The sequence below is a fragment of the Seriola dumerili genome, unplaced genomic scaffold (assembly GCF_002260705.1).
Source record: "Seriola dumerili isolate Sdu_G_001 unplaced genomic scaffold, Sdu_1.0 BDQW01000088.1, whole genome shotgun sequence".
In the NCBI taxonomy this organism is placed as follows: domain Eukaryota; kingdom Metazoa; phylum Chordata; class Actinopteri; order Carangiformes; family Carangidae; genus Seriola; species Seriola dumerili.
In genome coordinates, this window is record NW_019174343.1 from 6,765,379 (window position 1) to 6,903,531 (window position 138,153).

At 40.6% G+C, this 138,153-nt stretch overlaps 4 protein-coding genes across 7 annotated transcripts; 3 read left to right on the forward strand and 1 right to left on the reverse strand.

Annotated features, from left to right (window-relative positions):
• Window positions 1–7,641: 7,641 nt before the first annotated feature.
• On the forward strand, window positions 7,642–49,206 carry frmd4b (FERM domain containing 4B). Of its 4 annotated transcripts, none has more exons than XM_022744841.1 (24): window positions 7,642–7,736; window positions 26,968–27,033; window positions 27,142–27,236; window positions 27,451–27,543; window positions 27,829–27,913; window positions 29,295–29,351; window positions 29,710–29,732; window positions 33,729–33,812; window positions 34,595–34,660; window positions 35,201–35,258; window positions 35,929–36,015; window positions 40,939–41,015; window positions 41,581–41,719; window positions 42,969–43,110; window positions 43,215–43,348; window positions 43,432–43,548; window positions 43,995–44,223; window positions 44,338–44,394; window positions 44,498–44,633; window positions 45,261–45,425; window positions 45,531–46,291; window positions 46,401–46,533; window positions 47,524–47,671; window positions 48,153–48,236. In XM_022744841.1, exons 2-23 carry the CDS (start codon window positions 26,968–26,970, stop codon window positions 47,627–47,629), a joined length of 2,910 nt encoding a protein of 969 aa, XP_022600562.1. In that variant the 5' UTR covers window positions 7,642–7,736; the 3' UTR covers window positions 47,630–47,671; window positions 48,153–48,236. The 4 variants fall into 4 exon arrangements, with proteins under 4 accessions (XP_022600562.1, XP_022600563.1, XP_022600564.1 ...); XM_022744842.1 differs by having other exon boundaries at window positions 41,584–41,719; XM_022744843.1 differs by lacking the exon at window positions 47,524–47,671 and having other exon boundaries at window positions 48,153–49,206.
• Window positions 49,207–51,132: 1,926 nt separating this feature from the next.
• On the reverse strand, window positions 51,133–57,778 carry LOC111221475 (PRA1 family protein 3-like). The gene is made up of 3 exons (XM_022744844.1): window positions 57,534–57,778; window positions 54,022–54,239; window positions 51,133–53,695 (listed from the first exon to the last, which is right to left on the reverse strand). Exons 1-3 carry the CDS (start codon window positions 57,710–57,712, stop codon window positions 53,520–53,522), a joined length of 573 nt encoding a protein of 190 aa, XP_022600565.1. The 5' UTR covers window positions 57,713–57,778; the 3' UTR covers window positions 51,133–53,519.
• Window positions 57,779–57,882: 104 nt separating this feature from the next.
• On the forward strand, window positions 57,883–63,971 carry trnt1 (tRNA nucleotidyl transferase 1). The gene is made up of 8 exons (XM_022744989.1): window positions 57,883–58,002; window positions 58,158–58,287; window positions 58,681–58,874; window positions 59,387–59,525; window positions 59,673–59,799; window positions 59,961–60,154; window positions 61,110–61,363; window positions 62,629–63,971. The coding sequence occupies exons 2-8, from the start codon at window positions 58,158–58,160 to the stop codon at window positions 62,869–62,871; spliced, it is 1,281 nt and encodes a 426-aa protein (XP_022600710.1). The 5' UTR covers window positions 57,883–58,002; the 3' UTR covers window positions 62,872–63,971.
• A 46-nt stretch (window positions 63,972–64,017) lies between these two features.
• On the forward strand, window positions 64,018–67,232 carry LOC111221550 (oxytocin receptor-like). The gene is made up of 2 exons (XM_022744991.1): window positions 64,018–64,889; window positions 65,429–67,232. The coding sequence occupies exons 1-2, from the start codon at window positions 64,025–64,027 to the stop codon at window positions 65,635–65,637; spliced, it is 1,074 nt and encodes a 357-aa protein (XP_022600712.1). The 5' UTR covers window positions 64,018–64,024; the 3' UTR covers window positions 65,638–67,232.
• Window positions 67,233–138,153: the final 70,921 nt, after the last annotated feature.

The window sequence follows — 138,153 nt, forward strand, 5'->3', positions numbered from 1 at the left end:
TTCTCATGAACACAATATCCCAGTCAGACCTCAAGGGAATTTCCTCAGATTTGTGACAAACATTCACTTCGACTCAAGGATGAACCAATTAGATTTTGGTGGTCAAAGGTCAGAGATCACTGTGACTTCTCAGAACATGTTTTTGGCCATAACTCAAGATTTCACACAAATGACAAACAGGGTTAAATGATGAGGTGATGAAATTTTACATCCAAAAGGTCAAAGGTCAGCTTCACTGTGACATCATAATGTTCTGTAAAAACACCTCTGGCCATTATTCAATGCTGTCAATCTTTGGTGCCCACCTTGGAAATGTGTAGATCTTCTGTTTGCAGCATCCACGCTTTAGAATTTGCAGTTTCTTTGCAGCAACATCCATATCAGCTTTATTGGCCAAGCATGTGAATGCACACAAGAAATCTGTTTTTTGTTCCTCTCATTTAAACTGCAAACTAATACAATAAGCGGATAGTTGAACAAGAATAACAAAGCTTAACAAAGTCAAGTCACATCAATTTTATTTATGTAGCCCTAATTTCACAAATAACAAAGTACACTTAATACCATTAAATTCCTTCACTGTCTTCACTACATACGAGTCCGGACAGACATGGATGTAAACTGGAACTTGACTGGTTGGCGGGGCAAAACAACCATAAGGCAATAATGGTAGTTTGTTCTAACACTATGGGTCAGCTCAGGTTTAAGGTCAGGTTTGATTGTGATAATTAATGTATTTGACGTCAGTGAGGCGGTTTATGTTGCCTCATTTCATTTTCCTTGTCGCGTCACAGAAACAAAGTTCTGCTGTTTCCATTGTCTTTTGAATGAGCATGGAATTGTAGGATAGATGTGGGTTATATTTTGACACAGTCCATGTTCTTGTAATTTTATATGCATTAGGCACATGTCTCCACTAGTGCTACACACTCTGCATAGAGTATATGTAAAGAGCAGTGAAGAGTTCATCTGATCTGTACTTGTCAAACATGACTTCAGGATCTGAGTAGATCCAGAAAATATTTGTAACCATGATGAAAGGCAAATATATCATAAGATAGTAACATAAGTCCACAGACAAGCACAGATAACAAGCATAAATCATAATATTGACTGACATTTTTTTGTTAGATTTCATTCATTTCTGCAATAGGGGGCCAGGTGATTGAGTCTGTGTGTAGCTACTTGGCAGCTCGACTAATTCCACGGAAAATGTTGTTTGTTACTAAGTAAATGCTGTTAAAAGGGACACAATCACAAATAGTTTTGAGTTCAACTTTCATTATACCGTCCCTTATACTTTACGTGGCGTTTTCAGCTACTGTAGTTATTGTTGGAACTGGAAATGTTTGCCTGAAGCCAAATCACTATTAGAGTCAACCTTACTTTGAATTTCTGTAGTTTATTTAACTCAATTAAGTAATTATTCCTCTCTTTTCTCATTATTGTCTGTAAATATTGTTATTTGTCTTCTTTTAGGGTCCAAACACTAATAGATTTTAAATAATTATTGCTGATAAAATGATTAAAACTCTTAACATGAGGATATATCATATTATTCTTATGAATAATGTTTAGAGAGCTAAAGGGGTAAAACTACAGTATTATACAAGGCAGAAGTAGAAATTAGAAAAAAAGTTGGAAAAATAAACAGAAGCTGAGAAAGTGAAACTCTCCTCTCTGAAGTTAAAGGGTGCACAACCCACCTGCTCCACATGGTGGCACTGTAACAGCTCATGAAGGCCGTTTCACTCACTACTGACAAGTGGCCACAATACTCTTGTGAGTGAAATAAAGGTTATGGTATCACAGTAATAACATATAATATTTCTCATTCATTGGACGAATTACAAATGTTTTGACACATTCATGCAAATGTGTTCAGCCTTGTGTCTGCTGTTTCCTGCATCATCAATTACTAATGTCATGTTCTCTGGTGAATAGTCTTACCCCCCAAAATATCTAGGCATCAGTTCATTGCATAAGTCATTACATGCAAAATGGTTGAAGCAGTTGTCATCATCTGTTGAGCGTATTTTTTTTAAAATTTCTTTTATGGTAAATGTGTCCTGAGTTGATAAATTACCCTCAGGTGAATCTGACTTGAGTTTCACTAATGAGGGGGAACGTGAAAAGCATTAGATCAACCGGTGATCAGTTTTCTAAAATAGCCCAGAGGTGCAAAATAGCTCAGTTGGCAGTTGACAGTGTTACGATTTCTGACAATGGAAGAACAACAAGGAAAGGAACACGAACAGCCGTGAGGAAGACAATGAGTAAGGCTGCGTGGTGGAAGGGCCAAGGACATAGACCCGTCCCCAGTGAAACATGGGCCACAATGTTCGACCATGTTCTCAATTAAACAATGGCCGAGGCTGGTCGAATGTTAGGAGAACAATGTGTGTGTCTGTGTGTGCGCAGTGATTGTGTATATGTCATGCAGACAAGGCCTGTCGACAAATACAAACAGTACAAGCGTAAATGTGAATCCTTTCAATCTGCCACATCTTCAATCTGCCACAAAAGTCAGTCCTTGTGATCAAAACCTTAGTACACTGTTATATTGACAACATGTCTAAACATTTTGACTCTCTTGCTTGTAAACGATCACATGACGACGTGTCATTCTGATGCCACTAGAGATGCTCATTGACATAAATATCTACTTTTGAGAGCTAAACTCTGGATTTTGACTTTTGCAGGAAATCCATTGTGCGGTGCTGTTTGTACTAATTGTTTTGACATATGCATTTCCTTTTTTGCAAATGTTAAGGATGATTTGAGAAATGTACCAAAGAGATGGTGAAAAACTATAAAAGACTACCAGTAGAAACTGTTGAAAACAGTTTGAGTACAATATATTTCATATTTTGTCAGATCTAATTTGTTTCACTTTTTACAAGTGATGTGTCTTTACTCCATGGTGACATATAGTTCCTCTGCAGCTGATAATCCTGAAGCCTTCAAACTCTTTCGATTCTGTCACAGTGTCACACTGTCACATTGTCACACACTGTCTAGAGAGTCATGAAAGTCATGAGACCTGAGACTACACATCTCAGTGGAGCGGTCATACACATCCCGTGTAGTCTGCCCTTTAACTCTCACTGCAAGATAATGTAATTACACCAGGAGAACGGGAGGAATCAGGACACTTCAAGACACAGACTCAACCCCCTCTCAGCAGCTACTGGCAATGTCAAACAGGAACAATACACATCGACCTCCATATTTCATCAGTTCTGAAAACAAAGCACAGCATGTGTATGTATATACAGCGTAACATATGTCATAAGTCTAGCATGACACACTGTAAGTTATGCTTGATTTAGTGTGGAGGTGATTTCAGTTCAATGTGTACATGCTGATTTAGATTACAATAATAGATATTAAGTAAACATTTTATTCAGTTTGAATTGAACATGTGAACAGTTTGTATTGTTTATGAGCTCTCCAAACAAGGCATCACACTCATAGAGCACATATTGAGTTGAGATGTCTTCTTGCAAAAGTATTCAACAACTCAACCTAAATTATGAACGTTACCTGTCCTTCCTGAAACATGGTGATGTTTTCAGATAAATTGTTGACAACAAAAGCCACAGTTGTTGGTAGTCAGTAAATGAGAAGTGCGCTTTTTTCACTTCTGTGTGAACTCAAAGCCCCACTGTTTCAAAAATTATTGTGAATTTCATGTAAATCTGTTTTATCACTGTAAAGTGTGCATGTGCCGTATAAGAGCAGAAAGCTCCACAAGCACAACAAAAATCTCTATATTTTTTTTTTTTTAATTTGTTTGCAAATTCCATTGTTTTTTAAATGGCTGGGACCATGAAGGGTTAAGCAATATTGTGCATATAATATTATATTATAATAATGTTATAATATTATACATTTTACATTTATATTACACATGCATTGTGGGTTGTGATCAATAATATTTTACATCTTCCTCACAGGGGCACTGCCAGGGATTTTAAGCCCCATGAAAAGATGTCACAGACCACGCCAACCCTGAAAATGCATTATAACTCTGTGTAGACATGCAACAGTCTGCAGGAATTCACTATCTGATGCAACACTGATACGCTATATAAGAAATGGGCTAAAGGCCACTTTTTCAGATTAAATGTTCATATCATTGAAAAGGACTTACTCCTTTTTCTTCTTTTCAAAAAAGAAATTCCCACTACACCTACATTTCTCTGTGAAAAACTGGGTGACATTTTGTCGTCCTTTCTTCACTTCAATTTTTGGAAGCCATGAGCTGTACCCCAATTCAGAGGCCTCATCCTTCGCAAGGACGTGGCCTACGAAGTTGTGGCCCTCTGTAGCCATCGTAGACCGCGAAGGCCAAACCGAAATGACACAGTCTGGCCTATGGAGGATGTTCGATTTGAGTCACCAGCTGTTGCAAAGCAACGCGCCTGTCGCCTTCTTTTTTTTTCACAAAATCTTGAGGTTTTAAGGCCCTTGCTTTTAACGGTTGTACTGTTAGCTGTTGAACTGAGCTGAAACCCACTACTTGCATTTAAAAGTGTAATCCTGACTGTGCTGTTTGCTGCCATATTTCCTTACTGGCGTGCAATGAATCTTGGGATAGGCTGGGCCACAGAGGATACACCATCCATTGGATCCACCCGTTGAACACTTGGTTGCCCAGGAAAAGAAGGCAGCATTTGAAGGAACTTTGAAATGGGACAGTGTAGTCATGGCACTGTGACACCATCGGTGCAATGCAGCCTGAATGAGGACGCCGCTGGAGTTTCTTTAGGAAGCTGAGACATGATGATGATGCTCAAATGATACTCCTTACTTGCAATTCACTGTTGGCAAGTACCGAGCTATTTCATGTACTTTTTTTCCAAAAACAAGGAAAGGAAAAGAAACAAAGAGAAGTTTTCTTTGTACATCGTAAAAAAATATTCTGTTAATACTAATAGGTTAATAATCTGTCCCTGGTGCACCGCTGATTCCTGGTCTTTTTTAAGAAAAAGACCCCCATTCTTATAAGAAAATGTGGGGGAGGGATAATGCTCAGTGAGGAATTACTGAATTCATTCACCCTGACCTGGAAAATACTAAAGACGCAATGAAATGACCAAGCTATCAAGAAGAATGAAGACTGGTGGCACGAGGACAACAGCACAGCAGCTGACCTGCTTCAAGGTCTATGAGAGGATGGGATGAGATGGAGGGGTCAGTGCTCACTTATTGTTGATGTTACTTATTGTCATCCATCTTTTGTTTATCTCAACTTATCGTGAATGCATAAAGTTGGCTTTAGAAGGAAGCATGAAAGTTGGTAAGAGTTAATGTCTGTCAAAGCACAAAAGGAGATGACATTACCAGTCCATCAAGGTCAAGGTTGATGGCAGGGGGGGCGAGTTAATCTCTCTTGGAGGGGGTGGGGGCAATATGCAACTTAAGACTCAGAAGAGAGGATGCACACTGACAATGGGCCAGTGAGTGTGGGACAGTGTGTCAGTCAGGGGCCGCTCTCAGGAGGGTAGACCTCTCCATGTTAACATCTGTTCCACGAGCACAACATAATCCCCTTGTACTTAAAATTCATAGTTTCCTCCTTCTGCATAAACAAAGGTCCCCTCCCTGAGACTGTCTGCACTCACTGGTCTTCTCAGCTGTTTAACCTTTTGTGTCAATTTTGATTAAATGAAGCCACTAAATGAGTTCTGAGATATGAAAAAAAATATAAATCTCTATTGCAAGATATAAAGTTTTCTTTATTAGGATCATGGCTGGAGTTTTTTTTTTTTTTCTGTACTTGTTAATTTTTCCATCATACAAATTAGATCCCAGAGGTTACTACACATATTTTATCCTTCCACCTCACAGAGTAATGCAGTGCTGTTTGTTTGTTATCATAATGTAGATTATAGTTTATATGAAGTGTCATCAGAACAATAGCTAGTGGGCTAATCTCAATGGGAGCTGAGGCAAAGCAGAGATTTGGTGTGCATATGGGGGGGAGTGGGGGAACTTGGTGCACACATGGCACCAGGGCGAGCCTAATCACAGGCTCACAGAAATCCTCACAAATGGGAAGGGGGATGGAGGGGGGGTGGCTGTCTCTGGGGTGACTCATTTAGGCTTTGAAGAAAGCATTTTGCACACGTAACACAACTGGCCTTTGCCTAAACATGAACACTCATCTTTTGTTTTCTTTTTTCATTCTCTCCTCTGTGTGTGTGTGTGTGTGTTTTTGTGTGTGTGTGTGTGTGTGTGTGTGTGTGTGTGTGTGTGTGTGTGTGTGTGTGTGTGTGTGTGTGTGTGCACAGCTGAGATAGCCGAGAGAACGTCAGCCCTGCCCTGACACTTGGTTCCACTGGTTTATAATAAACTGGACAGTTTCATCCCTCCCATTTCCTTGCGCCTGCAGTTTTTTGTGGATTAGTGGGTCTTTCCATTGTTCGGCCTGTCATGGAGCCACAGCAGTGTGGCACTCCTTTCCTTCCCCTCACAGTGTAGTCACAGGAAAATCTACAACATGTCCAAAACCTTACATGTAATGTTCCAACAAACCTGTGCTCCCATCCATGTCCACTTTCAAAGTCTAGCTTAGCTAGATAGATAGATAGATAGATTTTTTGGCCACTTGTGGGCACTTCAACAATCTGTTAAGACAACATTGTTATATTATCTATCACCTTATTAAGTTGATATGATAATCAGTTGCCTGGGTATACATCCACCATGCACAGACCAACATTAGCGTTCATTTGCAGTCATGTTTGTGGTCAACTGATGGGTTAAGTCCAATATTCAGTCTCCCTTTAGCTGTGTAACTGGCTTTTTTTAGCCGCTAAATGCTCCACTGTGTTCACAAGCTAGTTGCTAATTTTGTCTATCTACTTTTTGGTGCTATGCCAGGGGGGTGCAGTGGTCTTATCAGAGCTTTTTGATGAAAACAGTAACCTACTGTTGTTGGGAACTACACTGATGAGAGCAATGAGTGTGACCCAAAATATTAAAGCTGCTGCCTGGAAACCCAAAACAATGAGAGCTGAGGGGAACTGCAGTGTGATGATCATTTTCTGTGGGTTTCTCACTAACTTTTTCATTCTCATACTCCACTGTTCGTCACAGAAAATATTGATTACTGGTTAAATAAGAGGTTTTGTGGCTGATTTGTCCAACCAGGCCACTTAACCACCTTCTCTTCTGATATTATGGACCTCAGGGCAGTTGAGTAGCCTATACATAATATTACATTATGCATCTGTGACGAGCACATTAGACGGCTCAGGCAAGACCATACACATATTTGCATTTGAATATTTGTGTATACAAATTTCCAACCAGCTAATCCATATCCTATTTGATGTGATCTCGGCCGAGCAGTGGTGTGTTTCTGCAGCAGAGAGCGCTCCTCCATTGGCCAACAGGCAGCAGCAGAGGGAAATTCATCTGTCCCGTCCTGAATGTGTGGAAGGTAGCGGAGAGGAGGCGGGGAGTGTGGCTGGATGGGACCGACTGCGCGGAGTGTGGGAGACCAGGTTATTATGCCGAACAGGCTGCAGCTTTCCTTCCTTGACTCCTCATCTCTGATGAACCCTGCAGAACCAACTCTTCATTCATCCCGACAGAACATCTTTATTCTGAGAGTCTCGTCTCGTTGGGAGAGAGGTGGATGTATTTGACTGACGGGTGCCGGCTGAGGCGCGCTGCGGACAGACAATAAGTGCGAGCAGTCAGACCACAACAAAAGACACAAGGTGAGAATCGTTTCATCCGTGTACAAACAGAGCGTATAAGAGCTGGTTTCTTTTTCTTTTTAACAGTAAAACAACATGTAGTTGTGTGATCACCTGTAACAGCGTTTTCTGGCGGTCACACGCTTCGTTTTGTTATCTTGCATTGTCAATAACTTGCAGACATTGCTCTTATTTGGCACTTTAAAACACGTATCGTAGACTTTTTGCTCTATATTTAGGCTATACAAAACTCCTGTGGAGAAACAAGTCCTCTGTGATTATTCATTACATCAGTGTTGATTTGAGGATAAATGAATCCCACCCTTCCTTAAACTCACCTACAGCCTATATATCTGACCTGATTTCTGCTGACTGAATGTCAGCTAGATGTTGAGGCGTTGACATGTCAACATAAGTGTCCTGCTGGTCAGAAAGGTGTAGCCTGCTGGAGTCGTTCATGGTGTTTTAGACAGTTTGAACACACTGAGAGGAGAGGGATGAGCGGGTACTTCAGTGATTACCTGTAACGCACCTTGATCTGAGAGGATGGGAGAAATAAGAGTCTGTATTTTTGTACTTTCTTTTTAAAAGTAAAAATGACTTCTTTCCTTCTGGCTCTGTGGTCAGCTGGCCTGCTATCCTGTGTGTGAATATCCTGTTTCCTGGACCAAACAAACAATGGGGAGGCAGGCATGGCAGGCATGTGATATCCTGTAAGGGTCTTGTGTCACCACACACCATGAGAAACAGGAGCAAAAACAGCATAAACAGAGCTCCAAAATATAAGCTGTATAAAAAAAAAGTAATGTGGTCTGACACGTTCTTCCTCAGTGTCATTCATTTGTTGTGACACGCAGCAGGCCTGGCATGAGGAAGCCCAGTGACAGGAGGTGTGCGAGTGATACAGAACAAAGGCACAGCACTGGTTTGTATGGGCGACTGTACTGAGTTTGTGCCTCATGAGAGCAACATGTGCTGCCTCTTTCTCTTTCTCTCTTTCTGACACACACACAGAAACAAAGTGCAAAGGCAGCGCTGCTTTGTGTTGACTCTAGTCTAGGATGTTCAGCTGCTTTTAATGGGGTCAGCGCTTCTGATTCAATAAAGCTATTAACCGTCACAGAATATTCCAACGCCGCTGCTCGGCACAGATAGGAGGCATTTGCCAATCAGGGCCCATTAACAGCCTTATCCATATACACAAGGCAGTTTTTGAAAGGGTAAACACCACATCCACTCCACCTGAGGGGTGCGACCTTAGCTGATGATGCGTTCCCACCACCTCTCATCCAAACCCCTGTTTTGTGTTAAGAAATTGCTCATCAGCATTTTTCTCTTTTTTTCCCACGTCTTCATAATAACACCCTCTGATTTGAAAGAGAGCATTTGTCAGTTAAGCCATGTGATACTGTTGTCAAGCAGGTTCATATAATTCAACACTTCTGCTTGAAAACAAGCTCCCTGCCAGACTGGTTCCTGACAACAGACAGATCAAAGTCTCGGTCAAAGTCTGGCGTGTGACAGGGGAGAATGTAAATAGAAATCCTTGGGAGTTAAATCAATGTGTTTTTCACATGCTGGTTTGATTTATGGTCAACATTATGAGTTAATATTCATTTATTTATTTAAAAAAAAAAGATCTACCTGAAAGCTCTTCCTTTTGGTGTGTAGTTGGTTATTTCATGGGAAGAAAGTTTGCAGTTTGTTCAGAATCAAAGCAGAGGAGAGACAGACATCACAAAAAAACGTTACTTAAAGGTGCTCCAGTGGTTTAATATTGCACCTCCATGAGGTTGGACAACTCACAAGAGACAACCTCTAACAGTCAGGCCCTAATGCAGCAGGGGTGGAGAAGTCCTGACCGCATGAGCACTAAAAACTCTACAATATAATATCAATGAATGATTTTTCACATAGCTCTGGAGTGTGGCGGAGTGTCCCTTTAAAGCAACTTTAGCTGAACAGCAGCCACTGCTAAATGCTAAACTACTGTTAGCGTTTTAGCTAAATGCTAAGTGTATAACACTGATAAATAGTGTGTTTTATAGCTTATAAACTCATCTCTAAGAAGAAGAATGTGTTATGTATTCTCTCAAAAGTTTGATAGTTTCACTTTAATTTGAATATTATCTAAGCAAAAAGATGTCACATCACTCTTTGATGGGCAGGTGATATCTAAGTGCAAAGCAAAACAAACAGCAGAGCAGAGGGCACTTAGCTGTTGTCACAATTGGAAAAAAAAAAAACTTGGATGTTGTGGATTAGCACTTTCATAAATGTAAACAGGCTTTCTGCTGGAGGCCTAATTCAGGGTCAGACACTGGAGTGTTTTCTAGTTGATGCGTTTGTGGGTCAACAGTAATCTATAGGCTTTACAGTGGAAATCAATTCAGATCCCCAGTCCAGAGGGCACATCAGAGTGAAGAGGGTGCGTGCTTATTTAGTGAAAATGATTTTGGGAAAAAAAAGGTTTATCACAAATCTATGTGCATAGTCCTGCTATGTTTGCTGTAGATGTCCTGAGTGCATCTACTGCCTTTGGTAACACAATCACTGAACACATGGTTCACACTGAAAGTTGTGTCAACAGGAATCTGTTCCTCATTGGCTGTGAACCAGCTCAGCAGTGTACAGACGCTACATCTCTTTTCCTTGTTTCACGTCTGCTTTGTGCCCTCGAACAGGACATCCTTAGTAAAACAAAGAGTCTAGACCTTAGTTTCACATGCAAACCATAGACATTGTGAAACATCCAGCGTTCATTGTGTGTTTCCAAATTTACGATTCTTGTATACAAAAAATACCACATGCAAAGAGTTTGATGGGAGAAAGAAATATGGTTGTCTTTTGTTTGATTTCTGAGGGATTCGGTCCTGTAATATGTTTATGTATAATGTTCTCTTGTTTATTTCCCTTCAGAATAAAACAGAAAACACTAAGATCAGCCCTGGAGAGTGACTCTCAGCTGGCTGGGAACTCCTCTGGGAGTAAGTTTCCATGTCATTTAGATGAAAGAGACTGCATAAAAAAAAAAAAAAGCCCCAATCTGTTTAACAACAGACACTTGCCAGCTCATGGACAAATTCCTCTCAAAATGCAGCGCTCAAACTCACCTCCTTATGAATTATTTAAAGAATGAACACAAGTATGGATTCATAGGTTACCCATGTGTTTCAGTGGCTATTGACCCACGCACTTCAGAGTAAAAGCCCCCGGTCTCGGGGGATTTTTAGTGGGAAATTAATCACAATTCCAACAGTGCATGATTTAAACCAGTACAACAACATATACAAATTAGATGAAACAGCCAATCGCTGATACATCATCATTTTCCCATCGTGAAGACAACTGTTTTAATAAGAATCTGGACAGAAAGCAAATAATAAACTATGGGTTAACTTATGTTTCGCTCTCCAGTAGTAATCTTCATTTCTGCTGATGTTAATATGTAGCAGTCATGTTTTGCTTTGATAGTGACACAACATGATGCATGTATTTGAGTTAAGTAAATTAATTGTTGCAATAACATTACAGAGCAACTAAAGCCAAACAGTGATCTCAGTCAAGTGTAACAATTCAGATACTGTCTTTCAAATGATTTTCAACAAAACATACAGTATGTTATTTTATAAACAATATTTCAAACAAAATATGGTAAAATCATTATTCATAAAGAAGGAGGATTGCGCATTGTAGTTTAGCCTGTGACACCTTAGTACAGAGCCAAAGTAAAACCAGAACCTCCGGTTGTTGTTCCAGGAGAAAGAAAACTTCATCACACTGATATTTGTAGACTACAAATCTAGTCCTGCAACATATTCTGATTCTTACTCATCAGTATGTCATATGGTTCAGTCTGCCTAGAAAGTGATGGTACATCTTTAAAAAAAACAATGTAACGCATTAAGTTATGCATCTAGTCGTCAAATTCCCATGAATCTGAGACTGTTATGGGTTAAAGGTCACGTTGCTTAACAGCAGAGATAACAGCTAAAAAGTTGGCAAGGTGGTGGATATCAGAGTTAAGTGAGAAAAAGTTAATATGATGTATAATACATATTCTTGTGCTGGGAAACCTTTATGGGAGTAAAGTAGTAGTTTTTTGGATACTAATGAATTAACAGTTTAAATTCAAATAGTAAGTGATGTAGGAGATACTCATTTGTCTTATGGACAGAATGTTTGCAGAAAAAACAATAAAAGAAACCAAGGTTATAACAAGCCCCAGAAATCAGCAGATGGACAGTTTCGAGCTGCAACAATTAGTCGATGATGTGATAAGTTAATTGACAGAAAATGTATTTGCTATCTGCTATTTTGATAATTGATTTATCAAGTCGAAGCCAATTTTCAAGCACAAATGCAAAATATTTGATGGATCCAGCTTCTACAATGTGAGCATTAGCTGCCTGACATTACAGTAATTAAAAAAACAAAACAATTTTTAACCGTTGATCAGACAAAACAAAACATCTAAAGTCGTCCCCTTCAGCTCTCGGATATTGTGACATTCACTACTTTCTCATGTTTTATACACCAGCCATCTTCATTGTAACAGCCTCAGTTCTTCAAACATAGATATTGGAATGCAACTTTTGTAACTTTCCAACAAGGACAGTTGCCCAAACAATGCCTACCCAGGCCATTTGCCAGGTGTGCAGAGGTGAGAGGGTATACAGGAGCTGAACTCTTAGACTTCCTATTTAATTTTTCATACAACTACTTCTGCCATTTTTTGTGTGTATAACCAAGTGCAACACTATGAATGGCTTTAAGGAGAGACTGACCAAATTTCTGCCTTTGTTTTGTCCTCATTCATCACATCTCAGTCCTCGCTGTAATGGCATTTGCCTTTTATAGGTGTTTGTTTGAAGCACACTGAACCCTTGAATCTCCTGTTACATGTTTTGAAATGTTACAGCTACAGTGTATGAGGTTAGAAAAACAGGAGTGTTTAAGGAACAAAAACATAAATGCTTTTTTTTGTTTTTTTTTGTTGTTTGTTTGTTTGTTTGTTTTTGGAAATGTATCTAGATCTGTTTGTCTATCCAGCTCTCAAAAAAATCCTAACATGGTATGCTACTGCACAGGTGAGCAGGTGAGATGTAGCAGGGAGCACCTTCCTCCTGGTGGGACCATCCACAACCTGCGGCAGTAGAGGAGGCCTTGAACCCAACAGATCTATGTAGTGTTACACTCTAGAACAGAGTGTTTGTGTTTGCCTCCTCCCCCTCCTCATGTGTCTCTCAGACTGGGATGTAATTGCTGTGAGGCTGAGAAAATGAAAATAACAACAAAGCAAAGCCCTCTACCACCTTTCCCTCTGTCTGTAGTGCTGTCGGCCTGCCTAGTAGGTTTTGGAGAGAATGAGTTGTTGGGGGTGGTGGTGGGGGGGTCCTCCCTAATTATGCTGCTTATGTGCCTCTCTCCATCTATCCATCCCTCTCTTGTGATCACTCTCCATTTCTTCCCATTTCCCTCTCAAATACACAGATCACATACACACTCTCTCTCTCTCCCTCTCTCTCTCTCTCACATACACACACACACATTAGGAAAAGCTGTGAGGTGATGATGTAAAGGGCATATTTGAAAGCCAGAATGGTAATGACCAGAATGAGACTCCCTGCACTGTGAGTGTGTGTAAGGTAAAGGAGGGGGAGCGACTGAGCTGCTATTATTACCCTCTCAGGCACAAATAGAGAGATACATGATGTCGAGTTTGAAAAAAAACAAACAAAAAAAACAACAACCCTGCTTCTACAGCAGACGTACCCCACGGCCTTGGATCCACTGTGATCGATAGTGCGCAACGGTTAAAACCCCATGTGAGTGTTTCACACATTCAGTGCCAGAGGGGATGGAAGCACAGTAAAGAGACACGCTAGAGACTTCTGAGAATATGTGATGATCTGAGTGCCCCCCCCTCCCCCAAAGTAATTTCCTGTTCAGTTGCTGTGCTAGATTATTTCTTTTTTCAAACCTTGTGTCAATGAGTTAATTTAGTTTGCTTTTATTGTCAGTGGTTTTATAGTTTCAGAGCCATTACAGTGCAGTGTGTTAGACAATGGAGATGGAGGTGCTCACACAGAGCTTAGCATTCATCATTAATGGAGTGTTATGTGAGCTTCCTCTTTTACTGGGTTAATACTGGAAACCAACACCCCCACCTAGACCGATACTCACACACACACACATTCACTAGATCCCAGACGCCACTCGCCCTCCAACTCCTATCCCCTTCAGTTTAGAAAGAAAGAAATCATCCAGCTGCAGTCACCTTCACCACTGCAGCTAGGGATAAGGAGGAGAGGGGGGCGGGGGGGGGGCAAGGGAAGTCATTATCACCTGCCCCGTGGACCGAAACCGAGCACCCCGCTGGTCCACTCAGACAGGCCAGGCTGAGCCCAGTGACAGGGACAGCGAGCCGTGGAGAGAGAGAGAGGCCGCATGTTAGCAGTAACATGCAGGGAAGATGTAGGTGTGCGGTGATACAATGGCGAGGAAACCACGTTAGAGGAAACCCTGTAATTTTATTGAAAAAGCTGTCTTTGATCTAGAGGTCTTTTCAAAGTTGCATTGTGTTGCTGAGAGGCTTGGCTACCTCCTTTTTGAAACACATGGGTTGTCCTGTATGAGTGTGTGTACACCCATCCCCCTACTCTACTGTACTCCATTGTAACAGCAGGATACAATAGCTGGATTTGTCACATGTACAAAAGCGTGCTCTCTCAAGACGAAGACGTGTTGTGGTGTCCATCTGCAACATTAGCTCCTTCAGTTATAGTCAGATGGTAGAAATTAATGATGTCAGGACAGTGTGTGGTGATACTGTGGCCTGGCAGAAAGCTGATATGGAGATGGAGTGCAGGGCACGGCTGTAACAGGTGTCAAGCTCACTGGGAGGAGGGATAATACTGTATCCCCTGGGGAAGGCAGTGTTGGGTTAGACTGGGGGAAATGAATGGTGGTGTTAGCAAGTGGGCAAATACATGAATAAAAGAATGAGTTTATTAATTGATGAACTGATAAATTAATTTAATCATTTCTCAAGCAAATTTCCAAATGGTTATGGTTCTATCTTCTCACGTGTTTGCTAGTTTTTTCAGTTTTATTTAATTGTAAATTGAATGTATCTGGGTTTTGGACAAAATTGGTAATTTCAGTAGTTACTTTGGGCCATGGGAAACTTCTTACTTTTTAATCAAAAAGAGTAATCAGTAGATTAATTCATATTGGAAATATACAGCTGAGTATCACTTTAGGTCACATCACAAATTATAATCACGGTTTAGAGGAGTTTAGAGTGTTGCGGAAATCAGTAATATTCATTTTAGTTGCTACGTAAATTTATTGTGATTGAGCTCAAACTGAGATGAGGCCAGATGAAGCTGTTAAACCTTTATCGCTGTGTTTGACATTATGTGGCATGTCCCTTGATTACCATCGAACCCCTTGTAATTTATTTAACTGTCCAGATGACTGATGATCGGTGTGGTTGGCCATAATGAAATGTCATGCATCCCTTGGTAATACTAACTCCACCCAGACAAAGCTTTTACAGTGCATGTGGGAAACTGATCTGGATTAAGACAGCCTCAAACTATTGTAGCTGTCACTTATATCAGAATAGTAGTAAGTCAGTAATTAGATAACATATAGCAGAAAATTAAATGAAATATTTTACTTTCAGTAGTTTTTGTTTTCAGCTGATGCTACTAATTTGTACATTCTTGAAATCTGAACTGTTGAGATAAGTGAAAACACTGTACAGAGCAGATGTGGCCTTGTTTATTACAGATATGGCGAACACACAACAATGTTAGCAAGCAGTTGCCTACACATTCAGCAGACACAAGTTGTGTTTCAATATTCACTTTCCTTTTAGCTCAGTTTTGGTCTCCACCAACCCCTGACAAAATGGTCTGGCTCTTTTGCTGCTATAGATTGTCCACTTTTAACTCTCTAGTTGCAACTTTCTTTCTGACAAAGTCCAAAGATTTTATTTTTTGCCATTTGGTGCTCCTAAAGTGGGTTTTTTTTTGTTGTTGCTGAAAACAGCAGCCTGCTGCGAAATGAAATGAAGTTCATGAGAGCTGTGAGAGTGAACCAAAAACATTCAAGTTGTGGACCTTAAAACCAAAACAATGAGCTGAGAAATTCTAAAATGCTGCAGAGCTGAGGGGATCTGCGGCATCAGGTGTTAATTCTCTTTTGGTCCATCTTTGCAAGCCAAACCTTTCATTCTACATATATTCATTTGACCTAATATTTTTTCAGTTGCTGCTTCATCTCCCTCCCTTTCCTCTTGTGCTGGATCTTTGTCTGTTACTTTACTTTGGTTTTGCTATTTGAGGTCAGTCGGTGAGATTTTTCTTTCTTCTGTTTCCACAGCAACTCTGAGAATATTTGTACAGTTAAAACCTTAATTTGTTCCCGTTATGTCTTTTCTAACCAATAAAATATTGCAAAGCGACGAGACGTGTTCTCCAGCAGCTGTTTCAGAATATTCGATGGGTTAAACAGTGAAAGTATGAATTAGACACAGCAGCAGTAAAGCAGGAACAGATGCCCAGTTTTGAGGCTCTTTGCTCTACAAGCTCTACCTACTTATAAATCCCCATTTGACTCTCAGTGAACTCACCCTCCCTTCAAATCACAGCACCTCTTGAAATCGCTCTGACAGAGCTGGAACCTTTGAGAGCTTTCAGCCCATTGGGAGCTTTTGTATTTAAACGGCAGGACAAAAATAGAGGTTTTCTGCCATGTTGGTGGTTGGATTCTGACAGGACAGTGGCAATATTCCCCTGAGACCACTCGCTCTGTGATGTCTATTTGAGCCACACAGGTTCTGCTGTGTGCCTGTGCAGCATGTTAGCTCGCAGAGTTTTCAGCATCATATGGATCAGTTGTGATTTTTTTCAGGCATGTGTTGTCTGCTCAGATAAGGCCATGTAACTGATCTGATTATCTAGTTAGTAAATTGGAATGAGAGTGATAAGCCAGAGGGTCTCATTACTGTACATCATCTAAATGCAGATATCAGCTGCCGGAAGCCTAATTGCAGACTAGCCGCAAAATGGATTTAGACATTTCAGTGTGTCTATACAGTATGTAAATGTATTGGTTTAACTGAAGGGAGCTACAACCCTGGCAGGGGTTTTTAGAGTTCATGGCTCTAAATGTGTTAAGGGCACAATTTCATGTATCAAATTAAATCAGGTTAATATAGATTATAGCTGCCAGATCTAAATTCAGACGCCAACATGTCAAAGTGGAGATCCACTAATAGGATGTTACAACTTTATGGTGAAGCAAAAAAAGGAATATCCTTTGTTTTTAGCATTAGTATTAGCTAAAAGTTAAGGCTTGATTTTGGCTGTGTGGCTCTTAAACTACTGTTTTAAGATGGTTCATAGGAACTGTGACCTTTTCCTGGTTCTCCACACACTCTCCCCCGAGCATCATTCGCAATTATGGATGGAAACTGAACAGATGATTGTCTTAATTCATTTATTTTTTTCCAACACAGCCTGTTATTCATGTGCATTTACAGAACAAGGACAGTCAATATTTCCCAGTGTGGCTCTGAATGAAAACAGCTTTGTGCTGTCAACATCCACAGTGAACTGTTGGTGAACTGTGAGGGTTTATTGCATACAGATAATTTAAAGTCATAATCTAAAGTCATAAAACATTATAATGTGGATGCTTTTTAAAATATATCTGGCTTCTCAATTTTAGATCTGGAACCCTCTTCATATTTATTCTTTTTTCCCAGAAATTTTAATATCATATTTATATTAATTATATCAAGTTTTATAGGCTATGTCTCAGAAGCCAAACCGTTTAAAATGATTCTGAATTTTTTTTTCTCCTTGCTATAATTGCTCCCCCTCCTTTGCCTCAAGGCTCATTACAGCCCCTCAGTTGTAGTGTCTCCTCCCCTCCCCCTCCTTTGCGTCATCTACATTGCTTTCTCTTTGTTTCATTCGGACCCCTGTGGCGATGTCCACAGTGACCATTCATATTTTCCATCACTTGGCTATGATATTGAAAACTAATGACACAAGCGCTTTATGGTCCTTGTACGAAATGTCGAGGCAAATCTAGGAACCCACAGTCCCTCGGGGGAATATTTTGTTGCAGCAGACAGTGTGAGGCTGCTGGCTGACACTGCGGCCTCTGCCTCCCACACGCTTCCCCCTGTCTGACCTCCTCCTCTTCATAGCATCTGGGTTATACACACGCATGGTTTGTCATGGCCTGTGGCCTCTGGTGTGACCCTAAGCCCCGTCCCATACAGCAAGAGAAGCTGGCCCCAAATCCCCAGACACAAACAGCAAGCCGATGGGTGGATGGTGGCAGCATCAAGCCTGAGGCCCTCGCCTCTTTCCCTGCCTTCTTTTCTTTCTCTACCCCCTGCCTGGCCACACAAAGCCGGGTTTGACTGTACCGCCTAAAAACACACAAAAAGCTTTTCTGTCTCTCCATTCATTTGCCTGATGGAGCTTTATCACATGGTGTTAATTGGCTGTAATTAAGATGTCTTGTGGTTTCTTAAATAGATGCAGTGACAATTTCAGTCATGACGGATAATGGCAACCTCTCACTTACTGGCATGGTTTTCAAATCTGAATCCTTAGGGTAGACACATCTTTATAAAATTGGAGTTCCCTTTGTTGTTATTTTCAGCTGGAAATGAAAGACAAGCCAGCAGTGTATCTAGGGGAGAATAAACAACACAAAGATAAGCTAGAATACATGATATTTCATTTTCAGGATACTCATATGTCAGACTTGCAGTAGCAAAGCCCATTAAAAGATGGATTATAGTCTATGCATGACCAGAGATGGCCCTCTTTCATGTTTTATGAACTTGATCTATTCATGTATGATGTATGACTACAAATCTTCCTCCTGTGAAGTGTCATGATTTCTGACAGTTGGGACCACCTGCTCCATTTCTAACAACAAGTGACGGTCAGGAAGTGTGCGGACAGGGTCCTGTGAGGCAAGGACATTATCAATGGAAGTTAACCATCCTGCATATGTGTGTGTGTTGTGCAGTGTGTCAGACATTCTGCATAGAGAGTCTTCCATTCAGTGCGTCAGCTGCAGTCACAGTATGTGGCATAGCTCGTCAGCTGTAGGCCCGTGTGGATGACAGCTGTTTGCCTGCCCTGCTCAGGCTCTGTTACATTCACTCGGAGGCCTTCCCCTTTTAGACAATTAATCTACCACTTACTGTACACGGTAATTGCCATCCCATGTTGAAATGAGCCCGGGGACAGGGAACTGTGATGATCTTGGCTACGCGGCTGCCCCCTTCATGCCCTGTCTTGTATTCTCAACAGATTCAGGCCTATTAATGCTGAACTTCTGGGACTGAACAGAGCAGCATGTCAGTCTGTATTCTTATTAAACTTTCAATCCAGGCATCACAAGTGAATGAGGCCCTTATATTAGGAAAAAGGGCATGACATTGGCATAAAGGTAATAGGAAACCCCTCCAGAGAACATAATTTACCACACAATTTCCACTACTAAACGTATTTTATCTTTTGGTCCCCCAGGGTTGTGTGCTACTCGATTTCCCCATCTGCTGGCTGTAAAGAGGAATTGCAGCATGAACATTAAATATGTCAGCCACCGCTGCACTTCCACAACAATTGATTGTACTCTGCCTAAGGGGAGAAAGCATAATAACAGCTTGAAAAGAGTGAGCCTGTAAGTGAGCACAGTCTTGTGTGCAGCACATGACTTGTGTAGAGAAATGGAGCGACACTAGAGTGACATCAGAGAGGGTTACGGACCGTGGTCTGAGGTCATGGTGTTTGGTGCCAGGCTGGAGACGGGGAGAGGTGGAGATTAGTAGACAACAGTAATGTAGACCATGAGTTAACCAGAAAGAATCCTCATTGTGAGGTTATTGATTTGATTATTTGATAGACAAAGTTTAAAGCTGCTATGATCAATATTTTTTATATTAACATTAGATCACATGACCTTGTGTGTGGTGTGAATGGGGTCACTTGTAGTTATGAGCAGAGAATTTTCACTTTCATTTCAGTCTGCAGTTCCCCTCAGCTTTATGGAGCATTATGGCATCTTCTCTCTCATCACTCTCATCAGCATAATTTCCAGACATCATTTCCAAAACCCACTGTCATACATGCCGAACACCGGACAACCAAAGCTAGCGACTAGCCAGTGAACACAGTGTAGCATTTAGCTGCTAAAGAGCTAGATATTTCCAATAAGAGCTGGTGGAAATAGAAGACTAAAAGAAAATTGAATATTGAATATGTGCAAATAAGCAATTGTTTGCTAACATGTTAAGCATATCAGCTGCATGAGATGCTAATGTGTCAGATTTGTTTGCAGCTTGTTCCACTGGCGCCAATTGGCCAAAAAAATCAGGTAATGATTAGGTATACATGTTAATGATACACATATATTATACATAGCCTACAATATATCAGTGGACTACTGAGATATGGGCACTTGTGAAACGGACAACTTGAGGATCAGATAGGCTGCTTGATGTATGTCTCTCAAAGTTAGTGCAGACAGTTAATTCCCACTTTCCCCCCGGGACACCCTCTCTGACTCCCACAGATTGATTATGGCTGAGGCCGTCGACTCTTCCTGCATCTTCACCCCACCAAACTCCCAGTATGGAGTGTGGAAATCAACTGGGATTATCTGTAGCCTGCAGGCATTCCTTACACATATGTGTGTGCTCTCAGTAGACACAATGCCTGCATGTTCTTGCACTGAAAAATAACAACTACTGCCTACTGGCTGCACTGAACAGACTGTTTTAAGTCATTTGATTTATTTTGTAGTCTTGTGATCTTTTAATAAAAGTAGATTTTCTGTGCATATAGAATGTTATTTGCTTATTCCTTCCTAAATGGACTAACCTTTTCTTGATTCTACCACAGGGATCTGCCCTGTTGCAACTTGTTTAACATATTGGCAACTGCTTCTAGAAAAGTCATCTGAAATATGTGCTGCAGATGCATCCGAAGCCCCGTAGGCCACATATTAACATTATGTGGACCAGAACACGCTGCTCTCCTTTACACACGTGGCGATCATGTGTGTGATCACTAGCGGCTTGTGTCCACCATATGTTTGGCTGTCTTGCCTGCTGTCGCTTCAGGCAGCTGTGGCCTTGCACGTCTGTGCATGTTTATCATGGTTAGCTGGTTGCAGTGCGTGTATCTTCAGAAATCCTGCCCTCCAGAAATGGATCTATCAGATTCAGGCAAAGCTTGATTAGCATCAATAGTCTGACAGGAGAGAAATTTGCTGTGTCATTATTTTATCAGTCTATACATTATTGTTCGTATATTTGAATGTGGTTCCAGTTGTGGTTGTAGTTGAAAAAAGAGCATATTGGGAAATTCACTGCTGACAGAGCCTGGTATTTATTTCCAGTTGTGTTCCTTACATGTTTTCCCAGATTTAGTTGAGAAGATTGACACAACTCTGATGTCTGTATGGTAAATATGAAGCTTCATCCAGCAGCTGATTAGTTAGCTTAGCATAGGCCTATAACCTGGAAGCAGCGGGGAAACGCAAAGCTAGCTAGCCTGGCTCTGTCCGAACAAACCAAATCCACCTCCCAGCACCTCTAAAGCTCACTTATCATGACGCTATGTGTTGTTTGTTTGTACAAAAACTGAAATGCAGAAATAACAAGTTGTGGTAACAACAAAGTCTCTGGAAAGTCGTACAGTCAGGCTAGGCTTTATATTTATTGTAGGCTACAGGCGTGAAAGTGGTATTGATCTATTTATGTGACTGGTGGAAAAAAAGATACTAAGTGGAAATCCTAAAATGCTGAGCTATTGCTTTAAAAGCACAGAACATGGATCTGTTTGTTTCTGTAAAAGCCCAATGTCACGGCTGCTTGCCACTGCTTAGTATAGCCAGTTCACTGCCTGTATAGGTCCAGTAATTGATATGTTCATTTCCAACATATAGGCTACGCTTGGGAGAGGATTTACACTTAAAGTAACATGCAGTGCAACTGCACTCGCTGCAGGCAATTACATGCACGACTGATAAGATGAGCACTTGTGTTTGTTATTTGTTCATGTAATACAGGGTGACTTAGTACACTGGGACATCTCTATAACTGGGAGCTGACTGTATCTGTTTGCCACTGTCATCAATAAAACATTTATTTACTCTGCTTGTTATGTTTTTGGGAATTATTAGTAGGAAATTGTCAGTAATGTGTCTTGTAATATTGGTCCAAACCCTTCCTGTGTGTTATTACTGCAGTTGCAGAGGTCACAGTATGCCTGCTCTGAGGCAATTACGCTGATCATGTTCAATGAAACAGCACCATATTGACTGTGGACACTTAAGCTTTCTTGGAAACTAGGGTCACGTAAACAAACAGCCAGATATTGTTTCCAGATGAACTGCAGCACGTCGCTGCTGAGAGCTGCTCCATCTCATCTGTTCCTCTGCTTTGCTTTTGTTTTTTTGTCTTGTTTATCTGAATCAGGTGTAAGGCCTGTGTGCGACATGTTCATATTAATTGCAGCTGTGCAATGGAAGACGTCTGGTAGTGAGTCACAGGCGCCTTTAACTCTCCATTGTAACATCAAAGCCTTTCTGAATGTTTTTTTTTTCCAAGCAGTTTCACTTTTAGTTTTTGCCCTGTCAGTTCTACCATCCCTGCTGATCCAAACAGGAGCAATTATTTTTAGTGTTCCTGCAGAATATAATGGGTGGGGATGTCTGGTCTCCTCAGGAAATTGCTCCCACATCACAGACAAAGTGTCAGACCATTCCCACACCCTTTTTCAGACAATGAAAGTGAAATACATGCTGAAATTAAACAGTAAAATAAAATATGAAGTCATTGGCCTTAGCTTAACTCTACATATTTTGGTGCAACTTTATTTTGTGATATTTATTTTACAGAGGAGGAAAAAAAAATCTGCTAAACAAAACATTTTCACCATTATACTTCAAAGTATTCAGAGGTTGAGTGCCCAGCTGGAGTTTGTTTCTGTGTGCATTGGATTTGTATACAAGTGTGTTTATGTGGAGGGGAGTTGGAGCCTCTGCAGCAAGGGGCCTCATGGATCTGTCTTGCCCTCCCCTGCACTCTATGAGGCAGTGTTTTGGACCGGGGCCCAGGACCAAGCCTGAGGCACGCTGCTCTGCTCCAGCCTCTCCAGAGCGCCGACTCTCACTGACATTACATCAGCTGGGGAGACATAGTAGACTGTGTGTGTGTGTGCTGGAGTGTAGATGCTCCTTTCAGCTTGTTGCTCTGTAGCAAAACAAAGTGGTTTGCAGATCATCTCTTTTTCCTGCTGCTGAATCTGTGAGGTGTCAGCAGGAGAAAAGTAGAAAAGGCTCTCAGCCATGGCTGTGCGCATCATACGAGGAATGGAAGACCTGGTGGCATCGGGCAGCCAGCTCGTCTGGAGCCTGGCACATCAGACCCTGAGGAGGTGGTACAACCGTGGGCTGATGCCATGCAGACGCTTCTTAGAAGCCTGGTTGAGGATTGGAAAATGCTACCAGGTACGACAGATCCTTGACCAGTGGGTGCAGAAATAATTTATTTATAAAGGAGTTTTATTTATTGCTTTCTTGACAGCACATGTGATAAATTACTTGTTGCCAGGAGGATTTCTTTGATTGAATTTTTATGCCTTATATTACCTGTGATCTTGTTTCAGTTTTCCTGTGAGTGAAGTGAGTCAGTACTTTTTCTCATTTGGCTCATTAGCGTATGCTTGTGTTTATTTGTATGACTGTGAGGAGGCGCAGGCTGCCTCTCGGTGAGTTATAAAGCCTGTTTTTTAACAAGGGTCTCTCTCCCAGCACATATGGCAGTCATTAGAAAGCAGCATGACCAGCTGTTTGATCTCACTGTCTGGCTGAAGAGGAGAACTTTCAAAGTAGGCTTTGAAATGCATTGTTGCTGGAACACCTGAGCGCGGGCTGTATGGTTAACAAGTCTTCCTCTCGTGTTCTCCGCGTAAACTTGAAATAGATTGTGTCATCTTTTTTTTTTTTTCCTTTTTCCCAGCATACTGCCATGTGAAAACAAATTCAGAGTTAGATGGAATTTAGCACTCACTGTTTCAGGAAATTTTTACATAACAGTTTCCTCACCTATTCTGCAATGAGTAAAGCAATGTACTCAGTTTCATTCAGATTACAATATTCTCACTCATGGCAGCCAACACAAATTTCCGTCTTTGACATCTTTTGAAAGTGCACACAACACCTGACACTATTGAAACAACCTTGTGAGTTTCTTGTTCTCAGAATAACACAAGTATCAGGTCCCTTTTATTTTTTAGGCAATTTACCAGAAAGCTGTTTTTTCCACTCAGAATCACATGAGCTGTCTACATGGGTGGAAAAAGTATTCAGAACATTTACTTAAAAGTAAAAGTAAAGTCATTATGGTAAATTGCCCCTGTATATTAATATATTAGTGGAACTTTATTATTTATCATGTAAGGAATGTTTTAATGTTGTAGTTGGTTGGGGTGGAGCTGATTGTACAAACTGATGATATGTTATTTAATAAATCTTGATCTGAAAAGTGACTAGTGGCAATATCTTTTACATACACTTGTTGGAGAAAATAGTGCAATATTTCCATCTGAAATGTGGCAGAGTAGAAGGATAGAGTAGCATACCTAAAAATGTACTTAAGTACATCATTTAAGTGAATGTAATTAGTTTATTTCCACCACTGTGCATCCTATAACTACTCAGCCCAGCTTGTGGTCACCTGGGGTTAAGCGGGTGAAGTGGTGGGTTGTAGACCTGATCAAAGCTGCAGGGTGGGCCCAGCTCAGCCTGAGCAGGTCAGCGGCTGAAGGTCGTGTGAAGAGAGCACCATGAGGCCCCCTGCCTGTAATGACAGGGCTGCAGGGGGATGACCTCCGTGACACAGCTGTGACCTCTCTTTTTTTTATCATGGAAGACCTCACTCTGAAGCTCAGGTCCTCACTTCAGCAGGATGAGAGCAGCTTCTGTCCGGATAAAACTGTCTTTAAAACATTTAGCACCACTTTCTTAGTGGTGTGGAGGAAGTGAAGCATTTGTGAATAAACTACAGCACTGTATGAGGCTACGCTGTGTTTTTACAGTACATTTGATGTTTTACGAACTCTTTTGAAACTGGTTATGCATTGACATAGGGAGAAAAGACAGGGAGATGAGGGATTTTGAGTCAGTTTCACTTTTGAGAAAGTGAATCTAAAATTCATTGTGTGTGAGCTTGAAATCAGACTAAAGGCCTTTGTCCATTTCTCTGTGTTTTGATGTCACTGGCTAACAACAATGCAGCATTGAGAGATAGGCACTTGGAACGATTGTTCCCTGAACAGCCTCAACAATTCGTCAGAGTGTTACTATAGTGATTAATCCCTGATTTAACTATGGAATTTACTGTATGTAATTAACAGGCTCTGACATTTTTCCCATCAATGCAAATCACTTAGAGGTCTGGTTTTCATTGAGGTTAGTTCACTTTTTTCTTATTTTGGTCAGTGAAGATTCTTGTCTCTTCTGCCACCACTGGAGATATTGAGCTTTAAAAATCTTTTAAAAGTCCCTGCTATGCAGCTCATACTTGGACATACAGTAGAAGAAGTGGGTATGGCGTTGAAATACGTGGCTTCAGAGCAAAAGTTAGCGTATTACCAACTTAGTGTGACTACAGAAGAAACCCTTTGTTGAGTAGTAAGCTCTGCCCACAGAGCCGTAAATCTAACTGAGGTTCAGGGCGTTGAAAAACAGCAAAGTGGAAAAGTAACTTGTACAGTATGAAAGTGAAATGACAGCTCTGTTGTGGTGCCGAGAACAATATGTCCTGGTAGACTGAAGTTTAACGCCATGCCAGAAAGTGTCTTCCCGCCCTGCAGTCTCGTTGGACGTCAACATGACCCTCACTTTCCACCACAGAGGCCAACCAGTTGGATGCCACATGTTTTTCATTGAAGTCACAGAAATAAAAAAGACGTCTGGGACACATTCCTGGGCAGCAAACAGCATCAAGGCAACACAAACACACACACTCTTGGCAATGAGGCTCTCCCTAGTGTTTCTGAGATCAAGCAATAGTAAGATACCTCTGTTTCTACTGAGCAATGTAGATACACACAATGATGAAATAGGAAAGCAGATTTTTCTGACATTGTACTAAGCTCCCAACTACTAAAAAACACACTTTTAATGAATTACAGCCAATTTGTATCAGATGTTAATGTAATTACAGCATTTGTCAGGTTATTTTGACAAAATTCTATTGCTCTTTGTAGAAAACTTAAACAACCTTGTTAATAGACGGTGGTCTATGTTTCGCTTTCAGCCCACTATTGACGTGCGCTGCAGTGTCTTTTTTGATGCTGCCAGTAGTGGGCAGCAAAGTCAGGAATTTTAAAATTCACACAGTGGCTTTAATTAATAGGCAAAAACAGTGTCATCAGAATTTGTACAAGGAATTACACTTTTTTTTTTAACGTTGGCAACAGCTTAAAACACAGAAATATGACTTGAATATTATTCATCACCTCACATTAATATCTCTGTCTTGTCCTTATAGGCTGTATGTAAAACTTGCCCTGTATGAAAGGCAGTTCTGCTGACTGCAATAGACTGATTCTTAAAATTATTCATCTAAACAATAGATTGGAAATTCAATTAAACGTTGCAGCAGGACTTCATTGTCTTTTAGTTTGGTTACTTTGCAGGAGAGGAGAACGTGAGATGATGACATCTCAGGGATTTTCAATGGACCAGTGTTGATGCAGAGGAAGGATATGAGGGTGAAAAAGACAATAGTGTGCATAGGAGCTAATAACAAAAGGACCTAAGACTCTTTGTTTATAATTCACAGTGCCCTTATAAAGAGCTGATTTATGGCTGAAATATCTCTGCTGCACTTTTTTTTTAAATACAAAATAAGGAAGACGGTCTTACAATGACTTTGATCTTTTGGCGTGTTGCTCCCATGTGGACATCTGCCTGGTGGCTCTCCTTACCTATTCATTCAGCACAAAGACAAACATGACATTGAGGTGAGTCACTGTTTCACTCACAAAAAAAAAAAAATAGCAGCCATTTTATCCCTGGGCTAAAACAGTGGAAGGACGGCTGTGTGTGGAGAGGCACAGGTAGAGGTGGAGACAGTGTGATTTGACTCTTGCTTTAACTGACATGTCTCATGTGGTCTTTTTTCCTCTAGATGACTGAAGGCCGTCTTTGCCAGGTTCACCTCCTCGATGGCAGGAATCTGGAGCTGCTTGTGCAGGTAGTTTGTCCTTCTGTAATTTTTCTTTTGTGTTTCAAGCACATCACATTTTAGTTACTGCACAAATGGTCTAAACTCAGCTCCTGTGTTTTTATCTAAACTCTCCAGCCCAAGCTGTTGTCCCGCGACCTGTTAGATTTGGTGGCCTCACATTTTAATCTGAAGGAGAAAGAATATTTTGGATTGTGCTTTATCGATGACACGTAAGTACATTTCCTAATATAAGATACATTTATTTTAAAGCCAAAAAAATTGCTATGCCCTGGTAATTTGGGTGTGTGTGTTAATTTATTATATTTTTGATTGAAGTCATTAGTTGATTCTGACCCAATCCTTGTTTACAGAAGGAGAGAGAAAGGAAAGAAAATTAAGATAGCAGTATTCCAACATATGATTTATTCTTTTATTCCTGCTCAGTGGTCAGAATAACTGGCTCCAGCTGGATCGTAAAGTCCTTGATCATGACTTCTCCAAGACTTCGGGGCCTTTGGAACTCAAGTTCCTTGTGAGGTGAGTGCCCTCGCTGTGAAAGCTTGCCAAATGTGGAATCCTTTCTCCTGCACAACAGCCTATACTATTGAAAATCTGAATGTTTTACAAATAAGACTGAGATGTGAATCATAGAAGCAGCTGGTACAGTGAGGGCTTCACAGCCTCCAAGGCGTGTCCTAGCCAGCAGGTGGCAGTGATGGGACACAGTTTTATCCCTACTGTGTGACTGCCACATTACTTACTAATTCACATGATGAGTGGCAAAATGCATTGACATGAACCTTACTTATAAACTCTTCACAGGTTTTATATTGAGAAGATCACCTTCTTGAAAGAGAACACAACAGTGGAGCTGTTCTTCCTGAATGCAAAATCTTTAGTGTTTAATGTAAGTGTTTTTAATCATTTATTTTCTGAAAGCATGTCTCATAGTTCTTTTTGTATCTCCTAACCAAATTTGGCATGTCATTTAGTTCCAGGTCATTGCACACGATCATTGATTGCCTTATGAGAAGATGCCTAATCCAACTATTGATCAGCTACCATTCTTGTTGGTTATTACCATAGAAACAGATTTCATTCAGCTTGGGGTTCATGGTCAGATGGTCACATGATCAATATTTTCTATATTGTTGTGTTGTCTGTGAAACGTACAGTTCTTCATTTTTATGATTTTACATATGATGTCCTTTTTTGTCTTTAGACTGAGTTGTTGTGGATACATCCAGCAACATTTATAACATTATATTCACAGTTTATTGTGGTAATATTTGTATATTGTTGTAATGCTTCTGCAATTCGTTTAAACAATACATACCCAACACATCTACAACTCAAGACCACACACTGTCAAGCAGTTATTCAGAATGCTGCTTTCATGTGCTGTCGGAAATTCTATAACGTTCGCCAGTGTCATGTACGTCATATGTTATTGTTTAGCATCCATTCACATTCAGCAGAGCGTACACAACAGTCACAACACAGTCATTATTTTAGACGTATGAATATATAAGGTATAGGTTTTATTGTATATTTAAATCACTTGGGGTTCATGGTCAGATGGTCACATGATCAATATTTTGGAAACATATTGTTGTCTGTAGTTGTATAGCATATAAACTTTCCACTGTCCAAAAAAAAATTCAACATGAATCTTGCAGAAACGTCAATGTTTTCTAGTAATAATATTTGTGTTAAATAATATTATTTGCTTAAGAATATCAATAATATATCGGCGATCAGAAATGTATTATATGTGTGTTAAGTTGGGTGGAAAATTAAATAGCTTACAAGTAAAATGGTGTTAAAGTAACCAGGTAGTTCCTGAACAAGGATTTGGGACTGTACGAGGAGTGCCTGAAGGCAGCATGTGATCAAACGTTGCAGTGCAGTTTTTTTTTCGCGGGGAGAGCAGACTGGTCACCATGGGAGACGGAGACTGTTGAACCTGCTTTCGGACCATACCACTTTACTGATGGGGGCTCCAAGCTCAAGCAGGACTTTCAACTAGGGTTTCTACGTACCAGTGCATGTTTTGTCAGTTATAGAAAATAGCACGATAACTCAGGAACTGAACAACAGTATTGGAAACACTTCTCGGACAGTTTTAAACACCGTATTGTCTCTGCGGCAGTGGTTTAGTCGGTAACGGTGGGACCGAGGTACGGGACGGGAAGATTTTCTCTCAAGTCAAGTGTTTCGGGCAGGCTGTACTTTGTGTGTGAATGTTTTTTGAAAAAAACATGCTAATTTGACAATTTTTACAACAGGAGACCATCGAAGTCGAGAGTGAAAATGTTTTCAAGTTAGCTGCATTCGCATTGCAGGTAAGAAAGAGTTTGTCGCAGGCTTTCCAGACTGTGATTTTGTCACTCACCCCAAATGTGAATGAAGATGGTCGGGACACGCAGCATTTGAAAACAGTTGTCTCTTGAGGTTGCTTCGGTCGGAGTCATTGTTAAAGAAATTGACCTTTTTATGTTAACACTACCCTTTGAAATGAGCCTTGTGCTTCAATGCAGTGTTTACTATTAAGAAAATGTAAGTGTAGTCAAATGAAATATGTTCATTCGTGTAACGTTACTACTTCTGTGCAATTGTGCAGATAGCTAACATTAGCATTCTGGTCAATTTAGTGTTTGTTTTAATCATGCCTAATTAACTACATTATTTTCTCTTTTTAAGGAGGCCAAAGGAAATTACATCAGGTAAGAAGTTACCGATATTATAATGTAAAAGCCTTGAATGAAAGAAATACAGAAAGGTCTACCCAAAAGTCTTTGTCACATCAAGTTGTCTTTTCAGTTTAAACACGTTTTGAGTGAGCTGAATAGAATAGAATAGTCTACAGACACAATGTTTTTGTCTAGCATGTCTTGATATTTTTGCTGTACTGGTATACAGAAAAAAACATTTTTATCAACTGATAACTGGAGTCTGCAGTTGAATGACACTCTGCACAATCTACAAAGTGTTTGTTGCTGTACTCCGACAAGGAACCAGTGCTCAGTGTACAGCCAGTTAATGCTCAACTTGACAGGCTCAGATTTTATTTTACAATGGACTTCCATCAGTTAATAATTCCCTTGATTTTGCTCCTGTGATATTGAACTGAACCCCTGCTGGCTTGCTGCCATCCACATGGTCCAAAGGCTGCCTTTAAAATCAGAACACTTGGTCTTTTGTCATAGAGTTGCCTTTGAAGGCAGACAGGTAGATTAACTGTGTTTGCAGGTTAAACAAAAGTCTACAGAGGCAGTTTTTTTTCACACATTGTGATTGCATCATCTCCCTTTATAAATGTCACATCACTTGACGGAAACAGACCATGTAACACTTGTACAAATACATGCACATAGTGTACACGATTTGGGCAATGACACTGGTGGGAGATTCTGTACTAAACCTTCATAATCTGTTCGCTAGTGGAGATAATGTTTTCACAGTGGGCCTTGCTCTCAGAGGCTTGACCTGCTGATAAGGTATGTTGTTTTTTTGCCAGCCGTAGGAGTGAAGGGCATTGGCTGCCATTAATAAACACTGCTCTGTGAGCGGCTGAGCAGGTTGAAGCAGAACAACCTGTGTGTTGACCCTGTGCTTTGCCTCTAAAGGCCTCTCTATCCATTATGTGAACACAAAGATTTGTGCTCTGTAAGGAGTTGCACATGTATGGTTTGAATGGTGATATATGCAATGCTGAAAATGCAGTTTGACCTCTTGTCAGCCACTGCCTTTGTGCTCTTTCAAAAAAGAAAAACAAAACTTGGCAGCATCTGCTTGTGCTTATTAACTGATTTGCCATTTAGAACTGTGATTGATCTGATAAATGTTAATTATTATTTATTACAACTTCAGTCCAGATTTATACCTTAGACTTTTGATTTAAAAGTACTTTACCCTGAAGTGTAGTGTGCAGTTTGAACTTTCAGTTCGTGTAGGTGTGGGGATGGGCTGTACTTTGTCCTGACTCTGAAAGCACAATAAAAGACAACTTGCCAACAAATCTGGTAGAATCAGGGAGAATGGGAGTGTGTCCAACTCATGCTGTGTTTTTCTTATTTGCACAGATATTATTTTCCCCTGCTCATTCTGATTATGCTTTCTATTAAGTTGTAAGAGACTTAGAGCATTTGTTTTTTGCCAGTTTACAACAATTATAGGAATATGTTTTTCCTCCTTGGAGGAATGTATGTAAAATGGTAAAAGAAAGGTGTTATCCTCAAACTTTTCTTACTTTAGCATAGCACTGGCTCCAATATCTAACATGGTTATTTAACTGGTGCATCCCCCGCTGTCCTGTGGCAGTATTTCTCATTGCTGTCAGTAATGTCCTCTCTCTCTACTTCTTTGAGAGAAATCCCCTCATAAAGCATACAATATAAATGTGTCTGGTCTACACTGTATCAGTAAAGGGCCCTGGAGCAGTGAGATTAGCTGTAGGGGAGTTAGGGAGACCTCCTTCTCCTTAAGAGGGATGAGCCAGACCCACTGTCCAATGGTAGACAACCTGGCGTCAGGAGGATTCACTGCAGTCATGTTATTGTTGTGGTGTGGGCCAACCTCCTGCTGTGCATTGAATTAATGTACCATCAGGGTTCACATTATACTTGTAATGTGTCTGAATTCCCTTTGCTATGTTAATATTGCGTTGCATCTTGTTCTTACCATAATGATTCACACGTTATTGCTGTAGCTGCGGGTATAATCCACAGCTGAGTGTTACAGCTGTTCTTTTGGGGGCTTATACAAGGGATGGGAAGGGAAAACATAAGAAATCATTGAATTGATTGATGTATTTTATTATCACTAACAGTTTTATTAGTAACTGAAAGGGTTTTTTTTTTCCTTGTACAACTGTAATCAGCTCCAGTAGTGAACTTAAGACAGTTGTCTGGGCCTCTATATTTGAAGCGCTAGTAATTTTAAATTAGTTTTGATCAACAAAATGTCATTTGTGTTCTAATTGTATCCACATGAACAAATATTACACTCAGATAGTTTCAGTCCTCAGTTCTATTTGCAGGTGTAGCCTCTAGTTAGTGGTTCATTCACAGCAACAGGCTCTCTCATTGTGCTCCCTTCACAGTCACCACGTCTCAGCCCTGTGGAATAGCTGACACATGAGTTTTATCTCTCCCACTCTGAGTGGGCCGCACTGGGCTGGGCTGTACTGGGTGTAGGAATTGCCTCCACACTGCAGGCTGCAGGGAGATAACAGACGTAGTAATGAATTCCAGATTGCTGACAGGGCAGCACGGCTGCGGAGTAGATCACCCCGACAACACCAGGCCCCAGCTCCCCATAAAATGTATGCCATCAAACACACAGCGAGGTGCCGTGGCAGCAAAACCCAGTCAACCTAGGAGAGGCAGCTACAGGGAAGAGTGATTCAAGTGCCTCTGCCCTTGCAGCGGCTCACCTTTGTTTTTGTTTAGTAAGCTGGTTCACATAACTGGATCATTTTGGTTTTGTCCTACTACGTTAGTGGCTGTTAAATTCCATTAGAGTTAAATTGACGTTCATAAAAGGTCAAATGGGTTTTGACCTAAACTCTTTATTTTCTTAGATTGAGGTTATTGTTAAAGATTTATCTTGTACAGTAGTTGAGAATATTGTAATAGTTTAGTCTGCGCATTGGTCTGACCTACACATATAAAATCTGTCTGAGAGCCTGCTGACTGTTTTCTAACAGCGCCGGAGCTCATACAATACTTTTCAACACAGGCAGAGCCTGCCAAGTGCTTGTGAATGGCTTTTGTTCAGGTCTCCAGTGGACTGGCCCGCCAACCCAGAGCCCTTTTTGTCCAGCAGAAACTGTAGACCCAGTGCTCGCTCCTACATGATGTTGGAGTGACTCATACTTCACTATCATAGACCTTGACAGTGACGAACACCACAATTTGCCTGTACAGATAACATTGCCAGTTGCTGTGTTTATTATGACACATGAGGCCTGTGATTAACATTTTTGGCAGTTTGACTTTGTGGGTAAGAACTGTACCCGCTGGATGTGCCATGATGTGATCACTGACTGAACTGTGAAGGTCAAAATACTGTAGTTTACCTACAGTACATAGGATAACTGTGAAGTACAGCACTGTTGAGAACCTGCATAAAACGGCTTTGATATTTTTGAAAAGATTTTTTGCCAAGCCTCTTAAAAGACTTCCTGTGACTTAAAGGCCCTGCACATGCTTTTATAAATGAAGTCTGGCAAGACATGAGTGAAGCTCAAGTTTAGTCTTGGCAAGCAGTACTACTCATATAGATAAGAAAGTTGAAAATAATATCCTGACACTGCACCTTTTCTAAAGGTTTGCTAACATGAATTATTGCTGCCATGCTTCAAGATAGAAATTCAAACCACACTGTGAAAGCACAAACACGTGGAGAACTCTCTACACATTTTTGGACTTTGGGTTGAGATTCTTGTGTAAACATTTACCTTCAGTTTCTTTATGGTATGAAACCCTCATTTTAAGGTCCTAACAGGATACTTCAGAGTTCTGAATACAGAGATTCTCACATGTAGGAGAGCTGGTAATTAGATGTGTCAATGAACACTGTAATTTTTGTGTTTTGCTGTGTCTTTCCCAGCTCTGAAGAAGAGATGAGTAACTCTGTTCCCCAATCAAAATGGCTCTAGAAAGGACACTGTTATTGTGAATGACTACATTTGTATAAGTATATGATTTTCTTTTCAGTGCTGAGACTGCCAGATCACACCTGAAAGAGCTCCCAGTTCTTCCCACCAGAGTTTTAAGGGAGCACCCATCTCTTAATTACTGGTAAGATATCTGACAAAATGCATTGGGGAGTGGGTCAGTTTTTGGGGATAAAACTCAACCTTACAGATATTCGTGGTTCAAACAACAACACAGTCCTTCCTCTGCGGGATACACTTGCAAATTCACCTATTAAACCGCCTCAGTGGTCAGTCACACCCGGTTGTACATTGCAGTTTCCCCAGAAGAGCAGTTCTGGGCAGTAAGGTGCATGCTGACCTGCCTTGTACTTGGCAGACGGTGTTGCCTCTGATGAGGTGACTAATTCCTGCCTGGGTTGTGTTAATTACGTTTGCCCATTAGCCCAGTGAGAGCACAGGGAGGTGCTGACAGCCACTGTCTGAAAGATTGCTGTCTGTCTCTTCACTCCACACTGCTGTTTTTGCTCCTCCACCTTCCCCTCCTCTTCTGGTTTAATAATCATCTGAGGCTGCTGCAGCCTCTGAAGCGGCTACATTGAGTTTAATATCCAAATTAAAATTATAGTCTTATGGTGCATGGGTGAGCACATATGCACGCCTGTCTCTTTCTGACTGTTAAGCTGCAGTGAGTTTGCTGTCTCACTATGCTATTAAAAGGGATGATTACAGTGGGAAGTAAATGGGATGCATTTGCAGGAGAGGAGGATGAGAGCCATCATCAGGCCAGTAGGCCAGACTGCATTTTCTGCATGAGCAGACAAAATGTGTGTCAAAGAAAGGGCCCTCTCACAACTATCCCTCTGTGGCTTGAATGTTTAGCACTTGATGGATTATTCATTAAATGTTTTATCTTTCCATTTGCAGTGAGGACAAAGTGACTGAACATTACAAGAAACTGAAGGGACTGACCAGAGGACAAGCCATTGTGCGGTAAGTTATGAAAATAAATCTATATGCATCTGTATGTTTTTTTTTTTTTATTTATTTATTTTTTTATTTATTTTTTTAATGAACTGTCTCTTATGCACAACTGCCTTTAATTTCACAATTCTTCTACATCAGGCCTTCCTCTTTAACCTCATGTGCCTGCACTGTAGTGGCTGTTGTTTTAAGAGGTGGCTGTCACCAAGCCAGAGTGTGTCATTAATTAGAGGAGGTGCTCTTAGAGTAGGCAGCTGGCCAGCCTTAGGAGGATGTCAGACCTCCACTGTGTTTTTCCCAGGACTGTAACTCAGAGCAACCCTGGGTCATTTACGCTCAGATGATTCGTGCCCTTGAACTGATCAATGGACTCTCCCTCCCTCTGTCACGGCCCTGAAACAAATCGATCAGCTTGCCACTGCAAATGACTGTGGCTTCTCAACGACTGTAGCTTAAATCCCACTCTTTCTGTTGTACAACAGCCACCGGTGGACAGTGATGAAGTGTAAGTGGCTGAATTCCTGTTAACCTGTTCCTCTTCCTCTGAAGGTATCTGGCCCTGGTGGAGTCCTTGCCGACATATGGAGTCCATTATTACCCAGTGAAGGTAACAGTGGTGCCCTGAGTCATACAGTAGCCTTAACCTTTGATGAATGCAGCATGTCAGCATGCCGTCTGTATTTCTCTTTCTACATGTAGTCAAACACACCACAAAACCTTTATTCACTTAATGTTATAACATTTTGCTTGATGCTTGAATCATGAGACTATTTCCTGTTCCTGTATGTGTCCTGTAGCTAAAGCAACCACACATCTGTGTTACTGTAGGAGCACACACACCTATACTCGGTCTGCTTGGTTGGGCTAAGTGAATATGACTGGCTTAGTGTAAAATTAAACCTTAAATAATTAAAAAGAATTAAATCAGGAATCCACTCAATCATTGCTGCACATGGTTAGCTGAGCACAATTCAAGCGATCCCTTAAACTTTCCTTGCTTTTACTTGCATCTGCTAACTTTCTCTACCAAACCCTGTTAAATCAAGGTGTCTGAGGAGATCAAACAGTGGCGGTAAAATGACTCAGTCAGGCTTACAGAGATTTGAAGGCCTTTAATGTATTTGATCTCTTCTTGTGTTGCGAATGCTGTGAGCCTAATGGGGTAATTGCTTTGGTAACAGGCCTCTGTTTTTTTGTTTTTTTTGTTTTTTTCAAACTCCCACCAATAAAGCTACCTCTAATGAGTGGTGGAATGGTGTGTGTGTGCTTTCATGCAGGACAAGCAAGGAATACCATGGTGGTTGGGAGTCAGCTACAAAGGCATCGGCCAATACGATTTGCAGGATAAGCTGAAACCACGAAAGGTAGGTTGACCTTGTTTTACAGCTGCTCTGTATACCTCAACTGTCTTAGTTTTTATTTGAAATGTTATTTCAAAGCAAATTCACTGCCTGAGACAAATTTTCTTGTCTGTTGTTTTGTTGTGTGTGTGTGTGTGTGTGTGTGTGTGTGTGTGTGTGTGTGTGTGTGTGTGTGTGTGTGTGTGTGTGTGTGTGTGTGCGTGCGCGTGTGTGTGCACGCATGTTTATATGTTCGTGTGTAGTTTTTCCTCATCCATGTCAAAGATCTGAGGATACAGGGTTTATTTACTGTACATGTTGTAAAGCCCTCTGGGACTAACGTAGGGCGTGGGCTTTGTAAATAAACTTGACTTGGTTTTCTTACAAAGTGACATTTAATACTCAAACTAAGACTCTTTCTTTCTGAAGTTACTAGTTTTTAACTTTATTGTAGAAGAATTTGTTACTAAGCACTATTGAAACTTAAATCAGCTTTCAGCCCCAGTGCCTCTTGTTAGCTGGTTAATGATCCATTCAAACTGTAAATAGCAGTGATTAAGACCCTGGTTCCCATGCAGGTCAGGAGGAAGAGGAACACAAATGGGGAAAATATTTTGGAGTATGCAGTTAAAGCTGAAGGTGTAAGAGCAAATACAGTAGGGACCAGTATTACCAACAGTAGAATGAATGTCATAAGGATTATAAAACAGTACAACTTATGAAGTTTAAAGGGGAAAATGCTAATAAAAATAGTTACATGATCAGAAAAAAATAGTGTATAGTGTAGAACTGATTATAAAAGCTTATCATTGGGGCAGTATGCTATACAAGTAAATTAAAATACCCTTTCCTGAAAGTCAATTTTTTATGTAGCCCAAGCCTTTAAACAATTAGCATTAATAAAGTAAAAATAAAGTCAGATGCTACTTTTTAGCTTTACAGTGGATGTAAAGGAATTTAACTGGTCTGTAGAGGACCCATCATATACCTGTTATTCTACCTGTACAGAAATGTATTGCTAGGCTGGGGAGCGTTTCTCCCCAGCCTCTTTCATTAGACTCGTCATAGCTGTTGTTATATGGCAGGAGCCTGTTGACATAGCAGGGTGTGCTGTTACACTGAATACCGAGGCATTAATGGGCACAGCCACAGTTTGTCTCTCCCCAACACTTCCAGTGGAAGGTGTAATTATGGTGCTCTGTGGGAAGCTGTGGGCTTCTGGGAGTTGGATTGGCACTCTGCCAACCGGGTGGGAGGGTGCTTGTTTGGAGTTGGGGGACAGCAGGGAGGGTGTTGGGGTTCCTGGGAGGGTTCATCAAAACTAGACTCTGCCTTCTCCAGCTCCTCCACTCCAGGAGGGGACTGTTACATGGGAGCCTCATGAGTTTCCTGTTGTGGGAAAAAAACCCAAAAACATTGCCTTTTTAAATGACCTTTTTTGTTGCTCTGATAATTAGAAGTGTATGGCTACTTTCCTTTCGCCTTGAGGGGAGTCCTGTATATCTGGTGAATATTGATAGTGCTTCCTGTCTTAGTTCACAGCCCTTGTATTCAACCCAGCCCATCCCTCCTTGCCCTTTGCCCAGCCCCTGTCAGCATGCTGTATTCATTATGGTAATGTGTGTGTGTGTGTGTGTGTGTGTGTGTGTGTGTGTGTGTGTGTGTCCTGGAGGGAGCACAATTGATCAAACAATACAAAATAGTTATCTGTGTAGGGGGCAGGGGGCTGGATTCAAAGTCAGTACTGGTGGGAGGTTTGTTAATATCCTTTAAAGTAGCTACAATAGCTTAACCTCACATTATCTCCTCTGCATGCATGCCAGGTTCATCACTCCATATTGAATATCCTGAAACTCAGAAGCTTGCACTTCCTACTGTGTAGATGTCCCATATTTAGTAATGTAAATACCCTGTCATTTCTATTATGACTATTATAATGGAGTGTATGTCAGCAGTCTGTAAATAAAAGGAATAGATTATGTATTCCAAAGATCCAGAGGGGACTAAGGAAATAAGAAGATGCCAAAAGAGAAAAACAATGTTTTATTTAGGAAATACAGCACTGCAACAGTGTGCTTCCAGGTCATATGATGGGACTGAAGCAGATGGCAAGTCAAGACTTGGTTCTTCTTGATTTAAATCAGAAGTCTCTTCTGTCTCCCTCTCACTGTGTCACTTGGGCTCTCTCCCAGTGGGTAATGGGACACTCTGTAAGGCCACATGCTGGTCCACATATATGATGATCCAGCAGAACCAAAATAAATGTTCAATTTATTACGGAGGGCAGTGTCAGCTTTGGGGTTGTAATGACATGACATGAAAGACCTGAAAGGATTGTGAAGGTTCTTAGTGAAAAAAGAAAGTTAAAAGGGAGTTTAAAAGAAAAGTCAAAAAATCCTCTCCCTGGTCACTTTGCTTTTGATTAAATTCAGACTTTTATGAATCAAAATGGGACACATTTCCTTCCGGTGCCTTCCTGTTAGCTGTTCACAACTTTAAGCAATGTGTCATCTTGTGGAAACGTTTAGTGCTGCCAACCAGCCAGAGCCGCTATGTGACGTTTTGGTGAAGGGTGGGGCGGATCTTTTTCTGTACAGGCGTGTGAGTCAGAGCATTTGACACATTTTCATACATGAATGCTTTTGTGGACTCATGTCTCGGGGGGTCCTTTGGTTGTTGGTGTGAGCTGGAAATTAACAGCCTGAACCACAGGCATTTCTGGCATACTTCCAAATGCTTGTAATGAGACATTTAGTAAAAACAAGGGAGATGTAAATACTGAAGATACAGAAAGTTTGTGTATTCACTCAAATCGTGAAGCTAGTGGTTTTAAGAAAATGGTTACTTTTATTTTCTCTATCTTGGAGTTGTATTTTTGAGTCACTGTTTCACAAGTTGCTTGTTTGCAGACTGATTTCTTGGACCGGTTCCTCTTTAAGAGGCATACTTGCAGTCTTGTGATTGTAGAGTTTGAGGTGTGTCACATCCTTGACATATTTTGGCTGTGGCTCCCTCTATTAGTTTCATCCAGCACACCGGTGTGGAGTTTCTCTAATAGGAGACATGATTCGGTGAAAGTGTGTTTATTGTCTCAACCTTTGTTATCTTGTGTTACAATGTAAATGATGCTAAGTGATAGCGACCAAGGGATGTGAAGTGGCAAGAGGTTCCCTCCACAATGGGAAGAGGTTTTTGGATGCGTCCTGCTGGCTGGTTCCCTTTGTTCATTAAGTACCATGATCTTTGTTTCACTGGCAGACTAATTCATAGGGAGAGCAGTATTGGCTGATTTTTAAAATCAAAACTATACATTCAGATGCATTGTTTTAAGGGGCAATAATAGTATGGTATAGTATTAAATCAACATTTAAAATCCATACAAAATGATCTAGAAACTCAGGGGTATCATGCTCTTTAGTCAAATATAGTACATGAGTACTTTCTGCCTGGTTAGGCGGCCGTGCTATTAATGATTAGACCATAGTGACAGATTCCTGACATGTTTTCCTGGTGGGGGAGATGGTTATAGTGGATTCAGTCACACAGCAGTGCTTTGTGTGCTCTTTATAACATGAAAAGCAGAGAACTTCTCAGACAGAAGTTGAGTATTCAGAGTGTGTGTTATGTGTGGGTGACAGGAAGCAGAGCAGAGGTGAAATGTCTTTCAACAAGGAAAAACCTGGCCTAACAAATAGTTGTGTGCAACCTGCTCATCTGGTCTGGCTAAAAAGGAAGTGAGCTGTGTGAGCGAGGAAGAGGGAGAGAGCAGTGCAAAGCAATACAAAGCCTTGAAGGCAGTGTGAGGTGTCTGTGATGTCAGAGGAGGGGGTGTGGCTAAAGGGGCGTGGCCTGCTCAGCTGAAACTCTTGCAACACCTATCTGGCTCCCTGAGATCAGACAAGAGAGAGTATTGTTCGAGGAGGCTCTAGCCCTGTGGGAAACTCAGTCAAAGGATTTGATACAAACCCAAGAGAATACAGAAGGGAAAAAATAAACCTCCACGGTAAGCCTTTTTATTATGTCTGTTTTAGACATTCAGTAGGTATTTTCCTTATGTTCTCCTCTAAATAATGTCTGGTGTTGTGTTGTACCTGCTGTGCTTTCTGTGTTAGAGGTACAGGCACTCTGTCACAGTGTGAGTCTCACTGTTGTGAAGGAAGATATGTAATGTGCTATAGTTGGTTTTCAGAGTATGAATTATGTTCATGGGAGTGGAGATGTATCCGTTTTTTGTGATTTCTTTGACAAGGTACAGTTTCTCACTAATTTAGGTTGTTGGGCGTCCCATTTAGGGCGGTACCAGGTAAAACGGTTTTCATAAATGACATTAATCTTAGCCAGAGTGATGTGCAGCGTTGGATTTTTCCAAAATGAGAGCAGGGAAGAGTTGTTCTCAGGCAAGTGGCTCCAGATCTGTTTAGTGAGTTTCATATCAGTGGAGCAGATGTTTCATTGTGACACAGGGAAGTCGTGCCGCTGTTTTCCTCCACAGCAGAATGAAATGAGAAGCTGGTTTTCTGCCTGGCACGATTTCACTCCCTGCAGTTGCAGCAGCATTATAATTGCTCCTGTGTAAGCCTGAACTTACACCTGACTGGCCGGCCCTTTGAGCACCGCTCACTGCTCCAGCTGTCATATTGTTTCTGCTAAAAAAAAGCTGTGCGAAAAGGCAAAAACAAAGTCAGTGTTTTTAATACCTGCCTGCCTGTTCTGTATTCTTTTTGAGAGATTGATCTCCCTCGTATGGGAGGCTTCTAGTTTTCCGAGCAAATTGTTACGAATGTATGTTTTACAGCTTTTGTGTATCAAATGACTTGTCTGTTTATACACTGTAAATCCACATTTCAGTCAATAGTCCTGTGTTGGCTTGTGTACTCAGCAGTGTGTAATGTCTCTCTCCCCCTCCCTTCCCTCCCTTTCTGCAAAACTGTCTCTTTTGCTCTCCAGTTGTTTCAGTGGAAACAGTTGGAGAACTTGTATTTCCGTGAGAAGAAATTTGCAGTGGAAGTAAACGACCCGCACAGGTCAGAGAAGGCAAACCACTTTATTTATCTTAACTGATTTTCATAGGTACTTTTCCTGTTTTTGAAGTGTTCCCATTTTAGCTGCTGCTCCCTCGCTACTGATGTCCTTATCCTGCAACTTGCACACTGTGAAGGGCATCTGCAGCCTGTGGCCCATTTAGGACACCGTGTTAATGGCTGTAACCTGTCTGTTAAATGAGGGCTTTCCTACTGTTCAAGGGCCTCTTTATGATTCTATGGCTGTTATAAGACCTCTGCTCTTCTCACAGCTTTAATGTGGCTCTTTTAGCCCCCAACGCTGTTATTAAATCCCACTGTCTGTCTCAAAATGAGTTTGATGTCACTGCTTCTCTCCACTTCAATAAATTACTACACAAACTGCCACAAGTTTAAGCGGAAAAAGATTTTATTAGTATTCTTTTCTAATCTTTGCTTGCTATTTTATTTAATCTGAATGAAAACTTTGTTTATCTGCCATCAACTCTGCAGTTTTTCATATGGAGCAAACAGATTTCCTTCTTAGATCAGCAGACGTACTGAATGTCTGTCTTATTGTCTCCGACAGTAGAACAGTGACCAAGCGAACTTTTGGACAGGCTGGCCTGGTTATTCACACATGGTATGCCAGCCACTCTCTGATTAAAACCATCTGGGCGATGGCCATCAGTCAGCACCAGTTCTACCTGGACAGAAAGCAAAGCAAAGTAAGTCTCTGCTTTCTTGTCTTTGTTTCTTTCATTTTTCTTTTACTGTCTAATACTCCTTTTACAATGATGCTTGACCTTTGTAGAGAGCTCGCCTTGTGTCAAGTGACCCACCTACAGATCAGGGTCAGTGTGTGGAAGTGTGTGAGTTTGTGGAAGAGCAAATGATTTGCTGGTACATGCAGTGTGTTTTGTGTTCTCCACTGATCAGTTTTTCATTTTACAAAGTTAATTTGGGGTGATAACATTTATTATCATCAAATTAACTTGAGTGTGAGCTTTGGTGTTGGCCTGTTGTCACCAGGCTGTAAAACAACAGATTGAAACACACTGAGCTCGTGTCACAGCCTGGTGTAACAGTGACTGTTCATCATGTGATGCATTGCCTGATCCGTGTCCCATGCCTGTGACTTGTGTAAATAGCTTGACAAAGCGATATGACGGGTTTACAGCTTTAATATAAATGCGTCCCGTGCAGGTCAGTTTCATGTTGAGTTATAAGGTCCTTGGTTTAACAGAAATAGAATTGTTTTTATCTGTTGGGAGTAGAAGAGGTTAGGTAGTTAAAACAGAAAATGCAAAAGAGCTTATAATTGCTCTGAGGGAAAGATTTTTATCACCGATAAAGTATTCAGAATGATATAGTCACAATAGTGCCTATTTTTCTGCCTATTTTAGCCTTGTCTGGGGTTTATAATTAAATATTCTCAACTCAGTGAACTATAATGTGCCATATAAAATAAAATTTTAAGTGTTTAGTTTGGAAAGGATACATCTGTTTTATGACCGCGCAGTTGAGAATAAATAGGAAAAGGCACAGTGTGTTCACAGCCTAGGTCCCTGTGCGAGTATTAAAACTTGCTCCAATGCCCTGAAGACGCTTAGTGCTTAATGCATTTGTGTTTATGATGCATATTTGCTGAGCACCGGAGCTGTTATAAAGTATTAGTGGTGTGTGATGTGGATTCCGTGGTGGAGATGGATGAGTGTGTGGCTGCAGTCAAATGAGGTTATTCAGCCTCTGTCTTCCTCAAAGGCAGATGGTGTGTCAGTGTTCATCCAGGAATAGAGCCCACACTGATTGATGAGAGAGCAGTGCGCTTGGAGTACCAAGCATGCAAATGGAGCCGCCACTTTCGCAGTGCGCTATCATTAAAATGAAATACTCACCATCCTTCCTACACCACTCTTCTCCCTCCTCCTCTTCCCCGTTTTTCTTCTCCTAACTGTCTTTTTCCCTCCTCTGTAGTCGAAGATGACCACAACCAGGAGTTCAGGAGACATCGCCACGGACCTTACAGTGATCTGCGCCCCGCGGATCAGTAAACTTTCCAGCATTGAGAGCAAAGACCAGCTTATCATGGCCAGCAATGGAAGCCTCATCTCAGCCGGTAAACAGAGAGTTAATCAGCTAATGGCTTCTGTTCCACATCAGACTGATGAATGATGATTTATGGCTATGATTTGAAGTTAATCAGTCGTGTGCTTATTCCAGGTTCTGCTGAGTCTGAAGTCAGCGAGGAGCAGAAGAAAGAGAAGATCACCGAGTTAAAAAAGAAAGAAAAGGACCTTCAAGACACACTGACACAGAAACTTGAAGAACTGAAAAAGATCTGCATGAGAGAAGCTGTGAGTGTTTCTTTCCTGTTGTTTTACAATGACGTGTCAAGTGTCCAAACTCTCAACTGACTGGTAGTTGTTCTTATTTGCAGGAGCTTACAGGCAGATTACCTCAAGAGTATCCCTTGACCACAGGTGAGAAGGCTCCCCAAGTTCGTCGCCGTGTTGGGACGGCCTTCAAGTTGGATGACCTTTTCCCCTATGATGAGGTTAGCTATACTAACTACTATATTGTTGTTGGGGTTTTTTTGCATTGTGATGCATTTGTATGTTTGTTTACCTGGAGATCATTCAGATTATTTGACTTTTGAAATGAGGATAACATGTGTTTTCAGGCTTACATTGCACGTTCTGAATTAAATCTTTGTTGTGAGTTGTAGCTGGTTTCCATCTATGAGTCAATGTGGAAAATGAATATGAATGAGAATATGAAAATGTGAGCACATTGAAAACAAATTATGTTTTTAGATAAATTCAATATTGTGTCTTTTAACATGGAAATGTTTGAAGTCTGTTTCTTTGTTCAGAGGACTGCCGTTGACGGTCTCTGCTGTATTTTAGGGAAATTCCCTGTTAACGCTCTGTGTGTGTGTGTGTGTGTGTGTGTGTGTGTGTGTGTGTGTGTGTGTGTGTGTGTGTGTGTCCATCCCAACAGGACCCACATCTGAGGAATCTGGAGAGCATGTTTGCCTTACAGCAGAAAATTGTGGAAGCAGCCATCAAGTTAGCCGGTGAGGGCGACCTCTGCAAGACGGTTAAGAAGAAGAGGAGAAACAACTTTCTGGACGCAAAGAGGAAGCTGGAGGACATTGAGAGGGAGATCAACGCCTACAGGATCAGGAAGGGAAAGAAGCCCACCCAGAGAGCTTCACTTATCTTAGCAGGTACACACAGTCATCACAATCAACTACAAATACTTTAACAAGTGGTAACTGATTCAAAATATTGTCACTTTCTATGAGAAGAACCATCATCACCATTTCTGTCCTCTGTTATAGATGATGTCAACCCTTCAGACCTTAGTTCTCTATCTGACAGCCTCACTCTGGATGATGGTGAGTGTCCGGGCATAATAATTCTCAGTGTGCACATGTCTACACCCTCCTCTCCCCTATTCTCCATTATAGTTTTTACTCAAGTTATGCTTTTATTTCTCAGATGATGAGCTTGGTTCCCAGAGGCAGCGTTCCAGATCGGTGCAATATTCCCCAAGACCCCACCATGCAGAAACTCTGGACATCCACTACAGCAAAGACAGACGGGCCTCTGCCAATGACCAGCATGCAGACAGCAGGTATACAGCTAGCACTGAACCCAATGGAGCATATTAATTTTTTTAACTTTTACTGTGTGTATGAAGCCCTAAGCATTGAGCTAGTACAGACCTGTAGAGCCGATCCAGAGCTACATTCCTGCCAGTCACCTCCTCCCTCTTTCTTCTCCCTCTCCAACAATCTCCTTCTTATCAGCCGAAATGCACTGACTTTAAAAATAGATGGAAAAGAACATGTCGCTGCCTGTGAAGGAGCAAACAACAATTCCAAGTTGAGAGGGGAGAGGAAAAGGGAAACAGGAAGTGGCTCTGGAAACTTAGTTTAAATGGCAGCTACTACACAACTGTTTACAGAATGATACAGGTGATGTGCTGCCCTCAGCTTCAGAGATTTAAGATCATTTTGAACAAAGCTTGCTGTAGCATGAAAAGAAAGATCAATGGACTATGAAATTACAGTCATTCAGGTGTGAGTGATGACTAAAGTGCAGCATTCAAGCACACGCAAGGTGTTTTTTTTTTTTGTTTGTTTTTTCTCCCTCAGTTTTGAGAGCAAGTTGAGCGAAGGTAGAGGTGTTTATCTTGATTAAAAAGCTCTGGCCTGAAGAGGCAAATGCCCTGAAAACATTCTTCTTATCTGCTTTCCAGATTAAATTACGGCCAAGTCCAGGAATCGCTCCACCACAGCCACCGTGATGCCTTATCAAGCCACAGCAGCCCGTTTAAACCGGCTTCCAGACAGCCACGTGATGCCCGCAGCATGCCCCCCACCCCCCTCCTTACTCGCAATGCCTACAGCAGCACCCAGCTCAGGTAAGGCCTCAGAGATGCACTTCTTTTTTTTTTCTCTTGAATATTTCCTGTGTTTTTGTTTTTTTGATGTATATGTGAGTGAGAACATGTGTTTTCTAATTGTAGATCAGAAGATGCTCCACAACATTTCCGTCAGCGTAGTGGGAGTCTGGAGTCCCAGTCTCAGTTCCTGACAGATGCCGAACCTCCTGCACAAGCGTTCACCTTTTCACCAGCGCGACGTAGCAACAGCACTGAGGTCCTCGACGACGGTTCCTCCTACACAAGTCAGTCTAGTGTGGAGTACAGTGTTCCCGGTAACCACACCCACAGGCGCAGAGCTCGCGGTCGCCACAGAAAAGACTTGTACGCCAACACAGGCAGCATGCCCAACCTGGCTCAGGCAGACGCTCGCTGCTACGCTTTCCAGCCTCGGTCCCGGCCCACCACAACAGCCTATTACGTCACAGGCTATCCCAGCTACGCAGACCCAGAGCCTTACTCCAATGGAGTCTACATGTACGACAACGAGATGGAGGGACACTATACCGTCAATCCCTCCTACCACCCTGCCCCAGCATCTTATCACAGCCACGACATGCACAGTCATTACGGTAACGATGAAATGGACTGCATGGCCCAGAACCCATACGCCACGTTGCGGCCACCCAGGAACCGCCAGGTGCCCCGCAGCAACGAACAGGTCAGCAAGAACATCCAAAAGGCTTTGGTGGCTGAACACTTGAGAGGATGGTACCATCGCAACGCTCCACACAAACAAGCTGCATACAACTACGACTACGACAGAGGTTCCCAGCAGAGCCTGGGTTATCAGACCATGCCTACACCCTACAGCCACAACAACAGGAACATCTCTTACTCATCAGGTCAGACCACTACACCCTGTATAACACAATCTCTGGTTTATTATATTGTTGACCCTAGTTTCACATGTTGGTGGGTCATGACTAACTTGTACCATTGTTTTTTCTCCAGTGTCTTCAGTGTCCTCCACTGGAAACTGGCACAACCACATGAGTGGTGGTATGTTGGAATATGACATGCCTGTGCATGCGCCGCCGTCCTACTCTTACAGCACAGCCCCCTATAGCCACTCCGCCCACAGCAGGTGAGAAAAAAAAAACTTGGCCTCAACTCAGCTCCTTATCCAATAAGCCACTCCCTGATCCTCCTTATCCCCAGAGCTAAGTGCTAGTGTTTAATTACCTGGAATGGATGGCTACAGAAAATATAAGCTGCTGTTTGGTTTTGTTATCCCTTACGCACAACACTTCTGTGGAGTAATGTGTAGCCAGATCTACATTTTCTTTAACTTCACTTTTAAGTTATGAAACCACAGTCCACAAATATGTATCTATTTAACGTGACAGCCTGGTTTACTAGTAGGATTATAGGATCTGAGCAGCCAGCAGTCACTTCTTCCTCAGAGCTTAAGAATGGTTCTCTCCTCCTTAACTGTCCACCGGCCCCTGCTTTCTTATAGATATGGCGCCTCCCAGCTTTTAAAGGGCTCCTGGCACAGCCCTGATGGCCAGAGGCGCTGTGCCTTTTTCCCTGCTAGTTCTTCCTCCTCAGCTTCCTCCTCCACCTCCTCCCTGCCCCCCTCCTCCTTTCCCTCCTCCTCCTACTCCCCTGGCTGTCGGGTCAGACAGGTGGCCTCCAGCCCTGCGCAGCCACAATCCTCCAGAGGGCAAAGGCTCAATAAGGTGTCCTTTGCTAAAGGTAGCTCATAGTAAGTAAACAGCGACAGCTGGAGCCTGTGCGTTTGCTTTTTTGCAGTTTGTTCGCAGTGTGACTCCATAGTCTGCTTGTTGATGTTTTGAATTGAACTTTGCATTTTTGAGATGTTTTACTGATTGTCAGTTGTCATGTATGATACAGTAACTGCATGGCTTCTTTAAAAAACATGCCTGCCCTACTTCCTCTTCCGGCAAGCATATTGCCATCCAGTGGTCACATTTCTCTGCAGTGTGCCTTTGCTGCTCAGTTTTTTTTAGTTTATTTTTACTATGCTGTTTGCTTTCTTCCTGGCCCATGCAGAGGCTCCCTGCCCATGTGCTGTCATTCACCCTTGACCTTTGCCCCCTCTCATGTGCAGATGTCCCCCAGAGTTTGAGTGGCGGAGCTGTGATAGGATGGCGTGCCCTGCGGGGCCTTTAGAGAGGTTTGGTGCTGTTGCCTATGCTACTGACCAGGAAAATTAACCCCTTCCCCCCAATAATCAAAGTCACAGCACAGAAGAAAGGGTGAGACCAGAATGTAAAACTACCCCACACGGTTATCATGGTGATGGTGATGTGTCTTCTTATATTCGTGGCAGGGACTGACAGAAAGCTCCAAATCATTTTATTTGAATCTTTCTGATTTTTGCTGATTTCTCGGGTGTCTTGTGGTGGTGGGAGAGCACTTGTGTGGCAGAGGGAAAATGTGACCCCTGAACATTGTTGCATTTGAAGGCTATGCATCTGTCTGTGTGCATCTGCTGTTTTGTTGGGCGAGAATGTTTGACCCTGGGTTTGAACATTAACATGCCTGAAAGACATGCTGTTTGTTGTTCTTGTATTATTTTTTTTACAATTTTACTTTTAATTTAGCTCCTGATCTTGGCTCATAGTTGGATTATTGCAGCCCAGGGTTAATTCATTCTAAACTCTTGGTTAATCAGTCACAAGCTACGTTCGGTTTGCCACCTGTCTAATGTGTTTTACTCTTGTGTGTTTATTACAGATCCTACATAGATGTCAGCAACCAAATGCACACTAACATGGACCCAGAAGAGCAGATATGCTGGCACGAAGACTCAAAACCGGGAACAATAGTGTAGTTGCCTATCTGTCATTGTGCTGTATGAATTTTTCACCTTGACAAGTTGTCATTGTGCCTTAGACTGCACTTCCCTGTTTTTCTGTAAAGGGGATCCAAAGAATGAAGGAACTTAATGTGGAATTCAGTTTGTAAAAGAAATGAAGTCTACTTATCTTCTGTTGTCATGAACGCAATTGCCAGACTGACCCACATCTTTTTGTTGAAATCATAACAAAACCCCACGGGAGCGTCTATGTGTGTGGATTGGGAGTGTTTGTGGTGATGGCACTTGTGCACTGAAACTATACCAGGACCTGCTGTGGACTGTGTGGTATAGCCAAAGGGAATGTGGATTAAACAGCTCCAGTGATTCTCCGTAGAGATGCCAACTTCACAAACCTAGGACTAGGACTATCTCTGGAAGAGGATACTGAGCCGTAACGAACAACAAGAATGACTCATTCTGCTCTGCTACTTACACACACGTATGAACACTGTAAACATGAAGGATCAGATAAGGATGGACAAGGACTTTATTGAAATGAAGGATTGAACTCATTAAGAGTGAGTCAAAAAGAGATGCCTACTTCCTGGAACGTTCCAGTCACCAGATCCAGTTTTGTCAAACTGTGTTACCTGTAACTCTTGTCATTTACAAAGTATTCAGTCTATCTCACCATCAGTACTTACAGTAAAATTGAGCCAAATACTTCTACATCACACCATTTGAGTATTACCCCGAGTCACCATCTTTGATATTACTGCCACATCTGATCAGTCGCTGCAGGAGGACAGAAAATCAAGTTTTTGTTGATTTTTTTTTTTTATTATTTTAACATGGGTATTTCATCCATGCTGGAGATCATGGACTGGTGCTCCCAATTTCTCTCAGAGAATGAAGCTGTATGTAAATGTTATTGTAAATACACTGGTTCTGTCTTTTTTTTTTTTTTTTTTTTTTTAGGGTTTTTTTTTTTTTTTTTTTTTTTTTTTTTTAGAGCATTTTTATGTATTTGAAAAGCATGTAATATATAGTAAACAACTGTTGTTAAGCTGGTTCTTAGTCATTTATATAATTGCGTTTTTGTTTGAATTAAAAAAAAATCAGCGTTTGAATCAGTGTGGTTTATTAAGGATATCTACATATACTTTCAAACTTATAAATACAGCCAAAGGAAAGAAAATCTCATCCCTCTCAGTGCAGGAAAACAGGATTTAAATCCAAATCCCTTAAATTAAGTAACTGAACGTCTGTTGAGCCAGTTCAATTAATGAAATGGGGTTTGAAGAAAGTATCACCACTCAGAGGAATATGGCTACAGAACCTAAAGTCTCCTTTAGGTTCTGTAGCCATATTGAAGAACACACTGTGCCACTGTGGCTTACGATGGTGGTCCTGGACAACCGCAACCCATAAATGCATTCTCCACATATAAACGGTTTAGAAACTGCTTATCTGGTGTACATTCAAGGATGCAGCTTATAGTTAGAAAGATAACTGTGGAGTGCTGGATGAAGTGCAGTTTTTTCTTTCTTTTTCGAGCCTGTAAGAATGAACACAGAGCTGCAATCAGTCATGATGATAGCTAATTATGAATAAATGATGTTTTTAGAAAAGCTCTCCTGCTGCAGAGCTCTGTCAGTCTGCAATATTTTCTCACCGCCTTGCTGTGCTGCCAGGCTGGTTTTTTTGTGTCCTTAAGCCATAAACCGACCAAACCAGTCTTTAAAAGCTGTCACACCCTCTATGGGCTAAAACCTCGTCTTCTGTCCTCCCTGTGAATGACAAGCCAGTGTTTATAGCACCAAACCCTCCCTGCAGGCATCCATGCAATAGAAGTCTGCTCTACACATGTACTGCGCCTCCTCCTCCACCTCCCCACCCCCCTCCACAGATTACGCTATAACCCTTCACCTCATTTCCCTCCCTTCCTTCCCCACATTTTCTACCTCTACAAGTGTATCCTGCCATTGGTGGCCTCCTTAGGAAGGCCACAGTTGAGCAGCTCTACTTGCTTGCAGTGCTCCTCAGTGTTATGCTTCTTGAGCGAGCTCAGAGGAGGTCTCAGACACTTCCAGCTTCTCGGATTTACCCGAGGCAGTGAGAGGGGTGGGAGTGTTTTGCATCCAGCTGTCTCCCTCTGTCTCTGTTCCTCTGCTGCCTCACACCAGCTGCAGCCAGACATCAGGGGAGGCTGTTCCAGCTGACACTCGACTACATAAACAATGAGCTCCAATGTACTTTCCTCTCATCCAAATACAGACGAAACTCCTCTAATGCGGAAAGCAGATTTGCTGTTACAGATCAATGTCTGGAACACCACATATCAAAAACTATCAAGAACCGAAAGCCGGCATCAAATGTTTTCATCAGAATTGTGGTATTATGTCCTTTGATCAGATGGTTCCTAATTTAAAGCTTCACTAGTCAATATTTTCATATGAACATTGTGCATTTTAGGGATTTTCAGCTCATTGTTTCGGTATTACACCCTGCAACTTTAATGTTTGGTTCTGCTGATCAAAACGATGAGCCCCCATTTTTAGTGTGGCCAGCTGTTTTCAGCAAAGAAGCCTCTGACAGCCCGACTATACTGCCTGCGTGTCCAGCACCAAACAGAAGACAGACAAAGTTAGCAACCACCTTGTACACTGTGTAGCATGAAAATGAGCATGAATATTGGATGTGTGTTGGTCTGTATCTGCTGGATTTGTAAAGGATGTGTAAAGAGACATGGTAGGCTAACCACCTTGTCTTTATAAGGTGATGTTAATTTTGTGTTCACGGCTTATTTTGTTTTGCCTAGGTAGCTAAAAAAAGGCATTTTAACATATCTCATAGTAAGGTATTGAAAAAAAGTATACCTTGGGCCTTGGTACAGAATCATAGGTATCAAATTGGTGCTTGTAGATAGATAGATACTTTATTTTGTGGAAAATTTTTAAAAAGATACCCAATCTTTGAGCTCATACAATAGGTGTGACAAATGATCAACTAAACTTGGCCATATAGTTAAGTCAAACTCAGATTAAAGTGAGTGTAAATCATCCCCAAGATCAGCACATTGTACCTTGATCCAGAGAGTAATGGCTCTGATGAGTTATGAAGGGTGAATAGTTGGATTAGCTGACCGCGCACGTACACTGAGGCCTCCTTCATCAGCTAGTATGGATGACCTTCCATCAAGGAGGCAGAAAAAAGCAGTGTGGGTGTATGGGAAGCTCACATGAGAATACGGCAGACTGCAAAGGTCACGGCGGGTCATCACTAACGTGTCACATGATCAGCTGTAGTGTAGGTCCTAGCAGCCGGATCTGCTGAATGACAGTCTGTTTGAGTTATGAGGCTGGCTAACCAGCTTAGCCGGCCAAAAGCCAAAGCCTCTCAGGCGAGCTGAGGGGAAGGGGTGGTGATGGGAGGGTCAACCTGAAGGCAGCGTGCTATCAAAGTGTGTCTGTCCCAACAAAATTAAGTGCTGTATGATGCTACATTATTCCCTGTCACATGACTTTGTATTGTGAAAACTAAACGACAGGCAGATGTTGCAAATCAAAAGCTTGCACAAGGAGGACAGTGTTGTTACTCAGCATCTGCAGCCAAAACAGTACACAGGTTTGTTTTCATGTCACATCCACTGACTTCTGTTGCCTCACTGAAGACTACCTTTGGACACAATTATGGTTGTTTCAAAATGACAAGTTAGTCAAGTGCTCCTGATTCACTCAAAAACACCAAGAAAGGATAAGTGTTGTTTTGTACTTGTGTAGCAGCGCTTCCTCTCCTGGATTACATGTCTGTTGAGGAGAAAACACCAAAGACACACACCTGTTGGGTGAGCAGCAGCAGCACACGTGTTGGTGAGGTTCCTTACAGCAGCTGCAGCAGCAAGAACAAGGACCTCGCCTGTGCCCTCGCCTTGCAGACATGACTGTACTTGAGTTTATTGCTATCGGTGCTTGTGTTCACTTCCCCAAGTTTCACAATATAGATGAAGATGAGGCACAGCGGGAGAGGACATAAATCACTACTGCAGCTCGAGTCAAAGTTAAACTGGAGAGCCACTGGAATAGTGTTACACCTGAGTGTGCAGAGGTCAGCAGTAGGGCCCGTTTCAAAAATAACACACATTCCTTACAGAGGAAATATGCTTCGCCAAATGCTAAAGAATGGATTTTAGTAATGCTGAAATCAAAGGGTTAACATGAATACTTGAAGTGATTGCCCTTTTTAATGGCCATCATTCTTATCTTCATGCCCTCCCCCCTCCCTACTTACACACTGCCACTTAAAACCACATAACAGAGCATTACATTCCAGATTGATTCTTGCTATCTGCAGTCAATTTCAAATGGAATCAAATAAAAAAAAACAAAAAAAACAAAAAACATCCAAAGTAGCTGACACAGCATCTAACTCGGATTTGGAGGTGAATGACTGCAGATGAATCCACTTCAGCGCTGTGCAGCGCTCAGCTCTCCGCACTATAATCTACTGCAGCCCATTGATTAGCATTGGCGTAAGTGAAGAGGAGAGCAAAGTTAACCAATCCATCACCCAGGGGGCATTGTCAAGATTAAACAGCCAGAGGTGCAGGAGGAATACTGATGGGCACGGGTCAAGACCTCGCACTCCTTTGAAGTCCTCACTTTAAATATTGACACTGATCTGACTCAGTGTTTGGAATCAAAGATATTTCATAGTTGGAGACAAAGTTTTCTCTTTTGTCTGGCTCTATTTATTTGCATGAACATAAGGTTGGTTGGTTTCTATTCAAACGTGTACTTCAGTAGACTGTTACATTTTATGTGAGGACACAATCCAGCCTTTGGAGTATCTTGGCAGCAGCATGTGTTGAGTGTGCACTTTTTATTCTTTGTTAAAAGGCAACACATTGCTTTCACAATTTTAGCTGAGCGTAAACTGGCAGGACTGACGGTCGTTTCTGAGACTGATTAAACACAGATTTCGTACCAAAGACTGAAGGAGTCTGCAGCTGTGTGGAACACTGATACATTGCATAGCAGAGATGTGAGGCAGCTCTTGAGATGCCCTCATTGGTGTTTGAGAAAAGTGCCCCAACAAGTTCTTGGTGGAGTGACAGATAACCCTGAGGTAAAGATAAACCCCTTCAGATAACAAACCTTTTCAATACACACACGGGTAAACACACTGTATATGAAACAAATGTTAAGAGGTTTAGACTCGGAGATACAGAAAACTGTTATGTCTAAGAAAAAAGTCAAGATCTTTGGCCAAAAGATGGACATGTGTGTCCAATCCAAGTGCAATCACTCCTTCAGTTTTCCCTCCAGAAAGCTCTGGATCTTTTGAAAGTTTTCTTCTTGCTGACCCAGAGCCTCCAGCAAAATGCCCATCGGTGACCTCTTCAGTCCAGCACCTTCGATCTTGTTCTCCAGTTTATTCTTCATGTTGCGGAGGCGAAACGAGGCATGTGCAAATATCACTGAAAGGCAGATGGGAAAACGTTAAAGTTGTCAACGTTTGGCAAAAACAAACCCATAAACTTCTGTTCAAGTCAGACTATGATAACATCAGTCTGAGAATCTGAAAAACATGTTTCATCGAGTCCGAAGAACTAATTTTCTAATTCAAATGCATAGATCAATATACTCTAAAAAGATTATTGAGTAATAAAAAGGATCAGATATGAAATTTAACATTAGTCTCTGTAAAAATTATATTGCAGTAACAGGTATATATGAACATTATGTGTCGTTCATGGATTTAAATTTAAAATGTGACCTTCCCACGTTATTCTCTTGAACTTACAAGCCAGAGGTAAAGTGATTGCCGACATGAACACCATGACACTCCCCAGCATAGAAATTACAATGTAGCTGGCGACCATGATGGCGATCACAAACGCTGTGGGATTCTGCCTCTTAAAGTTGTTGATCACAGCTCTGTTCTCTCCGGCCCACACTGAACCCAGGAAGACGCCTGACACCACGGCCATGGCTGTGAACATCCCCAGAGGGTTCAGGAACCTGCAGGGCAGGACACCAGAGGTTGGGGGGGGGGGGTCAGTTTAAAACTGCTCTCATACAACTGGAGCACAGGCAGGGCTCTTGTGTGTGGTCACTGGCTCCACCAAGTGTTTAGATGCTGTTTGTGCAACAACACTGAATAGTATCACAGGCCGGTTTTTCATAAAAAAAAAAAAAAGTCTGTGCTGAGTAATATTTCATGTAGATTTGAAATTATTACAGTTTTTCTACACTGTGTTCATCAACATAATAAAGAGAAAAAGAAAAAAAAGGCAAAAACTAAAACTGAAACAATAGTGAATTAATTTATTAGTCAAATAAGCAGAAAATTAATATGGAACTATTACTAAAATTGAATATCTGTTTGAGTAATTTAAACAGGAAAATACCAAACATTGTCTCGTCTCAGTTTCTAAAATGGAGGACTTGCTGCTTTTCCCTGTCTCGTGTGGTGGTAAACTGATTTTGGACTAATAGTCAAATAAAACAAGGAATTCAAAAGTAACACATGGGCTCTGGGAAATTATGATGGGAATTTTTCATCATTTTCTGCCATTTTATAAATCAAATGATTAGTCAATTCATTGAGGAAATAACTGTCATATTTATTCAATAATAAAAATGATAATTAACTGCAGCCCTTAAAACCTTCTTTTTCACGGTCAAAGTTTATGCCTGAGACGAGCTAGTTTTCACACACACACACACACACACACACACACACACACACACACACACACACGCCAACTGTTTTCTCCCAGGCCAAACACCTTGGACAGAAAAGCTCCGTGACAAATCCAGCCCTGGCACGACTGCAGTGATGTCGCCAGGTCAAGGTCATGACTTCAGTGAGAAACCAAGGGCCTGTCTCACAGTTTGGTTTACTCAGGCTCTCTTTGAGGTGTATGGCTTCACTAACAGTGGTGATCCTGGATAACTGGGTCTCACAAAGTTGAAAAAAAAACTTAAAGAAAACAATGCTTGATGAAGGTGTCTGTGATCAAAACATAGCATTAATGAAGTGGGTGCTAAGTCACAGTGTGCAAATATATAAAGGCTAATCACTGCCTACCACTAGGACACATTGATCCTTTATGTTTGGCATCATTTTATTGAGTTTATAAAAACATTTTCTATACAAATGCAATAACAATACTGACTGGCTGACCACTATTGTTTTTACATAAACACATTATATACACAAATATCTTTTATAAGGAGGCCTTAAATTCTTATCCCTTGAAATCCTTAATTTCCTTTAAATTCTTCACAGTTGAAAAGTCAACTTGCCATTGCCCTCTGATGGACAACCCGTGTAATGGTAACACTTTCTAAATTACCTCAAAAATAATATGCAACTTCTTGTTACTTCTCGTTTGATATATTTGCTGATATCAATATATCTGTGATAAGATGATATCAGTCAATATATATGCCCAGACAATTTATTAGTCAAGGTACCTCATATTCATGTTAAATCTTTTTCATTACTCACACTAAATAAAACTAACTATCTGATATGGAGGCCATGATTTAAAGTCAGAGTACGGCACTGCCTGAACTGTAAACATTGACTGTATTTCCAATCTAATATATTGCCATCCACTGCAAAATCTATCTACTGATTTGTAAGGATGTCAGTCTAATCCTGAACAAAGCCTGCTATCTTTGTGAGTCCAAAAAAAACAAACAAAAAACAACACGACAAGTTAGCTGCCTAACCCATCAGTCCTGCCATGTGATGTATGCGCCTTGTATCCATGCTGAATAAAAAATCCTCACTTGCATTGTGAAGTCGTGAACATGTTGGAAGATAGACCTCTGACATTCTTGGATGGGGTTGAAACCTTCTGCATTACAGAACCTCTCACATTGTCCAATATGTTACTGTGACAAAGTTGTGCAAAGTTGTGTGTTTTTCACCTACTTTTACATGTGATTTCATGTTGATTCTTGTTGTTCTTTATTGGAAAACTATTACAAGTCCTCACCTCGTGAGATGTGAACTACAGGCCCTGTTACATGGTCTGGAAACATGCTTTCTATGTTAGAAGAACTGTATAAGGACCCAGAATCAGTGAAAGTTCAATGAAAGCAGCTGATTTTGCAGGCTTCCGGGTTTTTAGACTAGAGTTATCATTCAGTACCGAGAGGATAATATTGCTGTGTTATTTGGGTAATGGCAAACCTATGCTATATCCTGTGCGTGGCTTGATGAAAATGTACTATGGCTTAATGAGCTTCCTGAGACTGTTACATCTACTAATGCAAATGAGCTCCATGCAAAAGCAGGGACATGGTTGAGCTGTTTCCAAACGGGATAAAAATAACATAATACGCTTTTATTAAACAAGTTAACTGTGTAGACTGTGTCAAAGTTCAACCTTGTTGGTTGGTTTGGGGTCATGATTCAGGGTTGACTCAATGAGAGCATACCCGATACTGGGTTTTTATCTCTAATCAAGGATACAGGGGCCAGCTGATTAAGATGCTGTTTTCTCACAACTGTGCTGCAATACAACAGCTGACTAGACAAACAGCTAAAGTGGGCTTCACGACCATAGCAACAATATGTCATCACACAGCTCAGTGGACAGGGCAACACTATTTTTAGTAAGCCAGGCTTTAGTTGACACAAAGTACCAACTAAAGCCAAGATATTTCATAAAGTAGAGGCTTAACCTCTTGTTCCCTGACCTGAATCGGCCTTGTATGGAGCTATCAGATAATAAACTAGTTCTCTGAGCAGTCTGCAGGAGTCTGGAGCTGTGCTTGTACTTCACGCCTATGGAAATGTTGATGTAGATTCATATACAGTATGAGCCAGGCCTAAAAGTGGTTGCTGACTCATCTTTTCTCCCTCCAGTTCAGTCTGTGTTTCCAACAGTGTAAGTGAGAATATCCTGGGAGCCTATTTGAATTTCAACTCTATTGATTAAATATTGATGTTTTGAGTAAAATTCCAACAGGAGAGACACAAGCTGAGGAAATGTTCTTAAGTTTGGTTTTCATGTTGAGAAAAGTTACCGCTGAGAACATAACAGTCACAGTGCATCATATGAAAGCTGGAACAATACCTTTCAATTCTTAAGCAGCCTACATCCTGCCTGTATCCTCATTTTAAATCCCTTTAAAGTAGGCTACACCCCAGGTTACACCAGCAGGGAAACATCAAGGGATAAATATACCAGGAAAGGTGACGAACGACTTATAAAGTGACCTGCAGACTACAGAATATAACACTTCACAGCTGCTGTATTGATACCATAACTTACTCTGTGCAACGTCACTTACCCGACAATGAGGAAAACAACGACGGCTAAAGCCAGATAATTTGTCTGATAATAAAGCAGGTTGCTGACAACTCTGTTGTTCCATTTCGCCAAATCTTTCACATCTGGTTTAGCAAATCTTTCCGAGCTGGGGAAGAAGTCGTCCCACGGTCTGAGCGGTGTCAGCTCTACTTTGGCCATTTGTCTCCTGCTCCGTTTACTGAAGTGACAGCACGGAACCAGCCGGAAAATCACCTGAAGCGCCGCCACGCGAATATCTCGCGAGAAAGCTACTAGTAGCACAAGCTCTTAAACCCCGCCTCGTGGAAGTGACGAAGCCTTACGCTATTGGTTAGCGACCGCATGTTATTGAGAAGTCTTCCTGTAGCCCTACACGGCTGAAGACAGAGCAACATTGTGAAGTGGTAACTGCGCTGTATGTTCATAAACTCTTCTGTTTGAGTTGCAGTCACGTCTGTGTGATATATCTGGTACGTAAATGTTGACACGACGGTGTTATTCACTTGCTGTTTATGTGTAAACAACGTGACAGGTGCACGCGGACACGTACCGTTAGCTAGCTCAATAAAAGCTGATGGACGGTACCAGACATAAGTACATTACTATGTTTTTGTTGTTTGTACAGATGTGGAGCAGGATACTGAGTCCTCGTGTGATCGGTAGAGCAGGTTTCTATTGGAGGAGTCTCTACACTATGCAGCTGAAGACCAGTGAGTTCCAGTCTCTGTTCACCGATGGACTGACTGGATTAGCAGGTGAGGTGCAGCCGTGGACAGACACTTGGCTGCTGTGGTCACTCAGAACTTCTTGCCTCGTTTCCCACAGTCATGTCAGCAGAGGCAGTTAAAGTCAGAGTTTAAATGATGAGAGAGCATGCAAAATCATTTATACAGGTTTGAGAGGGAGCAGGACGGTTCAAAAAAAAAAAAAAAAACACTACCAAAGCTGCTCTGGAGGCAGAAATAATCTCAGCGTTTGAGTGAAAAGAGAGCAGAGAGCCAGACTCAGAATATAAATGAAAAACAAAACTGAATGTTTGTGTTGATTCATGACACTGGAATTCTTCATTTTGGGAAGTTATTTGCCCCTCCAGGTTTAACTCCACCAGTGAAACCCAACTCTTTTAAGTGTGTGTTTGGTCTTTGCAGAGGTGTTTGAGAAGCACCAGCATGAGCTGAGGATAGCTGGAGGTGCGGTACGGGATCTGCTGTCTGGCAAGCGGCCTGAAGATGTGGACTTTGCCACAACAGCCACTCCAGAGGAGATGAAGCACATGTTCCAGACTGCTGGCATCAGAATGATCAACAATAAAGGAGAGAAGCATGGGACCATTACTGCACGGGTAAAAGACACTTGCTTGTTCCACATGCAATCAATCTGATTGATCAGTTAAATAGGTCATAGTTCTTGATTTAAAGATGTTAATGGACTAGCCATCATGATTGATTGTGGAAGATCACCAAGGAGACAAGCAGCCAAGTAACAGGAAGCTATGTCTCTGATTTGTTTATTCCTGGAATATGTAAATATGTTGCATCAAATTAGGCAGTGGGTTCAGGCTGGAACAAATGGTTCCATAAGGTTGCATACATGAGAAAATGTCAGAAACTATTCCATATAAGATAATATTATATGAAAGGTACCTTTTACCATGTACAGATTGTGAAATAACTATATTTTAGTGTCCTCTGAACTACTACGCCACCCACAAGTAAGAGTGAGTAGATGGACACTGACTCAAAATGAGGACATGCATCATCTGAATCCTATCACAGCACCACAAGGGCAGTCATAATGTGCCTCTTGTCATATGTGTTTTCTTTATTGTTGTTTAATTTTTTTATTTTTTTATAGCTACACAATGAGAACTTTGAGGTGACCACATTGCGAGTGGATGTTCAGACGGATGGACGTCATGCAGAGGTAGAATTCACCACTGACTGGCTGAAAGACGCTGAGCGGAGAGACCTCACCATCAATTCCATGTTTCTAGGTAACTGTGCCTTTTTGTAATTCACTGAATCAAGTGAACTGTGTTGAGAAATCATTATGACTTATTGTGTTGGCTTGAGTTATGGAGATGCATGTGGTATATACATGTGTCAGAAGTCCTCACCATGATTTCTTTTGCCCTTTATAGGGCTCGATGGCACATTGTACGACTATTTCAAAGGATATGAAGACCTGCAGAACCGAAAAGTTCGGTTTGTTGGCAGCGCTGAGCAAAGAATCCAAGAGGACTACCTGAGAATACTGCGATATTTCAGGTGGTCTGTTTCGTTTCATTTCATCTTACCCAATTCATGAGGAAAAAATTAAAAAAAATTTTAACAAGAAAAAATAAAAATGGAAGGTGAAGACTAATATCATCTTCTGTATTTGTTTGAAGTGAAAGTGTATTGACCTTAATCTTGTTATTTCACCCCAGGTTCTATGGCAGGGTGGCCTTGGAACCTGATGACCATGAGCCTGAGACACTGACCGCCATCAGGGAAAATGGCCGTGGACTGGCAGCAGTATCAGGAGAACGGATTTGGGTGGAGATAAAAAAGATGGTGGTTGGTAACCATGCTGCTCATCTGCTGGAGTTGATGTACAGGCTGGAATTGGCCCAGTACACAGGTGAGTGGGGTGCAATGAAATGATTTTACACAGTTTCTGCAGCAATCACACTCTGTATTAAATGGATAGTACAGTTTTTTTTTTTGACCTGGGGTTGTGTGAGTTAGTCATATATAGTCAGTACATTGCCTACAGTAGATTTTAATCAGCGCGGTCCCAGTTAGGAACTGACTGCGGCTACTGTAGGTAATACACCGACTATATATGACTACCTCACACAACCCACATCAAATAACCAGAACTATCCCTTTAAGAGGTGCAGCTTATGGTACAGTGTTTGTCTACACAACTGCCTTTTACACACAACTAATTGAAGCAGCAGAGGCCAAGCTATCCTGACTATTAGTGGGTGCGATAAACATGCGTACATGAATCACAATTGTTTACTTTCTTCTTAGCAAAAATTAAACTTTGCCAATCCTCATGAACTAGTTTTATAACAACAACTTCTAAAATTGATTACATAAGATAATATGTATATTATATTCTTATTCAAGCAATAAATGTCTGTATGGCTCAAATGTCTCCATTAGCTTTTATATTTGGTAAAAATGTTCCCAACTGTTGGAACATAATGTTTGTCATGGATCAGATCCCTCTTGACAATGGTCTCAGCTATAATGACTGCTATCAAGTCATTATTTGCAAAGTGCAGGCATTAGTTAAAAGGATCAGTAGTGTCATTAATTGTCAAGAAACTGGAGCCGTTTCTGAAAAAGGAATGTCTCAATTTCCTTTCCTGAGATTGAAGTGGGATTTGATTTGAACCCTGGTATTAGTCAGCACTAGCCGGATGACCCTTTAATGTTTAACTCGTAACAGTTATATGGTAAGAATTGTTATAACAGGACACCGGTGCTTCAGACAAGTAATCAGCGTAATTACAATAAAATAAATTTTTTCTTGTTTCTGTTCTGCTCTGTTGCTCATCCCTTCTCTGTTCGCTCCTGCTCAGGTTTACCTCCAGATGGCGATGTTGAGGAGATGAAGGAAGTGTGGCAGAACGCCAAAGACCACTCTCCCAAACCCATGACCATCCTGGCGGCTCTCTTCCGCTGCCCAGAGGAGGTAGAAAAGATGGACATCCGACTGAAGGTGTCTAAGGAGGAGAAGACTCTGGCTCTGTTCCTGATCAAATACAGACGAGAGCTCCGCAAGAGCAAAGACGAGCCGGACAGCCTCAAACCCTTCACTGACTTCATCATTGACGTAAGTTTCAGTCTCCTCAGTTAGTGCGTCAATACAATAATATGTTAATTCGTCATGTTTGTTTCAAACAAAAATAGCCTGAGAGAGTCATGGTGGGACAATGTGGTCATTGATTTTAGCCATGAGTATTCAGAGTGTACACACCATGTTCTAGGCAGGCATTATTATTTTATACCAGCTTGATTCAGCTGATTTTGAAGCTGATTGGACAGACACCTGCAATGTAGCAGCTGCTACACGAAGTTCAGTCATAATATATTCCAGCAAAAATATCAAAGGAGATAAAAATCACTGGTTCCAGGTCCTATGATATATAACTCACTACCATATGTGGGTTTTGGATAACAGGCAATTTGCAGACATCACCTTGGGCTTTAGAAAAATGTGACCACAAAAATTAATTACTAAATGAGCAGATTAACCAACCATGGAAATGATTTTAGTTACTTTGTACACACACATTGTAGCCTTTATCTTACTTCCCTGCTCTTGCTGGACAGTGGTCCACCTGCATCCATCACCCACATCTGAATGCAACATGTTCCCACCCGTACTGACACACTGACAACAGGAGGCATCCTAGAAAATGTTTATAATCACTAACTAGGATTGGGTACTGATAGTCAAATGTAGTTAACATTTATTTTTAGTTTCAATTACTAAGCTTCTTAGTTTAGTACTTTGTTAACTTTAGTACTTTGTTAACAAAACAAAAACAAAGCAACAACTTAAGTGGATTCAAAAAGGGAATTGAAAGGATTCAGATGTGATAATCTCGTTAAACACTGGATTTAGCTTCAGTAAAATTCTGTTAAAACTCACTAATTGTAACAGAAGTAGGCAAGGCAGGAGGAGAGAAAATTAGTACACCAAAAAGTTAGAACAGTGGTGGTTATTTCTGGAGGTTTTTTGTGCCTTTCTAACTGGTTTGAAGTGGGCAGAAAAAAGTGATGTCACACATTTCTGTGAACTAATCAGGATTTAGGAATATTTTAATCAAAATCTGATGACAGCTACAGGTTTGTTTCGTTATGTTGCAAGACAATCATCAATTAAACCAATCAAACCACACCCATGTAGTCCTGATAAAACAGATCAGCTGAATGTTTTAATATTGACCCATAAATAAATAATAGTTTTTTCTCCTCATTCAACCTTTGATTGTTGTTTTTTTTTGTGATGAATATTTAATGTTATAGAAGATATTTAAATCTAAAACAGAGTTTTCAGGGGCTTTAATTCTCACACATGCCATATCTTTTCAGAGCCGGGAGCTGGATTCTCAGAGTAAAGTATGTGAGCTGCTGAAGTACCAAGGTGAGAAGAAGTTACTTGCAGAGCTCAGCAGATGGTCAATCCCTCGATTCCCTGTCAGCGGGCACGATCTGAGGAGGCTGGGTGTCACGTCAGGCAAGGAGATTGGTGCTACCTTACAGAAGCTGCGTGACATCTGGAAGAAAAGTCATTACCAGATGGACAAAGATGAACTGCTCAGTTATGTGAAATGAACAGAAAAGCAGGTGTTTTGTGTCAGATGACAATAGACAATAACAGTCCGGACAACTGACACTGTAACTGTGCTGCTCACAGGTGTCGATTGAGCAGACTGAGGCGTATTGTTGACAGAGGACGCAACAAGAACTGACACGTGCATACCCATTGATGAATGTAATTTCATTCTAAATTACCCCAAGGCCACTTCTGTTCATCTGCATCTCCATGTAAACTTAAAGAGATCACCTTATGACAGAATGTGAAATGGACAATGGCAGCTGATTTCACCATGTGTTATTACATAGCCCTGCTGTTTATGTTAAGGTCCTCAGATAAATGGCCGACACTGTACTGATGCTCAGCCAATTAACATCTTTGTCACTTATGTGGTGAGGTGTGATGAAGGAAGGTGAAACATGGATATAGTAATCTGTTATGAATAGTGAGATATAAATCTTGAGTTAGTTAGCAGCAGGGGTCGCCACACCATAGAAAAGGTTATTTTTATTTGTTGAAACAGTAAGAAGTTTTGTTATTTAACTGCAGTAATATATCATTTCTTTAGTGAGGAAAATATCCTCTATGAAAAATGTTTTTTTCTTTTTAATTAAAGACACTTGGTGATTCGTTTGCTTGAAGTGCATTGCACTCGTGTAAATCCTGTGGCAGGAGCTGTGAGAAATGAAGACTGGTGTATGTTTGACTTGGTGGTGCCATGATGCATGATGGAAAAATAATTGAAACTACAAAATAAGTTTTAAATCTCATTATTGATGGTTCAGCATGAGGTCTTTCAAAACAGACCACGGATATGCCCCGAGCAGCACCACATTAAAGCCAGTTACCTGATTTAATGTGGTGGTTGATCTGTGTATTTTCTGTGCTGGAGTGGTGTTGCTCCTCCCCCCTGCAGAGATGAGGAGATATAAAGCCCCCATCTCTCCTTTACTAATACCTCAGTTTCTGCCTGCAGAATGCATCCTTTAAACTCCCACAACGATTTTTTTTTTTTAGGAATTACCTTTTAATGACATTATTAAAAGTGAATCCCAGGCTGTCTGTTTAAAGTTTTTTATATTTTGTATGCCTCTACTTTAGCTGGATTCACCTGGAATGGGTTTATAATTGTGTTCAGCTACCCTGTAGTGTTGTATTTGGTGTGAAAGCATGGCTTGGTTTCGAGTGAACATCAGTAACAGCACTTTGGAGAGCGCGCTCTTTGGGGATGAGCCGCGAGATGAGAGCTTGGCTCAGGTGGAAATAATTCTTTTGTCCATCATCTTCATCACTGCGGGGATCCTAAACTTCGGGCTCCTCATGGTGCTGTGGAAGCGGAGGAAGCAGCTCTCCAGGATGCGCGTCTTCGTTTTCCACCTGTGCCTCGCAGATCTGGTGGTCACGTTCTTCCAAGTTTGTCCGCAACTCATGTGGGACATCACCGACAGATTCGTCGGACCAGATATACTGTGTCGCGCTGTGAAGTACCTGCAGGTGGTCGGGATGTTTGCCTCCACTTACATGATAGTAGTGATGACAGTAGACAGATATCAAGCCATCTGCAACCCCATGGTGACTTTCCAGAGGCGCAGGGCGCGCTTGAACGGTCCGGTGTGCGCCGCCTGGTGCGTCTCTCTCATCGGCAGCCTCCCGCAGATTTTCATCTTCTCTCGGGTCGAGGTCGCTCCCGGTGTGTACGACTGTTGGGCGCAGTTCATCAAGCCGTGGGGACCGAAAGCCTACGTGACCTGGACGACTCTGGTGATATTCATCCTGCCCATTATCACGGTTATCGTGTGCCAGGTGCGCATCTGCCGCACCGTGCGCATCAACTTCCACATGAAGACGCACCATGTCGGAGAGGCGGTCAGTAAGCCGCTGTCCTCCAGGGCCAGCAGCGTGGCAGGAGTGTCCAAGGCGAGGGTGAAAACGGTGAAGATGACCGTGGTCATTGTGCTCGCCTACATCATCTGCTGGACGCCTTTCTTCACCGTGCAGCTCTGGTCTGTCTGGGACGTTGAGGCGCCCACTCAGAGTAAGACAACAGGGATCTGACAACATGAAAAAATTACATAGAAAATATTTTTTTTACATACAAATATACATTCTAACATAAGAATTACAGCATGCAACAGTATGACACATTATCAGCTGTGATGTATTCAATTCAAAGAATGGCAATAAACTCTGAGCCAAACAATGGAAAAAAAACCAAAAAAAAACTAGTTAAATATCCTTGGTCACAGCTTGACAGATTTCCTGTAAAATAATCCTGTGAAATTATTTTTAATCAAGTTTGGAATCCAGATCTGGTTCTCTGTAAGTGCTTTTAAATAGGGTAACATCATAACCTTAAAATTATGACCCTGCATTTATCATATAATATGTATTCACTCATAAAAAGAAAAAAAAAGATAATATTATAGAAGGAGGGTGCCATCTCCATATAGAGTTTAATTATTGACAACATGTATCTATAACCAAGAGAAGGTCCTCTCAATTTAAAATGGATAAAACAAAAGGAGAAAAGGGCTCATATGAATATCTCTCTCATTTCCTCCTCTGTGTTTCCAGCGGCAACCTTTACCATCCTGATGCTGCTGGCCAGTCTGAACAGCTGTGCGAACCCCTGCATCTACCTGTTGTTCAGTGGGAAGCTGCCCAACAGACTGGTGGCCCTGATGTGCATGGGTCAGCCTGATCTGAAGGAGTCCATGCAGGAGGAGGCCACCATGGTCAGCTCCCTGTACATCAGCCTGAAGAGCCTGTCAGACAGTAGATAAAAGCCTGACGTCTCACAGACACATCTCTCACCTCAACCCAGCCTGTTGAACACGGTGTAAAAATATTGCTCCCTTATGAGAAAGACTGAAGTAAGTGTGAGGACAGGCATCACAGTACTACAAGTCCCTGTGGTAGCAGTATATTGTAGTGAGAGCACTCTATAGAAATGAACAATTGCTTTCCTGTTGAAACTCACTACTGAGTACCACACACACTGCAAGTCATTATAGGGATGTTACACTGATGAGGTATGAGATGATGGCCGTTAAGTCATTATTACATAACCAGAACAGTACTTCTAATGGATTTCTATATTCTTTTTAGTGGTGTGGCTCAAGAGATGGTGTCTTGTTGATCCATTGCTCCACCACTGTGGTCCAGACTGAAATATCTTGACAACTACTGGATGACTTGCTATGGAATTCACAGACATTCATGGGCCCCAGAGGATGAATCCTAATTACTATGGTAATTCCCGTGACTTTTCCTCTATTGTCACCATGAGGTTGACATTTGTGATACTGATTAATATTGATTGAGAGGGTTATTGAATGGACTGCCATGAAATCTGGCCATTTATGATCCCCAGAGGATGAACAGTTGGTGTCCTGGTAACTTTACCTCTAGCATCATCATCAGTTCAGAATTTGAATCAGTGCAGTACACATTTGTTTGTGACCAAATTCTCACAGAACTAATGACATCAGCCTCCGCCGTGCTTTGTGTTTAGTGCTAATCAGCGAATGTTAGCATGGTAACAAGCTAAACTAAGATGTTGAACATGGTAAATATGATACACCAGCATTTTACCATTGCTATCTGTGAGCATGTTAGCTTGCTGACGTCAGCATTTAGCACAAAGAACCAGTGTGCTTATGTCTCAGAGAGTGGCTAGCGTGTCTGTCTACTCTAAAGATGTATTCACATTGTTGCCAACAAACAGCTTAAGTGCACACCTCCCCATTACTGTGAATGCCAATCAATACAGAAAGTGCAGTGCAAGATCGTTGTTTTTCAACTGCATTGTGAATACACCGTTAGTCTTAGTGTAATTGTGGCGTACAATGTGATTCTTTAAAGTTGACAAATGGAGCAAACTATGGAATCAACAGTACAATATGGATCAGGTTATTTTTGCCAGAAAGACAAATAAGAATCATGAAATGGACGCACCATTTGTATTAAAGATTCTATTTTCTAATTCATTGCATGTAAATTTGTTCATCAATGAGTTTATGTAAGAGCTGATCTTGCGAAATGGATGAATAATCCATAATTTTTCAAAAATTAATCTATGGAGCTTTGTGTAGAATGTGAAAGTGTCAAATGTAAATGCATTTTATCCTGTAAATATGTAATGTATCATGTATTCTTTGGATGTGATTGTTCAGTCTAGTTTACATCTTATCTGTATGGTCATATTTATGATAATGACAGATATTGGTTAGGTGTTGGTTAAAACAGTCTGTTATGAGACAACAGGTGGGTCTGTGTTTGTTAAATATTAAGTATCTTCAGATAAGATGCTCTGATAAATGTTGCAACATGTTTACATTTTTCAAAGACTTTTATCTTATCCTAAGGGGTGATGATTTCTGAGGCGTTACCAAATAATAAACTGTTGTGACTTTTCATGTGACTGTGTTCTGTCTTCCCAATAGCACTTGTTGAGAAAAATGTCCCTTTGGATTTAAAGTGGAAATATTTATTTCCACTCTTAAGAGGTGCTTAGCCACACAGACTTCTGTTTGTCTGTAGTTTATCTTGTTTTTCCGCAGGCCCCTGTGTCTGCTCTGCTGTATGTCACCTGATAGTTTCTGCATCTTCCATTTGGAGGATAGAACTTGAAGAAGCCATCAGGTGACAGACACAGCAGCAATTATGCTTTTGTCTCAGTGATTTACAGATGTGTCATTAGCTGCAGCATGTCATTATAAGTCGAGGTGACCAAGGTGAGAAACATATCCCTTGACTCCCATGTAATTCACTACATGGAGGATCTGAATATTACACTCCTTTGAAATCAGTCTGCAAACACATCATTTGAAAAAGCTATAACAGTATTATGCTCCATGCTCTCACTAAGCTGCACAGAAATCCAAATCCAGAAATCTGAGTCTTCTGCCTTGACCCTTGTCAGTGACTGTCTGACAGCTGGCTGGGACTCAACTCCGACCTTTACTGCTAACAGAATGACCAGCAACCGCCACTGCAGCATCCCCAGCTGCCAGACAGTCAGAGAGGAGGAGGTACGGTGCGGCTGACAGATCAGCATTCTTAATTCAAACCATTCAACACACACCCTATAGTCTTAGCATTTTATTAACCATTCATATTTAATAAGTGGAATCATGGAAGTAACAAGAGAGATGCTTTAGACTACAGCCTGCAATTTACTAAGTAAATATATTGTACACATGGGTTACCAGTGAAATGCTTTCTGGGAACAAGTACAGGAAGAAAGAGCTTGACAAATTAGTATTTAGAAGTGATCTAGAAATTAAATTCACCTTCATTTCATATATATACACTGGAAAGGGTGAAAACTATAATAGCTACTGAAATTTTTTCAGTGTCTCAATACAAAACAGTGGTATATATTCCTTTACTTGATATACTGTATGTTTTAGGTGAGGGAAGCCTTGAGTGTTGCGCAGTGGATGCTAGCCATGTTGTTGCACCACATGTTGTGAATAATGGATATCTTACCACACTTAGCTTACTTAACTTAACTTACCACACCATAACTAGTGTCATTGTGAAAAAACATTGGCACATACTGTTTTCTGTAACGATATTAAGGTTACAACATAATGTGTTACGACCCGGCCTAGGGGAAACCCTGGCGCAACATGAATGCTGAGAGACTCCCCTCTTCCCAGCTCCCAAGAACCACCAGCCACAAGGAATTACTGCCCATTAGGGTTTTTATTCAAGATTTCTTTCTCTTCAGGGTGGACTAACAGCAAAATAACAAACAGAAGTAACTAAGACTAAGGAACTAAGACTAAGGAACCTAAACAAAAAAACAAGCCACTAACCTAACTCCTTATCTAACAAAAAACAGGAGAAAATTAGGTTAAACAAAATTGCTACCCACCCCTACGGCACCTGGGCTGACATTTCACATGAGCAACTATATACAATATCAGAACATCTTGGCTGGCAGGCTGGTTGGAAGTGGAAGAGATGAGCCCCTGCAGAAGCTGGAAGAAGCCGGCTTTAAAACTGCAAGCCTGGAGGCTGGCACCAATCAGCTCCCTGGAACAACCTACAAACTAACAGAGTCAATCGTTCAATCAGCCCCTGCACACCTACATCCCAACACACACACACACACACACCTCAGCAGGAACCCTAGAAAGAAAGAGAGATATCCACAACACCAGCACACATTAAAGCACACACAAATTACACATCAGAAAAGTGCTTCAAATGACCTCTGGGTCATAACATATGGCACCCAGTAATTGTAAAATAGGGATTCAGTATCTATTTGTTTTAGTATAGATATCCAATAAGTATCTTATCAATCTCTCTTACACTAAATATAACTTGTGTGGTGTATAAAGCTTTACCAAAAAAAGGCACTCAAAAGTTCAAAGGGACAAATTCAGTTTATCACCTAATGTGATTCAAATTCATTTCAAACATTCAAACATTACAGAAATGAAGCAATGTGCTGTGATTTTAAATGTCATACTACTCTACACTCCACTACGAGGAGATTACATCTACACTGATTCCAAAGCAGCAGCTCAAAGTAGATTCTGTGCTGCAGCCAAAACACTCTGACAAAAGCTCTTTTTAGTTTAGTTGCTTGGGTGATGTTTAACACATTTCGCCCATCTTCTGCACCGGCAGGGATTTTTAGCCCCCCAGAGATAAACCCAAAATGATTCACAGACTTAATATACATTGTCTGTCTTTGTCACCACAATGAATTTCCCTTTTAGAAATTGAACAATGTAATAAAACGTTGAGATAAAACAAATGCATGAAAAGATCATGAATGCAACGTTTTCCAGTACATGGTTTCTATTTATTTGAGGTTTGACCGGCACTCTTCTAATTACATTATTTCTTTGCACTCTCTCCTTCTGTAGTGGTTTAACTGGAGAATTAATGTCACAAAGCTCATATCTGCATAATTCATGGGAAAATGCATTTTTGTCTGTTTTCTGGAAATTCAGTGAAGATATGCACAGTATTTGGATGGAAACTTGACCTAAGAGCAAGTGAATCACAAGCAGGAAACAACAAACATAAAAAAACAAACATTAAAAAACATTTTTGGGGCATTTTATGACTTTATTAGTGAGAAAAGAGACACGACATGAGTGAGAGAGAGGGTTAACAACATGCAACAAACTGTAGTTCATGGTCAGGGCTTTAATCCAGAAGTAATACCAGAAAGCAGGTTTAGTGAGAACTCTGAGTTGGTTAAGGAAGACTCTGAGCTTTTGTTCCAGAAAGAAAGGCTACTCTAACTCTGCAGGTTAGGGGATGACCCGGAGTTTGAGTTACAGTGGTAGCTGACTCTATGAACTTAACCTACTTGCTGGCAGGTTTTCTTTAACAAACTTTGTCCCTTTCTCCTCCCTCCTGCTGAGCCTGAAGCAGCTGTCAGACCTGGGGTGTCCTTTCCTCGATTATCTGATCGATGGTGAAGCCGATTTAATTTGCATAGCCTTACATCAGGAGACGAGTTTGAGACCCTGATTAGATGTGCTATCATTCTCTGATGACTTCCCTAATCAAACATGACTGTTTTTTGTCACAGTCTATTATTTATCTGAACAACACTTCCTAGCCTTACATCTTTAATATTACACTCTGCAGACATGCTCCCAGATCAAAGCTAATTCTTTGCATCGCTCTTCTTCTTTCCTTTATGACTTGAAATGACATCCTGCTGCCACCTGAGACTGGGATCAGTAATTAGCTTTTATTTTGCAGGGTTCCCCAAGGCTGTCTCACAATCACAAAGACTACACATCACAATGCACTGCAACTAATATCTTTCACTCTCTGCACTGTCAAGATCATATGTAATGCAGCACGCATTATTATGAATGTTCTGTCTGGCCCCGGCTCATGGGGTGGGGGGGGGTGGGCTGGAGCCAATCCCTGCTGACACTGGGCAAGTGTGGGGTACACCCTGGACAGGTCGCCAGTCTATCACAATGTTGACATATAGAGACAAGCAACCACTTGCACACACATTCACACCAATGGGCACTTTAGAGTCACCAATTACCCTATCCTGCATGTCTTTGGACTGTGGGAGGAAGCCGGAGTACCCGGAGAAAACCCACACAGACACAGGGAGAACATGCAAAGACCCAGAACAAGTGCTAACCACTGTTCCGCCGTGCCGCCTTATGGTAAGTAAAGCTTTGTACAAATATCATTCTTATGTAATTGGCAGTTGGTCTTAGACCGTACTATATACAGAGGGAGTTCTCTCACATCGTCACCATTGCTGTTTACATTCAACCACAAGCAGAGCCTGCAGTCGTGTGACGTCATTCACGAGACTGTTGCGAGAGTACAGACCCAGCACCCTGATGCATTCATTGCAATATTGGAGGATTGTAACCATGTCACTCTCACTTTTCACCTGACTGGCTTCACTCAGTATGTTGACTGTCCCACGAGGGAAAATAAGACACTGGATCTGTTGTATGCAAATGTCAAGGAGGCCTAAACTGCTTCAGCTCTACCACCACTTGGCAGATCAGATCATAATCTGGTTTTTCTTCAGCCTTCCTACAAGCCCTGTGTACTGAGGCAGGCTGCAACCACCCGCTCATTCAGGAACTGGACCCCGGAGGCCAGTGAGTCTCTAAAAGACTGTTTTGACCCTGACCTTGATAAAATGGTTGAATGTACCACAGACTACATTAACTTCTGTATGGACACTGTAATACCAGCAAGGACTGTACACTGCTTTCCAAACAACAAACCCTGGATCACCAGTAACATCAAGACCCTCCTAAACCAGAAAAAGGAGGCCTTCAGGGATGGAGACAGGGAGAAGCTCAGCTGTGTGCAACATGAGCTGAAGAGGAGATTAAAGCAGGAGAAGGAGGACTACAAAAAGAAAGTAGAGAGGAAGCTGCAGCACAACAACACCAGAGAGGTGTGGAAGGGGATGAAAACCATCACTGGCTATAAAGAGAAGAACAGCCAGGCAACATCAGGTGATGTAGACAAGGCCAATGAGTTCAACCTCTTCTACAACAGGTTTGACACAGCCTCACCTGTTCTCTCTCCCACTGCTTCAGCTGCAGCTTCTCCTACGGCATCTCCTCCACAACCTGACACTGCAACTGCAACTCCCTCCACACTGAGGTCAAGTCTCCTGTCCTTTACAGTGGAGGAGGTGAGGGCGGAGCTCAAGAGGCTACGTCCTGGAAAGGCAGCAGACCTGGATGGTGTGTATCTGAGGCTGTTAAAGGACTGAGCCTCTCCAGAGGATCTTTAACTTAAGTCTACAAACAGGGAGGATCCTGGTCCTGTGGAAAACATCATGTCTTGTTCCGGTACCTAAAGTAGGATGACGGGCTGAGATAAATGACTACAGACCGGTGGCCCTCACATCACACATCATGAAGACCCTGGAGCAGCTGCTTCTCCACCTTCTGGGCCACAGGTTGAACATGCACTAGACCCCCTACAGTTCACCTACAAAGAACATATCAGAGTGGATGATACCGTCCTTTACATGCTCCACCGGGCCCATTCTTACTTGGATGAGCCAGGTGGTTACATAAAGATTATGTTCTTTGATTTTTCAAGTGCATTTAACACCATCCAACCCCCCATCCTCAAAGACAAGCTGGAAGGGATGGGGGTGAATCCCTGCTATCTATCTATCTATCTATCTATCTACCTATCTGTCTATCTGTCAATCTGTGTATTTACATACCTTAGTATGTACATACATATATAGGCTATGAAAAACACATATATATATATATATATATATATATATAAATGAATATAGCCACCGAATGATACTTAATTTTTTTGTTTAAAGGGGCTTTTTGTAAGTTTCCTCTGCCATTGAATGTGGTTTCTTTCCGGGAAAATGTGCTCATAAACCTTATGGGACACTTAATTTATATGTCAAAATGCAATATATTGCTTATTATTTGTTCTATGGCAAACATGCATACATGTAATGCAACATAAATCTGTGACTGCACAGACACACTTAGTGGGTTGGATAAATTGAGTTGTCGTTGGTTTTGTTTTTGTTTATTTTGTTTAATGGAATTCTTTAGGAAGAATAAAAAGAAAAAATAACCTGCCTGATTCTTTAAGGCGTGAGTAAAACATTGTCGTGACTGTGAGGAAAGATGGGCAAACATGGCAAAAGTTTTCTCCTAAGGGTTCAAAGTGTGATCAACCAGTAAAGCAAGATATATTGCTCTCATATTAAAGGACAGGTTTTTGGACAAACACTATTCGTGCTCAGATAAAAGTACATTTCAAACTTTCAATTATGTATGCAAACATAGCTCCCACTTATGTAGTCAAAAAGCAATTTATTGAGCCTTTTAGTGTTCAAATTCCATATGGATCTTTTGAGAGGTTCAGCATCCTGAATGTCTGAAATTGCTCTTTATGTAAGCAGTCACTTAAACAGATTGCATATGCTTTACACTTCAAAACAACAGGCTACCACTTTGTCATTACTCACATACATCAGAAGATTTCGCAATTATCACATACCTGTTTATACCGGTTTCCCTTTCTCCTGATTGAGAAGATCCCTTATTGGCTCCTCACATTTAATGGAAAAACCTCCAAGAAAAGAATATTCATTATGAACCAGAGAGGGTTGCTGCCTTTATAAAACACCATACTCACGTGTATTTGATGGCGTTTAGATGACTCACGTACACAAAAACCTTGTTAATATTTTTTCATGTGTGTGTGCGTGTGTGCAAATGCATGATTGCTCAAATTCGGAGCCTGTTCAAAAGACTGATTGTCGAACATAAGAGGCTTCCTCTGCGTGCTTGAAATGCATCTTAGTATAAATAACAAGAGCTTGTAATGTGATGGTGCATGACTTTGATTGCCATTTATACTGAAACCTTTTTCCCTCTGTTCTTTTTTTGTGCTCCACATTCAGTCAATAAACAGAACAAACAGATGTAGAGCACATGTTAATCAATGTATACGCTGCATTACATAGTCCGGAAAACTAAGCCATGTATGCCATGTCCAGGATGAATTCATTAGCATGCCATAAATAATAAAGCAAATGCATATTGCAATGCTTTGAAACATGGCATGTTTCAATCATGATTCCCTATGATAATGCATATTTTACATATCGGATCATTTGGATTGGATAATTTATACCAACACACACATATCTAACAAGTGAGGAAAAAAAGCTGCCAAAGCTGCTGTGGTCCAGATGTTTCACTGAAGGGTTTTAATATCAAGCAAGCATGAGTTTCTCATGAAACTTTTAAAGAGAGTGCAAAGATGAATAAAGGACTGTATAATTCATGTGCCTGACCTCTTATTAATTAAAATGAAAAAGGCGACTAGTTCCAGGAATAGGTCTGAGTCCTTATTATCTCTCAGGGCTGAGGGATGTGTCCATTTATTATCCAGCTATTAGGCTCTGATGAGACTTGTACTGGCTCTGAGACATTTCTACTTGTGTGTTTGAGGGAGGACAAGGTCAGGAAGTTATACCGTAGACATTTACTGTATGTCATATACAGAGCCAGTGAAAAGTGATATCATGTTTTATTAGTCCACAGATTTGTGTGATTTCATGACACTGATCAATATAAAGTCTCTACAAATTGATTGAACTACAAATATAAAACACGACACATGATTGCGCAAGCAGTCATCAGTAGTGACGCTAATTAGTCACATGAACTAAATCACCTGTGTTCAATCAAGGTCTGATTTTTAGGTTAAGCACACCTTTATGTGGAGGGTCTAACAGATGGTTAGTCTAATTTCTTGACAAAAAATGCATCTTGAAGATGAAGCCAAATTCCAGACAAATCCAAGACAAGTTAAATGACCTTTTGTTAAGTCCCATGCAGTTACTATTGCTATGTCTGCACAGCAGGTGGTAGATTTACAACATGAAATTCACAGTGACTTTGAATGACTTCTTGACTTCAGACAGAGGTAGACAAAAGCAGGCTTCTCATCTCTTAATAGTGACAGTCAGTGTTGAAGACTAATTAAGCAAATGTGTCCATTTCATGTTTCCAACTGACTTTGTTAAATGTAAAGATGCTGTAGAAAGGGTGCTAAATATGCATTTGATGGCTACACACACATGATGAGACTGAGGTTAAGCTATAATGTCCCAGGCAAAAAGACACAAACAAGCAGATGTAAGCAGAATCAAAACCCTTGAAGTGACTATTTGTAAGTTCTCTCTGCTGCCGAATGTGGCTTCTTCTTTCTATTGACTTGATTGATGTGAATACCTCTGCAACCATTCATTTTATATGTCTTCTTTTTTTTACATAACCTGGATACACTTTTCAAACATGCTTGGAAGTCTTTCTCTGTTAATCAGTGTTAAAAATCCTAATTACATCCACCGTGATTGACTGTTTTAAAAGACTAAAATGTTAAAACCTTAAAGCAGGGTCAATACTTTCACATGCATTTGTATCTTACAAAGCCATACCAAAGTGCAGGCACACAGAGAGCTACTTCTTGTAACTCAGATCAGGAGACATCAGCAGCTCCATCACCTGTTGGGTTCACTTGTTTGGGATGGATCTCTGTTGTTAAGTCAGAGGTAAGAGTCAATGTTCGGAGTGATGAAAGCTTCAGCAGCTGTATGCGGGAAATCAGTAGGAACACAGATAGGAACCAGCTGTACTGGGAGAGACGGTAGATTGTTTGCTGTATCGATTGCTGGCAAGCTGAGAGCCACATGAGCCAGTGATGAAAAGCATCTTCCATTATCAAGCTCAATACCCTCTACTTTAAGACTGCAATTCAGGACTTAGCCTACTTTAAAGAGCTGTGTACAGTAGTACTATTGTCTGCATTTTATTACTTTTCCCACCTTGTCAGACATTTGGTGGATTGAATAAAGTAAATTCTTTGTAAATAATGACATGATATGAAACATTCCTAGAAAAAAGATATGAAAGGTTTAAAATAAAAGTGGTATTAAAACAGTGTATATAAGAGATGAGGAATCCATTCCATGCACTGGTCTGCAGTCAAACATTAGATTCATTTATTTGATAACTTCTCAAATGGACCAGGTTACCCACTGTCAGATGTGTTACAGTGAAAAAATGTTGATGCTGATCTTGGCAATACAGAGAAAGAAATCCATAATTATCAATATAAGGACAGCATGGGAATTTTGAACCACACTTTGAGTGTTGTAGATGTAGTGAGAAACGAGAGCTATGGTTGGCATATCAATAAGACAGACGCCATGATGAATTCCAAATGAAATTTATATCCAAATGTCAGTTTCATTTATCATTTTTACCTACCTATACCTAAACGCCTTCTGATGATGAAGGGAAAACTGACTTTTTCTTACACTGAACCCATCTGTGTCATGAAAAAAGAATGGAAATCACTCTCTATTTTAGTGTCACTCACATATGAGATCCTTTTCATCTTGTCTTTGTTAATTATACATAGACTGTTCTTGTACTGTGGAAGATTAATTTGCCAGTGAAGAAGTGAAGCAGTGAAGGTCTTCAACAAGTGAGAGAGGAGTCCCTTCATAATGTACTGAAGAGTCTCTCACACTGAGATGTCAGATCTGATTTAAATAAAAATGTACAAAACACAGGTGAAGGGCTACGTTTTGATGAATAATCCCACAAAAATTGTGGTCAAAAAGCGTTTATGCCACTGATCGCTACATTTAGAATTAAGAAGCTGCACCTGCATCTGCGTCTGTGTCTGCGTCTGCGTCTGCGTCTGCGTCTGCTTCTGCGTCTGCTTCTACTCTGAAACATTGTGATAAGCTCATGTAAGTAACACTTTCATTTACTTTTGGCTGCCCAGTAACTCACTTAACTGTAATCGTTTCACCTCATGTCTTGATGAATGGCACTTCTCTGAGTCAGTCAGTTTTAAAATGCATTACTTTTGCTATGTTTTCGCCTGGTGTCCACACTACTCCTTTTACTTGTTTTTTGTGCGCCTAAACCTGAGACTTTTGGAAATGCTGCTGACCCGGTTTTAGTTAGAAAACTCCAGGGTTGCAGTTGTAGTGTGGAGACATTTGGAAATTATGTTGAAGACAGCTATGTCTGCTCCCTGATGGGATCTTATTGGTCACGACTAGCAGTGGTGAATGCAACATGGGTAACGCTCATCTGGACGGAGCTCATATTTGTTTTAAAACGCTGTTTTAAAGTGTGGATGTAGTCTCAGTCATTATTTTTGCAGTGGCGCCATTATTCATTATTTGGCAGTCGGTTAGTAATAGGTGGTGGGGTAATCTCTTTGACCTGTTGCTGTATGCTGTTATGCACAACCAAACTGGGAAGCATCACACACATGAAGAGGAAGCATCACACACATGAAGGTGAAACGTGAGCAGAGGCTGGACTGAAACACCCGCTGCCTGTAAATGAATATCTTTGCCTGAGAGAGCACAGACTCATTAGCATGTTCATCATGTGTGATTGAGCACTTGTAGAATCAGTCCAATCCAAAAGATCAATCCAAATCCAGACTAATGTTTTAATAAAGTCACGTTCGATTGTGGATCTCTCCGTTTTGCACACGTTCTTTTCTCATAACCCACATCACTATACAGAATGTGCGCATCCATCATTATGTGTCTCTTGGCATTATACTGCTTACTATTACTCACACCTGGGGATGTATGTGGTTGGCATGGCTACTAGATAAAACCCCCTCCCCGACATGCCAGTGCTTTATGTATAGAGAAGTAATGGTTCTGCAGGTGTTTGTTAAACACCAGGCAAACATTGTGAAAGTGCCACTGGGTTGCATTGCACGCACACCAAATTGCGGCTGATAGAAAGAGCTGCAAGTCAGTCCAAGTGATCGCCCACCTGACTCTAGCATGAATTACCTTAATGAAGGTTTGTGTCACACCGTGGTGAGGTTGTCTTGTCTTGGGTTTGTTTTGTCCTGTCATTTCCTGTTTTATTTTGAAAAGTAATTCTCCTCTCGTTTCAGGTCACTTGCCCTTCCTCATGTGTCTCAGTCTGATTGCCCTAAGTGTTTCCACCTGTCCCCTATTTCCCTCCATGTGTTTAAATAGTCTGTGTTCCCCTTGTCTTGTGCCAGAGTGTCATCGTCCTTGTCCTGCACCAGAGCCTTGGTCCATGTCCACAGCCATAGTAATCGCCATAGTAAGCCGTATGTTCCTCGTGACGAGTGTTTTTTTGTTTGTAATTTTTTCCTTAGCTAAAGTTCATAGCCCTTCATTTTCCTCGTTCAAGAGGGATTTTTTGTTTGTAAATTTTTTACCATAGCTTAGATTCATAGCCCTTTGTTTTTTCCTCGTTCAAGAGTGATTTTTTGTTTGTAAATTTTTTACCATAGCTTAGATTCATAGCCCTTTGTTTTTTCCTCGTTAGAGAGTGATTTTTTGTTTATTTCTTTCCATAATTTAGATTCATAGTCCTTGGTTTTTTCCTCTTTAAGAGTGATTTTTGTTTGTAGCCAAATTATTTTATATAGGCAGATTTTTCCTCCATACGGAGCGTTTTGTGTTTATTTGTTTCTTTTTGATTAGAGTTATTTTCCCTCCTCTTGGAGTGTTTATTGTTTCTCTATAGTCAGAGTATACTGTCTAGTTTTGTTTATAGCCATTTGTTTGTCACTCGGTCCGAGGTCTCCGGTGAATTCAATAAAAGCCTTTTGTTATCTAAAATCTCTGCATCTGAGTCCTGCTTTGAGTCTCGGCCTGACAGTTTGTCCACTTCTCTTGACCTGATGCTTATGCTGATGAGCATAAACTCTGTTGTATTTTGACTTTTGAATATAAACTTCTTTAAACAAAACTCTTATATAATTAAATGTCATGCCCTCACTGGGGATTTTCTCAATATTCTTTATTCTAGTTGCATTTTCACTATTCATAAAAATACAGGAGTTCAGGAAAATTCAGCAACTTTGACTCAAAACATCTTAACTAACTGAGAGAAGGAATAAAATCTGGGCTCATAAATTTGGACTTGTTGTTGGACCCATATTCTAGCACTCTTTAATCAAGGTTAATAGAGCTAAACGTACCAATGCTTGACAGCATTACATCTCTATGAGGGAAATAATACTGATTCTGCAGATCAAAATTTTATGAAAGTTATTTAGATTTAATAAATGTTTTCCACTTGACAGCTCTATCTATCAAGGATTGCACTTCAACAAGCTTTGGTTTACAGGCGAAAAAAGAATAAACTACAGAAAATGTCTCAAATCCAACTCCTCTCATACATTTATTAATACATTTATTCATAAACCTTCCTACCTTCAGTGTGGGGATGGTGAATAATCTCTGAACAATCCATTAAGGCTCAAAATTGAATGGATTTTTTGTTATTTTTATTTTATTTTATTTATTGTTATTTATTTATTTTTGTTATTTGACAAGAGCAGTGTGTGGGATATTCTTTTTTGCAAGACTGCAGTGTTATTTAACAACAAAATGTATGCTGTTTTATAACTGTTTCCCCCTGTGTACTGTCCATGTATCCATTTTTTGTCTCTCTCATATTGACATGTGTTATTACCATTGCTCATGAGTCAATGCAGGTGCATAAACCAATATTATCCTCCTTTCAGACAAACAGACAAACACACGCACATTCATTAACACACTCCATCCCTGATGGATGCTGAAGCCTCATGGGGGATATGGGGGGAAAAAAAAGATTCACAGTGGAAATACTTTGATGTATTCCAACAAAAATGCCACAAGTGATACCATTTCAGAGCACATGGCAAGCATCTAAATAATGCAATAAGGGATGAGACAGTGTTGTCGGACACTGTCATCAGCTCCGTACTGTGCTCACCAGCTCGATGGAAACAACAATCTTAGAGCGCTTACATTACTGACAAGATTGTTGTTTCCATCGAGCTGGTGAGTACAATATGGAGCTGATGACAGGTGTCTTTAGCAGAGCAAATTTGTGGGACTTTGACTGACACTATACGTAGCAGGGCATCAGTGCAGCAGCCCCCCTCCCCCTCCCAACATCTAATGGGGACACTCTACTATGGCAAGCAGAGATGTGCACAGGCACAGTCTTCACTGCCGGATGTAATTGTCAGATTCAGGACATTCTCACGTATCACCGGCACACAGACAAAAGTCCTGTGAACTGCTGAGATAGGCACGGCAGCGAGATGAGGCCACAGGGAGAATATAGATCTCTTTCTCCTGTCAAAAGGAGGCTATATTCAAGTGACAGTCATGCAAGAGTCAGTTTGATGAACAGCAGACTGAAATGTTCTTGTTCAGAGTGAGCTGCTGTGATTAAATTCAAATGAGTAAATTATGAATCAGACTTTTGCAGGGGTTTATGATTTGAGGGATATTTTGAAGTTGCCAGATTTATTTCAGCCTCATTACACAGTGGAAACTGAATGTAAAGGATCATGAAGATATGAGGTCAGCTGCATAAATGAATGAATGAATTCATGTTGGTGTTTATACTCTTTTCTCCCTAGTGCTGAGAAGGGCTTATATATATAAGCCTATTTATGTGTTATATGTAGCTCCACGGCACTTGACTATAACACAGTCAATAAAGTATAAGGCTGTAGAAATGCCTTAAACTTTAAATAAAGCCATTCTTCTGCAGATGTTTCGATACCATTTTTCTTCCCAATTCCAGCTCCAATACCTGAACTTTGGTATCGGCCGACACAGATCTGATACCACTGCATATAAAAAGATTTTAACATCTGTATACTACTAACCCTGTGCCCATGTGATATGATTGCTATAATTGTGGTATGCATGGCTCAGGTTAAACTCTGTAAAACAACAGATACATGAATGCCATAGAATATTTCTGTCACAGTTTGCCGTAATGGACACTTTTTGGTTGTACACTTTTGGATTTTGTTGGACTCTCTTATGTTTGGACATTTGTCTCATTTCCTGTTTTATTTTGTATTACTTCCCTTGTGTGTCTTGCAGTTGTTCTACTTCCTGTCTTTGTCCTGTTTCCCTCCTTGTGGATTGCCTGCCCCGCCCTAATGTGTTTCACCTGTGTTCTATTACCCTTGCCTCCCTTGTGTCTGTTTAGTCTCTGCGCTCCCCTTTGTCTCTGTCAGCTCGTCCCGTTTGTTCCTGTTTGCTGTGGCACTCCTGTCTTGTCTCTGGAAAGCCCATTCAGACAGGATTATCTTTACAGGGGGAGGTGGAAAATAAAATATTCACTGTGCTCCTTGATAATTTAAGTCATCATTCCAGAAGGCATTTTAACCACTGGGAAATATAAGATAGGGTCTGTAACAGATAGATATTCCACGGGACAAAGCCAAAGCAGAAAGCCAAAAACCTCCCCATGGGGAACATGTGAGAGTAGAGGGGATGCAAAGATACTGCATAAGGTGAATCTGAGTCAAAAGTCATTCAGTCATACCTTCCCCAGGATAATATTATCTCTGATGTCCACTGTGAATAAATATCCATAAATCTGCTTAGTAACCACAGAAAAGGGATGCTTCAGAACGTATACTATCACATTACCAAAAACAACAAACAAAAACAAAATACAATAAAAGTCAAATTTCACTCTAAGCTGATTTAAAATAAAAAAAATAAAAAAACTTCCTGCAGAGACCCACTTATACAAGGACATCGCTCAAAACAAAACAAAAAACTGGTAACAGCAGGTAATTGTGGCCGTAATTATTACCAGGGTGAGGGTGAAAAAAAAAACCCTGTATATGGGCTTTGGAGGGGATTGAAATTACTCACCAGGGCAGGTAACATTAACATCAACCTACCTCCCCTAGAGAAATAAATGCAGTCTGTATGGATCTATAATTACTCTCCAGCAATGACAGAGATGGTACAATTTCTTCTTTCATTGTAAAAAAACTGGAACATTCATGATGTAAGCTGGATCCCTCATAATTTTGACAGTGAAGGAGAGAAATGAGTTGATTATAGACCAAGGCCAGTCTGTCTTTACTTGCACGTTGAAGCCTTGGAAAGAGTTCCTATTCACATTAACTCCTCCATTCACTGACGGAGTTGAGATAGGAATGTGGATTCAGCCATTATAGCCAATCCTGAAACAGAGGGGGATTATCATTATTCATTCATGACTGCCTTGAAAAACTTTCACATAGAATAATTTTCTTATTACCGATGTGTTCCTGTGGAATACATGTTTGATGAGTCTCACAGGTTCGTGCTCAGGAAGGATTAGAGAAATGTTTCAGCCCAAGACCAACCTCCCACATCTAACAGCCTATTGAGCTCTTGCCAGTATGGTCAGGGTCCCTGAAGCTATAAAGACAATAAAAGAAAGCAATAGTTCGGAACTGGAATAAAGCCATGAGATATAATATTGTTAGTATCTCTCTCTCCCTCCTCGTGTTTCCACTGTTTTTTCCCTCCCTTGTGCATCATGTTTGTCTCTCTCCCTGGGCGTGACGTTCCAGTTCCCCCACCCACCTAATCATCAGTGCACCTGAGAATCATCAGTTTATCAGCCAACCCTGAAGTCTACTGTACGTAAGCCTGGTCCTGCTCGCCACTCTTCACCAGATCATTCTAAGCCTTCACATAGTAGTTGATGTTTGGCCGATTGTAATAGTTATTATTGCTTTTTCGAGTTTTCCTGCTTCGTTTAACCCTGTTTTTGCCTTTGTTTCAGATCCATCGCTTCCTGACTTCCTGAGGACTAGAGAGGGGAATTGATACTAATTTTATTGATACCAATGCCATTATCAATTCTATTTATCGGTGCAATTTTTAATCGACTCCCTTACCGCTTCCTGATCAATTTTCTGTGTGTGGGGGGGCCCATAATAAATTGTCGTATTTGACTCTAACCTTTGCCAGGCACGAAGTCACAGGACAGGCCTGGAAGTGGCAGGTAAGACAGACACAGACAGACCAAGAGACACACTGCCAGGCTAGTTAAGTGAGGCAGACTAGAGACTAGAGAGAGATGAACGACAAGCTAGCACCTTAACGTTATAGGCTACTGTTATTTGCTGACATCAAACTTGGAGAGGAGAGAACAAGTTCATCTGATTGCTGTTCCCACAATTCACTCTCATGGTGTTTTTTTCTCTTCATGATCAGAGGGATAGTTCCGCTTCAACTTCTCATCAAAGTTGTAAACATTGACGCAAGGGGGATTCAGGGGTGTAATTTTCAATTTGCGATGCGATCGTATTGGCCTGCCCGGCCCTGAAACACATGCAGGCATAGATACAAGTGATTGATAAGCTTGGGGGCATATGATTCCAACGGTTTGGACAATTTGGAACAGATTCTCAGCTGATCCGGTTCTCGATTCCCGTCTCTATTGAGGATGCATTTGAGATCCGATCACTCAGACCACATTGGGAGGTGTTGTTTGTGTTTGTGTTTAACAGGCAGGTCAGCAGAGTTGATTGGCGTGGGAAGATGAGAGGAAACACATGTTCAACTGGTTTTGAAAATCACTAGATTAGTTGTGACAGCTGAGATATGTGAAGAAATATGAAGAGGTCAAAACTCCAGCAACAGTTGTAGTTTAAATACCAAGTTTATTGTGAGACTTTTTTCTTTTTTTTCTTTTTTTTACTGCAAAAACAGTCTTGATCTACATTTTTAAAGGACATTTTCATCATCTGTTAATAATTAAGTTACAGTGTAATCAGTAATTACCAGTAATTAATGATAATATTAAAAATAATCAGAAGCCTGTCAGTGATGAAGGTGACATGGTTTCCTGCAGGATATCATTGTCTCTTACAGAAGCAGCTCCTGTAACTTACCACAGCCTAAAATACCATTTGGACTGACAACCTTCGCTATTCAACATGTCAAAATATGCCTTCAGTTTTGTTTGAATCCAAACTTAAAATAACTGTATTTGATAACAGATACTGGATCAGTGCTTCTACTTTCTAACAGACCAGGTCATACAGCTGCAGTTATACTGTACATTGATATTCAGAGAGGCTGAGACGTGCAGAAATATGACTGAATTTTTTATTTGATTTTTAAAAAAAGTTTTAATGAAGTTTTTAATTAGCCTAAGGTGTGGGGATGGGTGGGGCTAGGGGGTGATTGAGTGAGAGAAATAGAGGAAAAGTAGAGAGGGGAATGGATGGGGGGTGGAGAGAAATGGAGGGGTGGGTTAGGGATAGAAGGGTCAGGGTGAGGGAGGGTGGAGAGAAGGAGAGGGTGGGGTTAGGGAGATAGAGGGAAGGTTGAGGGGGTAAATTAAGGAAGGAGAAGAGAAAGAAGGATGGGGTGAGGGACACACACATTCATGTACATCCAGCTCCAAATACCCCTCTTCTTCTCCATCTTCTCCCTTTGCTTTCCGTCTTCGTCTTCTCCCCTTTATGTTTCTTTTTCTGTGCCTCCTGCTCCTCCTCTTTTTTTCTTCTGTTCTGCCTTCTCCTGCTTCTGTCACATCTGGTCCTCTTCTGCATTTCCTTCAGACTTTTCTTCTCCTCCATCTGTTTTTCTCTCCTCTCCGAGCTCTCTTCTCTCTTAGTGAACTCAGCTCTGAATTTCTCCTCCAGAGTGTTCTACTTCCAAGCTTCCTGAATCAGGAGGTTTTGATCTTCTTGGCCTTTCAGTTGGTTTTCAGCCTGTGCGAGCCTCTCCGAGAGATCCTCCTCCTCCTCCCCCTCCTCCTCCTTCCTCCACCTCCTCCACCTCCTCCTCCTTCTTCAGCTGCAGGATTTCTCTGCTCTGGTTGAGCTGCTCCTTCACCCCACTGATTTCCCGCTATCTCTGCTCCTCCTGCAGTTGGAGACATTGCTGAAGGTGGCCGGCTTCCATCTCGCTCATTGCGGTTGCCTCGAAGCGCTTTGTATATTCGTCAACAACCTCCTGCTCCCTGGCCTTTAGACGCTCCTCCAGCTTGCTTATTTTCACTTTATCAAATAGCACGCTGGATACTCGCCTTTCCAGGCACTTGTTTTCCAGTTGAGCATTCTTGAGGGCATTTCTCTGAACAGAGAGAGCTCATTGTGATCTATTTTACCTTTTGGTCTGTGGATGGCCCTGAGGGGCAGCGTCTGCCCCTTTTTTGTGAGTGTTTTTTCCTCCATGGCACCGGGAAACAAAGTTGCTGCAGGGGTGTGAAGCAATAGATTTGATCCTGCACTTGTCTGTAGTAGATGTTTGTACATCTGTAGAGGTTTGTAGGTATATACATTTAGCATACAGTATATGTTTGCAACATGTAACATATAAAAATCATCAAAGATATTTTCAATATATTTACAAATTTTGGGTATTTTGGGTATTTTTTATATGTTATTGACTTATATCTTCAAATATCCAGAGGATGTATATACAGTATGTGACAATAATATATCCTCTTATAGGTGACATATATGGCAACATCACTCTTGATATAAGGACATACAGTATGTCATATATTACGTTTCTATATGGTACATAGTGTGGTTGATCCAGTATAGTTACAATAATCGGGGTTGATTATTGTTTCGTTATGTGGAAATTAAATTAGTATTTAGTATATCCATATATCCATATTTATCCATCTTAAAAATGATGAGTTTCACCTCACAGAGCTGCTGGTGTGACTCTCTGACTTTCTGTCATGTTGTATGAATGCAAACATTTCACTTCCTCCCACTCACATGTAATATCCTCTGCTATTTACACTGCACGATTAAAGTGACACACTGTGAGCAGCAGCACAATACAAACAACACACAGGAATGACGGCAGTGGCATTGACAGATAAGAAGGATAAAGGTTTTGAATCAGAACAACAGGTTCCTCGTTCCATCCCTTTGTCCATACAACAGACACGCCAATGACTGTCTTTCTGTACTTGTGAGGCTTCTCATTTATACAATGCATTCCCTAGCCCCTAACACTCCGTAACCATCACAACTAAAGGTCTAACCACCATCTTTGTCACACCATGCTCCCCTCTGGCCTCTTCTCATTTCTTTATTTCCATTGCCTAAGAGTAAATTTGCAGATCAATTCAAAGAAGAGCAGGTGACCCCGCTTTTTTGTTTGCTGCAGACACAATTAAAATCTGAAAATCTGAAGGTGTACATTCACCCTGCAGTTTGTGTTTTTGTAAAAAGCTTAAGAATCACAAGTCATGTGGGATAATACCTGTCAGTGTGTCGCTTCTCTACTGCAATTTCCAAACAGCACCTTTTGGACCAGAATTCCCGAATGTATCACAGAAATAGTGGGAATAGAGTATAAACTCTGTCCGGAGGTATACATACTCGGAAGCCCTAATTCCGAGTATGTATGTATGCATATGGACACTATTTTAATGTCTATTTTACAAGGATTATGATTCTTTATGTGACAGTGGTACTGTGGACATTAGACAGGTTTACTGGACATTCTATTCTATTTTTTTCTTTTTATTATTATTTTTCTTTTATCTTTTTTTTTGTCTGTTTGTGTGGAGATGATATATTTGTTGCTTGTCTTTCTTTTCTCCTCTGATGCTGGTTGGACTGCTACTACTGCTGTGTTTCTGTAATGGGCAATTATGAAAAGTAATAAAATTTAAGTCACAAAAAAAGACATTTCATTTTCATTAATATTAATATATAGTCTAAAAGGGATGAAGCAGATGAAAATTTTGTAAATTTCACCGGATTAATGTGGACATGCAGCACCTATTACACTATTCAGAAATTACAGGTACAAGACAGTGTGGCCCAGTGCATTAATTAAACAGAGCACAGTCATGTTCCCACATTTAAATGAGCTGCAAATGTGTTTTCTCTCTGCAGTGAAACACTAAATGTCAGTGAAATAACTGAACTATATTAGAAATGTGTCTGACTGAAGAACAGACTGTGCTTATGATGAAACCTGTGAACAATGATGCCATGATAAACTGTGACTGAGCTGCAGCACAACTGAATAACGACGCAGGTGGATACAGTGGTGACACTCTCTCCAGTGATTACAGTCAAGGGATTAACTAAAATGATATTGAATTCAACAGACAAAAGTTTCAGTGGAGCGATTACAGACTTAATTAACTGGCACAAAATCCATACAGGAACAGAAGGAGAGATTGTGACCATATTTCCTGCAACTTGACTGGCGGAGGGAGGGTTTCGAATTTATACCTGCTACCTGTGAAGCCTGGGTTTGATTCCCAACTGAAGCATGTATGTAGTAAGGGAAGCAGAACAAAAAATGGCTTCGTTTATTCATGCAGCGCTTTGTAAAAAAGTGCTTAATAGATGAAAATACTCCTCTTTTGTGCAGGCATCACTGCATTCATTTATTAAGTTATTTTTTGGGCATTTTTGTGGGGACGACATGCAACGAACGGCACATGCTAGATTCAAACCAAAGCCACTGTGGTAAGGACTCAGTATAAATGGTATGCACTCTACCAGGTGAGCCACTGAGTCGCTCCATCACCACTTTTATGTCTCAGAATGGCGGCAGTACACTTTATGGTGTGGTGTGCGTTGGTTCATGTTTGAGTGTGCATGACATGACAACAGCAGTGGCAAAGAGTGGGTCGCACTTATTTGTGTTCACAATGGAAAATTGTTTGCATGGACAGTTGTACTCTGAAATGAATCCAACATATAAGACATATCAATATTTTGGGATTGATTTGCCCATCCCTAATCCTCATTTAAATCTTAGTTTTTTATTTTAGCTTCAATCTCATCAGCTCCTTCAGATGCTACAGGCTTTGCAAATGCGTGGAGGGTACCTCCAGTTATCTAGCAGGTTAACTTCAGGTTAACTAATATACTGTATAACTGACATGTAACACCTAAAGAATATAGGAAATACTATAATGTAAGCCCTGCCATGTTCAAAGTTGGAAATGTTGATGGAGTGTGAATGTACATCAGAAATGTGAACAGCTCAGTCAATTTGACACAAGGTCTGGGTTTGGTCTCAACATAGGGACACAACAACCCCACCCCCCCTCTAAAAGAAAGGGGACTTTTTGATGCTGTCAACTGAATGATTCATTAACATGTATTTACATTTAGTTAAAACTATAGTAACACAACACAACATCAACATGTTTATATTCAGTCGGTCTACCAGTGTTGCAGTTCCCATTTTCCCCTTGATTTCACACTTAAAACTGACTCCGGCTTGACCAGCTCCTGATGTCTCTTCTGTGGTGGCAAGATATCTACAAAATATAAGACGTGCTGGCATGGACAACATTAAATTATGTGTGCTGTGCTGTGCTGTGCTGTGCTGTGCTGTGCTGTTCAGGCAACAGAGGAACGGGAGTCATCTGAAATACTACATTTTCGCCCCCATTCTTTAGGTATCTGACAGTGATAACTCTCGCTGCTCTTGCCTCCTCCGTGTCCGGCAGTAAGTGACAAATTTGAACATAATGTGAACCTCAATAGTTCCTGCCCTATCAGCTGTTGAAGAATAACATTCCTTCAGGTCCAAATTCAGTGGCTGGTTCCGATGAGTTTTATTCACTGCGCGGTGGAGACAGATCTGATATCAAAGAGTTTCACACGTGCATCTGTTGATCATTGTGAATTAGTTTGCCACAACATAGAGCCAGAAAGACAGACACTTATTTTCTGAATTGTTGCTGAATTGTTTGCAGTTGCCATTTGACACTTAAATTAAATGAGAGAGTAAAGACACAGCAGTAAAGTTGTTGATGGAAGTTCCTCAAGTTAAAGCCAAGAACGTGAATACAACTAATTGCAATTGATGCAGACGTGGCTCATGGCTTTAATTATTGCTATGGTAAATTGTCAGCAGTAATTAGGATGGTAGTTGCTCAGTTGGTTGCACTACTCTTAATTTTTACATCTATCTACATCTATTGAAGTATTCCCGTGAGCCATGACAGTCTGACAGCGAGGCAGCACCAGGACCCTGCAGCTGAAGCCGCCACAAGAGTCCCGTTTGCTCGTTATTTCGAGTGTGTGATGTCCACATTTCATCAGTGAACTTTCATTCACACTTGTACGCCGCATATATGTGTTTCCACTTGTCAGATGACAAATGTGATTGCAAACTGTTGTGCTTGTCCTGGGCTCCATATAAATGGAGGTCTACTGTACTTCAGTCCAGAGGGTGGTGGTAATGCACCTGAAGACTGATGTTGTCTCGTAACTGATGAATGCCAGAAAAAGAACCTCCACACGAGAGGTTTGATTTTACAAGAAAAGAAGTTTAGCATTAGCTGGCTAATAACTATCCATAAACTAAGACAGATAAATCATATTCATGAGCAACAAACAAGACAAAAGTTTTATCTTCATGGGGCTCATTTTCAGGTTGTCCTATGCTCCCATTCAACCCCACCCACCCACCTATATGGATCAATACTCTAATTTCAGTGTAATTTCACTGTACCTTTTGCTGTTATTATCACAGTAGAGCCAGTAGAGGCTATTTTCACAGATAGCTTTCTGATGTAATTACACTTGGGAAGGGTATAGATTATGTATGTATTTTGCAGCAATTCAGTGTTTGGCTAGAAAGTGTCTCATGCCACCACAGTCAGATCCATCTCGAATGCTCCAACACCTAGCTTTTTTGAGATTGGATTCACATCTTCTTCTGCGCAAGATGCATCAAGGTGCTACAGGTAAAAGGGGTAAAAACATGCAAGAAGCTGATCTCGTCATCTGATGCCTTTTACCATCAAGCCCTCAGCATATATACACAACAACACAACACAACACAACACAACACAACACAACATTTTCTGTTTTTCGTTTGCTACTTCTAACTTTTTCCTATTTTCCCATCCCGTCTCCTTTAAGCCTGTCTGTTACTTCTGTTTTTGACCTGCTGCCAGTCAGTAACCTGCTGTCTCAGACCTGCTGGGTTTGTTTGAACTGACTTGAAGTTCTCAGAACTGACCTTTAGTCCCTTTGATTCAAACTGATCTGCTGAACTATGCATCTGAATCGTCTTCCCTGTTGCCTACAACAAGTCCTCCAACCTGAACAACTGTATAAGTCATTTTTTACAACCCTCTGATACGACCCATGGAAGTTTCTCCTGAGATAATGCAGGCGTACTGGACCTTAGTCGCCGTGGTAATAAACGGTCATGGCTTGGTAAGGCACAAAAACTACTTGGTTAGGTTTAAGAAAAGATTGTGGTTTGGGTTTGAAGTTAAGTGCTTCCTTAACTTTGTTGTCATGGTTGCAATTGGAATAATCTGGTGAACTTTGTTGAACGGTCATGGATGAAATAAAAAACATAAACTGTTACTTTCACTTGGGAATCTAACACAACTCTCCTGTGTCATATTTGTGTGTTATGTTGACCCATCCATCCATCAAATCCTCCTCTCCCTTTGCTCTGGTCATAATTATAACAGCCACTAGATGTCAACCCAACAAAAACGTAACTATGGGTCATAATAACCTGCTGCACAGACGACCAATGGGCTCGTTCTTTATGGTAATGCTGTCTCTGCCTACAGCTGAATAGTGTCAAGAATGTCCCACTGATGTGGGTGCCCACATCCCTACCACTGCACAAACCCACCCAAAGCAAAATCTCGTTTGCGGCTTCTGAAAAAGCTCAGGCCATCCTTGGCAATTGGAAACAAACCACAAAAAAACTGAATCAGAAGTAGCTCCATCACAATGACATGAAATACAGAGGGAAAAACAAAGAAGAAGCAAATCAATTAGTATTATTAGTTTGATCATTATGACCGGACCACCTTTGGCCTTGCCATCTACTGTACGTCAAACCAGCACAGAAGATTTCGTTCCCGCTCTCACACACCTGCTTTATTCAGTGATTTGCATTTAGGGAGCTGAAATTGTTGTACCTGTACAATGGCTGTCAGTCTCTTTCTCTATTACTCTATTACAGCTGAGCAGATCATATGCAGTGAACATTCACTGTCACCTTCTTCACTATCAGAAGCCAGTCTACCTATTGGAGTGTATGATTATGATGACTGACACACTAGCGTATTTGTAGCCTATAGGGGTTTTTTTTTTCAGTACAGTGACAGATCAGTGCATGTGAGCATCTTGTTGATGTTCTATAACACAATTACTAATCACTCCCACATGTAGGCAATAACCAGTGGCAGGAAATGAGTAGAAGCAACCCAGATGACTACATTAAAGTAATCATTTTTTGAATTTTAAACTGCTATATTCGTTTGGTATGTCAATAATTATCAACACAAAGTACTGTGCATTGTGTTTCCGCTGTGAGTCATGAATATGTCATCTCACTTGTTGTCCTTTGCTAGGTTCAGATAAAGAGTGAATGGCTCATCTTTGACAAGTTACAGAAGACAGAACGCTCTTTAGCTCTGTTATCATGTTGTTCAAATCATTGTTGCCTTGATCTATCAAAGAAAAAGAGTGAGAAGTTTCCCCAGGAGCCTGCTCTTTTTTTTTTTTTTTTATCTTGCTCAAATTACCATTTAAAGAGGAATAGGTTTGATGTGTGTTTGTCTTGAGGCAACATTTCTGAGCCCTTCAATTTCAATGAACAACAAAATGATTGCATGTATGTGTGTAGCAACAAATCAGCACTAGATTCAGAATGATTCTTAAATGTTTTGCACCGGTTTTTTAGATGCAGATGTGATGCATTCGACCCCAAACAACTGAATATCTGTATATGCTGTATGCATCAAACAGTCGCAACACAACAGTCTCCTAGAAATGACATTTCTATACAACTAGACATACTCACGGGCTGGATTATTTTCAGTGACAACTTTCTTTTTCTTTGAATGAATGAAGCAGCACAGCAGTGCAGTGGATAACACTGTCGCCTCACAGCAAAGAAGGTTCTGGTTCTACCACCTGAGTTTGCATGTTCTCCCCGTGCCTGCATGGGTGTTCCCCCGCTTCCTCCCACCACTCAAAGACATGCAGGTCAAATGGTGACTCTAAATTGTAGGTGTGAACGTGAATGGTTGTTTGTTTCTATATGTTGGCCAGGACAGGCGACCTGTCCAGGATGTACCAAGCCCTAGCCCAATGTCACCTAGGACTGGCTTTAGCCCACCTGCAACCCTACAAGGATTAACTTTTAGGATTAGGACTGGTCCTTTGTCTTACCTTTTTACCTTTTCTGACCCTATTGTACTGCGCTACTTTCCCCTCCCTCATGTGTTTGTTTGTCTCCGGTTTGTCCTCTGTGCCTGTACTTGTGTGTGAGTGTGAGTGTGTTAGCTAGGCGTGGCTTCCTGGTTCCTGCTCCCTCCCAGTCTCCTTACACACCTGCTTCTCATTAAGCAATCAACTCCACAACCAGCTGCAGTATAAAGGACCCATTTGACTCAGCATTACGGCTCTTTGAGTACTAATGCTACGGTTAAGCTCAGTTTGCTACTTGTTTTTCTTTTTTTGTAATCCTGTTGTTCCTGTGCTTCAGATCCGTACCCCTGCTATCCTGCCGCCTGCCATGCTCAGCCCCCTGTCTCGTCTTGCCAGCTTGGACTTTGTTTGGCTGCCCATCTCTACCATCATCCTGCCAGACTGTTTACAGCCCCCTGCCCTCATCACCGTAACCAGCCCCATTCCACACCATTGACTAAAACTACAATAAAAGACTTGATGTTTTCACCACTACTCCGTGTTGTGCCTTGTGGGTTCAGATCTATACCAAAACCTTACATAAACGGTGTAATGAAACAAGTGCTACATTTATTAACAGCAGCGATGGCCCCATGAAGGTGGTTGAGGTGTCACACCAGAGAGCGGGGTTGACATCCAGGTAATGATAATTAGCGTCACAGCTTAGCAAATCAATGTATTTTCGCGACCTCAGTGTCATTCACTGGTGCGCCCAAGTCATTTCTCACATTCACACATGCTAATTTTGATTGACAGATGCAGTGAAACCACAGTAAGCTTAAAGAGAACAGTTTTATTTTAGCTCGGGTCAGCTTGGGACATCTCTATTATTCATTAGTTAGCATTGATTGATGATGAGCAGGCCTAAGGAACAACAGCTGCATTGGTGCTGCTCACCTCTGCACTAACCAATGTTCCACTTTTAGCTGTTGCTCTTGTCCCAATGTCAATGTGATGTTATTTTCATCAATAATGTTCTATGTAAAGCAGTAGATTATGTTTGAGTTAAAATCAAATGTTTAAATGCTATTCATTTTTAGTCTTTTATTCAATAAGCCAGATATGTTAGAATATTTTCTCCAGATGACGTCAGATGTTTCAATTTCATTTCTTTCTCCTGAGCATTCAAAGTTCCTTCCTAAGGTTAGACCAGGTGGTTTTCACCGAGCTCCTTATGCGACCCTTGCGTCCTTGCTTCTCCGTCCACCAGCACACAACCTGGAGATTGATCAAAGACCACCTTGATCAAGGACATTTTTTTTCCTAATCCCTTAAGTGCGTCTCATGGGAGGCCAGGAAAGAGGAGTCTTCGTGAAGGGCTTGTATCCTATGTTTCTTTAATGGACAGTACAATCACATCAGTGTAAGTCAGCTAATTGATTGGTTACAGTGGCTGATCTGATGGAAATGAAAGACAGTCGGAAGAATTACTGCAACATTAATATCATTCTGTCAAGGCACTGTAGGTAGGGCAGACTACCAGTAAAGAACAACTGCAGCTATAACATTTTTCTTTTTAAATTACATGTGTGTATTAATGAATGGAAATTGACAACATGTATACAAAACGGTTTCTTCTTTTCAATATTGTTTTTTCACATACTTTCCTCTCCTCCTCAAGTGCACTTTGTCTCTTTCAAGGATAATTTATAGGATTATATCTCAGCCACTTGGTTGGTTGTCATTATGCACTCTATGTTTGGACTATTATTATTATAATTGCTTTCTAAGCTTGAAAAGAATTGATCTAGAGTACCTTTCACAAAGCAATTACATGTATTTAGAGCATATTATAGACTTTTTTTAAGTATGTTTCTTTCTTTGATTAGTAAAGAGATTTTGGTTGGTGGTGATACTCCAGCAAACTTCAGGTAGAGTATGTGACATCCCTTCATTATCTATACCATTTATCCTTTTAGGGTTGCAGGGGGGCTGGAGCCAATCCCAGCTGACATTGGGCGATGGTGGGGGACAGCTCTATCACAGGGTGGACATATAGAAACAATCAACAATTCCATAATCACTAAATATAATCTCAAACATTCTACACATCATGGGACATCCTCATTGGTGCATCCAGGCATGAGTATAATTCACTAGACACTTGTAAAATGTGTATTCTACCTCATATTTTCATGCAGGCCTGTAAATATTAATCATTAATTCATTAAAATGCCTGACTTTTAAATAACAACGTTATTTAACCTGCAGTATCACAGTAACAGGCACCTCTGTGTAACACTGTGCTCAAATTTTAATTAAAAGGCTAACTTGATTTTTTATTCTCACACCTCAATGAAACAATTCTCTGTTCTCCCTGAAAAGTGTTGAAAGTAAGAGGTCTTTTGTTCTGCATACCTGCATGACTTTGGTTTGCTATAGAGTAAAACAAATGAGCTGTAAAAGGAGCTGATAAAGAAGTGGACTGTGATGTTATTTCAAGCAGATCTTTGTATTCAATCAGTATCTCAGATGACTTCAATCTTACAATCAAACAGTAATTTAAATGGAGAGAAGCCCTCATTGTGCTGTTTGGTATCATCTTGTGCATCACACTGAACATGGCAAGGAGAAAGAAAGGAGTCTGAAGAGATAAAAGAGAGAATAACTACTGAGCCTCGTTAAGGTGAAGGCTTACGAGATCACCTCCAACCCTGCCGATGTTGCTGTTTCAACCTCCCTGGATGTGGTTGCGAGAGGAAAATTGTCGCCAGATCGAACAAAAGGATAGTTCAAATGGTGGGAACAGACCAAAGGAAAACTTTAAAACAGATGAATATCAACACAAGCTGACCCCTAGGATCAAGGTACAACAGGGGGTGGTCGCATAATACATCACTTTCTGAGAGAAAGTGGGAGGAAAGAGGAAGAAGAACCATGAATACCTGAAAGAGACGCATAAATAACCCAGCTGGAGTTGCTAAAATGCCCGTTGATGCTTTTAGGGATAGACCCTTTGGACAGATTAAATAAAATTAGAGCTCTTTGGTAAGTCACATCATGTTCACAGAAGAAAAAGTGAAGCTTTAAAAGAAAAAGCACACAAACCCCAGACTGAAACACGGAGGAGGCTCAGGGTGGCACAATGAAATCACAAGATTATCAAAGCACCGTGAAGCGAAGCGTACCGCCCAGTGTTACAAGGCTGTGTCTCAGCACCGGATCCTTGCTCCTCCAACAAGATAATGACTTATTAAAAACTTGGCTCCCTGGATCCTTTCCAGTTTGCTTATCGTCCTAACAGGAGTACAGACGACACCATCACCCATGTACTCCACACCACCCTCTCTCACCTGGTCATGTACACCTGCTGTTTATTGATTACAGCTCGGCTTTTAACACCAGACACTAAGCGAGCCTGGGGCTGAGCTCTTTACTCTGCTCCTGGATACAAAGTTTTCAGCATTGGTGCCCCTCAAGTTTGTGTGCTTAGCCCTTTGCTCCTCTCCCTATACACGATTGTACAGCCACCCACCGCTCCAACACCGAAGTGAAATACACTGTGGTGGTAGGGCTGATGAATGTTAACAACGAGGCGGCCTGTCAGAGCGAGTTGGAGGGGCTGGTTATAGGTATCTGGGCATGTACATCTCAGAGGATCTGACTAATAAGTAAAGCACAGCGGCGCCTGTACCATCTTAGAAAATTCAAAATCTCCTCAGCGCTTCTAAAAATTTTCTACACTGCTACATTTGAATCTGCTCTGTGAAATGTAAATCATTTCCTTATTTATGTTTTTTCCATCAGCACAGTTGGTGGATCAGGGCTGTTGAATTGCTACAAAAAGGTTTCGATTGTCGAGATTGCCTCAGTAAAAAGTGTGCTACAACATTTTTTTGTGAAGTTTCCACCATTTTCAGTTCTTGTATTTTTCAAAATAATGTGTTACAATTGAAAAGCAAAACAACATGTCTGTTCCATAGTATATGGAATACAGAATAGCAGATTCCCTTTACTTTTGTCAGTTTCAAATTATTTTTGCTAAAATTGTGCATTTTCTCTTTTGAGTTGAAGGGTACCAACTCCCTTGGCTTTGTCTGTCAGGTTATGCATTATTTGTACTCCTTGCCGCATGTTCAATAGTGATCCCCTTTTTGTCACCTGCTCCTGTAACGGTTTGTTGTGCATCTATGGCTGTGTGGTTCTTTGCACATCAGATTGTCCACTTGTAAAGGGCAATATTCAGTATTCGATATTATTTGCACATCTGTGTGGGAGAAAATAAGAACCAAACAACCATTGAATTGTGCATCATTTCTACTGTACTTTGTAGGTAAAAAAAAGTGGATAGTTTTGCAGACATCACAGTCAGGACGATAACGTTGATTAACACACCCTAAAACTAAACTCTTAGCGTAAGTTGTACTTTATTTCATTTTAAATCATGTGCTGTTCAGTGATTTGTCTCTCGCTCTGGGCCATGTTTGTGATGTGATAGACCTGAACATACGCTGACATTAATACCTTTGGCACAGTGTTGCTATAGCAATGACAGGAGGCATCAATAGGTACTGACCTTAAAGTAAGCACAAAAAAATCAGTGACCCAAAATGTAATAAAAATGTACTGTGTAACCTTTAGGTTGCTCATGCTTGACCACTAACAACATCTCTTATTGACAAGAATCTGGGCTAATCTAACAGGGGGACAACGCCTGTCTCTTTCAATGAGGACAATCTCTTTAAGGGTCATGTTTAGGGAAGAACAAATTGGTTTATCAGGCTCATGTGACTCGTAGACAAAACACAATTCAGCTTATAATAGTTATTGCTTTACATCTAAAGGCATTTGCCATAGAACCCTTAATTTGGCGCATTAGGATGAATGAGCTTTTCACGCTACCCAATCATCTCAAAGCTGTTTTCTATTCCCAATTTTTCACCTCTGCAACCGTAAATAACCCAGTATAAATATTTCAGCTGCAGATATGCATAGCCACAGATTAATTTGAAAGGATCCAGCATGACTAATGAAGCTGTCATCAAGTCCTGTATCTGCCTAGTCCAGATAGACCGTGGAAGCGTGGAAACATACCAAACACAGCTGAGCGAATCGATGGACAGCTTTTCATGCCAGCAGTTTGCCTTCAAGCCTGCAGTTCTTCAGAGTATACCCTCTGAAAGTCAATAAAAGACACAATTACTTCAGACGGTAGGAGCAGTGGAACAAAAAAATACCACAATTCTATTTATTCTAATGAAGCCCCGCAGATGATTAGGGTTGAAGTGGCCTCGGACACTCTCAACAAGACAGAATGCATGGGTCTGAAAAGCAGCACTAGACTGAAGAAAGCAGCCTCTGGTTATTTCTAATGAGCTGTCTGATAGCTGTGAGTGAACACTGAGCCATGCTAAACATTAGTGTCTGCAGACATTCTGCTTCAAACCCATACCATCCACCATGTGCACATGAAATATGGACCTCATCTTAACCACCCTTTGCCTAAATTTCAAAAGGAAACCATTTGCTTCTTTCAAAGTCTTTCTGAGGATTCACATAGGATACAATGTTGACAATCTCTTAGCTCTTGTTATATAAGGCACTTTCTGATACTTCTCTGGTCCTCAGCTGTGTGTGATCAGACTTTGCCAAGCACTACTGCACGATTCAAGAATTCTTGCCATTTCCTTGAATTGCAAGGGGAATATAAGTTTTCTTGAGCACAATCTCCCTGTTGAATTCCTTTTGTAAGTTTAGAGAGAAAATGTTTTCTGAATGGGCACTTGTGATCAGTTATTTTTCTTTGAAACTTTATATGTGTAAACTGAAAATATAATATCAATGCATAATATACCAACTGCATATGATAAGTAAATGTCATAAATTTTTATTTTTTTTGTATTTGCAACTACAAATACATTTTGAATGAAATGCGATGCTGTCCAGATCATGTGTTTTGATTTTTTTCCAATATTTAACCAAAACAATCTTTTCCTTTCCAACCAAAGTGTTTTTGAAGTCTAAATTTAACCACACACAGAACACTGAAAATCCCGGTGTGTGCAGTCCAACCACCAAAAATGTGATACCTACAACATCATTACAGAGACGTGTGCGCACCGGGGGGGGGGGGGGTGCAAGAAGGAAGCACTCTTCTCAGCATATCTAACAGAGCCGAGCTCCAAAGGAGAGATGACAAGGAGTTGTTGTGCAGCAGACTCCACCAACTGCCAAAAAGATGGAAGGAAAATGTTCAGTATTCCGAGGGGATCACATGACTTTGCTAAGAACAGAAGAATATTATGGATCCTGGCCATTAAAGGGGCAGATCCCAGTGGTGCCAAAGAGTCTGTGCAGTGCCTACTTTGTCTGGTATGTTTCTGTTTAGCAATGGATAGGTTATTAGCAAATGTGAGTAAAATCATTATGATTATCTGCTGCGTGATACAGTTTGAGGTTTTTGTTTTTTTGTTCAATTATTTCATATCTTGACGCATTAAATTTGGTTCTGATAATCATGGTGCTCAGAGGATGAATTGTAATAACCTTGATCCTCATACCTTTTTGCCATTTTGTTGCATACTAACATGCAACACTTAAATGGTGAATATGGTGAACATTATTCCTCACATCAGCATACAAGCGTTATCATTGTGAGCACGTTAGCATACTGATGTTAGCATTTACAGTAGGTCACAAAGCTGCTAGTATGGCTGTATTCTAGTCTTGTTTAGAGACAGGGTTGTTTGATTAGAGTGTTTCACCAAGCTGCTGACAGTGATGTGACAGTGAGGTCTTTGAATGATCTATTGTTACAGGGATATTAGTTCTCAGAAGACAGATTTGACAGCTACTGCTTTTTTCAAATGTCGTTTTCAGTGCTTTAAGCTGCACCTTCATATTCACCTTCATTATATCTGCATGGCACGACAAGTTGGAAGATACTAACACCTTTTGATTTGGGTAAACTGGACCTTGAAGATCTTGGCATTGATCATTATGGGAATGATTGAGGTCTGAACCCGTCGGTCTCATTCTCAGCACACACAGCCAATAGAATCACAAGAAGTAGCGCTAATTTACCAGCCTCTCATGTCAAGCACCACCTCATGGGCTTCCACTTTGTTCTGTGATATGATGAGTGATCCAGAGCAGCCTTGCTACAACGTGCACCCTGCCTCTGACACACAGGATACCACATGCACTTTAATGTTCAAAGCGCTGTAGGAACTTAAATGCCTTGGTGCTGTGTGGTGCCCTGGGTGGAAAAGAGGAGAATATTTCTGAATTAGCCTCTAATGGCTCAGTGGTTGTGAGACCACATGAGGTGTACATTGTGTATATACAGTAATGGCTATTTCCAACCCCCCCACAAAACCCTCCACCCATTCACCACCACCACGCACGCTGCATTTGTCTTTGTTCTGGTCCACCATTGGTTGAACACAAAGAATTCATTTCCTCATTTTTTTCACTATCTCTATCTTTCACAAGCTTTCACGTTTAGTACACCTTATCTTACAAATTAGCTTTATTGACAACAGAACAGGAAACGAATGAACTTTTCTTGAAAAAGGCTGACTTATCCTTGGTCCAATCTTTCTTAATCATCTGTTCAGCAAAAACTAATAAGTTGTTATATCGATGTGACTGAAGTGGAAGTATTTAGTATAATTACACTGTCATTTCTTTGAGCACATTCCTGACTTGGAGAGAAAGAATCAAATAATCAAGATTTTTATCTGACAGGAGAGGGTATGACACATAATGCAAAGTTCTCAGTGTGATCTGTTCTTCTTTCTTTTTTTTTCTAGCATAGGTTTAAATGAAAGGTAAGTGCTGTATTAAAATGACGAGGTGTGGCTGATGAATCCCAGAGCACCAATGGGTCATAGCTGCAACGCAGTCTGTTCCATGACATTTACAGATGAAACGCAGGTTGTGATGTGTTCTCCACCAACAAGTTCACCAACGTATTGAACAAGTTCAGATTCTGCCCTTTATTTACTGGTATTTATTGTTTTATGATTGAATATTAATCATTAATGTGGAAATCTTCTGAAGAGTCAACAAAAATCCACAAAAACAACGACCCACTTCTGTCTTAATATCAAACACAGTGAGGTTCGGATCAACAGCTTTACTTCCATCTGAAGATAAAGGCCTTAAAGGATCATACCAGTGAATAATATGTTTTTACCCCTTTTACTATGAGTCACCCTTTTTATTACTTCAAATCATTCTGAAAACCACACTGCTTTTTCCTTCTCATGTGACAAGTAAGTCACTCAGCCTATTGACAGCTGTGTAAAGTCGATAGATAGATAGTCCCAAAAAACAATGGCAACAACGCTCAGGACAAGACACCGAGACACCGAGACAAATCAACTCATAAGTTCATACTGCGTTTCATTTATCTCAGCTGCTAAATGAAATTAGTTTACAAACCTTACCAAAGGAAATTATGCAAAAAATATCACCGACAACTAGAGCAATAAAACCGCAACAGTCTGTGCTGATAATTCACTGACTGTCAAACACATTCCAGCTGGACTGAGAAAAGAAAGACAACAAATGACGAAGACTGACATTTAGCTTACCGATATTTGGCAAAACACACACACTGCATCAAGACAAAAACACATCTGATGCTCGAAAGCAAAAGCATTAATATTGTGTCTCAGAGAAAAGTTGAACGTGCTACAAGCTTATCAACCAACCTGACCTCTTCATCCCCAATTTTCACAAACTTAAAAGATACACAACACTGAACACGGACAGGAGATTTGATCGGATCAAATTGTATTCTGTATAATTTCCCTGATAAGAATGTAGTAAGAATGCAGTGCAATCTTAAGCTTGGTTTATTTGTATTACTACTCTTATACTTCAGTTTCTTATCAATCTGCTCTTACAACTGTGTTACCACTCAGTGATGCTTTGAGTCTTTGCGGACATTCTTCCTACTGTAAAAAAAAAAAAAAAAAATCCAGGGTCAGCCTTAATGGTTGGAAAAACCAAATTAAAGACAACAATACAGCAACAGTACAGTATGTATTGGAGTCATGAAATAAAATATATAGGCTATGATTTTTTGTCGGGTGCACAAAAACAGTGGTATGGTCCTTTTAAAGACAAGTTACTCTAATACATGAAGTTTATTTTAGATTAGCTTCAGCTGTACTCAGCATCATCAGCATCTTGGTTCCTCTGATTACTTATTATCAGCCAGCATATGTCTGTTGAAGTGCTTTGTTTTTTTAAGTATATCAATGCACAGGATATTACTGAGTGCATAACATGTATTGTCAGTTTAATTCTATTGGATATCTTGATTATTCTGCACACAGTGAATTATTTAAAGTTGCATTGATTGTTTTTTGTTTGGTTGTTTGTTTTTGTAGGCCACTTGAGACGAGGACAGTGAAAGAAGCTGTGAACACAAAACTGTTGCTATGGCAAACATATATTTCCTTGATATATATCAATATCAAGGAAAGCAAATCTTTGCCCACCTCGTGGAAAAAGAATTAATGCTGTTGAAGTGACTAAAGCCTATATCCGGTGTACTACAAGAACAGATATAGTGCCCTCTTGAGGAAACTGCTCGTCAACACCAGTATGTTTGAACAGCTCCACTCACAGTCTGCAAAATGAGCCACTATATATGAAAGGATGGTTAAAATACTGGTACATTTTCTTGATGATGGAGCTTCTATCAACTCAAATCATATCAAATATAGCTTAAATGCATAAATACAACTCACATTTCATAGGTCTCTGACTGTGGTCTTGAGTCTGTATGTTATGTTCAGTCTTGCAGGCATGCTCTCTGTCCAGGAGGTGTCAGTGCTGTCATTCAGAACAGGGAAACACATGCAACGTGCTGTTATGGATTGGATGGTGATCACGGGTGATGATCATTTTGATAGGAGCTGTGGATAATTGTCTGGAAAATGGATCAGTGAGTATGATAATCCCTCCCCCTGAGCTTTTGTCATGATCTTGAAAACAACAAAGGAGACAGAGAAAACGGAAGACCTTTAATTTAATAACAATATTTCACATCTGACAGACTTTGTGGGAAGCTGTATGTTGTAACCTGGCGTTTAATGTCTATTACATGTGATGTAATGTGATCACACATCATCAACTACAGTTTTCCAGTGTTGGAGCCTAATAAAACAGAAAAAACACAAACATAATGCAGTGTAACAAGACAACATAATGTGCTATAAGACTTTGTCTTTACATTGACAGTTAAGTTGGTCTGGGACTCAGCAGGGATCAGGATGAGGGCTTGGTGAGTCCTGGCCAGATCGATCACTGTATCTTTGTTGTGCTTGGCATCTATCTACCATCAATCAGACAGTGGTAGACACCTCCCAAGGTCACAGCCCAGCTTGTCAATACTAGACATGATTCAGCACTTTGTCAACAGGCAGCACCCCCAGTATGTCTCTATCAGACGCATATTTATCCAACTGCAATGATATACTGTAGTTGACAGATAAAGAAGTGCATTTACTTAAAACTAGCTGATATAAGCAACACCATAGAATTATCTAAGCCAGTGTGTGGACTGAGGACAGAGGCCCAGAATAATCAGCTCCTTGGAAGGATGCAGAGGAGGCTCCGCTACAGCTGGAAGGCAGAGGCTGCCACTTAGTGTACATTATTTATCCAGATTATTCACAGGGCTGCTTTCAGCCAGCCGCAGACGTGAGTAAGGAAACTAGTGATGATCCTTTGCTGACCGAGCCAAATTCACAATACACGCAAACAAAACCAGTGAAGAAAAGCTTCTTATCCAGCTCATTAAGTGATTCTGTTTGGAGGATGTGGTGCTGATAATTTCTTATCGCAAATATGCCAGAGATTGTTTTCTTTTTTTTTACCAAGTCATTGCAATACCCAATGTTTAATACATCTGAGTTTGATATATTTATGCCATGAATTTCACACTTATGTTGTGTTCTTTATACAGACATACAGTCACAGGCTTGCCACTTGCAGAAGTACTGCAGGATGTGTTGAATCTTTGGTATCTGGGAGTTTCACAGCTGTTTTCCTCCTCTGGTGTCCTCCCAGCCACAGCACAGCGAAAAAAGAGCCTGATGAACATGCTTGTAATACCGCTGCAGTCAGGCAGCAGCTGTGAAATAAAGATGTGAGGTGTGAGTGTGTTCTGACGTATACAGTGGTCACATATTTTCTGCTCTTTATGTTTCCCTCCATTGTCTGTATCCTGTAACACCTGTGCTGTGGCAGGCTGAGGGGGTTGACCTTTAGACACTAAACATGTGAAATGCATTGACACTGACAAATGTGCATCTTCTGCCTCTGTTGTCATCTTTCCTGTGTTGTCAGCTGTCAGTGACTGTAAAGCTCCCACTGTCCAGGAAGTGATCAGATTCATGAACATTTTCCTTGAGGCAGATAATCTCTCTCCACTAACATGCCGGTGTAACACAATGAGAACACAGACAACTGTATTGAGGCAGATAATGCTGGGTTTCCAACATCACATTTCTACCTGAAAACTCGATTTCTGGGCTGGATTCTGTTAAACTCCCACGCATGGGTCCAGAAGTATTGAGTTCTTATCGAGTTAAATTGCCTAATATCAACATATTAGGCTTTCCATACTATTCCCCAGCTACACAAAGCTTGTAAAGTCTTGAAGGCAAATGAAAGTGGGGCTTAAGTAGCATGGGGTTATAGAGACTGCAGGGGCAAATGCAGGTTGATAGATGATTACTTCATCCATCCATCCATTTTATGCTTACTCAGGGTCGGGCCGCTGTGGCAGCAGGTCAAGCAAAGTAGTTCAGACAATTCTGAGGCGTTCCCAGACCAGATATCTACCCCGGGGCCTCCTATCAGTTGGACGTGTCTGGAGGACCTCCAATCGAAGGCACACAGGAGGTAACTTAAAGAGGTGCCCACCTCAACTGGCTCCTTTCGACATGAAGGAGCAGCGTCTCTACCCCGAGCTCCCTGCAGATGTCACCCTCTCTCTAAAGCTGAGCGCAGCCACCCTGCGGTTAAGTGATCCAGTCACGAAGATTGCCTTTCATCCAGTAGTTATTGATTGTGGCTTATGCCAGTGGATCTGTATGTCGTTATAAAATGGCTAATGTTGGATTAGGAGTGGTATGTCCGTATGAAACAGCTTATGACGATGGATCAGTGTAAAATGGATAACTGGGGCCCTTGATGAAACAGAAGTGTAAGGATTCATTGGAGGAAGACATTTTTTCAACGGTTTCCTGATAAAAAAAAAAAAAATCAGACTGTTGAAAAATGTTGACAGCTCTGGGTTTAGAGGCTGTTAAATGGTATGAAAGAGAACAAGTTACCAAATGTGTAGTAGCCTATAGTGCCCCCTCCTGACAGATATTGGACCCTGTGTCTGTAGATTCACACCAATGTTGGTATATAACAACAGTATGTAACACTAGTCATTTTGGACTATCCAAAGATAGATCATGGTGAGAAAATACACTAACGTCTATGCCAACCATGTATATGCTGGTAGAAAACAGCTTATGCTTCGATGATAGCAACCGCTTACTCATTTAAATGGTGAATAATAAATAAGATGCCATTTGTATACCTGGTTCCGCGACGTGGAGTTTTATATGATGTGATGTGTGATTGCGCTCTACTTATAAATTTAACATGCCAAAAAGTAATACATGTATTCTGTGATTGGTTGGCTGTAAATTTCTGTTATCGATTAGTCAGACTGGCTTCATGGCTAGGCTAACAAAGGCCATTATAGCTGAGAGTCAGAATCACAATAAAAAAGTTGTGTCATTTCAGAAGCATCACACACATCCTAACAACAGAATAGTGACAGTGGCCAATCTGTCACTGGGAAACAGTATGTGCTGGTGGAACAAAGGTGACATATCATCAGCCACTTTTCGATCTTGGCGTCTCTCCAATCACAGCTTGTTGCTCCACATGTAATTTTTTTGTACAGATTAGACAAGGTAAATTAATTTGTTAAATAACGACATTTAGAGGCAGTTGTAGGTGGATTTTGTCGCCTTTGAACCCAGCAGTTTTTTCCCCATTTCTAGTCTTAGCTAAGCTAACTGGCTTCAACTTCATATTGACTGTACAGGCATGAGAATGATATCCATCATCTTACTTGATTCTTGACAGTGAAAGCGAATAAGTGTATTTCCTAAAATATCAAACGACCACTTTAAGAGCCAGTCTCACAGAATAAAATTTGACACCAAAAGGCTTTAACCTTCCCACGTGTCTCCATCCAGATAGAAACAATCAGTTTAGCTAACTCAAATATTGTTCCTGAAATCTTTCTAACTAGCTGGCAAGTAGCCATTGACAAGACTGCAGTGCATGAATCACATATAATATGAATTTCAAAAAACTGTCTGAAGATCAGGACACAAATCCAGTATAAGAGTGGACCCGAGGAGTCTGCTGTGGATTGAGTTGTGAATGGAGGAAAAGAGCAAGTAGTGTAGCGAATGAAAATGACAGCTCCATGCCCTCGTCACCCTGGCAGAGGGAAGACTGATGAGCCGCTTTTTCCCAGCAACCTCTGTCTCCATCCGTCATCTCCTTTTAAACTGATTTGCGAGTGACAGAACATGTCTCTGTCATCAATTACAGGAGATTTTACCACAACAAAGCTGATCAGATGAAAATATTGCAGAAGTTTGCTCTCCTCCAGTGAACACGTCAAGCAGCCCTCCCTGCTGTGAAGCTGCATGAATAAACTGATTTCCAGGATTTTCAAAGTCGTTGTGTAACAATCTTCCGCAGAGCTCAGATTAGACTTGTTTATTCATAAGCTACAATTCCCCCCTCCTTCACATAAACACAGAGGCTCACATTTGTGCCAACATTAGCTATATGTATTACATCAGCTCCAGCAGTGCAATCATTCTTAATTATTGATGAGCCATTATTACAGTCAATTACCTGATGAGCTGATAATATGATTCAATTCTTACTCAGGGTAAAGTTATATTGTATTAACATGTTCCTGTATATACTCTACATTGGTGATGGGTGATGGGTGATGTGACGTGCACAGACCAGTTAGCAGAGATGAGATCAGTGGGGAATATACTGTATATTGTACATGTCAAAACAGTAAACTCTGCTGGATATTATGTTGTCAGTTTTAATCATATATCAGTTTGTTCCTTGTATACAAAAATGCATCTGTCAGAAACTGGCGAGTAGATCAGTTTTCATGCTCAGCATGATTTTATTTAACATCCCTGACAATCTCTTTAGTCTCATTTAGCCACTTGTTCACAACTGTTTTTTTTTTTTAAGAGACGTAAAAGCTTAAAGGACTGGGTTATTAACTGGCGTATTGTATGCCATAGAATAAAACGTAAAAATGTCTTGTGCTTGTGTTAACCACAGGCCATTTCAGCCATCTAATCAGAAAACCCACAGACTTCGGGACGAGGGAAACGGAAGTGCTAAAATGATAACAAATTTTAGGGTTTTAAGACTCATTCCTGTGGCACTGTCTTAATGTCTTTGAGCTGCAGCAGGAAGCTGTTTTCATTATGAAGTTCTAATAAACAAACACTAAACAGCAAACAAAGCAAAGGAAGCAAAGCTAGAAATTAGCTTGTGAACGCAGAGGTGCGCTAAGCAGCTATTTGAGGACAACATATTTTTCTTAACACCTGATGTAGGCCACAATAGAGCTCAGGTGGTTAAAATAAAGTGTAAATATGGGACTTATTTGTCAGAAAAATTACTTCAAATAGATGCTAGGTGTCGGCTAGATGTATTTTAGGCAACTGTTTGCTAGCGTGTTTGCCATAGCAACAGTTTTGTGTTCACAGCTTCTTTCACTGTCCTCGTCTCAAGTGGCCTACAAAAACAAACAACCAAACAAAAAACAATCAATGCAACTTTAAATAATTCACTGTGTGCAGAATAATCAAGATATCCAATAGAATTAAACTGACAATACATATGCACTCAGTTATGCACTCAGTAATATCCTATACTGTATACTGTTATTGCAATACTGCCTGCATCTGTTAGAGAGGAAAGCTGGAAATGTAGAAACTTTAAGACCCGCACAGCGCTCAGAGCACAGCAGATGAGCTCCTTTGCATAATCATATCTGTACTGTATTTTAAGATTATGTAAAGGCTGATTTTATGCTCACAGCAAAACTTGATTGATTCATCACTCTTTGTATGACTTCACAAAAACGAAAAACTTTTCAACTTACTGTAAGAGCAATCTTTGAGAAATAGACATCATAAGACAAAGGATGACAAGCCTTAATCCAAGACTGAACATTGTAAAAAAAAAAAAACTAAGACCACCAGCATTTTTATTTCTAATTATTTTCTTTGTCATACATGTATAAGAGTGAGAATGTCCTTAAGATGTGTGACAATAGACGTACCGTACACACCATATTCAGAACCGAGTAACTGTTCAATGTGAGTAGCACTGGCAGGGTTGCAGTTTCCTTGCAGCACCCCTGACTTTCAATGAAAGATGAGTAAATTGGATAAAGATTGGATCTGACAAATTGAGCGGCTGAGGTTGAAAGAACAAAATTCTGTCGGTTTTTGCTGATTAGATTTGTAGCTGTTGTGGATGGCTGCTAAATGACTTTACTATGTTCCCAGTAGAGCTGCTGATTGCCATCGGAAAACTGACTGTGGGTACTTGCATAAGTCCGCCCTCATCCCATCATGAGAGCATTAAAAGCAGCACCAGGAACGTGTTAAAGATGTGTCTTATCTGCCTTGAACACACCTTCCCCATTCCTCATAAATACCTTTGACTGTTTTACCTTAATGAAGTTCAGGTGTAAGTTATTGACACTTTAGATACTTTCACCGTGAGCAGTTTGTTTCACCTCTCAGTGTCATTTGGATTGATAAATTTGTGAAACAGCCTTGTTCTTCTCTACAATCAAGGTTTTTGGAGGGTTAGATGTACAAAGGTGAAGAACTGGATCAGTTTGACAGCGATCAGTGGAGTTATGATGTACAGTGACTGAAGCAAAGGGATCTGAAGACAGGGAAGAACACACTCTGTCTCACTGAGACACAAAAAGACCAGCACCACACAGAGGTTCCTGCTGTGTAACAGCTCCATGATGACAAATGGGTGGAGGGGTTGTTGCCTTGAGCTGATCGGGCTTGTCTGGGTACTGAGACGAGGATCAAAGTAATTGCTTAGATCTAGTAACATGGCAACATAGCTTCAATGAGTGGTAAGATGATCAGACAGGTCGTAAACAAGCCAGTAGTGACAGTAAACACTGAATTTTAGTTAAACCAACAATACCAATGATATAGCTCAGATGCAGGAGGCTGGGATGGAGGATGTGGCAGCAAACAGTAACGCCATGAGCACATTTGCCCACTGTGAGGTTATTGCAGAATATAAGTAGATGCTACGAGTCGGCTGACCACACTGCAGAGCCAATGATTGTGAAGCATGAATGAAACAGCTGGTGCCAATCAGCTAGAGCTACATAAGTCATACTACATCAACTAGCATTAAGTACATAGCTCCAACCTGAACCAGGACACCAGTTTTTAAACTGTGACAGGTATTTACAACAGACAGTATAATCATTTCACTGTTTTCTCTTCCAACTAGATTGGCTAAACTAGGGATTATCTTAAAACCTGAATGATTATCACCATTAGGAATGATTTTTGGTTTCATGAATTTTTCATGTGGTTTTCCCTCATTATCTGGCTGTTCAGCAGATTCCAGCAGGACAATATGCACTGGCTCCCAGCGTGGGCAAGCATTATGCTAGCTCTTACAGTTATATACAAATTTATTAACCTTTGCCGTGCAAAGTGTAGACTTAATTTTCATAGTCCATTATCTGATTCCTCTGATCCTCACAATTACCAGTTGGTAATGCAGAAAGAGAACTAGGTTAGCATGTGCAACATGTAGCCTTAAACACGTTTTCAAAACAATCAAATATGCTCATTGGCTTCTCTCCTGAAAAATTATGAATAAATGATAACAATTTCAAGACAGTAAAAGAGCTAACTTGCAGTAGACCTAGGTATACAGTAGGTAGTCAGCACTGCAGTAGTTTAGGAAAAGATTATTTGGTTTCCTGGCATAATTTCCTGCATGGAGGCTTTAATTGTTCAGTCACACTGTGATTTCCCTGCTCCTGCAGCACTGCCTCATGTTTTGCATGAATATTGATGAGTCTAACAGTTTTCTCACCTTTTTGCTGCTCTAACCTGCCTCAAGTCCGGACACAGGTAGTGCAGCTTCCTTTTGAAATCACTGCGGAGGGTCCCTTCTGGATGAGTAAAACAGAACACTTTCTGTCTTTTAGTGGAGCCATTGGGGATACAAGCTAAATTACATGTGGGCCAGAGATCACAGTGAATTATTTATGTGCTTCCTGCCCTGTGCCCTGCTCATCTTGGTATGGCATTGCAGGGGTAACGGAGTCAGGCCAGGACATGCCTTTAAGCTGTTATTACAACCTACTCCTCAGGCAGCCATCATAGCAATCGATACGGTCTATCCCCTGCAGGGTTTTACTGGACTTCAAAAGCAATACAGGGAGGATGAGTCGTGTAAAAAAGATGTCTGTAAAACATTTTAGTGGTTGTTTTACAAAGCTGTATCTTTATTTTTTGTTCAGAACAGGTGATGAAGTAATCGTTTCACAGCTGTTTACCGCCAACAGTCAGATTAGCCATTTATAGTGTGCAATTTAATTATTTCCTCCAAGCAGTCCATTGCATTTCAAAGATCACTGGACAACAGTTTCCCCTCTCTGTGACATTGACACAGATACATTGTAGAAGTGATTGGATTGTTGGATGTGGGTAAATTGGTTTGGCTGCAAGTGTTGTGGCCTCAGAGCAGAGCTGGAGGACAGGCGCTGAGGGAAGGAGATAAGGGGCAATGGCACCTGATGAAGATGATGGCTAAAGGGGAAGTCTTGGGATAGAGCACAACATGTTATGTTTGTCTTCTCAAAACCAAGGCTAATCCGATTACTGTCTCCATGCACTGTGGGATGTCATTTGAGTTGGGTGCAATAACAGAGCCCAGATGTACGTGACTCAGGCTCAGGGCTGTGTTTTGATGCCTGTATGATTTGCTTCGAGGGGGTTTGACTAATAATTTATTTTGCTGCAAGGACTGAAAAGACCCGAAATGATATTTCCTTCTTAAAGGAAACTTCTCAATCAGGCCTCTTAATCAAGCCAACACAAGACCTGACATTTTTATGTACAGAGAATAGAAAATATTCAGTTTACTGTATATGTGAGAAAAGGTCCAGTAAAGTTCAGGTGGCAATAAACAGTGTAAAATGTTGCTTTAAGACAGCGTTCCCAACCCTCCCAACTGTATGTCCACCCTATCGCCCTGTCCTATTGACAGAACGCTGATATTGGACTATTCTACAAAATGTTGTGCAACTTCCATTAATAAGCTTTTTAAAATAAACCTTCCTCTCTGCCATGCCAGATAAAGTGCACTCTACTTCCTGCACCAGCATCACTTTTGCTATGTTTACGCCTGGCGTCCCCACTATTCTGCAGTTTTTCAGGCCGCAAACACTTTTGGAAATGCTGTTGACCCCATTTTAATTTGAAAACTCCGGGGCTGTGTTCTGGTCTGAACGGGCAGAGTTGAGTCACGTAACCCTTTCCCAGAAGAAATAAACTGCGTCAAATGGAATGGTCATGCGATATGTGTTTCCAGGCGTTAGCAAGGACAGAGACATGGGGATATGTGCTTATTTGTGATCTTTACATCTTATTATCAGTTTATTTTTTCAGGTAACTTTTTAAATAGTTGAGATAATCTGTCAGATTTCACAACGTATCATCAACCAGCAGCTTCAACATTTTCCTGCCTCTGCAAACACAGCAAGGCTCCGGAGAAGTGACAAAACAGACAAAACAAAGAAACACCACCATGATTTCATTTTCAAGATGCTGACGGTTTTATTTGTGTGTTCTACTTACTTTGACTTGCTGTCAGAAATCAAACCTTTATTTGACAACGGCTCACATTGTGTTGAAAGTAAAATGTTCTTTTTGATCACTAAATTGTGCAGAGAGCTTTGAGCCAAGTTAACAATCATGTATTAGAACAAAATAAGGAGGATAAGAAAGCCATGCATAGATTGACATTAAAGGGTCTGAGGAGGAGCTTTTTAATGTTTTTTTTGCAGCTAAATGAGTAACAGAGGGTAGGAACAGCATAACGTCATGTATATATCACTTCTAATTATAGGAAGGTTGGTGTTTCATTTACACTTATTTTCACATCTCTGAGGAGAAAAACACCTAGACCTATGTCAAGGATCTTTTTTTTTTTTTTAAAAATGGCATTGATAAGATCTCAGTAACTACCCACAACATTTTATAGGGGTATTTTTCAGTTGCTGGTGACTGACTGTGGAGACAGTATTTATTGCTTCAAAGGTTTCCACAAAGATTTCAAAACAACGCAGCTGAATCTCATTATATCATTTAACGAGATGTTCTCACACTTCGACGGCCCAGCAGACCACAAAGATGAGAATTTCCAACATGGATCACATCTGCTGCATTTGTTAATCATCATTCATCTGATTATGAATGAACCCGCTATTCTTCCACTGAGATGAATGTGAATAATGGAATCAGACACAGAACATTAACTGTCTTGGTGAAGAACAGCTGTTAGAAACCCTACGTACAAACCTCACATTTAAGATTTACATGTCTCAATTTCTCCATTAGATCGTCATTACCTCACTGTGTCCTTTCTCTTTGGAAAAATGTTCTTTTGTTGATTACACATATTGTTTTCTGATCTGACCCCTTAATGTTATGGTTGGGTTAGGTTAAGGCTTGCTGCACACTAGAGGATTTTCACTTGGGGTTTATACTAAACAATTTCAGAGTGGCAATTCCAGGGACTCGGGATCTCACAGAAACTCAAATATGACTGAACAGCTGGCTGCACTTGAGTATGTTACATTACGCACCAAAAAACAAACTACGAGAAAAAAACTGGATGAAGTCACGGCTGAGAAGATGGAAAAGCATTTAGCAGCACGAGCTGGATGTTAATAAAGTTTATTTTTTTGTTATTACACAACATCTGGTTGGTGATGCTTCCCAGTCAGCTCACTCTCATTTGCTTCCCCTTGCTGTTCATTCACACTACAGGACTTTGAGTCACAAATATCAAACAGGTTTGATATTCGTATCAAACAGGTTTGATATTTGTGACTTGGAATCTGAGAGACTCCAATCCAGTCGGTAACATTAAGATAATAATGGGGGAGCAAATCGGAACCAAAATCTGCCCAATCATCCTCCAGTGTGGGTCCAGCAAAAAGTAAAGAATAACTTTAGGGAAAATCATGGTTTGGTTTAATTTATTTTCTTGATAAGGGGTAGGGATAATGGTCATGAGTAAATGAAACCAACCTTGACTGTTGCTGTTTGGGTCAAAGTCCAACATTTCTTTAATCCATCTGACCACACCGACCTCTTTCCTCTGCTGAATTTGTGGATCTGTAAAAACTTCACATTTATTTCTGTTTTTGCTCCCTATGAGTCATAACTACGACGGTTTAACCACTAATGTTGTTTTTCCTTGAAAGAATAGTCTGGTGTTTCCTTTATTAGGGCAGTAAATGTGTGAGTAATGTGCCCTGGAGCTGATCATTAATTTACAACAGGATTTCATACCAACAAATAAACAGGATGCGGATTCTATAAACTAGAATATTATGGTTTTGACCAACGAGGTCATTTTAATTGAACAAAGATTCTTTAATCTGACAGGATACCTGACACTGATGGTGATTTTACTCTCTTCTTCATCACTGCAGCTCAGAATAACATGATCTGGCTCCGTGACCACAACCGGAAATAAAAACTAAACCTCTGATGTCTTTTAGTAGAAAAAATATCCACACACTGTTGAATATTTCCATGATTATAAATTTGATTTATATTTTTTAAACATTTCAGTCAGACTGACATCAACTACTTCTCTCCTTGTTTCTTTCTCTCCTCTCTGCAGCAGAAACAGTCTGACATTAACTTTAACTGTTTTTTCTGCTTCACATGTTCATAACAGTTTGTTCATCATCAGACAAAAGAGCAAAAATATAGAGTAAGAAATTTAATGATAATTCATGCACTTATTCACAATATATCCCTAATCTGACTTTAATAGTAATTATATTTTGAAATTTCTTATTTATTCCAGTCATGTGATCATATTGTTTACATTTCACCTTGTTGAATGTCACTTGTGGATGTAGCTATAATGGAACTTACTGGTGGGTATCAGTGTTTCCTCTGATATCATATTAAGAACTTAATTCATGGTTCTGACGATGTTGGTAACAACTCTGCCTTTTTCACGTGAACGTGCTCGTAGCCGGACAGGTAAACCCAGGATTAACTGAGCCAGCTGATAACCTGCTTCGTTGTACAGGCCTCTGTTCAGTCCTCCCTCACATTTCCTTGTGTTTTACCAACCTATTGGATTTTCTGAGTTTTGTTTTCTTGATGGTTCTTCAGTTTTGCCCATGTTTATTAAATAACACTTATTGCACCTACCTGCCTTAGCTTCTGTCTGTATTTTGGTCCCAAAGACATTCACAACATAACACACACATTTCATTAATGATGTAGTTCATATTTTTAGGGAAAGATAATTGCAAACCACAGAATTTTCAACAACAGCAAGGAAAACAGATCTCTTGTAGACCTCATTTATAAAACAGGGATTTTGCTGGGATTTAACAGGATCCATCTCTGCCAGTTTACAAAAAAACAGATTAACCAAATGAAGTGTCATTCATCCCTCCTGTCCCATTCTCCCTTCATTAAACAACAGTGGAGAATGTGATAAAACTAATCAAACTAGCAGGTCAGGGCGCATGGCAATCCAAAGCAGACACCACAGATTCAGCGTTCAAAATCATCCCCATCCATCCATCACAGTGGCACCTCTTCGGTGTAAAGTGGAACTCCAAGCTTTATTTTGCGGTTTGATTAACTTTTGGTTGTAGAAGTAGTCCATGCATTTTTAATTCTGTGTCAGAGGCGCTCTGTTGGATCCTGCTTAACAACATTAGTATGCCATCCGTGCTTCATCTCCTCAATGATTTTCTGCTAATCAACCCACCAAATGACAGCTCCGGCTCCTCCTTGTCAAAACTAAAACTCTTGTTTAGTCATCTCTGCGTTCGGTCCAGCGACAAAGCATGTGTTTCTAGGCATCACGCTCAACACCATGGACATGAAAGCATCTCTTGCCAGTCCAAATCCTGTGCCTGTCCCTCCTCTCAACCTTCTAGCTCTGTTTTAGGCAGGGAGCCATATGAAAAGTATATAGATTCAGCCAGGTTCTACATGAGAAAAGGTCTAGCAGCTTCCACTCTAAAATCATACTATTTTGCTAGGGTCACTTTTGCTTTATGTTATCGTTCAATTAACATTCCTCTGAAACCTGTACTTATCGACACCATATGTGCCTTCATCTGCTATTGCACCGATGTTCGCCATTTCAAGCCACAATACATTCGTGTCTTTCTTGCTGGGATCCGATTTAATGTTAGGTGTTTTGAACCCTCTTGTCCAAGCTTTTTTGCCAATCCAGCAATGAAATTGCTACTGAAAGGTGTTTCCAAATGCTTCCCTTCCGTTCATGACATTAGACCCCCACCACACTGCCTATTCTGCATAACATGATTTCTGTCCTTCGCGAGGGTCTGTTTTCCCCTTCTATTGATTCCCTTCTGATTATTGCATTTTTACTGGCATTTTATGGGTTTATCTAAGAATTGAAGAATTCACTACCCTGTCATGGTTTGCCATGGCAGACATTTTATGTTTGAGATTATGTTTGGATTTTTGCCACTTCCTGTTTTATTTTGTAGTTAGTTTCCTTGTGTCTCTTGATGTTTTTACTTCCTGTCTTTGTCCTGTTTCCCTCCTTGGTGATTGTCTGCCCCGCCCTAATGTGTTTCACCTGCGTTCCGTCACCCTTGCCTCCCTTGTGTCTATTTAGTCTCTGCGCTCCCCTTTGTCTGTGTCGGTTCGTCTGTTGTTATCCCCTGTGGTTCCTCGTGTTTTGGCCTGCTGTTCCCTGTGTTTCCCCGTGCTTCAGCTTCTGTTCAGTTCAGTTGAGTTGGTTCACCAGTGTTTTGTAAGAAGTAACTTTTTTTGTTATCAAAACATTTTTTGCACAAATCCCTTGTGTGGTTGCACTTGGGTCCATTTTACCACAAAACATGACACTACCCCATCTAATTCATTCAATCCCGAGATAGAGATAGAGATATCTTTTTCTGACGCTAGTCACTATGGCTTATTCCATAAGCATAGCTCACATCAAGTCCCCCCTTTTGTCAGACCCTCCACTAATTCACCATTGCCTCTTTTTATAACCCCAGGCAATAATCCCATGTCAAAGTTTTGGTTTACTCATCATTTTAAAAAAAGTTCTCCTTAAATGTCATTTATCACCTCAGCATTACTCGGGTCATTCATTTAGAATAGGGGCAGCCACCTCTGGTGCAGTGCAAGGAATTTCTTCAGCCTCTCTTCAGCAGCTGGGCCGCTGGTCTTCTTCTGCCTACTCCATATACATACGACCTGACTCCGCCTCAGTATTAGCTGCTCAAAGATATCTTAAACCCTGATCATCATGAAAGTACTGCATATCCTGGTGGTGATGTTTCTGTCCTCATCCTCTTCTATGATCATGCATTCTATTCACCATCGCATATTTAATTGCATTTCCCCTGCATCAAGAATTCATGTTCCTGCATCATAGCTATTGTTTCCCCCCTGCTCCATTGCCAGCTTTGTACTCATGCATTAATGGCTATCTCCCCTTCATCAACATTAGCCCTTTTCCCCTGCATGATTGCTAATGGCTATACTCCTGCATCATTAGCCAATTTCCCCTGCATTGTTAAGAACATACGTTATTTCCTCTGCATCATCGCTCATCATTCTCCCTCGCAGCACTGCTGGGTTTCCCTCTATAAAATACGGCTATCTCCCCTGCATCAACATTTGCCATTTTCCCCTGCATCACTCAACACTGCAACACTCTGCTATCTCCTACATTTCGTCCTTTGTCCCTTACATCATCACTAGGCCCTAGGCCCATGGCCTTATTCCCTGGCATTGGTATCATTCCCTGATCATTGTGCAATACATAACATGAATGTTGTCCTCACTTCTGCTCTTCTCCTCCCTCTGCTGGTTTAGTGCTGCACAGTCAGGTATGTTATACCTTCTATTTTGGGGGGAAGATTCCTCTTATTGGAAGGACCTTAAACCTATGAATCTTATCCATGGTGATCCACTTCCTGCTGGGGTCTAAGCGCCGTAGTCTATCCCTATTCACATTAAATTTCATTTTGATTTAATTCTCATACTCTCTTGTTCTTATTAGTCTCTTCTGATTGAAATGTAGCTTAGCGAAAGTTCAGTCAGGAAGACTATCTCCTTGCGCATACCTTCTAAGTCACAAGCCGCATTTCCTGCTTGCATCTGTAAGATCCACCTGCTCATTCACATCTTCCCCCAATCACAACCTGACACGGTGGCCTTCAGCCAATCACCTGTAAGCTATCAAACTTTAAAAATTGTCTCTCTCTCTGCCATCATTCAGCTGTCATTTCGACATTGTGAAGAATCTGCGACCCACCTCCACCCCTTCTCCACCTCAACCATGGACGCCAGACTCTTTCCAATCAAACCATCCAATCAGAAGTTTCCCTCATGAAGACATTCCCATTCTCGAGCTCCATTCCTCATCACCACCACCAGTGTCTAGACTCCAGGGAAGATTCCTCTTATTGGAAGGACCTTAAACCTATAGATCTCGTCCATGGTGATCCACTTCCTGCCGGGGTCTAAGCGCCAAAGTCCATTCCTTCTGTTCAAAATAAATTTCATTTTATTTTAATTCTCAGTCTCTTGTTCTTATTCATCTCTCCTGATTGAAATAATATTCAAATAAAAATTGTTATAATCCTTGAGAATACACCCCGAAAAACAATGACATATAATACAGCACAGTGATCCACTGTGTAGTGAATATGTAGTGTACTTCCACCCGCCTTCACTCAAAAGCACACACAGTACATACGCACAAGCATACAGAGTATGTGGAACCACTTGTACACACATGCAACACACACACCAGCAGGTACAGTAAAACCCAGCTCTTTTTTCGTGAAGCCCCAGCTGACAGCTTATCCAATTACGGCCGCAGAAACACTGGTTACAAGGGAGTCAACTCTGAAATTGCCTGGTGTGATTCAATGTGGCCCATACGACGTGCAAAATTGACAGTGTGATTTCTGACTGGGCTCCCAGCAGAGATTACCTCCTACAGTGTACTGCTGTTTCAGAACCCTGGGCTGTGTGCCAGACCAGGAAGGTGAAGATTGTTGAGTTGTTTGCCTTTACAGCAGAAATCTCCAGGAAAAGCCCTTAAAAGCAGAGTAAGTGATCTTTATGAATGTCATTATTTAATTGTAAACGGTCGTAAACCGAAGCGTTCAGCATGTTAAGTCTTAAATGTGGTTGGCAAAACCACAAATGGATGTTTGTCTTCACACTTCATTTAAAGATACTAAACACTTTTGTGTATGGAAATATAATGATGCAGCTGTTACGCTCATTTTCCATTTCACTTTTTTGGACATATTTGTGAAAAGCATCTGACGGTGTGTTCAGGCAGAATATCTCTAAGCTAGTTAAAAACTGATGCATCAGCCATGTGTAGAGGAGTGTGTCTTATGTTCAGCCCAGCCTGAACCCAGAACTCACTAGTAACTCCTGTTCTTTGTTATGTCCCTCCAGTCTCTTTTTCCCTCTTATTTGTGTATGTTATGAAGCAAATATATAAAGCTATTCCTTGTTTGTAATATCTCCTGCAACTACCCATCTGCAGAATCTGCTTCCCATTTACACCAGCAAGCAAATGCCCAGTGTATGTGAATGGTCATGTGATATGTGTTTTTCAGGAGCTAAAACAGTCGTCTGGATGGCAGTTGTTTGCAATTAAAAACTCTGTATTAAATATTGTGACGTAGGGGTCTAGCTAACCTTAAAACTGTTTTTGGTGCTGTCTCTCAAAGCAAAAGATAATTTTAATTTCAGTTCGACTTAAAGCAGGGACAATTGAAATCTGAAAACAGTTATTTAATAAAGATGCATGTCAAATCTAAGATTGGACATCCTGTGTTATATAATAAGCTTGTTTAAATGTTATAGTGTTTGCATAGCGTTTGTAAAGGTGTCATTTATAATCAACTTGGCAGGTGAAAACAGGGCGGCTCAAATTCCTCTCCTTGTACTTTTGCTCTGCATCACTGCTTCACAGTTATAATGAAGTTTGGAAAAAGTTAAAGGAGACAAATAAGGAGTTAGACTCTTGTGAAATGACAGTCTTAACCTGGCATATAATAATTCAGCAGCACATCCTCTCCAAGCTTCTCTAAAATGTATGAGTTGCCGTTCCAGCAGGCTTAAACTCCTGTCTTCTTTGGTAATAAATACAGAATGTGCTTTGCTGTGAAGTTGACGTGCAGCGGGCACAACTTACTTGAAAAGACAAAATATTTTTTGCCTTTGTCAAAGTCGCAGTTGCCATGCAGAATATTCATCAGTTTGCCTCAAACCTGACGCCCCTTTTGATGTGCCTGAAGCTTACACTGATTTGCTGTGAAGACGTTCTTCTCATTAGAAATTCTTTAAACTCACAGCCTCAAATCGCATTAGCTGAGCATGGCAGGATCCCTGGTGATGCAACCTCACACAGTTGCTATACGGGTACACCTACTGTATGCAGGGGAAGAGCTATTTTTCATTATACACCCTGAGGAAACAAATGAGGTAGTGCGCTCAGGAAGTTGTTTTGCTCTCGTCTCGTCTCTTTACCCTCACAAGGTCAGAAGAGTCAGACGTGCATATTGACGACAGAGATCATAGTGTTGGATCTGCCCCTGAGCAAGTGGTGATCAATGCAGGGAGGAAAACAAATTAGCTTGACAAAATGTGCGGCAATCTTAGGCAATCAAAGCATGAAGACACTCACACTCTCACGCACAAACCCTCACACTTGACCCCCCCCCCCCCAAATAATCTCCATAAACATGAAGGTCATTCAAAGAAATACAAGTTCGATATCTGCAGGTTCTCTTGTTTTCATCAGGCAAACATGGTAAACAAAGTCCCAATAAATGTTCCAGCTTGCAAAGTCAATAATGCATGGAGCCTGGTAAATAATTGATCACACACTTCATATACTTTCAGTTCTTCTCTGTGTTGAATAATTGAGGTGGGAATTGTTATCTTCTGGGGTATCCCGGGGTTCATGCTTCCCTGCAGAGATGTTTTACATTTCCAAGTGCCAGTTACAACAAGGAGCCCGCTTTCTGGGATTAAAGGGCACGTCCCAGCCGGGCAGAGTTACATCACCGCCGCAGCCGCAGCAGCAGCAGCAGCAGCAGCAGCCGCAGAGACATGATCTGAGAGTCAGAGCGGGTCAAACGAGGTAACGTGACATGAGATATTGAACCCACGGGGGACATCATTTACTCACTGATCAAAGTCATTATGCAGATGTATCGTACGACATAGTCTGCATAGTGATAAACATTTTTCAATTATGAGACATGGGATGCATTGTAAATGTAACCACTTGTATTAAGTCACTGATTAATACATTTGATTAACAATTAAATTAACAATTGAAAAACAAGATTTAAAAAATGACATAAACCTCCGATACTGAAACGGCATCTTCTTCATGTAGTTTCCAGCTGAACTGTGAGCATCTCTATTGTTGAACATTTTGCATCTTTATTAATTAGCACATCCTAATACATTTGGATGTAATTAGCACATTCAAATACATTTTCAGGTGTTTTTCCGTCTCTTTGTCGTGACGTGAGAAAAAGACACTCCGTGTGTTAAGAACTTACTGTGTTCCCCTATGTTATATATAGGTATATTCTTCTTACCATTTCAACCAAAGGGTATTTGAAGGAAAGTTTGTTAGTACTGGTTTATACATATAAGAGTTCATCATGGATCATGGTGACATCTGTCCTTTGTCTCCTCTAGCCCCCAGCTCCCTCCTCCCCCCTCCGCCTGTCCAATACATTTTCCTAGCGAGTTTCCCCAACCTGCTCCTCCCTGCACACCTGCCCCTCACTCCCTCATCAAGCCACACCTGACCCTCATCAACCTAAATACTGGCCACTTTCCACTTGCTATTGTTCTATGGTGTTTTCTTGTCATGGTGGTCCAGGTATTCCACTCTCCCTCCCTGTAAATGAAGTCCCTTTTATTCAACCTGCTCTCTCTTCGGTTCCTCTTTCCTGTTGCCCCGTAGCTGACCTGTGACACGTGGTTTGCTGGTGTTTTGAGACAGTCATCAATAATTTAGTCTCAAACCTTGTCAGATTTCTATACAAAATCTCTTTTATGTTAGAAATATTCGGGAGTAGTCAAAGTCAATGTACACATCTCTCTCTCTCTCTCTCTCTGCTCAATGGGCCTCATTCACCAATATCTTCTTAAATATTTTCTTAAATTCTCTCTTAAGTTGTTCTTAAGAAAGTCCTTAAGGAAATTCTCTGTCAGATTCATGAATGTGTTCTTAAACCGCAGAATTGTGCGCACCTGTGTTCTTAGATTGATGAATGCCAAGCTTCTCGTAAATTGAAAGCGTGTGCCAGCTGGCCCCAATTAGCATAGATAAGCGCCCGAAAATACCCTTAAAAGGTCATGAGACTGAAGGGTCGTGTGCAGACACAGACAGAAGTCACAAAGAGATACCGTAAGGGAAGGTTGAGAAAATGCCAAAATGAAAATCTAAAGACGGAGCACCGGAATCAAAATGCAAAAGGAGCTTCAGTAGTTCTGAAGTGGAGGTACTGCTGCAGGAGGTGAGCCGCAAACGAGCAGTTTAGTGTTAATGTAGTGTTCATTTATTTTATAGGACCATAATGCTTTTTTTTAAATATTAAAAATGACAAATATTATTGTAATTTAAATAATATTATTTATTAATATAAGAATAATATCATTTACAGTGATTACATAATTATATAACTGTAGAACAGAAGAAAACGCAAAAAACAGTTATCTTGCTCAAACATGTCAAACATGCCCTAATAAGAAAACATTGGTGAACGTCAGAATCTTCGTAAAGAGTGCATATGTTTTAAGAAGAAACTTCTTCAGAATGATTGGTGAACGAGGCCCATTGTCTTTCTAATTGGGTAAATGGTGGGAAAGTGGACCCACTCTATATGCACTTGCAGGTTAGTTGTGTAATTTTAAGGAGACTGGGTTGTGACTTTGATCTTCTTCAGTTCAAATTTCCAGAATACACCTACTGCATTGTACAAATGTTACCTAGCTCATGCTTTTCTTCAGTGCAAGAGAGAGAATCAACATATCAAGTGTGTCTAGAAACTGCTCGCTGCCACTGTTTTGATGTTGTGTACAAGCCTGACATTTTACAGGTGAAGGAAGGACTATGGTTAAGTACTACTAATCAACACTAAAATTTTTTATTTTTTATTTTTTAGTCTTAGTTGACACAAAAACAAGGGAAGCTTTATTCCTTCCCATCCTTTGAACCTTGACAGAATAAATTCCATTCACTTCCACTATACTGGTGTGGCAGCAAGTATTGCAGTGGTGTAGCCTACACATCAAACCCATTGCAAATAAAGCTTTCTTCCTGGCTATAGAGCACTCGCTAGGTGTGAGTTGTAGTAATTTAGGTGAAGTGACTGTTTAAATCCATTGATCATGGTTATGTCAGCAGTTAAAAGCAGCTCCAACTCACAAGACCTGAGGCCTGTACCACGAACTGAGATTAGTGGGTTATCCAGGTATCTTTGGACTTAAATCAGCTTTTTCAGTATTACAAAGATGGCTCACTTTTAACCAAGGTAGATCACCGCGGTAACACATGATGCTCTGCCCCAGAGCAGGTTAAGTTCAGAGGATCACGTTAAAACCTGCCTGACTACTGACCAATCAGTTCACTGGAAAAATTGAGTCATCATTCTACAGGATCCCAATGTGGATCGAAGCGTTTAAAATGAAATGACAAATAATGAAGAGCAATAGATATATCAGTCGAACTGTTCCAGGCTTTCCATTTCTCACTCTGGGTTCAAAACAGAACTTCTAACAAACAAATGAAGGGATACTTAACCACTAAATACATAATGAGAATTACAACTGCATTTGTACTGCACAAAGATTCTTCCATTCCCATCAGCATTGATGATTTTACATTTTTACTCCATCACTGCAGCTCAGAATAAAAAACTATGATCATAATTGGAAACAAAACATGCCCTCTGATATCTCTCATGAGGAAAAATAATCCACACACTAATATTTCCCATGATTATAAATGATTATAAACATTTCAGTCAGATAGACCTAATCAGACATGGACTATTTTTCTCCTCCTCTCCCCTCTTTGACTTTTCTCTTTGTAAGGCCTCTGTGTTGACGGACAGTAGCGTGGATGGGACATGACAAAGCTGCAGGACGAGGCAACTACAGGGTTAAAGTTGAGGAGGTTTACAGCTCAGTGGCACAGCTGCTTGTCACTGTTAGTTGTTTGTTTGTTTGTTTGTTTTTTGTACACACTCCTGAATGAATGAATAAATTATTATGTGGTGTCTTTTGAGTTTGTGTTTCTGTGTCAGTGTGAGAGTTTCTCAGTGGGAAGGTGCCTGGGTGTTTTGAGATTAACAGGAGCTTTTTTTGGGTGGGTGGGGTGGGGTGGGGTGGGGGTTGGTTTGATCCAAGTCTGGATTTTACCATTAAATCCAGAATGCATATGTTGTTCATTTGACCCTAACTGCTGAGTGAGATTAACTCTATTACTGGGTTACATATTACCAATATACTGGGTTATTTCCTATCTGAAGGCCTTGCTACTTTTACATTTCATAGAAACAACAACAACAACAGCAACAATAATATTGTGTTCACAAGGTCAAAACCATGTTTTGTGAGATCACTGTGATCTTGACCAAGGCATTACTGAGACATCACCCAATAACATAATGTGCTGGCTGTCACTGGTGTGGAGGCATAAAAATTAAACTCTTAATGCAAATCAAGAACTGAGAATGAAAGAACTCAACCACGAAAGAAAGAAACATCCCAGAGTTAAAAAAGCCTGATTGTGTTACATAATCAAAACAAGACAACTGATTTCAATCGCCTTGTTTCTCCCTAAGATTTTAATCTTCTCTTGGTTTTTAAGTTTGCTTTTGTTACAGTTATGTAATGGCTAATCAATTAAAATTATTTTAACCACCGCAGATTAAGTGAAGTAACTGACACACAATCGTAAAGTAGATATATAATAATTTGAATAACTGAAATTATATCTATTAAATAATATATTCTGGTTGACTTTCAAGTGAGGATAAGGTAAGGATAAGATCAAACACAGGATTTTGACATGATTAAAACTCCTTCATATGCGCAGTCGGAAAGCTGTTGCTCTCCGTCATCTAACCTGACAGCCAACAAATCAAAGACCTACTTATAGACTGCCAGAGCAGAAGGAACACAGCAGGATCATGTTACATAATCAGCATCTGCACAGGTGAGTATCAGGTAATCATAACATCTATCAACCATATTCTGCTTAAGGCAAATTCAAAAACTCTTAATATGGTTCCAACAGGCCGTGTTTTCTCATTTACATTCACTGTCAGGTTCTCTTGTTTTACAGGTCTGGTTTTACATTTAGTCATCATCACAGCTTAATTTTTTGTTTTCAAACACTTTAGCCCTAAATTACCTTAACAGTTAAATTCAAGCATATCAAGCAGTACACATGCCCACCTTTATTGAAGTAGAAAATTTCAAGCAAAACTTATAGGCTTTCTTTTCATGTTTGGTCATTTCTACACATTCGAAGACATCCTTGTCATAACGGGAGTAATTAAGACTTTACAAATAGAACATGAATAAAAGCATATGAACTAATAAAAAAATAAATAAAGCTTTGTTGCTTCATTAGCTTTCTGGGTATGAGCAGTAACTTCACAAACTGTGGTGGATCTGTTCACAATATAAATACAAAATACAGGTTTTAAATGAATGTGCAGCTGTTGTCAAACTGTTTATTTATAATATTTCACAGTCACTTTTGTCACGTTGGAGTGTGTCACTGCAACGCTGCACTGGATGTACTTGTGTCATTTTATCTGTGCAATTACAAACTCCGAGGCATAAAAAGTTCTTAACACCTGCAGATTGACAGCTGATCCATCTGTGATCCAGCTGTGATCCAGTTGTGATCCAGCTGTGCTGTCATTACCAGAAACTCATGTTGCTTCAGATGATGGTTCGGAGAAAAGGACGTTGCATCTCTTCTTTAGTGGAAGGGACTGAGACACAAGGATAGGATGCAAGTGAAGGGAATGAGGAGACATTTTAAGGTAATGAGAAGCTCCAAAGATCCTTTGTGGCTATTTAGTAGTTAAATGAACATTTGTATTAAGTGATTACATTTTATTCAATCAAAAGCTGGAACATTATTGCTTGATTAAAAAAAAATTTACAATTTAAGGTCTTGTCTTAATAATAATAATCTTATTACTGTATTTCATCCATGGATATATTATGTTTCCCTTATACCTTTACTCTTATTTCCTTAACATTTTATTTTTATTTGACTTCTCTTTTCTCCACTTTCTCTTGCAGTGTGCTTGTCATTTCCTGTCAGCTAATTCATATATTACAAATTATTTCACATTTGTAGATAATAATATCAATTTTCAATAGTAAATCATTACAATTAAGCAGTTTAATTCACTGACTTGTGGCTATGAAGAGTTTTCATGATGATGAGGGTTTTACTGTCCCAACTCATGAGGCTATGTACAATATGAAATATAAAAGGCAGATTGTTTACAAGTAGAAATTAAGATTATTGTTTAATGAGTGTTTAAATGACAGCTTCCTCAGTCCAAAACACCTTTTCATTTGTCAGCATGTTCACTCCAATCATTATATGTGATTATTGATCATCTGATATTCAGAAAACAATTCAGCAGTGAAGCTAACGTTTTTTCACAGTTCATTCACTTTAGAATGATAATGTTGGATTGTCTTTTTACCTTACGACTAAAGCAGGTCAATGATATGAAATAAAGCAGTATGCTATGTCTTTCTATAGACTATAGATTTGAGTAGGGCAAAAGTAGCAGTTAAAGCTGTTGAAAAGATTTAATTTAAAGATGAAATTTGATGTTTTACCCACGAAATTTGTTTACGGAGGTGTTATGACTGCAGTGTTATGGTACCCATCAGCCCTTATTCTACAAGTACTTATATGTATGCCTGTTTCCTCTATCAGTCACTGAAACAGCTGTGGCACTACAGTAAAGTGCTTTATAGGGCAATACTTGTCTATAATGTGATGCATTTGGTCTGGCTCAACTCCAAATGTGAGACGCTAAAAGCTTTTTATTCTGAGTTTCATTTCTATTTAAAAAGGGATTCTTTGTGTGTGTGTGTGTGTGTGTGTGTGTGTGTGTGTGTGTGTGTGTGTGTGTGTGTGTTACACTTAAATATCACCCTGATGATTCAGCAAGTGACACTGTATGGACAATTTGTTGGCTCACCAGTCACGTAGTAACACCTTAGGATTCACAAATGCAACATCTACTTAATCACACTGGACACTTGCCAAGCATTGAAGAAGATTTGTGCTATGGTTTATGATACAATAAAATACTTCTAATAGGGTGGGATCTGTTTTCACGGATGCCTTAATCAGACAGTTTATGATGACCCTGCCTGTGGAAAAGATACGGTAAATCTAAATGTGTTTTTCATGCACACACACACACACACACACACACACAAAAGAACTATCATACGCAAATGAATTTAAATTGCAGTTTTTTCTTGCTCCAGCATACACACTGTGTTTGCTCTCTAAATCACATATCCTGTGTTCTCCTTTGAGAAACAGTCATTACTCCCCAAAAAGAGTCATTTATATTCTCTACCTCGGCCTATGTAGAAAAGGAGTCTGTTTTCCCACTGCCAATCAACTTTAAAATACAGAATATCTGTGTAAAACATTAATGTTACTGTTCTATAATAGGCAGATGGTCACACTGACTAAAAACCAAGTCAGCAGCCTGACACACAACACAACAGAAGCAGCAACCCGTTTTGACGAGCAAAACCCACACGAGCTTTGCTGCTAATGTATCCTTCTTTTCTACTAAAAAAGACACGAGTCTTGACGTACTTGTATTTGAGTATTTTAATTGCGGGCAACTTCAAATTTCTACTCCACTACAATACAGAGAAAAATAGGAATTTCCTGGAAAGCTTGATATAATTTAGTGCAAATTATAGGAAAAATATTGACAATGCTGTGTGGGGTTTATAAGACTCATTGATTTGCAGAGAAATTTCCAGAAAGGAACGACCAAAATCTGACTTTCTGTGATACTATCTAGGTAAGTTGATTAATTCGAAATATATAATTAGTTACTGTCTAGGAAATTGCAGCTATGGGACCTTTATAAAAAAGTTAATAAAAAATAATTTGATTACTTTTACTTATGATACTTTAAATATATTTTGTTGGTAAAACTTATGTACTTTTACTTAAAAAACAATTTTCAATGCAGGAACTTTACCTGTAAGAGAGTATTTTGACAGCGTGGTATTGCTACTTTTACTTAAGTAAATAAAATGAATACTTCTTCCACCACTGATATAATAATAATAATAATAATAATAATAATAATAATAATAATAAGTGCATTGTTCATATCAGTTTGTGAGCTACATAGCTAATTAGCTAACAAACTGCACATTTAAACAGCTTAAAAACTGACCCAAAATCTAAATAGCAGTTGGTTTAAATGCTAAATATCACTCCTCAGTACCACAGCTACCAAAATGTTGTCTGTGCTTCTAAGGCCCTGTTCACACTTTCCATTAACATGCATCTTGGGTGATCCGATCACAAGTGGACATCTCTAAGTACGTCAGCTCACATCTGCCATTAAGCTGTGTCTCCACATGCGTCTTAAGTTACAACTTGTTTGGATCTCATTTCCCTGCTCTTTATGCAAATTAACACATATTTGTTGTAGTTTTTTGCCCAACTGTGTGAGAGTGGCAGAGCGGGTCAATGCCATGCATGCGGCTCTACAGTGAAATACAGTTTACTTTTTTTGTTGATGTTGTCAACAATAAGTCAATGTATAGGAAACACTGTAAAAATCTTTTCAGTAATTAGACTGTAGCAGTGGACGTCAGTTGAGTAGGTGGTCCTTCAGTGTGGCCTGGGACACATTTGCATTCACACTGGTGGTCTGAGTGATTGGATCTCATAATGCGCCTTGGGTGCGTTCACAACTGTACTTAAAGCTGTCCATTTGTAATTGGGTCTAAGGCTTAAGTTACACATTGCCATGCAAGTTTGTCTCTTTGTCTCTCCGTTCTCTGCCAGGGTTTAACCTGCTGTCAGTCAAACATGGACAGTGAAATTCGCACTAAGAGGGCTGTCCTCATTGTTCCATGAGGTCCACCTTCCAGTTCTCGGTGGCTGTGTCTGAGCTGTTCTGAGACGGACAGAGACAGAGTGTAATCTGGACTGTTGCCAGGTGTGATATGTGCGTATAAATCTAACACTTTATCCTCTGCAGCTGCTCGCCCAGGCCTTTGCTGTAAATAATTATCTCCTCTTCAAATTGCTTTGTTAAGGCCTTTCTTATCCTCCTAATCCTGTCACATTTGTGTTTCCTTAGATTCCAGTAATAATGGCTTTTGTTTTGCTTGGTCAGATTTCATTTGTTTCTCTTGTACTGCAAGCCTGTCAAGACAAATATGCAGCAGAATGGTAGATTTGTATACGACTCTATTAACTCCCGTTTTAGAAATTCATTGTTGTGTTAGAACATGTTTGAGTGGATTTCGTGTATGTTGCATGTTGACATAATATCTTTTTAATCAATTTGTCAAACATTCAATATTATACAACATGGGACACAGGAATGCAAGAATACTTAGATGACTACAGCTGCGACACATTTTTGCTGACATTTCTTCTTTTACTGCATTAAAGCTTCTATAACTGCAAACTGGGGTCACATTTTAGTTTATGGTGCACTAATAAGAAATAACAAGTTTCACTTCGTATCAAATTAGAGAAAAACTATAAATAATGTTCTTGCCCTAATTAGACAGCATACACCTCAATTATGCTGTATTTAGAAACCATATATAACTGGTAAGAAAGTGAAACTAAGTTAATTAAAGGCCAAATAAATGTATTGTCCTCTCAGCTCTCAGTGTTTTGTGTCACTATTATAAAGGCTAATCTAATCTTGATCTAATGATTTAATCTATATCTAATGATCTAATGTTGCATTTGTGTAATTACAGCATGTGTAGCCTAATGAAGCTATCATAGGTTTTGATGCACTAAATGCGGCGTCTGTTACAGCATCATTTGTAGAATAGCGTCTACCTGCAGTATATTTTGGATGTGATATGGCATTGTATTGATTTGTAATTAGACTATGATCCTGTAAAATGGTGTCTAATAGTGTATTGAGATTTCCTATTTGGTTTCTAATAAGAGTATAATTTGGTGTAATAGTGTCCAAGTATCATTTATTTTGAATCTAATAGGGAATTATGAATGTTCTAATTACAGCATAATTTAGGTGTCTGTCTAATTAGGGTATAACTTTTAATGTCTAACAAAGAACATTTTTTATGAGAGTACCGTAAAATAAAGTGCGACCCAAATGTGATCACTGTCGCAGTTGTGTTCTTCTCTACAACGAAACAAACTGAAGGAGAAAAGTTATTGTACTAACTGTATCAGTGACATAGCATCCACACAGGGCAAACACAAACCAAAAGGGATATTTGTGTACATTGTGATGTGTGCAAAGGTTGTCAATAATTACATGTGGCTTTTGAAAAGTACATATGATTTGTATTTAAATCCATTGGATTGCTTGGTGGAATCTGTTTGCAGAGAGAATCATTGAGTTCCTCTTCACAGGCTTCTTCCTCCTTTTCTCTCTCAGGCTGACTGATATGAAAAAGGCCTCTTCAGTATGTGTTGATTGCTCAGTGGGGCTGTATTCTGCTACAGTCATATGAATTGTGCTCAGTCTAATTGTTAGTCATTTAGGATCCATAAAGCCGCAATGTTTTCCTCTTTCTGATGTTAATGGCTTCTCAAATTGCCTGAGCGTACTCTAAAAGGGATGTGTAAGCTTTTGCAGGAACACGGCCGTGTGGTCCTGCTTGACAAATTACGCACCAACACCAGTCACCATGAGGGAGTTTTTAAGACACATGCTGCATCTGTCCCTCTGCGCTCATCAGCATCTTCCACTTACAGCAGCGAGCTGCCATCATGTCACTGCATAGCTGAACCAGAATATGAGAGCTGGGATTTTTCTTCGTTAGGGAATGAAAGTCGGAACACACAGCGGCAAGTACTAGACTGTTTCTCCCTGCTTGTCTATGCACCTTTTTTTCCATTTACAGTTGATGTCTCCATGAGCGGATGATCATCTGTCTGATACATTTTTAGCAGAAGCCTTGTTACAACTCTGCCGACTCCTGATAAGTGAGGCCATTAGCAGTTCACCGACTCCACTTGTTGTGGATATGTATCTTTATGTTCCACTTCAGCGGCTGCCTTTGCTTTTTTTCTGCTGTGCATATATTAACGGCTGACTACAAAGGCTTTGTGATATTAAACAACTTTATTAGGACTTGAAAAATGACAGTCAGTTTTTCAACCGAGCTGAGGAGATTAAAAATAACTGCATAATGTTACTTACACTGCTCATTAATCAAACTATGTGCAGTAATTAGTAACTGGGCAGTGAAATGATTTCATTTGTGGACAGGAACGAGAATGAAACTGCATATTTTGGTTTGGAAAGCATTCTGTAGTAGATACCATCTTCATACATTATGTCTTAGTTTGAAATTAAAGACACAGGAATCATGCTTTTGGGATGTTATGATTGGTTTTCAAAATCTGTCTAGGATGATCTGAGTTACTCACAATTATCCAATAAATACTAAACCATATATACGTAGCTTCATTAACTATAAAGCCACCATGTCATTTGAACATGGAAGTTCATTCTTGGCATTTAGAAAGCTTTCATTCCTAGAGATGTGGGTTCATGTCAGGGCTGATGGGAGTATACAGAAAGCCCAACGGCAGAGACTACTATCTCAATTTTAGCTCTAACCAGCACTTACAAGATATCAGTGGTGAGGACTCTCCTACACAGAGCAGAACAAATTTCCAGTGAGGAGGAGGACAAAGAGAAGTGGTGCAGTGGGTCTGGGGAGATGAGACTTTCACTCCAACTTAAGACCAGGACCAACAGTGCTAACTCAACAGGGGCGACCAGGCACATCCCAGTGGGTCAAAGTCACTGACCAGGAGTCAGCGGAAGGCCGGAGACAGATCAAGGCGGCCATTCATATCTGACGCCAAAGAACATCCTGAACAGAGGCAGGGATTACACTATTTGTCACATATAGCACAAAGTCTTACAGGCAGATGCATATCAGGGTTTCAGCAGTGTTCACCAAGTTAAATGTAAAATTTCAGTAATACCACACAGAATGTAATCTAGTGCATTTCATGGTCACACCAGTCACAGAATGGCTGAAAAAAAAAGTAGGGACAATACTGTCTATCATTACTAATTATTAATTATTAAGTACATTAATTAATTCACTGTCCACTGACACACCAGTATCACTTGTAGATTACAGAGGTATAATGTCTCCCAACAGCCCATAACTATATACAAAAACAATATATAAAACAAAACCCGAAACCTTGTCAGTACAGAGAGTTTGCATTAGCACAACCACCAACACTGTGTCAGCCACTGTCTGCTACAAGTTAACAAGCAACATAACCAATTAACCGTTCTGATACTTCTTCTAGTTAGAGATTTTGGTCTGACTGACGCTCAGACATGTGGTTGAGTCTCTCCGTTGTTTCTTCGGCTAACCATCTTCATACTCTCTGCTCCTCCACTGTCAACCTAGCACAAGCAGTAGTGGTGGGCGGGGCATAAGGCTTGATCCAGATTTCTGAATGAGGAAGTAAGTGCAGATGTGCTTATAGCCCCAATTTCAAATGTTTTTCACTTTTTATGTGGGACAATAATTTTAAACAAAATATTAATCATCGCAGAGTATTTTTTTTTACATTAAATGTAAACTATGAGAGGAATTTTAACTCTTTATGGTGATCTGCAGAGATTCATCCATCATTAGAGCGACCTCTCTCTCTCATGTCAGAGTATTTGACACCCACATTTCAACATGCAGCACTAAATGAAAACAAATGTAACATAAAAAAAACTTAACTTCTCGTTCACCTTTTTGAAGGTGAAGACAATTTGCTCCCATTTGATTGAAAAAAAATCAATACAAAAACTTGAACTGGCTCTGATTTTGAACCAATATTGAATACCAAAGATGTAAAACTGTGCAGCAAAATAACCAGTGAAAATAAATCATGGATGACGGGTAATGACAGGTGAAAACTTTCACAGAGTCACTGCTGCCCCACAGGTTTTAAACATGGGCTTTATTAAACAAGTGTTTTATTTAGACGCCCTACAGTATCTGGGACGAATGCCAGTTTACACCATAGAAAAGGCTTTAGAGAAGGTCGGGAGCCATGTCTTTTGTTTATTGAGTAGATTTTACAAGCCAAGATCAATGTGTCCTCTGTTTTATAGCTGCATGGTTTCCTCAACAAAATTTTGAAGTTATTATTATGAGAAGAAATTTTACAAGCTCTTGCTCTTGTTTTCTTTATATTGAAAAATCTATATCAATCTAAACCCAGATTTTAATGTTCCAATGAAATGAGGAGTTCATATTCTTGTTTATCTGCTGATTTTCTCCAATTACAAGTCTTGTAATACTTCAGTGACATTATTACATAACATAACAGGGATTCATAGTTGTATCATAGTGGTAGAAGTAGTGAGATTATAACATTCCTCTTATACTTGGTTGTATTTTTTTATGTGTCCTGTAGGGAGTTGTTCCAAACCCTTTTTGAGAGGGTCATAAAGTGAATAACAGGCTAGACAGAGGAAAAAACATAGGTCTGCAAAATATATACAGTACCAGGCGAGAGTTTGATGGGAAAGTATGTCCAAAAGTTTTATATATTGTTGGGGTGCATTTGTGCACTCGTTATCACCTGCACAGGCCTGGTTTTCAGTGTACAATTTGAGATTAATTCAAGGCCATAATCTTGCGATATCTCTATGTGATGTTAGCATTTAGCTTAAAGCACTGCTCTTTCTAAATACAGCCTCAGAGAGCTACTAGTGTGGCAGTGGACTCTCAGTCTTGTTTATCCACACCTTCTGGTGCACATGCAGTGAAATGAGGTAACAACTGAATATACAGTAATTGCCTAAGTTTAAAAAAAATGAAAAAGCTACAGGATGATTTCATATCATTTTTTTAACTGCAGTAGGCAGGTGGCAGACATGTTAAAAATGGCAGTACCAGTACAAAAATAGCTGTGTTCCTATACATTTCAGAACCTTGGACACGCTTTAGTCAAGTAGCTTTTTGATTATCTATTTGCGTCTTTTCAGTTTGCCACTGACATCTATTTTTGGGATGAAGTTGATTTTGCCTTTCTGATCTCCATCAGCTCGTGTCGGTCGCAGCTCTGTTGCTCTGCTTTTATGAGAACTTTCAAAGCCGTCAGTGGGACACAAAGTGGAAGACGTCATTTGAATTTCAAAGGCCTGACAAAACACATTGCTTCCATCAGCAGAGTAAAGGTCCTCTTGACAAGAAAGTGTCTTCACAGAATTAATCATCCACGCTGAGAGTCCTCCTGGATGCGGCTTCCTCTGCAGGCAAAGTGAAGGAGGTAGTTGGAAAGAGCAGAAAGTCGTAGCCAGACTTCATAAAAGAGCTAAACCCCCACCACCCCCACCACCACCACCACCCTGCTAGCTGCCATTCTGGCAAGGACCAAACATGTGATTTTATGGGACAAGCAGCATGAGGTCATCTTGTTCTCATTTGTGCTCTTCACTCACATCAGTGTATATCAGTGTTTTACAAAAACACATCTTAAATTGTGTCATTTTCAGCGCACCCTGGGGAGATGTAAAATGACCCATGAAAACACAAAGCTGGAGCTTCCCCTGAGCCTCCAGAGCTCCTGAACGGGAGACATACGGCACCAGCTAACAGCAGACAGCTTCAAGCCATCAGTGCTATGAGCTAATTAGCCATCACTAATGTGAATCAGCTTCCATTTTTACTCATTTTGATTTACAGGGCCCGTCCCCATTACATCTCCATGGAGACAATTCAGTCTTTATGGACTGTTGTGGGCTCTGCGCACTAAATGATCCCATAAAAGAGCATTTATGGCCACTTAGAATCACCCGTTCCTCTTGGAGGAGAGCCTGGTGTTGGGATCAGATGTCCTCATCTGCGGGTTTGGGCATTGGTCCAGATGTTGAGCACATGGGTAAATGTTTTGTTTTGGCAGCCACAAACTTCCCGATCATGTGTGAGGGAGTGGGCCATCATCACAATATTAACAACATTAACATCATGCTGCAGCTGCCTGAGCTATTTCTACAAGATTGTCCCAATGTGTGTGTGGGTGGGTGTGTGTGTGTTGACCTGAGTAAAATATTCGAGTAGTGAAACAAAACAAGAAAAATGCGAGGTCGATGCAAAGGTAAATAAACGCTGTTCTCATTTTGTGGCTGTCGGAAATACTCCTGACTGCAATAAAGTGTCATCTGACCACTTGTAAAGGCAAAAGTATTTATATTGATTTTGAATGGCCGCACTCAACAATGGGGTTAAAAGTCTGTTGCAATAACCTCTTCCTTCCTGCATCCCCCTGCCTCCCTGATTTCCCTCCAAGAATTGTGTTTTCTGGAGACTGTCCTCCTGTAAAAGAACAAGCCCATAGGTCATCTGTGCAAGCAGCTGATTATGGCCCATAGTTAAGTTTTATTGTTGGCAACCTCTAGTAATTATGACAGGGGCAAAGGAAGAAGTCAGGTGATATAGTACTGTATATACAATGACAAAGTCAGTGTAAGGAGGAGGTTGGGGTGGATTAACAAAACACTTGGGAGACCGCTGTTCATGTCCTGTGTGAAACTAATAGTTTCTTTTAACCATGGCCATGCCACAACCTGTAGTGCATGTTTGTTATTGTAATGACAATGAAAATCATCTAAGCTTAAGGAAGTACTTATTTGAACCCAGACCATGACCTTTCCCTAAAGAGAAAAAAAGTAGTTTTTGTGTCTAAACCTAACCAAACCTGACCAAGGTGTTTATTATTGTACCAATGACCATGAAGGTTTGGCATGCCTGCTGCCAGAGGCGCGCTATTTTGGAAACTACATGTTGTACCCAAGCGGCAACCTCTTCGGCTGAAAAATGAAGCCAACATGTAAGTGCAGTTCCTCGAATGGCCACTTGAGTCTGGCTCAAAAAGCGAGTCAATCCCCATGGATTCCCATGTTAAAATGTCCAACTTTACAGCAGAAATAAACATGTTTACAGTCTGGTACAAAAAACGGTATTGGGCACTGCCAAGATGGTGACGGCGGAGCAGCCCACTCTGAGCTTCAACAATGCTCTTCAGAAACATGGGTCACAGAGGCTATGGCAACATCAGAGGGTAGGGACAAACCTATATACTTATTCAGGTTAGAGCACTTTTTTGCAAATAGAGTCTGAAGGACATTATGTAAGTCACCTTTACATTTATTTTTATTTTAATGTTTACATTTATAGTTGCTAGAAATGACCTGTACATTTATAATGCTGTCAAAGTAAGAACAGTTTTAACATTGTGAGTGATAAAGTGACACAGTGATTATATGACAAGTATACCTGAATACAGAAGAGTTAGATACAGGGAGGTGAGTTGAAATGACAAAAACTTAGATTTTCTGCACATTATTTAGTTGTATAATTAGTGTGTAATTCTCTTCTCCACTCTAATTAGTTGTTTCTCACAGTTTGGGCTGATGAAACAGTGAATTTGTTAGCTGTTCTTGTTGCTGTTGTGATGTTCATCACATTTTAATAAAAAGAACATCCAGTGGAACAGAAAAGCAGCTTTTAGCCTAATGAGCTGCACACAGAGTGAACTCGTTTCTCTGCTGTGTACTTTTATAAGCAGTGTGTAACAGCCTCGAAATTAATTTACAGCACCGTGTTGTGTAGCATGCTCGCTCACATCTACAACTGTCATTACCTTTCAAGTGTGTTGGACAAAATTTTTTCCCGGCATGTGTTGCTGTTTTTCTAAATGTCAAATGGAGATCTTCAGACTTTTTAGGTACTCAGCCCAACAAGTGCAAAACATGCAGACGCAATGAACTGCAGTCTATTAATATTTGAGACCATATTCCAACTGCTTGTTTGTTTACCTTCTGGATATCTCTACAAATATCAAAGTCTGAACTGACTTCGGTTCTCTCAGCTGAAACCAAAGTAGCTTGAGACACTTTCTTTGTATCCCTCTCATCATTCTCTCTTTCTACTTTTGGGGGGGCTCCTGTCAGGGGAATCAATCTACAGGACCAGGGGAGGGGAGGGATGACACAGCACCCATCGCTCACCCACACAGCCTCGTTCTGCTCCTGATGGTAAGCCCTGCGATGATGGGAGGAGTGTGTGACAAGATGGGGAAGAGGAGTGATGGGGTCTCTCCATCACAGCCAAGGCCCTGTCAGCACGTCTCAACCACTTTTTTTTTCTAACTTGTAATTTCTAACTTTGTAAAATCATGTCCTCGCAAAATAACTGCTTATAGCCAACAAGGAGTTCCACCTCTTTTTCTCTTTCTCCATCTGCAGACATCTATTCCCTGATGTTAATGAGAAGGCAGTTATTGGGGTAATCATTCAGCACTGATAAAACCAGACTGCCTGGTGAGATCTCTCGGTGGGGGGTAAGGAGGAATGAACAGCTGCTGATAATTCAGACAACCTGGCATTAAGCACAGAGTTCCTCCTCACTACAGCCCTCATCATCTGATCCTAAATCTAATTTACTGTTTAATTCAAATGAACTTTTCATTCTCTCAAGGCTGTAACTCAGCTAACATGCGTGCTGTCCTGTAGCCATCTGGGTTAGAGCAGATAATCACTTTCGAAGCGCCATCATTTCATCTCTCAACATCTCCACCCTCAAGATGAATCAGAGCAGAGAGAGAGACCAGGAACATATATTCATGTATATACTGTTGTACTTAAGCACTCAGGCTGATTGTTATAGTGAAAATAATAATAGCGATAGTCATAGCTGTAATGGTGTTATCAATAATAACAGCAGCACCAATTAATAATAATAATAATAATAATAATAATGAGTGTTGTAATGGCAAATCTGGATCCTGCTGCTCCAGAGTCACAGATACCTGCATAATGAGGACAGAGAGAGACAGAGGAGAGGCACAAACTAGGGGAAAGATAAAATACTAAGTTAATGACATGCAGGGGTATGATATAAATGCACGGCGAGAGAGAGAAAGAGAGAGAGAGAGAGAGAGAGAGAGAGAGAGAGAAAGAAGTGCTCAGTGCATCATGGGAGTACCCACCGCAGTCTAGCCCTACAGCAGCAAAACTAAAGCATGGTTCAGGGCTCACATATAAACCTTGATATCTGCTGTTAAGAGGATTTTTTTGTCATACTAAACCTGTCAGCAAGGGAAGGGTCCTTCAATAGCTGCATACTTTTTTATATCAAGAGAGAAGGTGGATTACAAAAATATGATGAATATTCTATTTCATGTGAAGTAACCTGCTTTTGATATGGCGCAAGTAATCAGAGATCAGTCTTTGCTTGTGAGTGCTCCTCTGTTTATGGGCAGCAGTCCACGAGCCCCAGCTGAATACTAAATGCTTATCAGAGGCAGTGGCAGGCCAGAAGCCAGAAAGCAGCACAAGTAGCAGCTGTGCTGTGCTCTATCAGGCTACAAAGATCCACAGAGCCAGTAACTTCAATCCCAAATCCAGCACTATCAGTATAGAGCACTGTGTGTCCCCTTGTACTGCCATTTCTCTTCATTATATCCACCCACAGACAGCAGAGAGTGGGACCATGTTAGTCGCAATCTGCTGCTGCTTGGTCACTATCGTTTATTGGCCCGGACAAAGAGTCATCTTTACAGGAATCAAAGACACATCAAAAGAGCCAGCCAGAGCATGCCAAGCCTAAAAATGGAGTTGAAACACAGATTAACATGTCTGAATAAAGCTACTCCGACTCACATTAAACAACAAACACTGTGACAAAAAATGTTCTTTGTCAACCTCTTTTTCCCATTACAAAAACAAAATAAACACTTAAAAATAAAGTAACATTTGAAAAAAAAGACTAAAAGTAACACTGTCACAAAAACTAAAAAATAATGTGGAAGGTGGTCAGATGTACAAATGAGCATTACTATTTTAATGCAAAGGAGGTCAAAGTTTTCACAAAATGCTGGCAGCTGGTTTTACACCTCTGTTTGTGGGGCAAAGTCATCCTCCTGAATTTAAAGTTTTTGATAGAGGAGTTGTAGGGCCAGTGAGAAGAAGCTTTAGCTGCTAATGCTAAAGGTACTTATCTTGTGATGACTGACTTTACTGTCAGCACCCAAGTTGCCTTCATAAGAGTAGCAAGGTTTGACGTGCCATCAACACGTGATTCAATTCTGTGTTATGTAAATTGCAAGTGCACTGAAAAGATGTCAGGCTACATTGTATGCAGAGGTCTGTCATTTGTAATGAAAAAACTAAAATGGAAACTTAACTCCTTTACTGACCAAGAGCTGTCTGAGCGATAGAAAGCAACACCAATGTTATCTTGTTTTGCTTCTACAGTATTTATATCACTTCTCTTTCTCTACATAAGTTAGCATGCTAACCAGCTATAGCCCCGGCCTGGCCAGCACGTCTTGTCACTTTCTGATAGCAAGTCACTGTAGCGTCCAGTCTGCTGTGAGGAGGGCGTATTATCATCCTGTAAATGCAATAATGGCTGAAGCTCTTCGCAAGCGACCATCACCACCACTTTGTAGTAGTAACCAACTACACAAAGTGGTATTACAGGACAGGATAGGGTAGAGCTAGCTGGTTAGCATGCTTACTTCAGTAA

What these genes read in the sequence shown, in the direction of transcription:
- LOC111221475 (XM_022744844.1), bottom strand. Translation starts at nt 57,712, where the DNA reads ATGGCCAAAGTAGAGCTGACACCGCTCAGACCGTGGGACGACTTCTTC. An exon ending in GTTGTTTTCCTCATTGTCGG is followed by an intron (nt 54,240 to 57,533) that starts GTAAGTGACGTT and finishes CCTGCCCTGCAG; the next exon opens with GTTCCTGAACCCTCTGGGGA. An exon ending in AATCACTTTACCTCTGGCTT is followed by an intron (nt 53,696 to 54,021) that starts GTAAGTTCAAGA and finishes TCTGCCTTTCAG; the next exon opens with TGATATTTGCACATGCCTCG.
- LOC111221550 (XM_022744991.1), top strand. Translation starts at nt 64,025, where the DNA reads ATGGCTTGGTTTCGAGTGAACATCAGTAACAGCACTTTGGAGAGCGCG. An exon ending in CGTTGAGGCGCCCACTCAGA is followed by an intron (nt 64,890 to 65,428) that starts GTAAGACAACAG and finishes CTGTGTTTCCAG; the next exon opens with CGGCAACCTTTACCATCCTG.
- frmd4b (XM_022744840.1), top strand. Translation starts at nt 26,968, where the DNA reads ATGACTGAAGGCCGTCTTTGCCAGGTTCACCTCCTCGATGGCAGGAAT. An exon ending in GAACTCAAGTTCCTTGTGAG is followed by an intron (nt 27,544 to 27,828) that starts GTGAGTGCCCTC and finishes AACTCTTCACAG; the next exon opens with GTTTTATATTGAGAAGATCA. An exon ending in GCCAAAGGAAATTACATCAG is followed by an intron (nt 29,733 to 33,728) that starts GTAAGAAGTTAC and finishes TTTTCTTTTCAG; the next exon opens with TGCTGAGACTGCCAGATCAC.
- trnt1 (XM_022744989.1), top strand. Translation starts at nt 58,158, where the DNA reads ATGTGGAGCAGGATACTGAGTCCTCGTGTGATCGGTAGAGCAGGTTTC. An exon ending in ATGGGACCATTACTGCACGG is followed by an intron (nt 58,875 to 59,386) that starts GTAAAAGACACT and finishes ATTTTTTTATAG; the next exon opens with CTACACAATGAGAACTTTGA. An exon ending in GGAATTGGCCCAGTACACAG is followed by an intron (nt 60,155 to 61,109) that starts GTGAGTGGGGTG and finishes GCTCCTGCTCAG; the next exon opens with GTTTACCTCCAGATGGCGAT.